Source organism: Nannobrachium achirus (genome assembly GCF_963921795.1).
Source record: "Nannobrachium achirus genome assembly, chromosome: 3".
Lineage (NCBI taxonomy): Eukaryota > Metazoa > Chordata > Actinopteri > Myctophiformes > Myctophidae > Nannobrachium > Nannobrachium achirus.
Window position 1 is genome coordinate 54125943 of NC_137812.1, and position 130878 is coordinate 54256820.

Genomic DNA, 130878 nt, shown 5'->3' on the forward strand with positions numbered 1-130878 from the left:
GAAGATGCAATTTAGTTTAGTTTTTTTCGTTAAGTGATCTATCCAATTTCAGGTAACAGGATAAGTGGGCAGTCTGGGCACCAATAAGGAAGAATGGGCACCTCTGTGTTAAATTGGCAATTTATTTTCTTCCAAAATATTTAAAGTATTAGTAATTAAAGTAGCTATACATCATGCTCAAACATTCGACAATCAAGGTCTAATATTTCTACAATTGCTACACATTGCTATACACATCCAGTCATTTTGGATCATAAACGAGAAGTTGGTGGATACATTTAAGTCTTATGAAGTGATAATGAACATGTATATTTTACATTTTTTACATTTTGGACAAAATATAGGCAATTTTACACCAAGGTCCCAGATGCCCACCTATCCAGTATCCGACGGTCATCATGCTTCTGCTCATTGAATCACATTTCAAATAAAATATTCGAAGCTTAGGCTATTTATGCACTTTATGCAACACGAAATAAAAAACAAGTTGTCTATTTTAACATGAAATTCATTCCGTGGTGGTCATTTATTTGGAATGGGAATTAAATCGTACTTAATTGTTTCATAATGAGCTGTTGCTGGTCACAAGTGGCTACAAGAGATTTTGAGCAGGTGCTGTAATTAGACGTCACGTAACCCCTATAACCCACATTGCCATTATCGTATTTATTTAACATGCATATTTTGCCTCCGGGGTAAAGCACACACACCAACTTGTGTAAAGTAAAGCCTAACTTGTTTTGACAAAACTCACGTTATTAGAACAAGTCTATTGGGGACAACGAAAATAGTTGCATTGTCTTTAAAACACAAGATGAACCTCAGTGACCTACAGACAAGTCTCTAGTCTAAGATAGCGGCACTAAGGGCGTCTCCTTCGGCCTAATACATTTAAAACACTTCATCGATGTTAGATCCCAGCTCGGGCAGACATGTGGCCTATATTTCAGCAGCTGAATAGGCTAGCCAACTCTGTGGTGAAGGTAGGATATTATTATAAGTGGAACCGATAGCCGAAATATGTGACAATAATAGCATAATATAATAACACGAGTTCTATGCATCAGATATAGCCTAAGTAAGATAGCCTATATAGACGAGAAACGCCCCATGTTAGCATGGTCTTCCTTATCAACCAGTGGCAGACAATTGATAAACCCCACAAATAACTCTGGAACATTGGTGCTAAATGTTTGGACGCTGCTATTTCACTTCACATGACGCACACTCTGACTCCATTAATTAATGCGCCACTTAAACATGTTGTCCATATCGAGTAGGGAAGACTATTTGGGAACCGGTATCAGGTTGGTTCCTTAGCGGAACCTGATGCAAATTAATTTCGACCAAATCAGGTTGGTTCCGCAGCGGATGCAAATTCATTTCGAGTTTTTGACCAAACTTTATGAGTAGGCCTATAGACTATACGTCTACAGCGCAAGATGTGAAAATAACATTAATCTTGTTTTTTGTTTTGTTTGTTTAACCACTTGACTTTAATGGATTAACCCTAGTCCATGAGGGTAAATTATTTTACCCCAAACCAAATATTATATTGTGTATACATTTCTTTTTAGGAAAAATGAGACTTGTGGATAGCTATAATTACACAGACCATGACCTCCCATCTAGACCACAACAAACCCTTAAAAGTAAAACAATCATTTGATTGTAATGTTATAAATGTGTTGATGCTTAATGCAAATCAGTTGAATAAATAATAATGCAAAAATAAGTTTATATAGTGCCAGGGCAGTATCTTTTTATTACCCCTCCCAGCAGCTCCACTTAGTGGTGTATCTGGACAATTACTGCAAACACATTTACAGTAGGCCTCTAAGTTTAGGAAACTAGAGGATATGATCATTAGGATAATTCTATTTTTCAACTGCCAAATGCCAAAGGACGGTTAATATGATCAACAGGGTGCCAGTTCTGGCCCAAATGCAGTTAATTATCTTGAGTCCAGGACACAACTATACTTACTCTTTTCTCAGCTCCAGAAAATCCTGGTGTGACAGACCTGACCATGGAACCACCGAACACCAGGGACGTGCTGGCCATTGGGAAAAGCGGGACAACTCCCGAACGGCCGGTTCATTCCCGGCCGGTCCAGGCCGGCCATTAGGAAAAAATTAAACTGTTTGCACAAAAGTAAAAATTAAACTGTTTGCACAAAAGTAGTGAAAACAGCAGATCTACAAGCACACAACGGTGTGCTTGTAGATCGGCTGTTTTCACTAGTTTAAATCATTTTTAAAATGATAAATACAAAACAAACGGTTTTGGACATACAAGGTTTCCACCTGACAACGACGAAATATAACTCATGTAATTGGCCCACAGGCTTGTCACTTTGTCACAAATCTTTGAGTAGCAGCAGCGCTATAGAGAGAGATCTCTCTCTATAACGCGCAATGAGGGCCTCTCCAACTCTTTTTCCCGGGCTGAATCAGGGGCCCAGCATGTCCCTGCCGAACACCCATAGAACATCATGGGTAATTGGAATCTGGTTCAGGAGTCATGACACCTCCTCTCTTGTGCCTTTATCATTGGCTATACTAATGATGCACAAAGACCTTAAAAAGAAGTAACCATTTGCACTTGAAGAGACTCAGATTGCAAGAAGCTCAAGTCATTTTCAAAAAATTAAGGAAGTCCACAAAACAGCTGAACTTGAACTAAAGATCACATTTACTGAAAACACCACAAATTGTCAACCACAATTTGTTCTTCCTGGCTTTGTGGTTGCAACATTGTAGGTGTTTTGCAAAGACAGCAAGCTGATGGGAAGACTTTTCCTTTTGACATTTGAACTTATTTTGTCCTGCACCCGCACCACAATGGATGTGCTTAATAAGCCATTTATCAAATATAGCCATAAACCTTTCGTTTGACATCAGATATGTTTTGGCTATAACAAGCCAGAAAAGAACATGAAAAGGGTTAAATAAATTGCAGTTTTTATTTACTTTGACACAATTTGTGTGGATAAGCAAAAATAAATGGACAGCAAGGGGCTTTAATATGGTTATGTAATGTGGGGATATTTCATGTATGTGTTAAATTCTCAAATTAAAAGATGACAAGAAATATAGTGACACACTAGCAATAACCCTGACCAATAATCATGACTAATCAAACTGAGAAATACAAAGTTTAGTGCATGGCCTGACAAAAGTAAAATTGATATAGCATATAGTATATTGTAGCAGTATCTATATACAGGTAATTAATGTGTTAATATAAAATCTAAGACCTAGTCATGACATTTGACATCGAAAAACACAAAGATCACTGCTATTAGCCACTGTAGGCCAGTGTACCAAAAGGAGGTATTCAGCAACATCTCCTATAATATTATTATTAAATGACCATTTATAACCACCAATTTACAGAGTGGAAAACATTTTACAATTATAGTATTAAAGCCACCTATTCTCATTTTGCATTCGTGCAAGCACTTTGGTCTAACAATTCCGCCATACAGTAGCCTACATGTAGTGAAACATTGCACCACAATAGAGCCCAATAGTCTAATAGTCTGTTTTGATATAGTGTTTCAGCACTGTAGGCTATATCAAAACAAATGTCATGAAGCACATATTCAGAAGTTAAAATTGAGGAAAGGTTTAACACAATCATGATCAGCAGCAATAACGGGAATGCCCTCAATCTTGGTCAAGCTCTCATTACTGGTTTCAAAATGCATTATGTAAATCATGCAAATCGATCTAAGTTTAAGACATCACATGCCACTTAAGAGCACTGAAGCATTCGCTGTAGTATTGAGAGCAGTTAAATCATTTGTTCTTTAACCGTTATCAAGGTTTCGTCACGTCTCGTGCAATGAGGGATAAAAAATACAGATTTTTACACCACAAAAAAATATAAATTCAGGAAAAATAACTTCTATAGTATAATCTTGTATTGTATAATCTCAAGAAGACCTCAAAGACTTTAAGTTGATTTGTCAAAATGTTGGTCATCTTGGAAAAAATGCTGCCGACCCAAATATATCATGCCTTGCATGGTTGTTTCTGCAAGGTCACTGGTAAGGTCAAAAAAGTTGTCCCATGATGTCTTCGCAATTCGAAAATAATTTGTGTGTATTCCAAAGCAGGAGGAGGAAAAAGACACAGTAAAAGTTCCAGCTAAGTTCTTGGAGACAATAATAAACATGCATCACGTGTTAAATCAGGCACTTGATTGTGATAGACAACAAACCCCCATGTAGAGAGAGATGTAGAATCCATTGTTTCAGGTTGTTGATAGTGATGTTGACAGTGATGGTTCTGGGAGGTGAAACGTTCTCTACTGTTAATGTGTTTCTGCTTCACTCAGTGTTTTGGTAGCATTACTGAAGACTGAGCTTGTGACTGCAATACAAAACGCAAAAGGCAGATGCTTAGTATAGTTAACTTGTCAGTTATGATACTACATTAGGCAGCATGCATATGTAAATTGCCTTACGCTTGTGCTGTTGGACTCAAAAGCAGACAAAAAGGTTAAGTAAACAACTTTACTACAGAGGAAGGGATCTTAACCCCCATGTGCCTTCATTAACATGCTTGTTTGTATATGTTGGGAGCCCTTCACCCTCAAAGTATCCAAGAGATAAAGTAAGATTCTTCAATGTAACGAGGGCAAATATCTAAACAAATCTGGGTCTTTGATAGTGTTTATTTGTGTCCCTCTGGTTGTCTAAACTATATTTTAATCTGGGTCTTTGATAGTGTTTATTTGTGTCCCTCTGGTTGTCTAAACTATATTTTAAGACACATTTCAGTGTACCACTAAACAAGATAATGTAGATTTTTTTAATTAGATGCATTTGTATGTGACTTTGTTTTTTTTCCCCATAAAGTATTTTCATATTTTCAAATATGGCCCCCTTTGAAAAGGGTTTGGACACCCCTAGTTTACTAGATTTTGACGCAAATAGTAGTTCTTAAAATCAACCAACACACACAAATATTACACCAGGAATGCCAGCCTTGGTTACGTGACTTAACACTTCCTGCTCCAAGTACCAAACTTCAAAAACACACGGTTATTTATAGATCGATCTCATTCTGGAATTTGTTACCACCTCATATTAATCTCACACAAAATAAATTATCATTCAAGATGGCTTTAAAGACACACTTATCACAGCTGACCACATGACCCCGAAATATTGATCTTATGATGTATCTAATTATAATGTTATGTTGTATATGCACACGTTTCCAACGTCCCATCGTGCATTGTGCAGAAGGTGGGCGGCAGTTCCGGCATTGCAGCCGAGTGTGATCTACAAGCTCATAACGGTTGCATCTGTGACGCAGCGTGAGCTTGTATAGCAGCTGTTCTCCGGATGTGTCCCACACATAATTCTAAAGTAAATTCCAGCGGAAACAGGTGGATAACCTTTGTATAATGTTTTGTATATATAATATATATATATTTTTTTTTCCATGTTTTTATATTGTTATGTCTTTCATATGGACCCCAGCAGGGCAGGAATTTCATGGAGGCCATGGCCGTCGTTGCCCCTCAGTTTGGCCTTGTGCCCCTCAAAAAAATGTCATGCCCTGCCATGACAAAATTCCAGGCCTGGACCCCAGGGAGACTAGCTGTCGCGCAGGCGTCAGCAAATGGGGATGCATTCATAAACAATAAACAATAGGAATAGCGGTTTGCGAGATTTGCTCCGGATTCTCACTCACTCTCACACACACACACACACACACACACACACACACACACACACACACACACACACACACACACACACACACACACACACACACACACACACACACACACACACACACACACACACACACACACACACACACACACACACACACACAGCTTACTTTCAGGGCTTTTATGGTGTGAGACCAGTCCATCTGGCAGATCTGAGGGATAGCGGTGAGCAGGATGCTACTAGCTTTGTTAGCGTTCTCCTTCATGGTCTTCATCACATTGTCAACGCAGACCTACAAAGACGGATGGAAACGGATGGAAGACAGTGAGGAATTGAAAATGAAGACGAGTTACAGTGAATTTGAGAAATCAGTGGCTTTGCACTCATGATTTAACCACATCACTGGCTTGCCTCCAGCGGCAGATCATGTGACCGAACGTGAACGCGGAAGTGCACGGTCCATTCTGGGTCTGCCTTGTTGTTATTCTGGTTAGAATGCATTATAAATACAAACACACTTTTCTCCTCACTCGTAAGTCGGATTTTCAATCCGAAAAAAGATCTGAGCAGCTGGTGGCAAGCGTGTGCGTGGGCGACAGTAGGTATTTGCTAATTTTGTTAGCATGGTTGTATGAGTCAAACAATGGTGGAATTTAGCCTCACCCAGGGTACTGAAAAGAATGGACAGAACGGATAGATGTGTAGACAGCGTTTTCTTGTGGTCGTAAAAAAAACACTGAAATGGGCTGGCATTGAAAAAGTTAATGATGAATAAATCAATTGTGTTTCAGCTTGGATCAAAGGAACCAATGTAGTATACTTATTACTTTATCTTCTATTCATCGGCATCACTATGAAAACTAATCTATCTAGGTTTTAAAGAAAATATGGCACAATATTTATTTTACATTCTTTTCTAATATTATATTATCAATCAATACATCTTAGTGTTTTGGCAGTTATTTGGGGCCCAATTGCAATATCCCACAGGTCGAGAATCACCGCACTGGAGGATTAGATGATTCTAAAATAAATTAAATTCAAGTTTACCGCATCAGTGCACTAACGTCTAATAATGTCAATAAAGTCTATTGTTCTGTCCTCCATTGGAAGAAAATGTCAACAAGTCAAATTGTTTCAATGGGCTGGTTTCATAATGATGTTGTGGTTCTATCCCTCAGAGCATAGACGGAAGGAGAGTGTGAAGCCGATGACTCAAGTCTGACTCAATGTCCTCTGGCAGCGGTTCACACCGGAGGCTGGCAAGAGAGATGACAGAGAGGGTGTGTGTGTGTGTGTGTGTGTGTGTGTGTGTGTGTGTGTGTGTGTGTGTGTGAGAGAGAGAGAGAGAGAGAGAGAGACGGGAGGGGATAGGGGACAGAGAGAGGGAGGGCAGGACATATATGTACTAGTGGGCAGGGGCGTCACAAGGGGGGGTAAAGTGGGACTGGGTTACCAGGGCCCAAGGTGGAGGAGCCTTAACTGTTTTCTACTTTAGCTATTGAAAAATAGCAGATATACAAGCTCACAGCTCACAGCTTGTAGATCTGCTATTTTTGAAAAGTCGTGAAAATGTGCGCAAATCTTTGAATATATATTCATTTTTTAAGCGAACATTTGTAACTCAAATCTTGCTTCTGGGGGGTCCCTGGAAATACATATTTTGAGATGGGGGTCCGTGGCCAAATACATCATTTGGGGGGTCCTTCACATGAAAAGGTTTGAGTACCACTGACATAGAAAAATACATTTGAAAAAGAATTTTCAGGATTTTTCAAAAATAGCAGATCTACAAGCTCGCAGCGCACACTGTGAGCTTGTATATCTGCTATTTTTCAATAGTTAAAGCACAAAATAATGCGTAATAATGTGTTCCCAGTACCCCTATGAAGAACATTCATGGGGGGCCCGCAGTGAATCCTTGTACCCATGGCCCAGAATTTAGTGTGACACCCCTGCTAGTGGGGGAAAGTGGTGGACAGAGAAGAGGAGAAAACGGAGGGGGGGAGGGGGGGGGGGGTGAGAGAGGAGACGGAGGGCCGGAGATAGTAGGACCGGTTGGTTGGTGGTGGGCGGAAGGATGTGGACGAGCCTCCTGCTACAGGAGGTAGATGAGGTCAGCTGGGGGAACCAGGAAGTCAGGATTGGTGTTGCTGTACGTGGGCGGTGTGGGTTGGGCCGGACACTGAGAGTGCTCCCAGGCTGTCAGACTGACACAGACGAATCGTTTTTTATGTCTTAACCGTTTGGACCGCGTCTGCCTACAGTATACAGATAAGAGCTTGTGTAGAAGAGTTCACGGAGAGGGCTCATTTTGATAGTAAGGAGCAAGGGTGAGGTACCATTATTTAAATTAAGAGTTTTTGCTTTTTCTTTTTATCATACTGTATGTATCCCTGTTGTGTGGTAATACCAAATTGGTCATTGCTCTGATAAAGATTATTTGGACTTAGAGTATATGTCAGACTCATTAAAGTGTGTGTATACTATAGTAGTGTTACAGACAGTATAGTGTTCCTTGTGACTGATCAGCCCTAGGGCACATTCACCTTTCTGCTTCAGGACTTATAGCGTTTTGAATGACCATGTGTTTGCATGTGGCAAAAACTTAAATGTCCCACCTTCATTTGGATTTAATTTGCCTCTGATAGGCACACAGATGATATCAACCCCATAATGGATAAGGGCCAAGTTCTCTGGATAAAAAAAGGATCTCAATGTAAACAAGCCTTGTGCTTTCCTGAGTGTATCCTTATTTTCCTATGCAAACTTCTGATAAATTCTTCAATCAATCAAAATGTGTCTGTTCTCTTCTCTCTTGTATTTTAAATGGGCTGGTGGTGTTTTTCCAGAGCCTTTGTGTGTAAACTCTGATTACCAGTTTGATATTATTATGTATAGAATGCAGTTTAGGACAAACCTTCCGACAATTAATATGAGTAAGCCCCCTCCCCCAACCATGGACTAAGGAAAATGAAATAAATCGCAATAAAGAAAAGAAACAATTTTTCTATAGGAACTCATTACAAGTCACTTTCACACACAAGGACAAAACCACAACCAATAACCATACATGGTTACTTGCACAAATATACAGTACATAAGTGTACTTGACTGTATATATGGATTGCTACCTTACCAACTTTTAGCACATTCCCCATTGTTGCTAAGAGGTTTCAAAACATGGTTAGAGTGTGTCTTACCTGTATTTAGTAACCTTATGTTTAACCTTATTTTTGTCTCACCTTATTTTATTTTATTATTTCAATCCATCTCCATTATTATCTTGTGCATTTAATTGCTATTGTTAGCACACTCTTGCAGAACAGGCCACACCACCATTTCACTGCTTGCTCCTGTATGAGTGAGTAACACAATGATTCTTGACGATTCTCTCACTCACCGCTTCCTCGTGTTCCTTCCAGCAGTCATAGTCTGTTGCCATGGCGATGCTGGCGTAGCAGAGCCCCGCCTCCTTGGCCAGAACCACCTCTGGCACGGTGGTCATGTTGATGACATCAGCGCCCCACTGCCGGAACATCAGGCTCTCTGCGCGCGAGGAGAAGCGGGGGCCCTCGATGGTCAGCACGGTGCCCCGCGTGTGGCACTTCACTCCCAGGCCCCGGGCCACCTCCACTAAAACCTACACGCAGAATGAAGAGGAGGAGATTCACTTCAGCTGGGCTCAATTCAGCATTACTTATTTAACCCATCAATTCTAAAAAATGTCTTCTAAATCGTTTGTGAACCAGCCCCCAGAACCAGGGACCCCAGAAGCAAGTTAAAAATGTTTGCTTTAAAATATTTCTATATTCAAAGATTTCAACGATTCAAAAGCAGATCTACAAGCTCATAACGCGGCATAAAGTGACATGCTATGAGCTTGTACGTCTGCCATTTTTGAATGACCAAAGTATAAAATAATGGTTAAAGTGGTTAAAAGTGACACAGATGCTTTCCCGGTTTTAATGGGTTAAGTGATTCAACATTAGAAGCATAGTGATAAAATAGCTTGAGTAAAATAACTCAATACGATTACAAATTCAAGTGAGTGTGATATAGAGCAGTGTTAGGCGACAGGCGGCCCGTGGGCCAGAACTGGCCCACCAGCAATGACATCTGGCCACCAGTAATGACATCTGGCCCGGCAAATTTGAGTAATAGTTTACAATGTGTGATAGTCTTACATATAGGCTAGTAGTGATATATATAAAGAGGACCTCTGGGCTATAATGTCCACTCCAAACAGACGATCTACCCCTACCTGTAGAGTTCCTGTTCACATGTTCACAGTGAATGCAGCTGTTCTATCAAATGTTTCATATCTAAGAAGAGACCTTGAGCTCCCATTCATGAAAGAGCTTGTTTATCTCTGTTCGAAAGGGAGTCTGTCTGTCTTTAGACACTCTTTTTAATTAGCTAGATATCCCCTTTTTACCCTTTATTTATAGTGGCAAGTGGGGATGGACAGGAAATAGGGAGACAGATTATAACCACCCAAGGAGAGTTTGAAAACATGACCAATGATAACATATATATAAAAAAAATCCCATATCTGCTGGGTGAAGTACAACAATGTGCAAACACAGCACCAAGATTTGTGAGCTGCTGTGATAGGAAAAGGATATCAAATGGAACACAATTAAAGACTACTGATCATGGTGTATACATTCCTGCACTGTCTGCATCGAGTAATCTCGATACATGAAAACTGACATATTTTATTTTGATTGTATTATATTGATTGATTGTATTGTACTGTGTACACTTCTGCTTTGGCAATGTAAACATATGTTTTCTTGTGCCAATAAAGCCCTTTGAATTGAAATTGAATTGAATTGAGATGGGTAGAGAGTGAGACATGCAGTAACGGGACTCGAACCCGCAATGCACTGTCAGGCTACATTAGAGCCTAGGTGCCCGGAACGCCAAGCCACGGTCACACATGGTGTAACATTTGATTACACACACAGTTCTATCAGTATGCAGTTATACCACACACATCTTTATTACCTTTTATAGCAACACCATTTGCATAAAAAGGTCAGTCACTTAAATTAACCATTGATTATGTTCTGGTCAGTGTTGTATTGGTGATTTAATGTTTGGGGGGAAGCAATTTTAATGACGCCACGCTTAATGTGGTTTTACATCGATGCATGTCCGTGCGAGTGAGAGGCATGACACTGCTCAAAAAAAGATATGGGACAGCGTCTACACACGTGACCGGACCAATACAACACTGGTTCTGGCCTAGCTCTGGTCCATCGCGTCTCCTCCCGGAGACGCTCTGACAGACCCGTCGGGAAACGCCTGGACTCGAGATTGTCGGCCCCTCCGAGCGCTCAACATCAGTCAAAATAAACAAAACCGTTTCACTACTCACCAAACCAAAGGTAGTTTTGCGTTGTTGAAAGTCTATTCTCCGCGGTGGTAAACCCCTCAGCACCCCACCTACTCTGTAAAATACATTATTTTTGGCATGAAATAAAGTGCATCCAACTCGACGCCGCTTATTTCCGGCTTGTGAACCATTGTATCTGCGGTGGCCGCTAGGTGGCCTGAGGTGTGTGCGTTTTATTTCATGACAAAAATAATGTATTTTTACAGAGTAGGTGGGGTGCTGAGAGGTTTACCACCGTGGAGAATAGACTTTCAACAACGCAAAACTACCTTTGGTTTGGTGAGTAGTGAAATAGTTTAGTTTATTTTGACTGATGTTGAGCGCTCGGAGGGGCCGACAATCTTGAGTCCAGGCGTTTCCCGATGGGTCTGTCAGAGCGTCTCCGGGAGGAGACGCGATGGACCAGAGCTAGTTCTGGCCCACCATCTAATGACTGTCCTGAGGCCAAACATACTTGTTGACTAATATAGACACAGAAGGGTGAGGTTAATTTGCATAGTAAAAAACATGTAACCACATTTCCCAGCCATTTCAAAACAAATTGAGTAGTATTTTTGTTTTTGTTTTAAAGAGCCATGGTAGGTAACCACCGGTTTGGTTTGAGATTAAGGAAGGGGCTATGATGAGGTGGTCCACTCACATCTCTGGTCCTATTGCAGAAGGGCTCCGCCATGGGGATGTGACACACGCCTGGAGGACTTCTGTTTCGTCCATCATGCAGTGTTTGGGATCTCTTGGTCGTCCTGGTGGAACAGAGGGGAAATGTTGTGGCTAAGACACCCAGGAACACCAAGCAAAAGTTTTCAATTAATTGTTAGTATCTCTGGAGATTATTGCGAGTCAAATTATCAGTGGTATGATTGGATACAGAACATTTCAAATGCAAAAATCTATGAAAACCATTGCAATTATTTAACCTGCAATGCTTTAACCTTATTCAAAAATGTTTTGGAAACACATGGAAACCCGAGAAACTCAACAGTAGTATTTAAATAACCAAATACCTTCACTTAGTAGCAGAACAAGTCTGACAGTACACAAAGAGCAGATGATTTTCTTCACCATACATTGTTTTGTAAGAGGGTGTTCAGTCCTTACAGTATGTTTTCAGCATTGTCAGTTATGAGTGCAATGCAATCTTTTTGGGGGCAAAATAAAGTCTAGATTTAACTAAGCAGTAATGAGTCGACCATAACTAAAAATAACACATCACGTTAACCTAGGCTCAGACTGCAGGATTGGCATTTTTTAAAATATGTATTTGTATCTCATAATGTCAATGTGCCTTCATATAAGACCAGAACAGATTGTTTGATTTGTTTGTAGGACTTGTAGAGTGCATTGAGTATTATGAAACATTAGATCACCTTCTCTGAAACATGACATGGATCCCATTTCAAATCCATAAGACCATGATAGCTTTGCATGAAACATTGTATAATAATATTTATGTATAGAGCACCTTTCAGACATATGTAATTCAAAGTGCTTAAAGCACTGAAATTAAAAAGGGTTTGAGATCAGTTAAAGGCAGGGTCATAGAAATGTGTTTTAGCTTCTTCTTAAAGCCATAAACTGAGGTTGCCTTCCTGATATGCAGGGGTAGTACTGTATGTTCCAAATCCTCAGCACATAGCTACCAAACGCAGCATCACCATGTCTCTTGCCATTTGTCGGTGGCAACACCAGCAAGCCAGCATCAAGTGACCTGAGGGAGCGGCCTGGGACATAACTTCAACAGGCGATTGTCCCCTCGCCTCTATTGTCTGCAGAGTGCGTTTTCATCCGTCAGAGGTCTCCCCGCTAAGGCATCCTGGAGTCTGTGGTTATTCTCCATCTCCATGGAGACGGAGACTCCAAGATTCCAAGGCTGCTGTGTCAGTGGAGTTGCACCAGGCTCTGTGCCAAGCACAGGGCAAAAACATACCTCGCCGCCTCTCCTACACTGCAGGGAAGCCATCACGAGAGTGCATGCATGTGACCAACTAGGGGCTGACTACAATAATTGTTTTCACTATTAGAGGCTGTGTTATCTTGTGTCCTTGGCAAGGAGTTAACATTGTCATTACATTCTGCTGCCAAAAATGGCTTCTACAAACGGTTATTATCAGATGTCTAAAACATTCCTGTCGTGCCAAGATAGAGAAACCTATAGTTAGCATTGTAACATTCAATACAAAATCAGCATATTTCAAGCAATGCACCTAGGCACAGCAAATGTTGTGTATGGTAGCCAGTTATGCAATGTGCACACACAACAACACACACAAATATAAAAACCATTTCAACAGAATAGCACCAACATAACTACTGTAAGCAGGTTCTATAATAAACAATCAAATTGTTTGCCAAGGAGGAGCAGCAGAAAGCAAACAAAGTGACAATGACATCATTGATGTGGCATTGAAAAAGTAATGCCTTCAGGAATATGTGATCACATGGCAATGAGACATGTCCCAACAAGTTCAAACAAGCCATGTCCTCATTTCCTGATCACAAGCTGGTTTGGACTTGTATTTGACGGATGCTGTGTAGTTATAGTTGTGTAAATGCTACGAAATACTATTATCCAAAAGGTTTCTCAACCAGCTGGCCGGGAAAGGAGGTTACACGTCTCCATTCCGACATGTCTCCTTTCCGACACTAACCCTATCTCTAACCCTAACCCTAAACTTGGAAGTGTTGCCACTCCGACAATAAGAAGTCAATGTCGGAGTGGCGACATGTCGGAATGGAGAGCAGTCACCGGGAAGGGAATACTGGGACGTGAAAAAAAGAATGTGGGTCCTGACTTCCATTGTCTGGGTCCCAGTGGGAGACCAGTTGAGAATCACCGACAAATAGTTTGCCTCAAATTCAATGCTATCGTTGACATTCAGGATTTTTGTCCATCAACAAAGAGATAGCCTGTGTCTTCTTATTACGGTGTGTGGGTTTGTTAAAAGTGTGTGTGATCAAGGTAGAAACAAAATGAGCGCAACTCCCAGATGCACTGCTCAACGCCAGCACTCACAAATAAGTTCTAAACTTTTTAATTAAATAAAGCAGACCACAATCGCATTTCAACATTATGCCTTCATCAGCATGATGACAATACAGAGCAGCTGTGTCATTTATAAATGGGGGGGACCTGAGTGAAACCAGTCAGTGAAAACAGTCAGTCTAGACACAAACTGGCTAACTCATAAAACTCACATAAATATATATATAAGTAACCCTGTACTACAAATGGACTATTGGTATCCATGTGTGTTGTTATGCTGATGAGAATATTAGCATGAATATTATTTTCTTCCACGTACAGTAGTTAGTTAAACAATAGTCTAAGAAATTACATTAGTTATAGTACAGAAAGTTGGAACTAGAGCAACAACGTGTTGTAAGCCTATTGGCAGTATCTGTCGTTCCAGAATTGGGGGTACATTTTACATAACAGAATTGCTATATGTTTCAATTCTAAAATGGGCCATGTACAAAGGGATGCACTAAGAATTCCGGATATACACTGTATCTGAACCAGGTATAGATAGACCACAGAAATTCAGTTGCCATAGGCAATACAAAAAGCTGTATTTACCTTGTTGACATTGGTGCAGCGAGTCAGCAACACATTACTTACAAAAATACATACCGACAGATAGGGCTGTCACGATATGACATTTTACATGATGATTGTCACTCAAATAATTGGCGATTAACGATTTAATTGTGTTTTTGTCGTTGATAATTACATTTCTGTTTGGCTTTTAGGCTTTGAAGTTGTACATGGTAGATATGACACATAACCTAAATATGCAAAGAAATTACTGACATATTTGACAACTTACTACTTAAAAAATAACTTTGATAGTGGAAATAGCCGATCTACAAGCTCACAACGCGTCGCGATGCGACGCGTTGTGAGCTTGTAGATCTGCTATTTCCAAAATTTTTGACCTTTTTTTTTAAAATATATGAACATTTTTCAACATGGAAACGATTATGACGATTATGACAAATAATCACGATTATGTCAAAAAAATCACGATTAGACGATTATGTAATAATTGTGACAGCCCTACCGACAGAATTAGGGTCATGCAGCTGTATCATGACTATTCACTACACAGGGATAAGTCACCCTATTTTAGCCAAAACAGCACATCTCATTGTACAATCTCAATTATTCAGTGGAATCTGTTCTATCAGCTAACTGAGAGTGGACAATTTGCACTTCAGTTTGTGTTACTTGAATGTCACATGTAGGCTTAATTTGTTCGAAGTAGACAGTGAGAGGTCAGTGAGAGAATATTCTGGCGCTGCGTTGACTTCTCCACGCAACTGCAACATAAACACATTCTCAATTTGCTGGCACTATGTTAAACACCAAGGAGCAATTTAGTGCTCACTGCTCACCTACGAAAACAATGCAATCAGCCACCAAGTGAATACACTGGTGTCGTGTGTGGCAATTACTAGGAATTCAGAAGATGATGTGTGTAGCTCACTCAGTAATTATAGTATTACACATGTTGCATCACAGACACAAGATTGGGAAAATGACAAATACATTTGTATTTGTAAAAATCTTTCATAAAATAAAATAATTAAACATACAGTACGGTTGTTATTGCTATGATAGTATTAGAGTTGTTGCCATTGTTGTCTCTTTGTCTCTCCTCTCTGTCTCTCTCCTCTCTCTTTCCCCCCCAAATGTACAGATGGCCACTGCACAGTGTCTGCGTCTGCCTGAAGTTTCTTCCAGTTAAGGGAGTTTTTCATTGCCACTGTCACAGAAATGCTTGCCCAGGGTGGGTCAATGTCAGGTCTCTTTACTCTATATGTTAGTGTTTTGAGACAACTGTTGTGATTTGGCAAAATAATACATTTATACATAATACAACTTTCCAAACTGCCACATTGAATTCATGCTGGGATGACATGATTCCAAAGTACAAAAATGTCAGGCTTGTTTGCTCCCATTCAACTCCAAATGGATATGTAAACAGCTCCCTGACTCATCACCCATCACAGTGAATAGATGTTCACAGTCCCCACATACAGTAGTAACTCTCGGCAGTCGTGTTATAACAACAACAAACGAAGGTACGATGGCACCATCTGATATTGTCTCAGTCTGGGTTGCTAAAAGCTATACGAACATAAAATGTGATCAAAGTTAAAGACAAAGGAACATTCAGAGGAAACTATTTGGGTGAATTATATTCCCTTGCAATATAACAGACTTGATGTAAAGATTATATTTGATAACTATCTTGATTTAGTTCATATTTTTTCTTAAACATATTGGAGTACTAACTAATACTGCGCTGCAAACACTGGGGACACAAATACTGCAGTTATGTGGAATCGCTCAAGATAGCAGCCAGCTGCAACTGAAACCTGAACGTAAACAGAAACATGCGTGAACTGAGGGCTGTGAATTCACACGAACCACAGAAAGTGATACAATGAGTGAAGAGTAAGGGGAGAACCTAAGGAATGACATATCTCAGTAGTGACATTTCAGTGCACAACCGTCTTTCTTGTTGTGTGCGCTACTAGAAGTGAGAACGTCACGGTGACAATACTTCTGTATGGCTACGGTGCCCAAGGCAAACTAAGAGGAAACCTAGTCCAAAGCTCGGAAACATATCAAATGGATGAAGCATTTTTTAACTTCCCTTCCCACTGCATGAGGGAGATGCATCACATGTCATCATATGCTCTTTGTACATACTGTTGATCATAATTTGTTACACAAATGTGGATAAATACTGAATTCCTGTTGATAGTGATACTGCATCAAAGTGCATGGCACACACTATCAGCTTTAGGTTTTAGGAGACTTGTTTTTTGTTGAGATTAAAATTTCCCCTCAAGGATCAATACACTTTTATCACCAGTGACAAATATTTGAAACTTTATACTGGACAGTCAACTGGTTGACAAATTGCTTACTGTGACTGTGAGTGACTTCACTAAGCTTTCTGGACTTTCTAGGTAGACTGTAACATTAACCTCGTCAGTGAGATGTGTGGGAAGCAGCCTAAATTATTTCAAACATTCATCGACTGCCCTGTGCCCTGTACAATCCTAGGTTGATGGTCATTGCATTTTTCTCAACAGTTGAGTGTAGTAGCAGAATATAAAAGTTATCATCCACACACTTTGACATTTCTCCTCCCACAAATCTTTCATCTTAAAAAACTAAAGAGAATTGTTTACATTTTGAGGACATTTCTCCTTCCAAAATATTACCAACCATCTTTTAAAAGCTATGAGAATTGTTTTATGTGTATGTGTTGCTTTTCCCCCACTAAAACAGTTTTGTTTACATCACGTTTCTGCTCACAGAGCAGCTCTTTAAAGAATACTTGTATACTTTACGGGAGTAGTCATATAATACTTAAGTTAACACTAGTATATCCGTTAAGCCAGTGGCCCTGCCTTGGGCAGTATGATGTGAACATCCCGTGAGTACAAGCTAATGGTAAGAGCTCTAACACATGAAAAGGTTATATAAGTTAAGCATAAACTGTGATTAGACATTCAACACAGGGACTTGTTTAAGTAGTGCATGTATTGAAAATGGTTGCATTCCTTTCCAGCTGAACAGAATGAAAATGCACCTCATGACCAGGGTGATGGGACATTATAGAGAACAATATGAGCAATGTAGCTAACATATTGTCATTGTACTGTCATTGTTATGCCCAACAGGAGAAAAAAAAGACAATGAACAAGCAATGGAAGTGCAGATGAGTTTGAGTAGTGAAGTCTGAAAGAGGTTTTGAGTACATCGAATGGATCTCACATCGCCGAGTATGTGTACCTTACAACAGGGGTTGTGAACCAGGGACCACCACCCTGACTAAGAATCAACTTGGAGACCACTGTTGTGTTAGGTAGGGACATGGGCTAAGATTAGTTACTAGTAATTACTACTAGTGGTCAGTGGTATCCACAAGGTTCCAACATCCCATCGTGCATTGCGCAGAAATTGGACGGAGCTTCCGGCGCCGCAGCCGAGTGTGATCTACAAGCTCACAACGGCTGCATCTGCGATGCGACGTGAGCTTGTATGTCTGCTGTTAACCGGAAGTGTGGTGCAGTGTGGTGCAAAACATTCTCCAGTAAATTCCCGCGGAAAGAGGTGGATAGATTGATAGGTCTGCAGGTGGTCCATAGGAAAAATGTAAATAAATGAAAATAATGATGACTCAACCAGGCAATCTGACTGGTACACTTCTCTTCTTGAGATTAAAACTCCCCTTTTCTGTGGAATTTCTTTACCTCCAACTTCCCCGTAAATTACAACATTGACACGTCATTACAGGTCACCAGGTCATTTAGTCAAGTGCACTGTTTCTCAACTAGTAGAAAGAAGTAAGAGAAGAGGCAACTTTCACTTTCCCACGTTTCTAAATTCATGATCGGGGGACAGGGACCACATGCAATTCTTTCACGGACCACCAGCGGCCCACAGACCACTAGTTGAAAACCACTGTGTGACAACAAACAAGTGACAGACTGAGATAGAGTGCAGAGAGGGCATGCAAATGTGTGTTCATACAACATTGGCTATCACTGGGAGTACCAGTTCTCCTTGATGTACAGTATATATACACTACCAAAGGCAGCACCAGTTCTCCTTGAATTGTCAGCAAGTAACAACAAAAGGTTTCAGAGACAAAACCTGCTGCCGTCCCACTCAAGAGCATTTTGGGAAACCCTTTCCAAAAACATAACCCCATTCATTCTGCAACTGCTGCTCATATCGGAAGATGACCTTATGTTAAAGAGGACTTAATTCTTTGCATTTTAACTGACACTCTTATCAATTTACGAGTGCAACAATGGAATAAGCGTAATCTCTTCACATAGTTACAACGAGCAACCAACGATAAAGAGTATAACGGGTGAATAAAGTATTGCAGTACGATCCATAGTCTCCCCCAAAGTGTCACAGTGAGCTACATTTGGTACATGACACACCACCTTACCTAGATTTATTTAGACACCAATTGGTCATCATAGGCCCTATGGAAAAGGAGATATATGCTACAGACAACATTTTGGACACAATGGAGGACCGATGGACTGCACACCAATAACCACCAACGTGCTACACAAGTTTCATTTCCTCAAGTTGCGTGCTGCCAACTTCGCATGAGATTGTGATGTGAGATGATTATGACAAACTAGATGAAAAAACAGTGCAGTGCAAAATGTCTAGCATAAAGTTTGTATGTCACACTTCTATGTCTGTGATGTTCAATCATGCGTTAACTGACCTGCTATTTTCAGTGAGCGAAACTGTCGCATATAAATCAGCCTTTAAGTATTCTGTGTTAACTATGACGAATAATGAAACAAAAAGTGGTTGATAAATACACAATACAGTCAGGTAGGAAGGAAAGAGCACATCCTTCTCCCCGTAGCATTTGTCCAGATTGATAGTTCAGCGTTTAGACATATCAAACTCCCTAACTGAAGCATTGGGTGGTTTAAAACAAAACATGTGTAGCCCTATGCACTCAAGAAGGACAATGCAAGATTTCAGCATTAAAGCAATCTCTCATCAATATTAATACACAGTAAACAACAAATTATAATAACTATGAACATACATGGCTAAGAATTGTAAAGTAAACACATGCTTTCTAAATAAAGTCAATTTTAAAAATATGTATATATTATGGTTTGAAACTTTAGGACTTTTAAGAATTGTAAACATGAATAGTCCCTAGATGAAGCCAGCAAGTCTTGCCCACCATTCAGAAATGTCGTTCACAAACTACGCACAAGTAACTTGCTATACATAGCTACAGATTGCACAGGTTGCCGTTAGATCCTGTCTTGTTTTTGGTAGAAGAGCCGAGCATCAAAATACAGGGAAGGGGATCCGATTCTGATGGGAGAATGGTTAAGTGTCTGGCAGTCCACCCACCTGTCAATGAACTGGTCTATAATGACGATGTCTCCAGGTTGAATCTCTTCTCTGAGGGAACCACAGGCTGTGGTGACCAGGAGATGGGTGCAGCCTTCCTCCCACAGCGCCCAGATGTTGGCCTGGTAGTTGACGTTTGACGGCATTATGGTGTGCTGTCTCCCGTGCCTGAAGCGAGGACAACACATGATGCACTGTAGACTCCGGAGAGTTGATTTAACCATGTGTGAGTGTTTGAAAATGACCTGAGATAGCTGCTGTGCAGCATTAAAGAAGCAATATTTCTTTATTTTGGCTACATGACAACAAACAGGTCTTTCATTTAATCTTTGACTGGTGCCAAGCATGGTCACTAGATGGTGCTAACAGATAACATAAATGAAGCCATAACAATAAAGTAAGAGATGATTTCTCACCTTGCAAGGAGCACACATTCAACGTTTTTAATTTTCCCAACTATCAACGCATCTGATGGCTGTTGGAAAAGAATAGGAAACAGCATTAGATACAAAAGAACGAGTTAGATTTAACTTTTCTGATACACACTAGACAAATGGGTGAGCTGCAAGGGCCGCAACTTTACAGGGGGCCTCGAAGATGACTGATTGACAGGATGCCTTGATTAATTCACATCGAGGTTCAGCCAATACAGTGATGTCATGGGGCCAAGGATTGCAAGTGGCTCCCCTGCACTGGTTCTGGTGAAGATACTGTACGAGAAGCCAGCCTTGTGCTCCCCACATACTGTACAGGCTCAGGGGTTGACACTAAGGTCTCAGAGGCACTTGCCCGTCGGGCAAGTACAGGTCATGTTCTACTTGCCCAAAGGTCATGCCCACTTGCCCGAAAAGTAAATCGTCAATTATATAATGACAGGTAACATTTGAATTACCGTTCAATGTAAGACGTTTTTTTTTACTTTCTGGGGCTGTGCTTTAAAAGAATGTCATACCTAGTTTTATATGCCAAATACCTACATAACTATGAAAACGACTATGGGTTATTTTAACAGGGAAAACAGCACATTCTAGGTAAACAGTGCTCTTATTTTACATTCCAGACCAGGAGACAGAGTGCTCTTGCCACGTTCAGTTGTTTAGACAGATACAGGATCTTGTTTATAGATGGTTGCGTCCCCTCTCAAATGAGCACTTGCCCTGTCGCCTGTCGGGCAACCTGAAAGCAAACTTCACCTGCCCCAAAGCTTTTTTTACCTGCCGGGAGCAAGTGGGCAAGCCTTAGTGTCAATGCCTGAGGCTGCAGCAAAGTGCAAAGTCAAACTAGGCCTAGCAGTGTGTTTCACACAGTCAGCCCCATTCCAGGCCTACAGTACGGCCAATCAGTGAGAGGCTGAGACAGTGGGACTTCCCCAACCTTCCGGACTTGAGGTTCAAGGTTCAAGGTTCAAGGTTCAGTTTTATTTGTCTCCCAGGGGAGAAATTTGTCTTGGAGACAGAGTCACAGCTGCATACATATAAACACTTAACAGAAAAAAAACAAAAACAAAAAAGAAACTAAAAAAAAAGACAGCCAAAAAAAACAGATACTCAGGGCTCCACGGGGGTTATGGTAAAATGGTTGGCAACCAAGTATCTTTTAGAGAACCGGACAACACTGGTTGTACAATGGGGGGGGGGGGCACATAGGATATTGCGAGAGGGGTCAGATGAGGAAACGATGGGCGTTGGATGAGATGAACGAATAACATCACGGACCAATAGTAACTGTTTGTGAAATGTTCAGCAACCAATAAATAACGAATACTCCCACTGTATATTAAGGGCTAACGGAAGTCTTTTGGGAGGAATTCGGTATTGTGTACACTAGGCTTAGCTTATAACTGCAATGCTCTATCTGCAAATGCTATCTTTTCTGTCTCAAGTATTCTTGTCTTTGTTTCTACGGAGTGAATAAAGCTGACGGGTTCACTCATACATCTGTCTCGATCTCCATTGCTTCCCAATCTGATGACATATTAAGTATTGGTTCTTCCCCAAGAGTAGAGGTACGCTTCTACAATACCTGGGGAAGTTTACCATTTACCTTATTCAAACTAATAAACTGCTTTATAAGAAATAATAATAATACAACTCTTAACTCAACTAATTCACAATATAAAGCTGCTGGCAGACAGCAAAAAAACAAGATAACAAGATTGTGGTATAAAAGTGACCCTCCGACTTGTGAGCAGTGGCTGTGCATTGTGGAGGAAATATATGTGATGGAGAGATTTACACAAACAACTCAGGATACAAGAACTATTCCTTCAGAAATGGGAGAAATGGACTGAATATAGACGGGTTTCTTGTTTACAAACATTGAGACTAAATGCACAGGTGACTGTATCATGTAATCAATTCCGTCCAATCCCCAAACCTGTTGTTTTGGGGAGCGCTGGTTTCATTGGCTAATTTTGGTACCGACCTGCGCACGCAACGTGGACCAGAAACCTGCCAATAAAACCCAACGAAATGACACCACGAATATCTAACATGCGATACTTAAAATGTTGGGTGTAACCGTAATGTTGACCCTGTACATTTTTGTACAGGGTTGTGTAACGAACTGCAAATAAAAATTAAGTTTAAAAAACAAAGAAGAAAAAAAAAAGAATCACAATATAGAACTGACCTTTCCATATGGCGTGTCAACATATTTCTCAGTTCTTCCCTCCAAGATATCAGGATCATCAAGGCCGGAGCCTCCAATTATTCCAATCTAAAGAAACAATTTAGTGTATTAAAAAGGTGCCAAACACTTTATCAAACTCCTTTATCAGACGTAATATCAGATTAACAGCTCTATAGGAAAATGGGTGGAAAAGTATAAATGGTTTGTTTACAAAATACATAACCCTGTCAGGAATACCCATAATAACAAAGAAGACATTGAATTATTTGAGTAACTGAAAAGCCTGGCTGTAGCATTAGTTTGATTACTCAATACAAGCCCAGGACAGGACAGGACAGGACAGGACAGGACAGGACAGGACAGGACAGGACAGGACAGGACAGGACAGGACAGGTACCACTGGAAATTAAACATGTTGGAGTAACTTTAAATTATGCTTTTAAGACTTAACTGGTGTAATTTCCAAACTACTCAGCTTTTCACTCTGCACACACTGGTGTTCTATAGAATTGTCCCCCCTGTGATTTGTGTTCCCCCTAGCCCAAGCACCACTTTGCATTTGAACCCAATTGAGTAAGTATGAACTGGGCTTGCCCAGCAAACAAAATAGTAGTCCTGCTGGGATTTCCCTAACCTCGCCTCACCAGGCTTTCCCCTGAGAGAAAGCCTGGTCTTCATTTACTAAACGGGCCGTTTGATCCGGTCGGGAGCGGAAGAGCTCTTACGTTTTTCTGTAGTCCAAAACGGACTACACTTTGGCCGGAAACAACGACCGGAAACAGTTTCAACCCAGCTTAGCGCATGCGCAAGTACGGGTTAAAACTGTTTCCGGTCGTTGTTTCCGGCCAAAGTGTAGTCCGTTTTAGACTACAGAAAAACGTAGGAGCTCTTCCGCTCCCGACCGGATCAAAAGCCCGAAATTGGAAGCCAGCCCAGGCTAGGATTTCCCACATGTGTGGAGAGGGAGTTTTCTGACAGTGACAACACGGCAGGCCCTGCCATTATGCAGCCATTCTGTGAACCAACGAAAGTCTATGTTTTCCGCTCGTGTGCCTCCTTTCCTTTGATATTTCCTCTATACCGGACGGCAGAAGATTATGTTTTCACCTTCGTCTGCCTGTGTGGGATACATTGTATCCAATGTCCAGACTAGCACAGCTGGACCGTTTTCCGCATATGGTTTTTACACCACTGGACAAATGTTAATTTGTCTTTCTGTTGAGGGGTTTATGAACGGCAACCTTTTTTGTGAGTGATCATGCCCTGCATTGACAAGAAGTAGAACAACTTTTATTAGACTATTTTTCCTTACATAATTAGCAAAATGGTAGGAGCATTAGTCATTGATTGTGTGCAGATGAAAAACTAGCCAGTTGAGCACTCTCTTTGACTTTAGCTCCTGCCCTGCATCCATGTGCCAGAAATGAACCAATTTTCATCACTAGATCTTTTCCTCCTTCCTTTTGCCATCTTGAGCAAAATAAAAGTCAACTGGCCCTGCTGAGTATTTTTGTACATGCATGCCATGATGCCACAGAGCATGATAGGTTGTTATGGAATTATGGAGCAGGTAAGATACAGGTAAGATGCATTCAAATCACTGTTTCACCACTCAGGCTTTTCCTTGGCTTGTTGTCACCTGTCTATACTGTATACAGTAGTATGTAGCCTACAGTATGTACTGTCTGGGAGAAATACAACAATGTGCGAACACAGCAGCAAGATTCGTGAACTGTTGTGGAATACAACCACCCTAAGAACTACAAACCATACCCTACTGCACATATAAACAGAGCTGCTACCTTTAAACACATTTTAATTCAGAGTATTTTCTTCCTGTATACCAGGGGTTTTCAAAGTGGGTGACGGGGCACCCTGGGGTGCCGCGACGGCAGTCCAGGGGTGCCGCAAGATAATTTGACAATATTTGGAATTTATTTGGACACTTGAAAACATATTTAGTATCATTTTAAACTTGAAGTACAACGTTATTTTCAGTCAATTCGAACCAAAATGGCTATTATCTCAAAGTTTTCCTCGCAACATAAACATCATAAGTCATCATACAAGACTGTCGCACAAAACTTGTGAAAACAGCCGATCTACAAGCACACAACGCCTCGCGATGCGAGGCATTGTGTGCTTGAAGATCTGCTGTTTTCACTAGTTTAGTAAATTATATAGATGATAAATACAAAACGCTTTTGGACAAGGTTTCCACCCGACAACGACGATATGCTATAAATATAAGGTGCTGGGATTGAAAATTATAATGTAGGGGTGCCTCGGATAAAAAAAAATATTTATGGGGTGCCCTGAGACAAAAACGTTTGGGAACCCCTGCTGTATACTATGGCATAGCTCAGGGGTAGAGAAACCGTTATTAGAGCATGAAGGGTTCCCAGTTCGAATGCGGGCTCCCCCTGAGTTAATGTCGAAGGTAGGCTGGGGCCAGCCTATATACAATGCAGCTAACTGCGTAAACCATGTTTTAACCATAGGTTTTAACATGTGTGGGGATGAAGTCTAGCTCCAGCTAAGGCTATGTCGAAGGGTCCTTGAGCAAGACTCTGAACCCCTAATTGCTCCCGGTGAGTAGGTTGGTGCCTTGCATGGTTTCCTCCGCCACCGGTGTATGAATGTGTGCGTGAATGGGTGAATGTAATGCACAATCTATGTAAAGCGCTTTGGATAAAAGCGCTATATAAATGCACCATTTACCATTTATCTCAATTGTTTTGAGAAAAAATAAATGCTATTTGCTTCAAAGTGACTGCAAAGGATTGCTGCTATTTGTTTCAAAGTCTTATGCCTTGGCTTGTATATAAATGAAATGAAATAAATATATAGCTAGCCTATAACATGCATGTAAGGACAAAATGTGACAGCTCTGTAAGGACAACATGTGACAGCTCTGTTTACACAATGCTGTACCATTCCCCTTTTCAACTGTTTTTATTATATTTTGACACTAATGAGTACTTTTACTTTTGGTACTTTAAGTACAATTTGATGCCAATACTTTTGACCTTTTACTCAAGTACATTTTGAATTCTGGACTTGTCTTACTTGTAACAGAGTATTTCTATATTGCAGTGTTGATACTTTTACTCAAGTAAAGCATTTGAGTACTTTTTACACCACTGTCACAGAGGGAACTGAAAGTGGTGTTCGCTGCACACACACGTGGTGCCGCAGAGAGGCGCAGGGTGGAATTTGATGAATTTAACCCTCTTATCCATTCAAGACAATCAAAAAGTACCTTTCCAGGCCGACATTGGCCTTAGTTTATCCTATTTTTGACAATACGTATTTAGACACAGTAATAGACACTAGTTAGTGTCTTCTAATAATGCACGTTATTTGTATACATTTTACACTACTGAGATAAGATAGGAATATTTGACCAGTTTCTTTCCATCTCCACCCCTCTCCCATTTCTTGAAAACGGCAACTGATGGGAGCTATACGAGCTTGTATATGTACGACACAGGATTTTACCCATTTGCCATTTTACTAACTCTGTGATTCTATGATGTGACAAAGTTCAGTTGAAGTTGACTGGAAAACTTGCTAATGCTAATTTGAAGCTAGTTGTCTGCAAGCAGAGAGTCTGGTGCTCTGATGGTGCACACATTGTAGGAATGTATTGTATCTGGGCTACACAAGGCTGTCTTTTTGCTCCTTTTCATACAAACATAATGCAGTTCAAGCAAGCTAGATGAGTTATTACCTTAATGTGCATGTTGGAAGCCATGACTTTGGTTTGTCCAATAAATAAAGGTATGGTCAAGTTGCAAGCAAGCTGAAGCTAGCTGCTTCTGGCGTCAAATAGGTGCGTCAATGTTATAGCAAGTTGCAGCGATTACAGTTGACAAGCTTATTTTCAAAATAAAAGCATTTCATGGAAAAGCTTTTATTACGATAAACCGGTCCGGAAATTCTCTGTAGTACTGTTTGTAAACTTTGCATATATTTAAACCATATATCTATGCATTGAACGGTGTAAAGAACACTCATATTATAATCATAATCATATGATTTCAGTAATCCAAATCTAATTTGAATAGGACTTGGATTGGTGTAGTCTACTTATTTTTTTTAATTATCAAGAACAATAGCCTATTTTGTACTGATGATAATATTAAGAAATGTCGATGTTTGATTCACTGACATTACAGAAAAAGCTTCTTTTGACAGTTTACATAATACTCCTCTGGCTGATTACTTGTGAAGTGATGTGTGTTTAATCTTTTGGTTTTTGCAATCTAGCATAGGATTACTGATCTATAATCAATCTATGTGTGTGTAAACTGTGTATATACAGTATTTCCATAATATACTGTACAGCACCATCCTTGATATTTCTGCACCAACTGTTCTATCATTTATTTACCTATGTGAGCAAGAAAATACATTAACATTTGCATTTTTGTGGAATAATTTCGATCTAACTGAACTTGCATTTAGATGATACAGTATCTAAACCCGAGCTGAGAAACATTAATATGAGAAAGACACAACCAATACAAATATAATTATTAATAGAACTGGTAGTTAACTGCAGACAGTTGTCAATTTATTACTTAATATCACAAAAGTAGCATTTCCAACTCCAAATGCAATCAGTTGTAAATAAAACAGTGATGAATAACCATGAGCAGCAGCTAGAACCTGTTTGGTTCTCAATAATGTGGCTTAATGTATCCCTGATGTGTTGCTCTTTTCATGGGAGAGAACGTCATACCAAATTCCAAAGAGAAATGTGTGAGTTTGATGCAAGTTTAATTACTGTCCGCACATGATACTGTACATGCCCCACACACCTAGTTTAAGAGCTTCTTAGAATCATTGGGCTTCACAGATGATTTCAGTATGTATGTAGTCCATCAAGCAGCACTAGTTCTCTATTAGAGATTGAACAGAACTTTCTCTCACATAGAGAATGGCATTGAACACATCTAGGTTGATCTGCTGGCACAAAAAAAAGAAAGAAAAGCAAACAACCATACTGTCATCCCTGAGAGTGAAAATATAAATATATTTCCTATTTCTTTATGTTTTTCAATGTTTTACCCAAAATTACTGTTGATACAAAAAAAGATCTGGAAGATCTGGAGTAGAGACAGTTTCACCTTTGTTCTAACAGAGTGGCAAATTCTCTTCTTAAACCAGCACCATTTAACCTGGAGGTTAACTGGCTAGAAAATACAAAATACAAAATAGTCATGATGGTGTAAGAAAACCGAACAGCCCATGCATATTTATATTGGCCACAACTTTGTCACATGTTAAATGGAACTGAGAGTAAAGAAATAAAGCACTTAAATATGGCAGCATTAAATTCAATCTTCTACAGTTTCACCATCAACATCATCATGTGGAACATGACTTTGTTTGAAAACTTCACCAGAGGCACCTACAGCTTGGGATGACTCTGGTATTGAAACGGTGTTCACCCCCACTGTCAAAGTCTGCCTTTCCATTTCGCCTGTCATAGACTCTAGAACTGTAGAGTCTGCAGGGTTGAGACGGTTGTCCTTGTTATCACTGCTGGCCTGGGTGACACTACAGTCATTGGCAGGATGATCGCTGTCACTGTCAATAGTGATGACAGTGGACGAGTGCTTCCCTGTACGCTCTTTACTCTTGTGTCTTTTGCTCTTCTTCTTGTGTTTCTTCTTTTTCTTATGGTGCCTCATGGTTTTTTCAGATGAGCTTCCATCATAGACAATCTCCACACTGAGACTTCTACTCTTTTTCCCTGACTTCTCCTTGTTTCTTTTACGATGATGTCTTCGTTTGCTCTTCTTCTCTTTCGTACATGAGGCGGTGGAAGAATCTGGCTCGGGATGCAATTCGGAAAGCGATTCTTTGGTGGGCTCCTCCAGGTGTCTTGATTTGTACTTCCTCTTCCCCCCAGGTTTGTCATGGCGGGACTTCCTTTTTGCAGAGGGCGACCGGCTTCCAGAACGGGGATGTCGGGAATGCTTATCCCGAGAGTAAGATTCCCGGCCCCGACTGCGGCTCTTGGAACGAGAATAAGACCGCCGGTTGGAACTCCTGCTGTGGCACCTGGAATAGTCGGACCTCCTCTCAGTGTAAAGTGTCCCACAATTGTGATTGAGATCACTATGTATCTTTCTATCCCTACTATCCCGTTTTGAGTGCGAGCTGCGGTCTCTGCTTCTGGAAGGAGAATGCCTACTCCTTCTGCTGCGACTCCAGTCTCTACTCTTAGACCCCCTCCTCCGGTCTCTGCTTCTTGTCCTCTGCCTTTCTCTAGATCTTGGGTAACGAGTTCCTCTGCTGATCCCACAGCTGTGGCGGTCTCTGCTGCTGTGGCGGTCTCTGCTGCTGTGGCGTTCTCTGCTTCTCCTTTCTGATGGTCTATTGCTTCTCCTCTCTGACGGTCTATTGGATAACTTGTGTCTTTCTCTTGACCCAATTTGATTGTGCTCTTGTTCTCTACTCTCTGACCGCCTGGAGCGCTGTTCCCCACGCTGTGAGGCTGGAGGACTGACACTATTGAAGCGGATGTGTTGAGGAAGCATAGGCACTTCTTCAGTTGTTTGGCGAGATGGCGATAGCTCTTCAGAGGAGTCAGAGGAGAGTTGAACCAACTCTGGCGTTCTCTCTCTCGCTGGCTTGACAAACCCCACAATGAAACAGTCACTGTCATCATCATCATCATCAGAAGACAAACTTCCATTTTTAAGCCCTTTCCCCAGAGGAGATGAATACATTGGATGTTGAGGACTCTCCTGTTTTGAAGGAGCCCTGCACTCCTGCATTGTCTCCCCCTGCCCTCCCTCTTCCTCTGTGCTGCTGTCTGAATCGGAGTCCAGGATAGAGAGTGGCTGAGACCTGCTTGACTCCAGACACACCATGGTGGAGTATGATGGCCCAGGAGTCTCATCATCCCAGGCTGACTCGCTCAATGCTACACTGCTGGTGTATACAGAGTCTCCTGGAGGGTCCAGCTCTACAGTCAAGTCTAGCTCATCCTCTGAGATGGCTATCACTGATGAATTGGAGCTGGTGTCTTCATTGGAAGAAGCTGCGGGAAGGTCGTACGCGGAATGCTGGTCGTAGGCCTCCATGTTGAAGGGTGACTTGGCAAAGCTGATGAACTCGTGCAAGAAGTGCTCCGTGCGGCCCTGGAGGAAGGGCCTGAGCTCTTCCTGGATAGCACCATCCTCCATGTCATGGCGAGTGATGCGTGACATGATGATGTGCTGAACGATGTTCACCAGTGAGCCGTGGGCGCCATACAAAACCATGAGCTCTCTCTTCAACCAGGGTATAAGTCTGTGCAGGCAGGCAGGATTCCTTTGGTAGAACTCAGCCGAGGTGTCTCTGGAGCGGCCCCCATCCCGCACACTCCGAACCCTCACCCCCCGTCGGTACAGCTCCCTCCTGAATGTCACCATCTCCTGCTCTCTGAGCTGGCGCACTTCCCTGCCCTCACTGGCAGCTCTTCTCCTGGCCGCCAGCCTTGCCATCATGTGCCGAAGGGTGCGCTCCTGATGCTGTAGTGGACGGGAAACAGCCAAACTCTCGAACATCACTCCGTGGTCTGGTGGCGGGGATGTTCTCCTCTGGGATATGCTCTGGGACTGCTGCCGACGTACACCAGTCAGTGTGGTCCGGTATCTGAAGCGTGCACCGCCAAAAGACCCAAAAGTGCCATTGTCTGTTGGTTGCAGGTCATATTTCTTAAAGTCTTGCTCAGACTTGATGCTATGGTAGATGGAGTTGAATGGCTGCTTGCATAGTGGGCACTCTGCTTTGTTCTTGGACCACTCATGGATGCAGCGGAAGCAGAACTTGTGCAGACAGATGTCCAGGTAAGACATGTTGTTGAAGACATCTAGACATATGGGGCATTTGGAGTCTGGAGAAGGTTCTGAGGACAATGACTCAGACGTTTTTCTCCGGGCACTCTTCTGAGACCGCCGCGAGGAACTCCTGGTCGTTGCCATCATCTTAAATGACAAAGAAGAAAAGAAAAAAAGCTGAATTAGGTTTAAACTAAAACACTTATCACCATAACCATATCACCATAAAATTCCCATATTAAAATAAGCTTAAGCTAGGACCGTCTGGCGGGGGGACCTGATATCAACATGACTCGGCCATAAGCATATTTCGAGTTCCCAATTCAGCTACGTTCAAATATGAATGTATAATCAGTCAACTGAGCCCCATTATATTTTTGAGCCATGCTAACCGCTCCTACATCTGGCTTTGTGTGAGGTATGAGTGTCCGTATGAGCACGGAATTCCATGCATGGAGATAACTTATGTCACGGACAGAACGACCCATAAAGATCTCCATATATGGACAATGACATGTGCATATAGTGATGACATCAGGGATCTCCATAAGAGCATATGGTTGATCAGGGTCTTCTCATCTACTTTTAAACTTTTAAATGTTGATATTTGCATCTGAAATTGGGATGATGATTGTACCTCTACATATTATTTGCTGTTTACAGTATTGACAATAAAAAAGCAGCTATAATTATTATTGCATTAACAAAGGATTTCTAATCGGTTTACTCTACATACTGTATATTATATTGCAAATGTTATGTGCATTACATGATACTATTAACACATCCTTTTACTTGATTGAAATAGTACTGTCTGGAACGGTCTCTATGTTTAGTAACTGACGTTATACGTTAAGCATATTTTTCATGAAACTTAAAAACTGTCAGGCCAATCGTCAGCAGCATGACTGACGATGACAGCACAATGACAACATTAAAGTTACATAGCTTGGAAGAAAAACGTAAATAAATCGACGGAGTCTTAAGTCATTACTATACCAGGAATAAAATGGTAGTTACTGTATTGTTTACCACTTAGCCAGTCATAAAGCTAGCTAAGCTAGGCAGCAGCTATTCTGGGGTTTTGCTGTTTTACTTTTGAATCACTACATGTATCACTGTACAAAACCGACCGTTACTTCGTTGTTACGTCGTTGTTTGTTTGTTTGTTTGTTTGTTTGTTTGAAATAGTTTAAACGGAGCCCTTCCTCGTATCGACATTTACCTTTAGCTAATGTAGCTAATAATTTGATCGCCAGACTCCATGTGTTCTTTCGTTTAGCTCTCCCATAGCTGCTAGCAAACAGTGGATCCATCGTAACGTCAAGACCTTTATTTAATACAGAGTTCCTACATTAAAACTACATTTAAGTTAACATTAACCAGGAGTTAGAACACCGGGAGGCCTTACCCCTTGATGTTAGCTAACGGTTCAGTCCAGGGTACAAAGTTCTAGAAGCTTACCTCTGAATTCCTTACACAATTCTGCGAATGGAAGCTTTTAAATCCTTCCTTTCCGAAAATATCTTCATCATTTTTACACGGACATCGTTTTCTGGGAACAGACTTCTATGATCCGTGTAATAGTTGTACTTGTGAGTCATGTGAGATATTTGTTTGGAACAGAGGACGTCCAGCATGTGTTGTACGCACACACCACCACTGGGGGCGCTGTGACTGAACTGAACCGTTACGCTTCTGCGTTCTTCTTCTTTTCTTTCTTCTTGGGCAATAGTCGTTGCATTACCGCCACCTTCTGTTTAGCAGTGTGTAGTGAGCGCTTACATTTAATATTGCAAGGGATAACACAATGTTTACATTGTGGTCCTGTGTATTAAATTAATCCAGACGTTCAAAGATACAATAATATACAAGACATCATCAACAATAATAGTAATAAAACCTATATGTAGCCAGGCTACATTCTCATAAATCACTTTCTATTCCCACACAAGTGGTCATGTCTGGTAGCATAAATTGACGTTGATGTTCCCAAAAGGAGAATACTATTTGGGGCTCTGTAGCTTTCTTTTATTCATTTTAGCTTACTTCTTCTAGGTTACTGTCCTCTGCATAAAAAAAACACTTTTCTCAGCAGCTGCATCATGCTCACTTTACCTTTGGTACTACCACAGTCTCTTCTTACTGGGATTGTTACATATACCAGTAGGGATTAAGATTTGATTTAGTAGGATACTGTGCTCTCATGCACTTTCCTTAGAATGTGGTATAGATGTTATTGTTAACTTCCTTTCTCCATCCCAACATTTCTGCAATTTCTCATCATTTTCTCCCATATTACAACTTGTTATACATATAGGGTTGCCACCTTTCAGAAATTGAAATAAGGAACACCTCTTCCGGGCACGGGGTGCGTGCGTTCCGTGCGCGTGGCACAGCCGCCGGCCGGCGAAAAAAATGCAGTCCCAAACCCATTAAATGCATAGAATAGTTATAACTATAACACACGACATGGTATAACCTATATTGTTTTGCAGTTTGAAGTGGCCAATTGTTTCTAAAATATGAATAAGTTAATTTTGTATGAAATAAAGCAATGTATGAATGATTTGAACCTGGCTCTTGGGTCACTTGGTGGTCAGTAAAGAGAAGGTAGTCAAGAAACCATTAAGTCATATACTTAAAGTTTAAAGTGCTTTATTAGCAACGAAGATTAAACATTTTTGAGCGGTGGTCACACCGTCTCCATAGCGTGGCCGTGTGTGTAGGTATGTATGTATGTGGGTGGGTGGGTCTTTCTGTCTGTATGTAGCCTCAAGCCTGGTGTAGTACCTTTTATGACCACACATGTTAAGGGAGGGGCGCTGTTTTCAGGCCAGGCCAGGCCAGGCACACACACACACACGCACACGGGGGGGGGGGGGGGATGGGCGGGGGGGGGTTGGTGGGTAAACCACCGCTCAGTTCACACAGGTGTGATTTTTACTTTAGGCTGAATAGGCTTCACTAGCCTGAACCTGAGCATAGCCTAGTTTAAAGTGCTTTATTAGCAATGAACATTGAACATTTTTACTTTAGGCTGAATAGGCTTCACTAGCCTAAACCTGAGCATAGCCTATTTTATGAACATTGAACATTTTTACTTCAGGCTGAATAGGCTTCACTAGCCTAAACCTGAGCATAGCCTATTTTATAAAGTGTCTACAATCTACTGTCTTGACACTCGAACCAAAATTGTTCTATAGATCATAATCTACAAATTGGAAGTGAAAAATAAACTTTAACACAAATTTAAAATGAAAACCAAAAATTACATGTACACGGAACCCCACTATAGGCAGAGCGTAGAGCGCACCACAGCCGCAGCGACTGCGAGCCGCCTCACAGAAGGTCCTTCGTTCCTCTCCCTCCTTTTGCTGTCTTTTCCTGTGTTTTATTTCATTCATTATTGTTAAATTCTGTGTTGAGGTTTGGTTAAATACGGAACAAACCGCGTTCCGTATTGGTTCAATACGGAACACATCTTTTAATTGTCCAATACGGAACGATTCCGTATTATACGGAACGCGTGGCAACCCTATATACATACATATCGGCCGTTGGGCGTGGAGCAGGCCACAGTCCACACACCCGGTGCCAAAAGGTGATGGATCACACCTGTAGGACGTAACTCTGCCCCCATCATCTCGGCTAATGAACTCATCTAAAGCAAGAATTCTGAATGTACCAAGTACAGTGCTGTACAGTTTCCAAAAGCAAAATAAAGATAGCCTACTGAGTTTGTGTAGTATGCGTTATAATATATTAAAACCACAATGAGTGAGCCCTTGAAAATCACAAATCAATCATTACAATTTAAAAAAAAGAAATGGCAACAGCTGACACAGGTCACTTTGTACATATTTTAATGACATATAAACAGTTTTTACAAGACATTGTGGAAATATTTATTTGATGTCATCAGTGGTGGCCATGGCTCTCGGGGAGATCTGGAACAACTTCACCTGTCTCCAAAATGGTGTCACCCTGACCACAAAGACAGAATAATTAAATGGTTAAACATGTTCCACTCTTATGCCTCATTCACATACAGAAAAGCCAAGCTAATGGTTGGCTTGGTAATTCAATGTAATCTCTATGCGAACCAGCTTTTAAAATTTCCATGCTCGAAAAAAAAAGCATGGAAATTTTAAAAGCTGGTTTGCATAGAGATTACATTGATTTACCAAGCCAACCATTAGCTTGGCTTCTCTCAGTGTGAATGCAGCATTGCACCTTTATTTTTCTATGTCTTCATTTTTGGATGGCTGTTGGTGGCAATGGTTGGTCGGAGAAAATGTTCCTCTTGTACACAAATACCTCTATCTATTGGGAGGATTGTCATGCTACATACTTTACTTCCAGAGGACACTTTTTGGATGTTAATTTGAAAACGTGTATTTTGTCAAAAAGGTTTCATCCTGATAACACCCTGCTTGATTTAAAAAGAAAAGCAAGTAATCCCCTCTTCACCTCGGCATGTACTGTAGCCAGTTTGTCCAAATGTAGGACATGAGGGTGCAGCAAGTCTGTGTTGTTGTTGCTTGGACAGATCTCTGAGAAATTCTATACAATATTTATGTCAGAAAGTACACTGACTAACTCACCCAGCATCTATGTCACCAGCATCATGACAAGGACATATCTTATAAGTTGTAAAGTGCATACATATATTACTTCCTCCCTTTTGCATTGTTTTGATAGTAAGACGGCTGATTTGTGTTGCCTAGAAACAGGCACTGAGTATGTGTTTGTTTAAAAATTACAGTATGAAAATGTACTCTGATCTCTCATGGAAAAGGCAGCAGAGTAGAGAGTTTTATTTTGGATGGGGTTCCGCTGTTTTTAATATGTTGAATCTAGAGTTGCAACACCAATCATTGGCATCCCATGCATTCAAATAGAAAAGCGCTATCTGATTGGATTAAACAACGTTAAACTCACCAACATGCAGCTGTACAAAAACCTTGAATTAGCCTCTATTTGTAAAGTGTTTGTTTGATAAAAATCCACCGTAGACATGTTATGAGCTATTTTCTGTCAAGAAACTCAGTGCAGGGGCACCTACTGGCCTACAGGTCCAGGCGCATACCACTATGCATTGCCACATAGGCATTGATGCCTGACGGCGTTGCCAGTTCGATTCCTGATCAAATAAAGGCATAAAAGCCCAAAAACAAAAGAAAAGAAAAAAAATACAGAAAAAAAAGGAAATTCAGTCAAGTGCAAGTGATTATTAAGAGTTGGAGTTTTGAACCGCTCGTTTTCAATAACGCAATGTCCTGCTGCCTCCCGCATTATGTGCTATTTCGAAACAGGTGATACACAGGAGTCTACACAGGAGATTTCCCACGCACGCTTCCAAACTCCAAACACTTAATAAAAATAATCACATGCACGGAATTCCTTGACAGAAAATAGCTCATAACACGTCTATGGTGGATTTTTATTAAAAAAAACACTTTTTACGCAGCTAGAAAGAGGATAATTCAAGCTTTCCATACAGCTGCAATTTTGTCGAGTTTAACGTTGTTTAATACAATCAGATAGGACTTTTCTGTTTGGATGCCTGGCTGGTCGGTGTTGCAACTCTAGATTCAAAAGTAATAATAATCTAGAGGCGGCTAGCTGTTTGCCCCTTTTTGCCCATTGCCCTGGCCTTCTAAAATGTTTTTGCTCTGCCCTGGTGAACTGCAATTAAAACTCGCCGAGCTCAGTCATGCTCCCTGGCCAATGAGCCCTATTGATTTCATTTTAATAACCTTGTGCCCTTTCATCTAGCTCCACCTGTAGGCCTAAATTTACACTTGTAATGTAATCGGTGGATTTCAAATGGAACTTGCAACATTTAAAGTAAAATCAAATAAATTATGCATCACTACACTATACTTATTTATTTTAAGAAAAACATATTCAAAAATGCTGTACTTACAGGGAAAAGTCTGGGTTTGAGATCCACAATACCATAGGGCCTTTTCTGTAAGAGACAACAGTTCTTTTTAGTTGCAACATACAAAACATAATAAGAAAGAATAAGAAATAACACTAATCTGAGCTCATAAGACTCTATAAGAATCTCTCCATACAACATCCTCTTCTGCAACACACTACATTTATTGACAGTATGCAATATGCACCATATCCATATCTACCTTATAGTAGAGCTATTATTGAGACATGAGACTTGATATAATCTGTTATATTGATTAGTGTAATATATATGATATATCATATGATATGGCTAAACTGTTGTTTTCCTGTTACACTAACATCTTCTGAAGTTATAAGACAGATCTAATGCCTCTATCTGTTCAGTCATCTTATCTACATTACTAATGATTGTTTCTCAAATATTCTGAATGTCAACCATTTATCTTTACTTACAGCAACGTGGTATTTCACGTAGTAGTGAACAACCCATGCAGGTATCAAAAGACGTGTTAATGCGAACACTCCACCTGTGTATGCCTTGTAGGTCTGAAAAGAGAAACCAAAGATGTTATCAGTAGACAAATCAGGAAAATAAGATTAAAGTAACGTTAATAAAAAAGCAATTTCATATCATATCCATATCATATTCAACAATATCATTTAGGCAATTTCTTGATTATTGCACACATTACTTGTCAAATAATGTCATAACCTAATTTAGTTCATTCTTTTATGCCTTTGTGGTATTTGTGACTGTACTGTATATTTGCATACACAGTGAAATGAGGTATCTGCATTTAACCCATCCTAAGTAACAGGAGCAATAGACGCTACAGGGGCAGCGCCTCTGGGAGCAATTAGGGGCTAAGGGCCCTATTATGATCCAGGTCTTATGCCTTATGCCTTAACTTCTTTGCCTTTTTTACCATTTTGTTTTTGTTTTTTAAATATTTCAAATAGCTTATCTGTAAGTTCACAACGTGCAGATGTAGATCAGCATTTGAAGTATTTAAAAATGTTTTTCAAAATAGTGAAAAAAAGGTAAAGAAGTTAAGGCATAAGGCATAAGACCTGGATCATAATAGGGCCCCATGTGTCTTGTCTTGCTCAGGGACACTTCAACAGCTGAGGCCTGGAATTGAACCTGGGACCTCTGGCATCCCAGGCGGGCTCTGTGGCTCTCTAACCAGTCGGCTATGACCATAATTTAGCCTGGAATGTACAGTACAGTGCTTTGACATACTACGTTAACATGGGTAATATGCCAGTTAAGAAGTTACCATACACAACATCGTCCAACATTAAATAAGCGTAGTAGTAACAGTACGTAACACCGACAGTGGGCCCCTGAGACCTCTGAGCACATTTTCTTTAATACTTTTCTTAAATGTTTAATTATTTCTAACAAACGCCTAAAATGTCTATTGCTACAAAACCTGTGTATAGCCTGCTTAAGCCTGTCATTTTGGGCAAAAACCTATGGCATAATCAAGCAAGACGTTGAAGGGTACAATTTAAGTCTGATAATGATGTATGCCTGTTCAAATCATGTATACATTATTATTTCTGACCATTTTTACACAAACATTTATTCTTTATTTATATTTTGGGGGAAATAGCCAATGTATCATTGAGATGCCCACAATGTTTAGGTGCCCACTCTAGTGGTGGGGCAGTAGAATCATAACGTTTCCAAACATCACTAGTCGTCGCATTGCTACCAGAGTATTACAATGTAGCTACACATACAGTACAGTATATACACAGATTATAATTATTATTCAATATTGTGTAGCCTACGTATAGTGGCATATTATTATGTACCACACAGTCACTACTACTCACATAAAGCCTCCACATAGACTTGGGTTGCAGAAAGTTAGCCCAGAATCTCTCGACGGCCCCCGCAGCTTTAGGCTGGATGACGGGCTCCCGAGCGCTCAGCTCCTGGTCCTTCAGCCACTGTCTCCTCAGGTTGATGAGCTGCTCCATGCGGAGCTTCTCGTCCGCCGTGTAGCCCGTCATGATGGCTCGAGATATTGTTGTTTATCTCTCTCACTGTATTATATTCAACCTCAACACCTACAATGACACCATGGAGGACACACTTCCACAAACACAACCACGAAGAAGAGAGCTTAGCGGAAGTGCGAGTGTGACAGCTTTATCTTTGTCTTGACAATAGAGCGACATCTGCTGGACTGAATGACACTCATCACCGACACCGTTGTGGTTTATTACAGTGGTTCCCAAACAGGTTTAGACCATGTTTAGACCAGTGTTTCTCAAACTTTCAAATATCAATGTCTCCCCTGACAATGTACAAATGGTTCCATGTGTACACTGTCAGAGTTACAGACTTGTATGGGTCAATTTAGACCCCCATAAAGGAACCCACAGAGTCCCTGGAATCCACTTTGAGAACCACTGGTTTAGACTGTGGTTCTCAAACTTAAATGTTTTATTTCAAGGACCCCGCATGACTCTGAGAGGGTACAAATGGAACCAAACGGACCCATAAGGGTTACAGTCCTGTATAGTGTCCATAACTTGGAACCCCTCTAACATCTCTGCTGGCCTAGACGGTCTGGACTGTCTGGACCCCACTCTGAGAAAAACTGGTGTATTTATTATCAAAAACATTAACCTGATCTGTGATAGTGGTTAATAATTTATATTTAAATAGCCTCAATATGTCATATTACATAGTCAGTCAAATATCTTGAGATGCCCTACAAACACAGAGGCCACTAAACCCCCATAATAATCTATCTATAAATGCGAGAAGTCTCTGCGTGTCTGTCTGCGTGTATGTAATCCGCGTATCTCGAGAACCGTTCGTCCCACCGGCTTCAGATTCGGCACGCGCGTTCCCCGCCGCGGCACGGAGTGCAGTGCCGGGTCTCGACCCGACCCGACGCGCGGTTTTCCAGAACCGGCGCGAAACGTTCGGAATCTCCTTATGCGGGGTTGATTGTTGACATCAGGCTGTTCCGGAGGAAATCGGCGAAAGCTCTGACTCATTGTGACATCACTTCATAAAAGGCTCTGACATCACGTACGCCACATGAGTCAACAAAAAATCTCTGTGAGTGTGTATGTATGTATGTAATCCGCGTATCTCGAGAACCGTTCGTCCCACGGGCACGCGCGTTCTCCATATATGGGCATAAAATGAATGCCCCCATATATGGGCATAAAATGGATTGCAGACAGACAGATACAGATATCTCCATATATGGACATAAATGGACAGAGGCAAACAGATGGTCAAAGATCTCCATATATGGGCATAAAATGGACGCAGACAGACAGATACAGATATCTCCATATATGGGCATAAATGGACACAGGCAAACAGATGTTCAAAACGGGTCCTATGACAACAGGTATAATGAGGTTTGCATTAAAGGGGGAACCGGCACTGTGTCTGCAACACAGTTGGAGGAGGCACAGACAGATACTCCATATATGGGCATAAAATGGACGCAGATAGACAGATATCTCCATATATGGGCATAAAATGGACCCAGAACTATAACTGCAGTGATCTCCATATATGGACATAAAATGGACGCCGACAGACAGACAGACAGATACAGATATCTCCATATATGGGCATAAATGGACACAGGCAGACAGATGGTCAAAACGGGTCCTATGAAAACAGGTATAATGGGGTTTGCATTAAAGCTGTCAGAGTTACAGACTTGTATGGGTCAATTTAGACCCCCATAAAGGAACCCACAGAGTCCCTGGAATCCACTTTGAGAACCACTGGTTTAGACTGTGGTTCTCAAACTTAAATGTTTTATTTCAAGGACCCCGCATGACTCTGAGAGGGTACAAATGGAACCAAACGGACCCATAAGGGTTACAGTCCTGTATAGTGTCCATAACTTGGAACCCCTCTAACATCTCTGCTGGCCTAGACGGTCTGGACTGTCTGGACCCCACTCTGAGAAAAACTGGTGTATTTATTATCAAAAACATTAACCTGATCTGTGATAGTGGTTAATAATTTATATTTAAATAGCCTCAATATGTCATATTACATAGTCAGTCAAATATCTTGAGATGCCCTACAAACAAAGAGGCCACTAAACCCCCATAATAATAATAATAATTAAATAATAAACACCATAATGTTATGTTGACATAATCTTTACTGTGAACCAGTATCAGGCCAAGCACTGGTTGTATAGTTCTTGTCATCTTGTGTAACTACAATGTAGCAACTGCTGTTGAGCATTATTTGATTGCGACCGAAGTTCGCAGTTTACCATGAGAAACGTCACAGCTTGTCTGCGTGTAGACGTGACGTGGGTCTATCTATGGGCAAACTCATATACCGTAAAAATGTGTCATCATGATGTCATCATGCTCTGATGTCACTGTGATGTCAAGGGAACCATTCTACCAGAATGGGTTTTTCCACTCTGACATCACGCTCTGGCTTCACTGTGATGTCACACTAACAGAATCCCTTTTATGCCCATATGGAGTTCACTGATGTCATCAATATTAATGACGCCCTGTTAGAGAGATCCCTGTGATGCCGGGGGAACAAATACCTTTTATGCCCATATATGGAGATATGGAGATCCCCGAGTTGCCACAGGGGAACAAATCCCTTTTTTGCCCATATATGGAGATCCCTGATGTCCACATCCCTGACAGATGTCCACATCACTGTGGCGCAACCTCACCCTAAGGTGAACCACTCTACCGGAATGGGTTTGCCGCTCTGACATCACGCTCTGGCTTCACTGTGATGTCACAATAACACCAGTAAGACTCCCTAATCGGGAGATAAGCCGTGTGTGTGTGTGTGTGTGTGTGTGTGTGTGTGTGTGTGTGTGTGTGTGTGTGTGTGTGTGTGTGTGTGTGTGTGTGTGTGTGCAATGATTTAGTCATAATGTGCAAAATTATGATTTCACACATTTTTCTTCATTAATATACCGGTAACCTAAATTAATGCCAACTTTACTCCACTAGATGGTGGAATAAACCTGAAATAACCATGCAGAATAATGGTAGGCTACATGTTCTGTTATTTAAAATAACTGTAAAGAAGCAGCCAGATTACAGTGGTGGTATGTAACGAAGTACATTTACTTAAGTATGACTTAAGTAAAACTTTGAGGGATTTGTACTTTTCTTTACTTGAGTATATGGCAATACTTTTACTCCACTACATCTCGGAGCCTGGTGACGCAAGGTTAATAATAACAGATGGGCGTGAGTTCTATTCATGACGGAATTTCCGCCTCCTGTCACATGTGATGTAAGACTAAGCTAAATGCACAGGCTAAATGTCTACTAACGGTCCTTTTTAGTTCTTATGTTTCCAATAGACATTCAGGTAAGATATTCTTCTACTACAACTCTCTGTGTTCTACAGATTCAGTCAGTGCAATGTCTCAGTCTGTAGCACAGCGTACGTACACACTGGCCCATCGTATGTGTCGGGCATTGATTAAAACGGATCATAAGATCACGAATGAAACAACCGTCGTTGGCGAAAAACTATTCAGTGTATTTATAAATGGACGATTTTCGAGAAGTTATCTATCTAGATATCTAACCTAAAAGCAAGACGACATGAGAGGACACCAGATGAACATTGAGCTGTGTACAACACCGTGGTGTTTGTCAAGGTGACATAACATTTGTGTCACACTGGATGTATTAAAAGTTGGTTGAGTTGTTGGTCATATTTACCTACATTTAACTGCATATACTTTATTAATGCTGCTTCCATGGACTGATGTAGTGGTAGCCTACAGTCTTTGTACTGAACACACAACTCCTGTAGCAGCCGTATATGCCATGCCTTATCATCAGTCCAAACTCCAATAACGATTTGGTGTCACAGAGCCTCACACAGATACAAACTGCAAGAAAACAGTGTGTTACAATGTTGTTATGGTAGATGATATTATGTAGACTACTGTAAGCCAATCAGTGGTTGATGAATTTGATGAAGTACTTTAGGACTGCAGCTGTCTATCTTTTGCTATTATTATTTTGATTATCTTTTATTTATTATGTTTTAATATATTTTAAACTGTTTCTCTATTGAAAGTAAACGCTTAAGCTGTATTGTACACTTTGTCACACAACAGGCAACATTTTAGAAAATACCATAGCAGATCTATTTATGAGACAAAATGGAGATCAATTACTAATTGATTATTTTATAAAATGATTGTGTTTTTATGTTCTAGGTTTGATTGAATGTTGTACCCCCCCTAAACCCCTTGGTGTCTCTGTTGTAGGGTATGTGCCAGAGGTTTGGATGGAGTCAGCACTGGACAGCACATTGTGTTGCTTAGAGATAGAAAGATCCATCACCACTCAGCAATCACACCACTGTACACATCGCTGAGAGAAAAATGGTCAAGTATTTCTCTAACAGCACAGACATCAGGAACACATGGGACCATGTTGTCTCTGCTTTCTGGCAGAGATACCCCAACCCGTTCAGGTACACAACTGTTTTCATGTATTTTTAATTTAATAATGACTCACACACATAATATCGTCGCTGTCAGGCGGAAACCTTCCAATGGATCCATCTTTACGTATTGATTGGTTCATTGGTTCAAGTCAAGATTTATGAAACCCATTGACAGAATTCAATGAACCACTTTCTACAAGCTCACAACACATTGTGACACAAGCTTGTAGATCAGCTACTTTTTTTTAGAATCAAATTGTGGTGGCAGAAATGTATAGAGTAACAAATATGTGTATTATGTACTTGTTTTCCTTCCATTCAATCTCATTGAATGGATTGTCAACCAGCTTTCACACTAGTGCACATGCTAATTCAATTCAACAGCTGTCAATCTTAACAGCTGAGTTGTCTCCCCCACGCTTACTCTCTCTTACTCTGTCAGCGAATGTGTACTTCTGTCTATTCGTATGGTACCTTTATCTTTAGGACATATCCTTATAAGACCATGTTAGAATAGCATCTCTGTCAGAATGGACTATAAGTTCTGTATGAGAATGGGGCAGGAGAGGCTTTTGCCCCGAGCAGGTTGACAGGAGAGGCCAGGGGGCCTGCTCCTTCATGATCTGTAATGCTGAGACTCTGCTCAACTTTTTGCCTTTTTAAATAAAACGTTGTCAATCCTTCAAATCCTTCATCCTTGTGGAACATTAATTTTTCCATCATAGCATTAATTTACAAGGTAAAATGTTTAGAAGCGCTTTAAGGTTTCTGCCTGACAGCAACAATGTATTTATATCAGCGCGTGAAAAGCAATAGATCAATGTAGATCTCTGTATATTAATCTTATACATACACACCTATAGTTTTATATGACTTAATAGTTGTGAATAGTTATCTTATTGAACTAAAAGCAATTCCCACAAACCCTTGTCTGTACTGTATTCCAAGACTCTGCTTCATTTATGATAATGAGTTGCTTCATTTATGATAATGAGTTACATTCATAGACTGTGAAAAAGAGATGGACAAAGCTATGCCCATATACTCAACAGATGGTAAATGATGGCCCAACACCACACCACTCCACACCGCCCACTTGTGCCAGGTGTTCCACTACAAGGACCTGGGTAGAGTGGTGTGAAAGTGGTACTTAACGTGGTACTAAAAAGTATCCAATCTAGAGTAGGTCTGAGCTAGGCCAAACAGGGCCAAACACTTCATAATGACTGATCACTCGCTGACATTTTTCATTTAGACCACCAGAATATATACACAATTCTATTGTGTTATAACCATTATTATAATCTATTATAGTGTATTATAGTTATCATAGTAATACATTAATACTTTATAGTGTATTATAATCACAGTTATAATCCATTATAGTGTAATATAATTAGGATAGTTGTAATACACATTTATATTGTATTATAATCACAGTTAAAAGGGTCAATTTGTTTCTTAACGATAGGGGTACTTTTGTGCAATTGAAAATGTAGATATTTTTATGTGGTGCGGTGTGGTGTTGTGTGGTGCTAAAGCTGCAGTCGAAAAGGGGCTTAAGATGACCCAATGGTATTTTCAATTAAATAGGGAAAAAATGATCCAAGGGGGTTGTGTCCTCTAACAGCAGTTACAGTATGTCAGACTTCGGTTCTCTATTAGAGATTGACTAATTTAACCGTGTATGTGCAGCACTCATGTTCTGACGGAGGACGTGGTGTATCGGGAGGTGACCGCCGACCAGCGCCTGCTCTCCAGACGCCTCCTGACAAAGACCAACCGGCTGCCACGCTGGGCTGAGGCCGTGTTCCCCTCCAACATGTCCCGCTGTGTCTACATCGTGGAGGACTCCATCGTGGATCCAGTCAGCAGGAGCATGACCACTTACACCTGGAACCTCAACCACACCACTCTCATGGTGAGCGCTCGGCTTTAGTCAAAAGAAAGCTCACAGGGCCTGGTGTTTAAATGCAATATCTTTTGGTTTGGGGAGAGAGCTGGGGAATGACACGCAGCAAAGGTCGTCGGGAATTGGAATTCTAACCTGTGACACGATGTCAGGCTGGCCTTGCATGGTGCGTGTCTGCGTGGTGGCCCGGACCACCACACCGGCGGCCCGGGCCAAATGCAATGGTTTTAGATTTATTTTTATTTTTATAAAACTATATATGGAGCAGTCATTCTACATTTTTCTCACTCTTACTAGCCACGGTTACTTAGGCCATTGAATGACTCACGTGATGGGAGCGTGCATACATTTATCCTGATTCACTTCCTAAACGTTATTACCAGCAGATGGCGCACGTACTGCGTTCGGTGTACCTGTGCATCTGTGTTGTCGTCATTCAGTGGGAAAACCCTTGAAAAAACAGAGTGACGTCAGTATATGGGTACCAGGGGTCACCGTATATGGGTAATTGGCCCTTTAGGGCGAGGTCGCTTGTCGCCCTGAGGCGTTTTATAGATAGTGACGTATCACTAGTTGCATGATGTATCACTCCTCTGTAACACCCCCTGCTTTTCTCCCACGTCTGTTTGACTGTATATCTCTCATTCCTGCAGTCAGTGGAAGAGCGCTGTGTATTCCAGCAGTCAGAGGATCAGCCCTCCTCCACCCATCTCCAACGAGAAGCTTGGATCTCCTCCAGTGTCTATGGCCTCTCCAGACCCATCCAGGTACACTGAAACAGTAGCTCTAATGATATACTGTAAGGATTGAAAAGAACCCTCTCGTCTTTGGATCACTTAAAGCTGCGCAATGTAACCTCCCTGTTGTACCCTGTATTTGAATCCGGGTCTCATGCACAAGTGCTCAATGTTTTAACCACTGAGCTAATAGAGTCTGCCTGCTTGCTTACGGCTAGCTCAGTGGTCTTGTGGTTAGAGTGTTCACCATGAGACTGTGAGGTCAGGGTTCGAACACCGGTCGGGTCATACCAAAGACTCTGAAAAATGGAAACCTCCTGATTGGCACTCAGCATCAAGGGTTGGATCGGGGGTAAGTCCCTGCAACATACTAGAGTCATGTCCAGGGGGTGGACTTGTACATTAACTTTAGAAAAATAGCAGATATACAAGCTCACAGCGCGGCACCGAGTGCCGCGCTGCGAGCTTGTAGATCTGCTATTTTTGAAAAATCGTGAAAATGTGTGCAAGTCTTTGAATATCTTTAACCCGATCTATGACCCGACTTCTAAATCCTTCCCCTAAATCATGTTGTTCTCAAACATTTTTCATGTCAAGGACCCTCAAAATTACAGGTATTTGGCCACGGACCCCCATCTCAAAATATGTTGTTCCAGGGACCACCCAGAAGCAAATATTTGAGTTACAAATGTTCGCTTTGAAAATACATATATTCAAAGATTTGCAAAATAAAATCATGATTTTTCAAAAATAGCAGATCTACAAGCTCGCAGCGCGGCACTCGGTGCCGCGCTGTGAGCTTGTATATCTGCTATTTTTCACTGGTTAAAGCAGTCAAGCAGTCCTGCCCTGTATGGGCCTCATGGCTCGGCAAGGCGTGCTTGCTTACTAGGAGAAATGTTATGTTGTGTCAAAGGGTCAATACAGACATCTTATTTAAATGTCTCAGTAGAACAGCAGGGACACCAAACATGTTTGAAAGTGAAATATCCCTTTAAGAAAATTACGTAATACAGCTTTAAGGACAGAGATCCAAATCTCATTAGGGTCTAAATGTCTGCCTTTGGTCTCAGGAAACTGACCCACACTGCAGGAGCAAGAACTTGATGTCTGCAAGTTATAATGTTTGAATGCCTTATTGTGCACACACCGTCTTCTATTTAGCCCCATGCAGTCTGCATGCCTATAGGAATTTTAGAAACAGCCGGCAGCAGCTGTAGTGAACCATCTCTGTGTGATCGCTAGTTACCTATCTAGTTACCTTTATTTAACTATTACTTTATTTAACACTGGGGAAATTAAGTGAAGGTGATTATTGTCTATAGGGGACATAATATGCTCTCCTACATGCATTTGACCTGAACCTACAAGGACATCTATCTGTGTCTCTGTCTCATTCTACAGCACCCACGAATGCTTAAAACTGATTCACAGCCAAATCGTCATAGATCGCCATTTTACAGGGGGCTGAGCCAGCCAGATCACCAAACGTCGCCTTTTTGATCATTTTCTGATTTTTTGGGTATTTTTTTTTGACATTTTTAGAGCTATAACTGACCATTCTAGGTTCATATAAGCTTATAAGCAATGATTTTGCGATGGAAATGACGTCATCGCCGGAAACAGGAAATGTAGCGTATCTCAGACGTAAACAACCATATTTTTTTACATTGGAAGCCATTACAGCAGCTCCGCTAAATCTCAGCATCAATACGTCGGATTTTGATCCGGTTTGAAGTGTCTGTGCGTCTATTGCGTGCCCCAGGCCATAGTCGCTAAGTTTTTTTAGACCATCAAGCGCGCGTATGGCGTGCACGGGTCCCACGCTCTTCCATGCTAACGCTAATGTTAAGTGGATGGCCAGGCTGCTAACATGGGGCCTTCTAGGAATCGCCAGAGACCTTAATCGTTGGTGACATCTAGTGTACATTATATAGACTACAGCCTACTATAATTTCATGCTTTTTTGGGCGATCTACTGTGACTCTGAAAAATTAATAATATTCCTGGCAGCACAAGCATATTGTAAAATGGCTGAGAATGAGTTAAGTAAGGGCAGGTGGGGGAAGAGTCATTTTTGGGTGCATTCTTTATACAAGGTGTTTTCCAAAGGAGCACACTTAAGAACCCTTTAAGAATCTGGAATTAGGGTATACATCATCATGTATCCTGATTTCTACAGCAGAATTCTAGCTGTTATCCCAATTTCTTCTAATCCTTTTTTCCTGTAAAAGGAGACCAGCGCTTTCATTATATTACGTTCCTGAAATCAGCGTGGAGAATAACTGAGATACTCAAGCATATTATGCAAAGATTGCAAACACACTGGATGTTCCTTAAACATACAACATCTTAATACGCTTATTTTGTTTACAGTACACCCAAAAGGTTTCATCTGAGCTCATTCAGATGCTCTGCTTATTTATAGTTGTATGACATGGACTTATTTCTGGCAGACCCAGAAACATGTATGAATAGAGCTTTAGACGGAAATGCAACCCTCTGCTCTCCAGTGTTTCCAAAGTTCAACTGAGGATTTGTATATTTGTTTTTCCAAAACCAGGTCGTTCTAAATAGAGGCAGGTCCTGAGTGGTCAGCATCTCACAAAGCACACTTTTGAGCTGTTGCCTGGAAAATCAATTCAAAGAATGTAGTAGTGGGTGGTGGACAGAATGCTCTCTGGCAAACGCAGATCAACTCCAGCGATCAAAAAAACCCACAGCAGGTTCTTACTTATGCCAGAGTATAAAAGTAAAGCACCTCCATATACACTTGTAGGGCTGTCACGATATGACGATTAATTGTCACTCAAATAATTGCGATTAACGATTTAATTGTGTTTTTGTCGTTGATAATTACATTTCTCTTCGGCTTTTAGGCTTTGAAGTTGCACATGGCAGATATGACACATAACCTAAATATGCAAAGAAATTTCTGACATATTTGACAACTTTCTACTTAAAATATAACATTGGTAGTGGAAATAGCCAATCTACAAGCTCACAACGCGTCGCGATGCGACGCGTTGTGAGCTTGTAGATCTGCTATTTCCACTATTTCTGAAAATGTTTGTAAATGTATGAACATTTTTCAACATTCACGATTATGACGATTATGCTTAGGTGGTTCGGGCATCTAGTACGGATGCCCCCCGAGCGCCTTCCTAGGAAGGTCCTCGATGCACGTCCCACTGGGAGGAGACCCGTGGCAGACCTAAGACCAGATGGAAGGATTATATCTCCAGACTGGCCTGGGAACGCCTTGGTATACTCCCAGAGGGAGTGAAGGAAGTTGCGCAGGATAAGGAAATCTGGAAGTCTCAGTTGGAGCTGTTACCCCCGCGACCCGATTCCGGATAAGCGGTTGAAGATGGATGGATGGATGGATGACAAAATATTAGCGATTATGTCAAATAATTGCGATTAGACGATTATGTAATAATTGTGACAGCCCTATACACTTGTATACACATTACACACACTCCTTGTGACCTATATTATACTGTAAGAAGCTTTCATAGGAGGTCTGCATGCTGAAAAGTATTTCCAAGACTCCAGTGTGATTGGTACGGTTAGGGCTTTCACAATTATTACATAATCGTCTAATCGCAATTATTTGACATAATCGTGATTATTTTTCATAATTGTCATAATGGTTTCCATGTTGAAAAATGTTCATGTATTTTTTTAAAGTAAAAGAATTGTGGAAATAGCAGATCTACAAGCTCACAACGCGTCGCATCGCGTGAGCTTGTAGATCGGCTATTTCCACTATCAATGTTCTTTTTTGTCAAATATGTCAGTAATTTCTTTGTATATTTAGGTTAAGTGTCATATCTACCATGTGCAACTTAAAATCCTAAAAGCCAAACAGAAATGTAATTGTCAACGACAAAAACACAATTAAATCGTTAATCGCAATTATTTGAGAGAAAATTAATCGTCATGTAAAATGTCATAATCGTGACAGCCCTAGGTACGGTAGGTCAAGCACTAGCATGCACAGGAGAGAGATTGGATGCCTGCGTGCACAAAACGCCAAAATAAAGAACGGGAAGATTTGAGGGGAAAGAGGAAATGGAGACAGGCCTATTATATGTCAAGTCTATTATTATTAGTTGTTGTGGAACATGCCAGAGTTGACTGAAATGCCTCTAGGGAGAAGGAAGAAAGAACCATGTAAGCAAAGCATACTGTGTGCTTTTTGTTCTACTTGATGCGGAGCCACTTTAAACTAAAGGGGAATTTCACCAAGAAAATAAAAGTGTGTTTAAGTATACGTATCCTTAGAATAAAATGTGAATAAAAGCCGTCTTGAGCTAATTAATTTATCTTGAAAGCATTAAAATATCACAGTTTTGAATTTATCCTCAGTAGAAGAGCAGGGAGACCAAACATGTTTGAAAGTGAAATATCCCTTTAAGAAAATTACGTAATACAGCTTTAAGTGACACTTATTCCATGCGGTGGCGAGGGGTCACCGCTGCTGGGAACCACCATCTAAAACGTTTTAAAGTGACTTAAGGCTTTTTAGAAATTAAATCTGAAGGCATTTCTAGTAAATACCCAAACCTCAGGCTATAGGCCAAGGAGAATTAGTTACACTAAAACAGTGGTTCTCAACCTGTAGGTCGGGACCCCCAGGGGGGTCCCCAAATTATTTTGGGGGGTCCCCAGATGATTACCTTAAAGTGCAACATTGTTTTCTCACTCAACAGTAAACAAACCAGCATAAAGTTTAAGTGGGTGAAGGGTATCTGCACATTTTTAAAGTGACAATTTAAGGACTTTTTAATACATCAATTTAAACATTTAAACAAATTAAACATTTCCCAAATTTTCAAATATTAGAGGCAGAAATTGTGAAAATAGCCGATCTATATGCACAGTAGAACCGTGTTATACAAAATGTAATGCCTCAACTCTTAGTGCTCGTCAGGGTGGGGGTCCCCAGTTCAAATAGGATTATTTTTGGGGTCGCGGCCTGTAAAGGTTGAGAACCACTGCACCAAAACACAATGGACTTATATTATAGATTAATATAATTTTCAAAGTAACTCTTCTTTCCTGTCCCACCAGGAGTTTGGACTGGCCCGCTTCAAGAGCAACCAGACGAAGGCCATGAAAGGGCTGGAGTATGCACTGTCCAACTTACACGGTATGTAAACTGCACCCGCATCAGCAGGACAAGAGAGAGGGAAAGTACTGTTGGGAGAGAAAAGGGGAAACGGTCACAGGTTATTTTTAACCGTGGCCAAGCAGGGGAACGATAAAAACTCACGGAAAGAGAGGTTGCTTTTTTAGGCCCGGGACATAGCTTTGCGTCATATTTTCCGTCCGTTTATTTCCCTTGTTTATTTTTTTATTTTATTTATTTTTTTTAATTTATAATCAAAAGTTTCGCCAGACATGGTGCCCGTGGGGCGAGTCGAAGCCTCTCAACGCTCCTCAGGACTGATTGCAATGAACGGGGGAAATCAGAGCAGAAAATGTGAAATGGCATACACACACACCTAGCCAATCACCACTCAACATCAAGCCCCCCCCCCCCCCCCCCCCGCTATACAAACAAAATGTCTCCTCCATAATGCATGGTTATTAATCAGGCTATGATTGCATCGCTCTCTGCCTGTATCTCTGCTTCCTAGCAGTAGCGTGCAGCAGCAGCAGCAGTGATTCAAGAAGGCTTGAGTTAGGCTGTTTTGTTTCTAAGAGATGGCCTCGTGTGTCGTGTAAAGACGTTCCACTTACTTCAGACAAAGAACCTGGTGGGTTTTAATCATGTGAAGAGCCGTTGTGCTTCCCTCGTCATGTGCTTCAGAATGTCCTGGGGAAGGCGGAGAGTCTAGTCTAGACCAAAGTGATGATCTGACGTGGTTTCTAGATGGCTTGCTTGCTTACTGTTCATTACAATTGATAAAAGTATGCACTGAAACAACCTTTACTTTTGGCACAGTTTAGCATATCACAATAGGCCTACATATTACATATGCATACTGTATACCAGTGGTCTTCAACAGGGGGTCCGGGAGTCCTCGGAGTTACTGCAGGGGGGGGTTGCTAAATCCTTGTGTGATAGGATAATTATTTTAAATGAACAACTTGAACCCTCTCATCCCTATACTCTTGAGGAGAACTTTAGCCAAAAATAGACGATCTACAAGCTCTCAACGGCTCACAGCATCAGGCGTCGAGAGCTTGTAGATCAGCTATTTTTGGCAAATAGGTTTGGTGTCAAGGTAAAAAAGAGCAGACCAAGTACAGAGCGAAAGGTCAAGTTTTACTAAGTATCGTTGATTTGAGATTTTGGTTAAGTGTCAAACAAGTTTATGAATCTATTTATGAAATCGATGAGAACCTCCATCACACGTTCATACAATATGTAGAGGGGGTCCCTGCTTCATCTCCCTCTCAGCTAAGGGGTCCTTGGTCTGAAAACGTTGAAGACCCCTGCTGTATACATTCGGCAGTCAACCGCAATTCATTCTGCCTGTCTGTTGCTGCGCTGGCAGGGCTGGGCCTGAGACTCACAGTGGTGGTGAGTATCTTAGTAGGTACAGTACATACATGCCATCCTTACCACAGTGTCTATATGATGGCATGCATGTCTGGTACAGTACCCCATGTAGCAACGGTAGTGCTCTCAACTCTGTAGAACCCTCCCCAGTTTTGTGCTAATTTAGTACTTCTCCGTGGATGGCGATGGCATTTTAAGCTTTGAAAATCATAATTCATTCATTTGTGATGACTTGTGCAGAACAGAATGTATCAGAGTATCACTTTTATTTGCAACAGAGGTTATATTGACCACTCTATAAGTAAATCGAAAGCGTGTTTTATAGAATTTTTATTCATCCAGAACAAATGCTACTTAAAGCTTATACCAAAGACACAAAACGGCACCACTAGAAGTGAGGAGTTCTAACCATCCATATTTGAAGTCGAGCCCTTGCACAATGCCAGAGTTATGCCCGGGACAGTCACACGCACGCATGCACGCACGCACACACACACACCCTCACCAGTGGACATGAAATACCTACGATTAATCTTGCAGCACACCACCCTTCCACACATCACCTGAGAATTGACTTGTCAGCTGATTGTCCGTACGTACCACTATACTTCAGGGAGTTTGCCGTCATCTGGCTAGAAAGGTTTTGGAGCAAGGCTGATGCAAAACAATGAAATCACTTCATACAAATATTCAACCGTGCTATAGAGACAGCTGGCAGGTGATAAGTGAGTAGACCACCACCGCCACTGTTGTAATCCACATCTAAAGGCTTTGATTCAAAATGACTTTGTTGTGGTGCCTTGTAGAGTCGAACGGTGTACATTCGGGCGTGTTTGTTTTCCTCCACGCAATATACGTACTGTATACACCGCATGTGTGTGCAATCGCAATTCCTTTCGTCTGGTTCATGCTTGTAGATGCTCGCTCACTCCCTCTGATCTCCTTCCCGTCTGCATCTCCAGCAGAGAGACGAGGAGGAAGGAGAACGTACCCCATAGGAGGGGAGAGGGAGGTCATGAGGAGCTCAAAGAGGCTATAGTGAAGAGTTGTGTTGTTTTGTGTCCAGACTCCCCTCTCTCATCCCTGTTTCAGAGGGGGCCGCACTCTGTGTGTGTGTGTGTGTGTGTGTGTGTGTGTGTGTGTGTGTGTGTGTGTGTGTGTGTGTGTGTGTGTGTGTGTGTGTGTGTGTGTGTGTGTGTGTGTGTGTGTGTGTGTGTGTGTGTGTGTGTGTGTGTGTGTGTGTGTGTGTGTGTGTGTGTGTGTGTGCTCGTAAGCGTGTGCGCGCGCAAGCTTGTGCGCGTGCTTCAGGGAGCCTGGGAACACTTCAGAGCCCTGTGTAGTCTGACGGTCCGAGGGTTCAGATCTTTGTCTCCATTTCTTCCTCTTTCTGTTTCTCTGTGTGTGTCTTTTCATGTCTACCTTTCTGTCTGTCTTTTCTGTGTCACTCAGGGCACCGGCGCCTAACTCTGTCCCCACTAGGGGGAGCACAAATCCAGGATTTTTTTTTTTTTTTTTTGCGCCGCAAAGCGGCGCCGCGAAAAATCGGATATTTGCGGTTCTAAAGTCGGCCCTGCGGTCCGCGGGGCACCCAACAAGCCAACACACAATGTGCGCACAACACAACCACACTGACTACAAGTCCACAACCATGACCAAAGATCTGCAACCAGCAGCTACCAATATTTACAAGCAAGCAAGCATCTCATCGCACGCACGCACTCACTCACTCACTCACACACACACACACACACACACACACACACACACACACACACACACACACACACACACACACACACACACACACACACGGAGGAGGAGAGAAGAGGCTCCACAGTGAACAGTTAGTTAAATAAAGCCATGTCTTACCTTGAGAAAATGACAAGAAAATATCCAATTTTATATTGAGGTGCCCAGAAGAAAGTTCCTTGGAGGCACACAACACAACGTGCCATGTCATCCAGCTTCTTTGAACAGCGTCAAAAAGTTTAGTTCACGTATGGTAAATGTAAAAGCTATCCACATGTCCTATGGATGTCTGTAGTTAACCCCAGGTAGCATATTCCACTGTGAAACAACTGTTTCATTCTGTTATTTAGATAAAGCCATGCATGCCATGTTTGTTGTTGTGCAGCGCTCTGTCAGCCGAGGTTCAGACAGTCACTGATTGGTTGAGAAACCAGTTGTTACCTTTTCCACTGTTTGTAGCAATAACTTGGCTCGTGTCATGTGGTAACTTATTCAAATAGTCCATACAACTTCTGTGTAGATAACGATGATTTATTACTTCCAGGGCCAGGCAGGAACATACAGCATAAACGTCATGTTTTCACTATTAATCCACTTGTATTAACTTAACTTCTCACTAATATATTCTCCCCAGCATTACACCCGCACATTCACTTCCGCGCTGGTCCCAAAACACAGCGTCAACGTCATCCCGTACTGCTCCTAAGCCCGCCCCCTTAAAGGCACAGGCTTGGCATATAACACAGTAGACCTATACCTCCCGCCCCCCATTCGCTGTGATTGGTTTAGAACTTAGAAGCCATGCTATGGGTGCTTCAAAGGGTCAAACAAGGCGAATTTCTGACGTTCTTCTTCTTAATCACATTTTGTGATTATATGATCGTGAATAAATAAAAGCAGGGAGGGGGAGCCGGGCTCCCCCGACTGGCAAATAGGGGGAGCCATTGCTCCCCTTGGCTCTATTGAATAGGCGCCAGTGACTCAGGGTTCACGTCGAGGCAGAGTTAGAAAATGCTCAGAAGGACAGCATGGAAGAGAGAGAAAGAGAGATTAGACACAGAAAGAAGACAGGATATGAAAACTGGTTGTAAAGTGGAATCTTGGTTTCTAATATCCTGATTTGAACCAAGATAAATATGTCCTAGGACACTACCTCTGTCTGTTTCCCTGAACCCATCCTTTGCCTTAGCTTGCTTGCTTGCACACAAGGTCCAAATCAACTGCTGAAATTTCATTTTATAAAGTGGGCGTATACCAGAAAAGATGTTTAGTAACCCTCTAAATACCTAGAAAGTTGTAGAAAACATAACAAAACCATGAAAATAATTCCTTTGGACTCAAGTCTCTGTCTTGGGAATCAAGCTTAAAATCTTCTATCCGGTGGAGAAGCGTGTTTCCTAGTTCTTTTTGGGAGAGTTGTTGTTTATTATTATTATATATATTTTTTCCCCCCTTCTTTCTTTCAAATATTTTACTTTTATTGAGAGGTATAATCTCTAGAGGTATTTTAAATTGTTTAAATTGATTATCAACATTCTTTTAATAGATTAAATCGGGTAGATAGATAGATACCTTTATTATCCCAAGGGGGAAAGTCAGTCGCCCAGAGGCAGAACAGCAGTATAAGGATATTTACAAAGTTACAGAGAAGTATGAAATTAAGAATAAAGAAGAACAGAGTACAGTAAAGAGCAAGTTACATCAAAGAAAGGGAACAAAGAATTTGTGTCAGACACAATACTACAATACTCAATACTACTAACACAACCTAATAGTGCAGAGCCAAACTAAAAAAAGTCAGTGCAAAAAACAAACTAAAAAAGAAGAAAGGTAGTTCGATTAACGCTTGCACCAATGCACCCTAGTTTTGTTGTCTTGCCTGTCTCTCTCTATCTCTTGTCACTCTTTATGCCTCCTGTCTTTTTTCTCCACCCATGTCTCTCCATCATGCTCTCTCTCTCTCTCTCTCTCTCTCTCTCTCTCTCGTCTAGACCATTCTGTCTGCCCCCCGCCATCTCTCTCTCTCTCTGTGTGTCTCTCATACTACAGCAGAATGCAGCTCTTTGTTGTTGTTGTTGTGTGGAGACAGTGGTTAAAGTATTGTTCTCACACACTCAGGGTGGATGGTTCATTGTGTGGTCTCACAAATGCACGCACGCACGCACGCACATATCAGTGTGCAATTACAAAACTGCTAGACACTCTGGATCCAGCACTGTGCGTGTGCGTGTCTGTGCCACCATACCTGTGGCTTTTTTCCCACGACTCTGGCCAGGAAGCCGTGGGTATACAATGTCAAGTTCAGGACACTCACCATGGACAAACTGCAATGGTGCCTTTGCAAGTTGTTAGGCACACAAGTCAGCGTTGTTATGCATAATGCTGAATGGCCACGCAACCGTGCGGTGGCCTTCAATCTATTTGCTTGTTTTTACCACAATACTGTAATATCTCCACCCAGCAAGAGTGCCACACAGCAATATGACTACTAATTTAAACTCAGTATTTTATCTCATTAACACATGACATAACTTAAAAACATTGGCTGCATGGTGTATTGTTCTGCTAATATTCTTTTCCCCCACAGTCATACGTACATTTGGAATTGTAGGCCTGAAGTTTTGCATGGTTCCATACTTTCTTTTTGAACACTCACTATTGCATTTCCTTGTTGTTTATTTCCTTGTTCTCTCATAGTCCATCTCTAACTAGATATGTCACTAATTTAGTGCCCTCCTCCTCTCCTCCTTTCTGTTCACCCCCCTCCCCACCTTGCTCTGTGGAACTAGGAGAGGCGCCCCAGCGGTTGCTCAGGGACACAGTGAAGGACGCATCGGGGAAGGCCAAGGAAGCAGCACTGGCTGCAACAGAGAAGGCCAAGACACTGAGACTCGCTACGGCAGCCGCCGCCCCACAGAAACCCCAGCAGTATGTCTGACAGGAGCCCTGCCGTGTGCACCAAAGGACTATAGACCTTTTTCCAGAGCGCTGCCGTGTAGCTGCCTTGTCGGCACACAGCCGCACACACACATAGCCGCACATGCCGCTTGACACCGCAGTTATGGTTGCCACTCGGAGAAATATGTCTATATGCCATGTTTATACACGTATAGGCATAACCTACAGTAAACTCAATGACTGTTGTTGCTGGACTTGGCATGACTGGAGCCTGTTGTTGCTGGACTTTGCATGATTGGAGCCTGTTGTTGCTGGACTTGGTTGGCATGACTGGAGCTGTGCTGGAATCAGGCAGGATGGGGCTGTCTCATCTGCATTGCAGGTCTTCTCAACCAGCCTCTTGAGTTTGTCTTACTTCCCATTCTCTCTCTCTCTCTCTAAGCTGTCATTAAGTCTCAGGTACTGAACCGTTTTGTGCCACCTGCTGCCTCTTGCTGTTCAGGCCTTTCACCAGCAACACTCTGACACTTTTATATGTGGTTAATTTATTCTAATGCGAATGTGAATCCTAATACTCTTAGGCCTGCAGTGCGGAAAAGGAGCGGTATACTTTACCTCATATTGTCCTAATTTGTGATAATCCAAATATTCAAATGAATTATTTATTTGTGCTAGGCTAGTTCAGAGCATCAACAATCAAACAAAACAGTGAGTGCACAAAAGAAAGGAATTCCCACAGAATATCAGCCAACCTTCTGCATTCAGACTTTCCCGTCCAATGCAATTGCCTTAACTGCCATGAACAATTAACCATTGTTACAGCATATCACTGAGTGAAAATCCACGTATCATTAGTTCATTTGTTTTACAAAAAATGTTTCAAAAACTAACATGAACCAAATGTATAACTTGTTTTTAAAATTTTAAATGTCCTTTGAACCAAAAAAGAAAGAAGAAGAAAAGAAATATTGTTGCTATGCGAAAGTTTTATTGTTTTTTTTCTGTTAACTAGTTTCTTTTTGGTGTTGCCGTCTTATGAGTAGTTTTAGTTGGGTAAACTAAAAGTATCGGTTATAATTACAGAATCACTGCACGAAAATAAAGGTGGATTTAATCCTCAAAGCGCCCGCAAATGCGCACACGGGCCACGGTGTAGCGCTGTGTTGTCCTACTTGTGTTTGACGATACACGACTGTTTCATAAATCAGTTTTGAGATGATCTCTGCAGTCGGATCTGCACATTGATTAATGTGGATATATGTTTAATTTCATACAATTACTGCGGCTTGTTCGTCATGTGTACACAACGCCCCTTTCAAAATAACCAATCTTAAACCTATCTTTATATTCCTGCAGTGATTCTGTAAATACAGCCTATATTTTTATAAGAAAAACTAAACAATATGACCACAACACCAGAAAAAGAAAGAAAAAACAATACAGCTGTTGCACAACTAGTAACCTCTCCCTACTTCTGGGACACGGTAGTCGTGTTAGATGAAAAAATAAGACTGCTCATTAACATTAGCTTTTCAATTCCTTTCCATTTGTGATTCAGTGAACTACACTAAGTTAGAAATTGGAAAATGTGTAATTATCAACTACTATTAGTTATCAACTATTTTTGAAAAAGGAATGATATACAGATTGATTAAGTTTATTGTTAGAATTTGTTCATCTGTTTTCTTGTATGTAGATTTTTTATTCATACTGTAGATGTAATGAAATATTACATTCCCTTCTAGGCTGAAGTTAATAGTTTTGAGACTTGTATACTATGAAATCTGGTGCGCTGTTAAATTATGCTCTTTGATAAAAGAATGTGATTCATATGGACTGGGCCTCTTGTGACTTTGTAATTCCACGACATTACTGATGGTGTTTCAGGTATCATTGTTTCATAATTACATATTTACAGATGTTATTATTGTGCAGTTGCAAAAATCCAACATCAGGATGCACTTGGTCCATGATCATAATGGGCTGTAACTGCTTCCTCTATGCCACCCTCATGTTTTAATATATTGAAATATGCTCATTTGAATCGTACGCTTAAGAGGCATTTCACCCTTAAAACGTCTGAAGTGTTCCTGTTAATGGTTTTCCAAGCAAGATCAGTATGGCATGATAGCTGGGGCAGTGTTGATCCTCTGAATATGCCCAGTTAGAAAAAGCTATAATTTCCACTGACATACAACTTAATAACGAGGCCACAACAACTGTATGTATAAAACATTTTTAATTATATTACAATGAAAGAATACACGATACCTTCAAGTGTTTGCAGCACCAGGTACTTAAGTGTATACACACGCTCACACACACACGGAACAGAACAAAACAAGAACTTATATAATATAACACATCTTCTGAATGCATATTACACATCCGCAAAAAAAAAAAAAAAAAAAGGAACATAATATTCACAGGTCTCTGGCACAGAACTCTCCCCTATCATTCGGCAGGCCAAATGGATCACATTTCATCGCACATCCTGTGGTGCATGAACAGTAAAACCGCCAATAGTAATACGAGGTGTTATATCACTGTATATCAGCACCATATGTTGCAGGGTGTCTAGGTCAAGTGGTGACATTAACATCATGTTTACTACAGTATGCCACAGGCCATTGCGTGACTAAATGTAACCCGTTTGGCTTACCATTCTACAACACACAGTACTGTATGCTAGCTTAACTGCTATTACAAGTACCCGATCACAACTGCATTTCCTGCTGCGACCACCGATCCCACCAAAAAGGGGCATTTCACCCATAACACATGAGCTGTACTTTTGTCTCTGCCTTCAGGGTAATTCATTCTCCAAGAGAGCCGGCAGCCTCGGACTGATGTTTTTGATTTTCCTGATGACACCACTGAGAGGATAATATTCAAATGACAAACTTTGAATCAGCTCTCAGGACAAAGTCTAGCTATAGTGCAAGATGGTTTGTGGCTTTTGAGGGATAATGATGCGTGATTTTTCTTTCATGAGTTTTAAGTGAAATGCCCCTTTAATCTCAATCTGGTCCCTACAGTATGTCTCTGTTTTATCAGATGTCCATGAACCAATGTGGCTTTGTGTGCGTGCTAAAACACACACCAGTACGATGGATCCAACCGGCTCTTCTCATGCCAACACAAAATGGCAACAAGAGAAGTTGAGTATCTCCAATGTAGAGGAGACAGACACCCTCTTCTACAACTACAATCACTCATCAAGCTGGCAGAAAGAAAGAAAGAAAGAAAGAAAGAATTAAAGAAAAAGAACAGGGAGGGCTGGGGGTTTAGAAATACTTGTTATTTGGCAGGAACAACAATGAATCGGAACGTCGTCACATTTTATGGGAATAGCAGAGGGAGGACTTTGGACATGACCAGCAAATTTCAATCCAGTTTCTACTATGTTCTACTCTTATACTTCTGTATTTTGAGTGGGGTATCTGTTTGGGCTGTGACGTCTCTTTCCTCCTACGATACTTCATCCAGTCTTCTTTTGTCTCAGTGTGTGCTTCAATCTTACTTCACCTAAAACCCAAGAGACCCTGTTTGCCTGCTGTTTTCACCTTGTAACATGCTGTGGTTTTGTGCTCTTTAGACAACTCACGCTATCCAGTAAATCTCATGTGAGACAGAAAAATAAAAGCAAAGAGATCGACCCTTTTCTGCCATCACACAGTGGGAATCCATAGTCCGCTGGACCCTTCCCAGTCTTTTGGAGAGATTTTAAGGTTTAAATTGCATTGTGGTGTTTCCTTTTCCTCGTGATGCTGTGTGGTTGACTGAATCGGGCACACCAACAGGTTCAATTCTCTCTCTCTAGCTCAGTGGGGAGAGCACTGGGTGGGTTTCCCAGTAGGCTCAATAGGGAGTACAATGGCACTATAGCTGCCAGGATGAGGCAAACCATGCAATAAAACTATGCAGCCACGGTAATGTAAGGCGCTTTAGATAAAAATGTCTTACATCCACTATTGCAGTCACTCATTATGGTACAATCTCTGATGTAAAGCAAAATAAAGATCTCTGTTGTTTTCAAGGCACATCATTAAAATAGAAAGAAATTCCATAACCACAATGTCCAGCAGACATACAGCGCCCATCTGCAGCCAACCCACTCAGAAAATGCCACTTAATCCTGTATGTGTGCTTATAGGTTCAGTATGTGCAGTTTTTAGTAATGTCATAATGAATAAAACAAAACAAAAATCGTCACTGTTGGGCAGAAACCTTGTATCTCCAAGTTTAAAATGTGTGTGTTCTTTCGTAAGTAAAGCCCTGCTTCATCATACAAGGCTGTCGTATAAAGCTAGTGAAAATAGCAGATCTTGCTTGATCAGCTATTTTCACTATTTTAAATCATTTTTAAAATGATAAATACAAAACGAACGGTTTTAGACAAGGTTTCCACCCAAACTAAATTAGAATCTCATATCTGGCCCTGCTTTTAATCTCCATTCATTAGGTCCTCTTCCATGCACGCCACCTTTACATTTGGCATTAACATGTGTCCTCTGTGATCAGATTGAATTTGTATCCAGGTGTAAAAGTAAATGTAATCCGGCTACATAATACTTTTTCTTAACACTTTTTTTTTTTTTTTCCCCATAGCCCAAATCATACTTAAACGTGATCTGGATACAAAATGTATATTAATGCCAGGTGTAAAAGAAGCCTTATGTTTTGTTTTCCTGATGGGAGGTTCTGTGCAAGAGAATTTAGTCATTCTTTTTTTCATTTACCTGTTGTCTGTTTAACCAACAAAATAAAAGAGAACATTTTCTTTGCTACTACAACACTCATGTACAAAACCTTGACATGAATGTAAACTGTCAATGAGCACAAAAAGAAAGAAAAAAAACAGCTTTTTTTTTCAAGAACGTTATTCTTTTTTTTTGTTTCTCATCGCCCCTCCTTCAGTGTATGGAGAGAGTGCAGATCAGGAGAGGTAAAATTCATCCAGAGAGAAACGTGAGGAAAAAAATATAGAAAACGAATTGGTCACTAAAAAAATGAAAAGAAAAAGAAATGCACCACGGAGTCAAAAGCAGGAAAGAAAAACACAAAAATAAAGCAAAACACCTGCTTGTGTAGAAAATCCCACACCCTCTTAGAAAGCACAAGACGGTTGTATTGCTATTGTCTCAACACGCCCCCCCCAGATCAAACTGAGGGAGGACCTGTATATTTTTTGAACACTATCTTTTTTTGTCTATTTTTAGGGAGGCGTCACCGAGAGTTAGTGATGAGAGAACACCTTGAGCTGCCATCAAAATTGGAATTCTTCTTTTAACATCACTCCTCTCTAGGTGACCGTCCCTCCATCTCTTCTTCCCACCCCCCACCCCAAAAAAGAAACAAAAAGAAAATCAAAATGTTTTACAACCGCATAATTGTCATAGAAGAACAAAGGACAGCGCCGCCACGATGAGAACAACAGAAGGATAATAAAAGAGCTTTGAGCCAGTCTGATTGAAGTTTGAACCCCCTCTCCCCTCCATTTGGTGACCGTTTTGGGAAGCAAATGGAAGCTGCCATGTTTGGAGGGAGGGAGGTTTTCTTGTTCTTGTTTGTGGTCATAGCTGAGCGTCAGGCCGGCTGGCAGGTACGCAGTTAGGGCAGTGGGGTGGGCTGGGGGGGAAGAAGTGCCAGAGACCGTGGGGATGGGGGCTTTTTAGTAGTTCTTCACGTGCCCCCACGACGTACAATGTACATTACACTGTCCTCCATCTTTCCTTGCCATGGCGGATGATGGAGGGGGGTTGAGAGTCAAAGCGTGCACGTCGGCTCTCTGCCTGGAGAGCCAGAGGAGGAGGAGGAGGGGGAGGAAGTGGACGGGGGGGGGGTTGGGGGTATCGCAGAGGGGGGTGTAGCTGGTCGCCCCTGAGGGGTGGAGTTTGGCGACCTGATGACGTATGGAGGGATATAGAGAGGGATGCTGGGTGGAGGTGGGCAGGGAGGCAGGGGCGTCACAAGGGGGGGAAAGCGGGACTGAGTTACGAGGGCCCAAGGTGGAGGGGCCTGGAATTATTTTATACTTTAGCTATTGAAAAATAGCAGATACTGCTATTTTTGAAAAGTCGTGAAAATGTGTGCAAATCTTTGAATATATGTATTTTTAAGTGAACATTTATAACTCAAACTTTGCTTCTGGGGGTTTCCCTGGAACTAAATATTTTGAGATGGGGTTCCTTGACCAAATACATATCATTTGGGGGGTCATTCACATGAAAAGGTTTGAGCACCACTGACATAGAAACCTAGGTTTTTTTTTTAAAAACCTTAGAAGGATTTGAAATATTCAAAGACTTGCACAAACCTGCTACAGTGAGCTTGTATATCTGCTATTTTTCAATGGTTAAAGCACAAAAGAATACATATTAATGGGTTCCTTGTACCAGGGCCCAGAATTTGGTGCGACACCACTGTGGGAGGGGGGGGGGGGGGGGGGGGGATCAGCATGGAGGGAGGGTCGAGGGGCGCACGACGACAGTCGCCAAGGCCTACACCCAAGGCACGAACGGAGAGGGGAGAACAGTCAGGGGGGGTCAGTGAAGGGAGGGGGGCGGGAGGGGGGCAGTGTTGCGAGGTCTGGTGCCCTCTGACTACAACGCCCCCTCTTGGCCTACCCCCCCACCCCACCCCCACCCCTGTTCTCCCACTCTCGACAAGCTTGGCCTCCTCTCCTTCTTGTCCGTCTCTCATATACATATATATATTTATATATTTATAGATATACTCTTCTTTTTTGTCTTTTCATTTAGGAAAAATATAATACAAAACATTTTTTAATAGAAGAAATATAGACTACTACGCTGGCTAAAATCACTTTAAGTGATACTTACTTTTTGTAACGTCTTTTCTAAGCCTTTTGTCTTTTTTTGGGTGGGGTCAGACCTTCGCCCTTCAACGGACCTCGGCCCCTTTATATATATTTATACATTTCTGAAGTGTCAGGTTGGATTGCCAAGCTCTACGGAGTGCTTTAAGGAGTTTGAGACCTACCTAACGATAATCATGTGTTCAGAGAGCAAAAGACATGTCTCTTCCGTCGATAGAACATCTACTTTGCGCAGCATCGCTAACAACATTACTCTGTTAGACCCATATGATTAATATATTGCATCAGTCAATGCCTTGGGATCTCCAAAAGCGAGTAACAGAACAGCAGAGAGAAGAGGATAAAACAGCAGTGAGTTAAAAGAAATGAAAGAAACTTTTGCAAGTTGATTAGTTTCCTTGACAGCTAATGAAAACAGTCTACACAGAGAGCAAACCATTAGAGCTGGCCTTTTTTTTTTTATCAATTTGTTTTTACCCCGCTTCAACAGCTTGACTTGTTCGTGAGGACGTGGATGTTGAATGCAGACACACACATACACACACACACACTTGTTGTAAATATTACAAAATATTGGGAGTCTAATCTGGGTGTGATGGCACGAGACAGAAGAGACAGACCAGCTAGTTAAGTAGAAAGAGGAATTTACAGTTTTTCATTAATCTCTCCCTCCTTCTAGTGCCATTAATGCTTTAGCTAAACCCTGTGGAAGAGATAGAAGGCAATGCAGCCATTATGGGGAAGAAGACTACATTGTGGTCTTCAACCGAAATGCCAGAATCATTAAAAAAAAAAAAGCTTTGAGAAAGCCTTTAGCTTCCGATGTTTACTGCTACATCAATTCGCTACTGAAAAAAGAAATGCAAAATAAAAACAAAACCATATTTTAAGATTCTGGGCAATCCGTTTCCATGGGAAGAGAGTTTTTCAGCTAGGCTTTTAATAGGACAGTAGGGTAGTATAGTGTAGTGGTCACATAATAAAGTCCTCTGTGTTCAGTTATCTGGTTAAATGAACAGTGAGGATGTTACTGTACAGTACAGTGTGCAGTAGTGCAGAGCAGTGGTCAGAGGACCCTAGACGGAGAGAGACAAGAGGACATCACTGTCCCCTTTCTGTCCTTTCTGTCATCCGTTTTCTCCTGCTCTGTGATCTTTTTGGTGATCTGGCTAAGAAGCATTGGTATAATTCTTCTTTTGGTCATAAACGGTCATGTAGTTGTAGTATATTGATATTAATGTGTGTAAGGTAGTGCTGGGCGATATGTATATAATCAAATATCACAGTATTTTTGACCAAATACCTCAATATCGACATTGTGATGATATCATATTGTGAATTTGTGACAATAATTATTCTTTCCTTTTCAAAACCTTTCAAAAATGGCAAAAATAGCAGCTCAGATCTTCTATTTCTGAAAATTCATTTACATTTTTGAAAGTACAAAAGAGGGCTGAAGTGATAAAATCACTTATGCCATGTCTCAACATTATGATATCCCGCTAGTTTCAATATCACAGTATCGATATAATGTTGATATTTGCCCAGCTCTAGTTGTAAGGTTCAGTTAGGTTCAAGCTAACCCCTCCTAGCGGCCTAATGGTTAGAGAGTTCATCTAATCCTGTTGCTGAAAGTTCAGCGACAATGTGAACAGCCAGTGTCAGCCAGCCTACTCACGCATTGCACTCACGCAAGTCGTTCTGGTTTTAGAGTGTTAAGAATGTCAATTTGTGTAAACAGTACAGTAAATGTAGACGGATGGAGACGGTGTTCTGCAGGCACACTGAACACATTCCAAAGCCTGCTGAGGTGCCTCGCCCTCTCAATCACAAACGTGTGTGCGTGGCATTCAAATGCAGCATACAGGGAGATAAACACTGAGCGTATTAGTCGTGGTTAGTTAGCCACGTGTCTCTCCCACACGAGAAGCTACCGGTCCTCACTAACAAGCCAAAGCTGTCCCACCACAACACAAACAACGTTCCCCAAATCCAAAACGAAAAAAAAAAGCTAAAACAATGTCTACTCTACTTTCAAAGCCTGCGGCAACAGCGTTAGGTAAGTGGGTGGGGGTCGGGATGTGTTTTGGGGGTAAACGTGGGGAGTGAGGTAGGGTCAACAGTGGTCTAGGAGGGCCGTGGATGGGGGTGGGGGTGGGGGGGGTCAGACAGGAAGGATGCCACAGAATGGAAATCCCATCTGCTTCCCAGAAGGGCTAGATGGGAGTAGGGGGTGGACAGGGGTCAGGTACAGTAGGGGCTTTTAGGCTTTAATGAACCATCCAACAAGCTGCTGTGGAAGTTAGGCCATGATGAGTCAAAGAAGGAATGGCTTCGGGGGTGTTGCTGGGGTGGGGGGAGAGGAAAGCATGGGTCTGAGTGGTGGTGGGGTTTGGGTGGAGCCCCCGCCCAGCGTCCTCAGCAGTGGTGCGGCTGCAGTCTGTGGGAATGCGTGGCGGTGGTGTAGCCGCTGCCGTCGCTGGAGCTGCTCTGCAGACTGTAGTGGTCTTCCTCCTCCTCCTCCTCCTCCTCCTCGCCATCGCTGATGCTGCCGTCCAGGCTGTCTGCCTCCCCGGGGGTGAAGCCCATGCCCTCCATGCCATCCATGCCCTCCATGCCCTCGATGTCCACCTCTGTACAAACACACACACAGAATACAGTATGTCATGGAACCAGTGTTGATTTTGTCGACTAAAACTAAGACGAAAAATGTTTGTCGACTGTGTTTTTTTCACTGACGAAAACTAAATAAAAACTAAACAAAAACTAAGCTGTGATGACTAAAACTAAGACTAAATATATTGACAATTTCGTCAACAAAATAAAAACTAGACTAAAATGTTAGGGAGGGACTAGTGGAGAAGAGAGTCATTTTATGTTTGGTTGCTCTCAGGTGTTGCGTGCTGAAAATAGCCGATCTACAAGCTCACAACGTGTCGCGCTGCGACGCGTTGTGAGCTTGTAGATCTGCTATTTTCAGCACACAACCAAGTGTAAAATCAGTCATTACGATGCCATCAAGGCCTGCCAAAATACATTTTCGTCGACTAAATCAACTGTAGATTTAGTCGCCTAAAATCTTATGATATTTAGTCGACTAAAATCAGACTAAAACTAATACTTTTCAGGTGACTAAATTATGACTAAAACTAAATTACATTTTATTCAAAAGACTATGACTAAAACTAAATCAAAATTTGCTGTAAAAAACAACACTGCATGGAACTGCCACTCCACATTGGGCCCACGAGTTGACAACACCAGTAGCTGTGATCTTAGGGTTGGGCAATACATATTGGGATATGATACTATAGATGCCGTCTTTTGGATATTGTAGTCAACTAAGTATAGGGTTAAGAAGTGGTTGTGTCCTACATACTTTGTCATATGGCAGAAAGCAAAAGTTTCCAATTTACAGGCTCACACTGCATTGCATCGCAACCTTGTTACGTCTGTTAGAGCTTGAAGCCTAATGTTTGTTTTCCTAGCTGTGGTGTGATAATGAACTGTACAAAGGCATGAGACTTCACAGCCATGGTACACTTTATTATAACTCGGCCATCAGCCAGTATAAGTTTGCATGATATTTCAGCGATCCGTTTTATAAATCCAACTATGTAACCCCAGGTTGAACTCCACACCCCTGATGTTCATGCATGCACGCTCACACACACACACACACACACACACACACACACACACACACACACACACACACACACACACACACACACACACACACACACACACACACACACACACACGCAGGGCATGTCCAGTACTTCACGGGAAATCATGGTGTATAAGGCTGAAAGCGTGAGGGTGAAAGTAGGCTTCAGGCAACTGTTAAACTCTGTGTAAACACACTGATCTTTCTGTTGCCTCTACTAAACCCCCTCCATTGACAAACAACTACGTCTGTGTTTACTTACCACCTACGGTATTGTTAGCTGTCCTAGGCCAGGGGTTCATTGTGTGTGTGTGCGCGCGTGTGTGTCAGGGGTGGGGTAGTGGTATGTACTTTCATGCATTGCTCGAAGGCACCCCAATAGTTATTTGCTCTCCCTACTTTAATACTTTGCTGCAGGACAGGACAGGACAGGACAGGACGTCCCTGCTCTCCTCACCTCTAGAGCAGTGGTTATCAACCTGTGGGGCGGGACCCTAAGTGGGGTCCCCAAATCATGTTGTGTGGTCCCCAGATGATTAGCTCAATGTGCAACATTGTTTTCTCCCTCAAAAGTAAACAAATCAACATAAAGTTTAAGTGTATAGACTGAGGGTATCTACACATTTCTAAAGTGACAATTTAAGGACTTTTTAATACCTCTAAAATGACAAATTGTCAAATATTAGAGGCAGAATTGTGAAAACAGCAGATCTACATGCTCACAACGCCTCGCAGGTGTTGTGAGCATGTAGATCTGCTATGTTCACAATAGAACCGTGTTATACAAAATGTTATGCCTCAACTCTTAGTGCTTGTCAGGGTGGGGGGGCCCCCAGTTAAAATATGATTATTTAGGGGGTCACGGCCTAAAAAGGTTTGAGAACCACTGCTCTAGAGCCAGGGTCAGGTGGCTGTAGATGGAATCAACACACACTTGACCTTTGGCCTCTGGGTCATGACCTGCTGATAAAGGCCATGGCTGAGCAGGGGAGCCAGTGGTGTAAAGTAATTAAGTACATTTACTTAAGTACTTTACTTAAGTGTTTCCTTGAGTGATTTAAAATACTTTTACTTCCACTCCACTACATCTCGGATCCAAATGTTGTACTTTTACTCCACTAGATTTATTTGAAAACTTTAGTTACTAGTTACTTTTGATTATTATTACAAAACACACATTAACCACTTCAGCCCTATATACATTTCCGCCATTTGAAAATAGCTGATCTACAAGCTCACAATGTGCCACGATGCAATGCATTGTGAGCTTGTAGATCTGCTATTTTCAAAAGATTTTTATACATTTGAAAACTTTAAATGGGACATTCTGCATAATGAGTAGCCTACTTTTACTTTTGGTACTTTCAGTACATTTTGATGCCAATACTTTTATACTTTTACTCAGGTAAATGTTTAATTCCGGACTTGTACTTATAAGGCTACAGCCACATTAAAGTATGTTCGCCAGCGGATAAACTATTTTTGTTGGCGGTTGACTAAAAATGCAGAGAGCTCATTCTGTCCCAGGCCAGTCACGCGCCTGTCACTCACTTCCAGAACCCTCCCCATTCCGCCTTCCACGCCTGGACAGAGGGGGAAAACCGGAGAATTTATCTGCTCCAGCATAAACGCAAAGTCTGCACGGCACGCATAAATCCTCTACTGGCATGAAACCGCTCCATTCCCATTAAAATACATAAAATAGATACTTTTACTTAAAGTAAAACATTTGAGTAGTTTTTCCACCACTGAGGAGAGCGTGGTGTTCCACAGGGCTCAGCAGATCTCTCTCATAATAACTAGGACCCTATGAATGTCCTTGTAAATCTTGTACTATCTGCCTAATAGTGCTAATTAAAGACTAGAAATAAGACAGGAAGGTCCAATCCCATTAGAAAAATAATAATAAACCTTGGTATCAATGTGTGGTCAAATGCTTTGATTACATATCACTGGTTACTCAGACTTCCTTTGTGTAGACACGTAGACAAACACTGTTTTATGACTGTGTACAAATAGTGATAAGATGTACTGTAGATGTAATTGGCCATATTCACATGGCGCCCATTTCGTCACACTCAAAGTGAGCTGGGGTTTTGAGTATGACCCAAGATGGAAATAGCAAGACACACCATCTCCGGTTTACTTCCCTTATCTGCGTGAAGTAGGTTGACACCTTTTTAGGAGGCAGGAAGCAGGTTGGAGTCTATTCATTTCCAATGGGAAAGAGTGAACGAGAACACAGCTTCTGAACCATTCTTTAGCCCCATGGTCACTGAACAAAATATTGGACCCGATCGTCACAAGCCACACAAATATTCCCAACATTTTCATACTAAAATGGCTTTCAGACACAAATAAGGAGAACATCTACTTTATTATAGACCTTTCTCTGTCTCAGCAACACACTCTCGCGGACTCGCGGGGGTCTAGCACCAGTAAACATGGGACGTGTGCGAGATATATTAGAAATCTTTGGTATTGACATGAGAGCAAAATGGCTGCTGTGTGAATATGTTCACTGAAGTGCAATTGAATCTCAGTTCTACAGTATTGTGCCAGTGGCACATTGGTGTGTGGTTACAGTACCTTGTTCAGAGTCTGTAGATATGACAGATCCCATGCTGTCGGTGCGGGTGCGCTCCACTCCCCCGGACACGGAGAGCTGCTCCAGGCGGCGCTTGAGGTAGCGGTGCTCTCTCTGCAGTTGCTCCTTCACATTTACAGCCTTCCTGTCCTGCTCCTCAAGTTTCTGAACAGAGACGGAGACAGAGCGACAGACGCGTGAGAATACTTGAAGATCTCGCCACCCAGATCCATGCTTCAAAATGCCTGCAATGCATGCAACGTGCATTTCGTTGTTGTCGGGTGGAAACCTTGTATGTCCAAAACCGTTTGTTTTGTATTTATCGTATTGAAAATGATTTAAACTAGTGGAAATAGCTGATCTATAAGCACCCAACGCCTCGGTGCTTGTATATCTGCTATTTTCACTAGTTTTGTGCGACAGTCTTGTGTGATGAAGCAGGGCTTTACTTTACGGGGGGAAAAAGTCTGCCTGACAGTGACGATTTTCATGCACACATTTACAGGTACATGTGCACATGTGTGTCTCTCACACACACACACACACACACACACACACACACACACACACACACACACACACACACACACACACACACACACACATACACATATACATTGATATGCACATAAGCGTGGATGTGTGGGACAATGAGAATCTTAGCAGGACCCAAAGAAAAAGTTGTATTTCTCTTTTTGTCTCCATCACTCACACATATTTCTTATTTTCCGGTGTAAAACCAATCAAGGAAGTTAGACAATAATAGACAAACATTTAAAAGGTTCATACGGTACAAAAGCAGATCTAATGGGAGTGCGGGACAGTCCATGAACAACAAAAAGGCTCGCACACTGAAAGATGAGAACTGAGGCTCTTTAGATGCAAAAAACTGTCCTTAACACTTAAAAAAGCGCGAAAAGTGACATGGTGAAATAAGGCCATCATCATCAACGCACTAAATGTATTATTTACAGCAAAGAGGGGTGGGAAAATGACTGCAAGAGATTAGCGGTAATTTTAGTTTACAGTGGAGGAAACATAATCTGCTTGGGACAGGCAGATGAATTGAGAAATGTCATGACAGCGATAGTTTTAAGTCTTGAGTGTGTGTACAACAAATACTGTACATTTCCAACACAGGATGCGGATTTCGGTAATTTCAGTTTACAGTAAAAAGAAACGGCAACAATTTCTTGGGATCTGGTTGTGACGTGATTACATTACAGTAAGACGGGAGGAGTTACGTCTACAGCGTCCAAGCAGAGGATGTGTTGTAAACAGGAAATTAAGGGTTAAAACTAAATGACTGTTGGTTCTTTTTACATCCACCACACAGCAACACACACACACCCTCTCTCTCTCTCTCTCTCTCTCTCTCTCTCTCTCTCTCTCACTCTCTCTCTCTCTCTCTCTCTCTCTCTCAGGGGCGTCAATTGGGTATGGCAGGGGTATGCAGCTGTCATACCCTGGGTCCAGGGGGGGGGGAGATAAAAGCTAGTTCTAAATATGAATCCATGAACGTCTCTTTGTCTACCTGTGTGGGTTATTATATTGGTAAATTACAGTAAAATAACTACAAATGCAAAATTTAACAAAATGGTCACTTTAACAAGGTATTATAATTATATTATAGGTATATATAATGATATATTATTATGTACTTCTTCTTAAAATAAATGTATCATGCCTGTTGCTAAGGTATGGCAACATGACTGGTGCGCGCGTGCAAGACACCAGTCATGTTGCCATACCTTAGCTTTTTCTGAACTGACGCCACTGCTCTCTCTCTCTCTCTCTCTCTCTCTCTCACACACACACACACACACACACACACACACACACCCTCTCTATCACACACACACACACACACACACACACACACACACACACACACGCACGCTCTAACCTCTTGAGGATTTCTTCATCTTTTTTAAACACGTCCATCGCTAGTAGACAGTTAATTTATTCTACACACGCAGTTGTTCCATGGAAGACAGTTGAGCTAAGAAGAAATAATATGGCCTGAAGCTTCAGTGTGAGAGGCACATACAAAATGATCTTGTGTAAGACTGAAGTCAGATGACATCACGATGACTGAAGTCATACCAGCGTAATTCTTTTAAGTTCTTAAAGGGGAATTTCACCCTAAAATCTAAGCAGTTCAGTGATTCTGCATGTAATACGCTCATTACTTGCGCCAGCCAGCGAAGCGAGGCGCAAGTACTGTTTTCAGTTTTCTGTACTGTAGTAGCCGTACTGTTAGTCTAGAGAGTTAATGAATAGAGAGTGAATGCTTTGGATTTGTTCACCCCATAAAGAGAAAACTCATTGAAATTGTAGGGGGGGGGGAAAAAACAAGAAAAAAACAAGAAAAAGCATTGCCTCACTGGCGGACATTGTTCGTAACATAGACAATGACTTCAGCCTTTTAGGAATCCACATCAAAACACAACTCTGAAAATCAACCTCGAATGAACACTCTAGAATAGATTTAACTGAGTACAACCGATAGTTGTAGTTGGTGGATGAAGGCTGGAACAAAAACACTGTTCAGGTAGGCCTAGTGCAGTTCAGGCCGCAACCCCCAAAATAATCATATTATTATGATTAATAATACCCCCCACCCTGACGTGCACTTGGAATTGTAGGAATTGGCATTACATTTAATTTGACTCAATCAACTCCATTGTGAAAATAGCCGATTTCCATTTTCACAATTTCTGCCTCTAATATTTGTCAATTTGACCAATGTTTGACCAGATGTACTAAAAAGGTATTTAAAGCCCTTAAATTGTCACTTAAGAAATGTGCAGATACCCTGTATTCACGTATACTGTAGGTTGGTCTGTTTACTGTTGAGTGAGAAAACAATGTTAACATTTAGCTAAACATCTGGGGACCAACCCCAAAATAATTTGGGGACCCCTCTGAGGGTCCCGACCCACAGGTTGAGAACCACTGGCCTAGTGTACATAAGAACTGTACAACTATCTTACAGTAAAGTTGAAGTTGCTAACCCACCCATTGGCCTTGAACTCTCCTACGGTCCGTATTCCTGCTGCCCACATTGTCATCTTGCGTGTCACTGAGTCTGTTTGAGCTGCAGTGGTTAATGAACCGCGGAGAGAGGGAGTTAGGCCAAAGTAAACCCCGATCCCAATTATCCCCTACCACTTATCTGAGCATCAGCCAAATGTGCAGCAGCAAACCCCTACCCTTCCATATCTCACTGAACGGACTTATCACTTGTGAGAGCAGCGCGGGTGACGTTGTTTTATTTTAATTTTTTCTAAACTTTTCTTCCTTTCCTTTCTCTCACGCCAGCCAGTCCCTGAACAGCAATCGGCCAAATGGTGGCGCTGTAGGAAGCCTTCGAAAGTGAGAACTTTGAACAGGGATAGCTCATGCTGTGTTTTAGGTACAGCCATGAAACCTGTATACATGTATGCGTCTCCTCATGCCGAACAACTTTTACCCTCTAACTTTTGACCTCTGACCTTTAGGTCTCCCACAATTCGGAATAATATGAAAAACAGTTAAAATCTATCTTCTCCTGGGTTTTTTTCGTTACGCGCACAAAACTTTTTTCACATGAACTTTGGACCAATACGGTCAGATTTATCTCGGCGGATTTCTTTTAAAGTGAAATATAATTTTTTAATAATTCAATCAATATTGCGGTTTTATGGAAATTATTCTTCGGCCTCTAAATCATACATGCAAAGTTACACGTTCATGGCATTTGGCAAAGATGTGGAGGGTTAGTCAAAGTATCACCGAAACCAATTTTATTCCAATCGGCCAAAGGGGGGCGCTATACGAAGCGTTTGAAAATTCAAACTTCAAACGGGCATAAGTCATGACTCGTTTTGTTTGAAGACATGCAACTTGTTACACGCGTGCTTTGACTCAAGCGGAAGACATCTGTGTCGTTGTTAAGTAAGCTCCGCCCTTAAATTTTCCGCCATTTTGAGCAGTTTGTAAAACTGCTCAAAATGGAATTTTCGCTCCACGTGCACAAAACTTTTTTTACGTGAACTTTGGACCAATCTCTAAAGATCTGTCAGATCGGATTTCTTTAAAATTGAAACATGCTTTTTTAATAAATTCAATGAATATTGCAGTTTTATGCAAATTATTCTTCTGCCTCTAAATCATACATGCAAAGTAACATGTTCATGGCATTTGGCAAAGATGTAGAGTGTTAGTCCAAATATCACTAAAACCAATCTTACCCCAATTGGCCAAACGGGGGCGCTATATCATTTTGAGCAGTTTGTGAAACGCTTAAACCTGTTAGGATTTCTTTAGCAATTTGCATGAAACATTCTACACACTATCTAAGGACCTTTATCTAATATGCCTATGAAGTGCACACACACACACACACAAAAATATTATAATAATAAATATAGCTGCAAGCAGCGATAAAGTGGCCAAAGCCAAAAACACCTCAAATCATGAACACAGCCTGCAATGTGCGTGAAATCTTGCAAGCACATTCCCAATAGGTCAAGGAACAGATACCACCCTTCTCACATTGGCCTGTTATAGCGCCACCAGCGGGTCAACTTTTGCATAACAATTTTTTGGAACAAAATGGACCAATCTTTGACGTCAGTAACGTCAAAGTGAGCACTGCCTGCGATCTTGACATTTTGTGATTTTATAGCCATTGTTTTCTGGCTTGAAGCGAGCCCACAATTGTTTCGAAGGAACAATATTTGTCTAGTTGAAAATACTTCAGTAAAGTAAAAGCACCTCAAAACTGTACTAGTACAGTACTTAAGTAAATGTACTTAAGGGGGGGGGGGGGGGGGGGGTTCTGGCCCTGTTACAGATGTTGTCCAAAAATCATGCAGATCAGTACACAGTATCTCTGTAGCCGTTAAATGGAACGGGTATTTCTTACATTGATGCTCCTACATATTAGCATGCAAGCACCAGTTAAAGTTACTTTCCATCCCTCATATACTGTGTGCACAGTGCACATCCCATAACCCACACACTGCACATCATTTCGGAGCTCATATCTTTGAACGGGTAAGGGCTAGTAACAATAATTCAGCTCAATAACAGGTCGCTTACTCCTATGTGCAATGCCCAAAGACAGGTAGTGTATGCCAGTGGTTCTCAACCTTTTCAGGCCGTGACCCCCAAAATAGTCATGTTTTAACTGGGGACCCCCCCACCCTGACGAGCACTAAGAGTAGAGAAATTTTGTATAACACGGTTCTATTGTGAAAATAGCAGATCTACATGCTCACAACGCCTCGCAACGCTAATGCGCTATTTTCACAATTTCTGCCTCTAATATTTGACAATTTGGCCAATGTTTAATTTGTCATTTCAGAGTTATTAACAAAATCAATAACCAAAGACAATGCATAGATATTTCTTCCAGGACCTTTCAGGACCCTTGATTAAATTCCAAAACTTTTCCAGTACTGGAAAAATATTTTTCTTTCAAAATTTCAAAATATTTCCAGGAATTTCGCGACGGTGGGAACCCTGGACAGAAGAGTGACAGTGCATTGTGGTGTGTTTGACGGTAGGTACCTTGATGTGCATCTTGGCCCGTTTGAGCAGGCTCAGTGTTGTGTGTCTAGTGCTGTCTGGCCCCAGTGGTACCAGCTTCTTCAACTGCTCCAAGTACAGCCGCAGTTTGGCACGTCTGCGGAGACAAAAAGCACAGCGCGGCACAGAGTGTGAGTCCACAGGGGAGAGAGGGAAGTTTCAGTCCTATCTTCCTTTCCCTACCAGGGACGTACGTGCTGGGCCCCTGATTCAGCCCGGGAAAAAGAGTTGCAGAGGCCCTCATTGTGCTATGGAGAGAGATTTCTCTCTATAGCGCTGCTGCTACTCAAAGATTTGCCATTTCAGATCATGACAAGTGACAAGCCAGTGGGCCAATTACATGAGTTATATTTCGTGGTTGTCGGGTGGAAACCTTGTATGTCCAAACCCGTTTGTTTTGTATTTATCATTTTAAAAATGAACTAAACTAATGAAAACAGCCGATCTACAAGCACGTTGTGTGCTTGTAGATCTTTATAAAATCTTTATAAAACCTTTATTGAAAGAAGCTTTTTGCTGGCTTCATTTGAGGTGCTGGCTTTTTGGGGCTTCGACAGCGAGAGAGGCAAGCTTTCAATTTGGTGCACGTGGGGTCAAATCAGGGAGGGATGAGAAAGGGGGTGCACTGCAGGGATGAGGCTCTTTGGAGCTGTTAGCTGCTGCAAAACCCTCATCCACATCCCTGTAAGGACTCGGAATCACATCCTTGTCCATTTGCAAGTCCAATACCGCTCATCGTGCAGGACAAAAGGCAGAGGCGGCTTGTTATGTCAGAGCAGGCACATTTACATCTGGATTCATCAACAAAGACCCCTCGTAGCACGTTTGAACTCCCACATAAAGCCTTTACACACACACGCTGTAAAGGTCTCACACAGGCATATGGTATATACATTCTTTGTGCACAACACAAAACAGACACCTAAAACTGCACACACATTTTACATGAAAACATTTCAACAACAGTATAACTAGTAAGACCCCTCAGGGCGACAAGCGCCATGTTTGGAGATATACTGTGAGACCCCAAACATGCTTACTCAGTTATTCGTTATGTGAAAATGCTATGACGTCTATCACATCTGACATCATACCTGTAGATACAGTCCCTTTTATGCCCATACATGGAGATACCTGTCTGTACCAGCCACACAGATATGGGCTGTCTTCCTCCATATGTATTCCCATATGAAGTCCTGTTAGATATGGACATCAGGGATATGGGCATAGAGTGGTTTCCATGACATCTTAACATACAATCCCTTTTATACCCTATACATGGAGATCCCTGTCTGAACCAGCCACACCACTGTGATATCACCTTTTTATGCCCATATATGGAGATCCCTGCTCTGGGTATCTGACATCACTGTGATGTCACCTGTGATGTCACAGTGATGTGTCAGGGGAACCACAGTGTCAAGCGTTATCCCTGCTCTGAGTATCTGACATCATGATGTCACATGTGATGTCACAGTGATGTGTCAGGGGAACCACAGTGTCAGGCGTTAATAGACAGATAGACAGACAGAGATATGGTCAAGCTGTGACCGTTCACACACTAAACTGCGACCTACGGTCGCAATAGTCTTTTCAAGCAGCCATGCCAAGTTTGCACGAGCAAGAGCATGGATGTCATGTCCTTTCTCTCACATTACATAATCTTCCTGAAAGGCGTTCCCTTCCCAGTGACAACAGGACAGCCGAGGTACTGGCTCATGAAGCCAGCCAGTGCTTGTGCTCAGGGGCGTCACAAGGGGTAGGAAAGTGGGACTGAGTTACTAGGGCCCACGTTGGAGGTACCCTAGTAACTTTAGCTATTGAAAAATAGCAGATATACAAGCTCACAGCGCGGCACCGAGTGCCGCGCTGCGAGCTTGTAGATCTGCTATTTTTGAAAAGTCGTGAAAATATGTGCAAATCTTTGAATATATGTATTTTTTAAGCGAACATTTGTAACTCAAATTTTGCTTCTGGGGTGTCCCTGGAACTAAATATTTTTTGAGATGGGGGTCCGTGGCTAAATACATATAATTTTGGGGGTCCTTCATATGAAAAAGTTTGAGCATCACTGACATGGAAACATAGGTTTCTTGCACACATTTTCACAATTTTTCAAAAATAGCAGATCTACAAGCTCGCAGCGCGGCACTCGGTGCCGCGCTGTGAGCTTGTATATCTGCTATTTTTCAATAGTTAACATTCATGGGGGGCCCACAGTGAATCCTTGTACCCAGGGCCCAGAATTTGGTGTGACGCCCATGCTTGTGCTAACGAGCCTCCTTAATTAATTTGAAAGGGGCGCAAGTGAAAAGGCTTGTGCCACATCAAACCCCAGCATCACAATGAAATGTGATGTACAGCCATGAACACAGGCCAAGTATTTAGAAGCAGCCGTGGAACAAAGACAAAGCCGTGGTTATGTGAGTAGCCTTTGATGTGCCTGTGGATATTGTAGTTGTTAAATATGCCACAATGCATGACTGAATCCGGCCGGTGCAGTTTGTTTCTGTGTCACAGCTTTTTGAGCTTTTATCTCAAGAGATGAACTATATTCATACCTTTAACTAAGCACAATGACTCCTAAAAGGGGGATTTATACTTGGTTGCGCGCCGAGCACTGAAAACAGTACATCTCCAAGCTCACAACCCACACAGTAAAATGATCAGTGTTAATTTAACCCATGTACAACCACTGTCCTCCGCTGTTATAGTTGTAATGGAACTCCACTGAAGCAGCTGGGTTTTATTTGCCTTGCTCATCAGCAAGGCATATCGTCACTCTCGGGCAGAAACCTTGTATCTCCAAGTTTCAAATTTGTACGTTTTTTTGGCAAAGCAAAGCCCCGCTTCATCATACAAGGCCGTCGCACAAAAGTAGTGAAAACAGCAGATCTACAAGCACACAACACCTCGCGGTGCAGGTTTCCACCCGACAACGACGATATAAAATCTCATCAGTAGACATTGAAGGAGGGAACATGTTACTCCTTCATTCCCCCCACGTTTTTTGTTGAAAATGCATGTTTTTTTTGGTTTGTTTGTCAGGGGACACTGTCAAAAGGCTCATTCACAAAGTATGAGTGACACACTGACCCGGATAATGTTGGCGCACCACCCTGTCTCTCTGCCCGTTTAGTTTATTTACTCCAGGCCTCATCCGTGCTTCTCAGCAAAACAACGGCCACCAACACGCTGCCCACAAAGCCGATGGGAGAATCCTTAAAGCCACACTCATCGCGTGCCAAAGTTATACCGTCGGCTGCTGCCACTGGTTTGCCCTGGCATTTAGACAGAAACCGCTCACCCAGGAAAACCTTCTTCCGCAGCAACACCCATAAAAGGACGGCACCCATATTCCACAAGTACTGACAACAACTAAGCTATAGCAGAAGTTGCGCCGCTTGAAGGTCCAATTACAGATGTCTGTCAAACGATAGCAATGATGGAAGCTTTGTTTTTAATCTCTTCCTGGATATATGCTTTTCATTTAGATTTTAGGCTTGTGGTTAGGTTTCGGGTTAGCCATTTTTTGAGCATGTAGATGGATGGATACAGATTTTAGATTCATATTTAGCCACTGGCAATCTTCCAGAGCACTTTACAGAATAGCACGGAAAAGCTTGAATTATGAGATGAACAGTGTTACTAGGAACCAGTAGTAAAGAGTACAAGAGCAATAGGGTCCACCGGTCCAGACAATATTCATAGGGTCCAGAAGAATCAACAAAAAATCCACTGTTACTTTTCAATTCTAGGACCCTATTCTTGGAGGAAACAGCCCAAAATAGCAGATCTACAAGCTCACAACGGCAAGTTGCACCAGGTACCTTTTGGCAAAGAGTCTTACCTCAAGGCTCTGGCCATGATTTTGACACATAAGTCTTTCAATCTTATATGCTTATCGGTCCTACAATCGCAAACAACTTCCATTATAGAACAGGCAGTCACATTCTGCGTTTTAAATATCAAAGCAACTAAACATATACCTTCAGATGGAAATAAATTATATACACCGTAAAGTCCTTAGTGTTCATTTATTAATTTACATTTTAGTGTAATATCCCCTTCTGCAACCTCAATTCTTTTTCAGAAGATAGACACACAAAGTCCTGTTTCTTAGTTTCACTACACAAACATAGTCATTGATCTTCAGCTTTGTAGGGTATTCATATATTGAGTTTTTCTCTGTGACTAGCCCTGCTATTCTCTTGGCAGGCTCCAGCTGAACAGTAAACAAGCTCAAACAATACAAGGCCTCCCCTGGCCTCGCTCTCATAAACCTAATGACTGGAATGAAGGTTCACAACAAGACACATGTGACTGAAACTAGCAGGACACATAGCCTAACAGAGTACACACGTTAAACCAAGGGTCTTCAACAGGGGGTCCGGGACCCCTAAGGGGTCCTCAGAGTTACTACAGGGGGTCCTCCAAATCTTTGTGTGATAGAAACTTTGTTCTCCTTTTTTATTAACCACTTGAATCCTAGCGTCCAACAAGCGCTGCGAGGCGTTGTGAACTTGTAGATTGTCTATTTTCGGCAAAGAGGTTTGGTGTAGAGGGGAAAAAGAGCAGACTAAGTACAGAGTGAAATGTCAAGTTAAGTATTGACCGTCCAAGTGGTTAAATACGTATCTGAAAACACAAATTGACATGAAACCAAAATACAATGATGATCGTGCTGTCAAACAATGAAACTACGTATATGGAATCTATGAAAAGGTTGTGGGGGTCCCTGCTTCATCTCTTTCTCAACAAAGGGGTCCTTGGCCTGAAAATGTTGAAGACCCCTGTGTTAAACCTAACTAGACCTTACCCGTTCGAATACATGTGCTGCAAAATATGTGCAGAGTGTGGGTTATGGGGAAAGTAACTGTAACTGCATGGTGCGTGCGTGAGAATATGTGGGAGCATCATAATGTAAGGAGCAGCCCATGGAGGAGTGTATATTTATGATGGATACAAATAATTTAACAGCAAAATTAGGTGAATAGAAGTATGAGGATGTATTTGCTCCACATAATTTTTCTATACCCGTTGGAAGATGAGACACACATCACCCGTTGCATGCGTGACCCATGCAGAGAGAGAGAGAGAGAGAGAGAGAGAGAGAGAGAGAGAGAGAGAGAGAGAGAGAGACTGCAACATTCCTAACTGTGAGTGGGCCCGGGGCTACAGATCCCATGGCCTGGAGGAACGGACCGTAACCCTGACAACAGGCTGTAGAGCTGTAGAGTGAAGAAACGCTAATAAATAGCTAGAATTTGGGAAAAATGAAATTCGGGCTCCGTCACCGTGTGTATAATGCTAATGGCCAATGCCAGTGAATGCGAGTGAATAGATAATGCATTTTGTGACCTACTGACTGACTGACTGACTGACTGACTGACTGACTGACCTCTCTCTCTAATTATAGTATAGATGTATGCACAAACACCCACGCAGTCATACACGCACACACAAGCCTTTTCCTCTTTGGTTGTCCTTTTCTGGGGCGTTGGCTGTGTTTTGCAGTGAAAGTAAGACCCTCTCCCCCATCCCCTCTTCCTTTGTTCCACACAGAGATCAGCCCCAGCCCAGACAGCCTGTGGGCTGCACATCGCTAACCACTTAAACCCAGTGTGTATACTTAGTAAACTAATACTTAGTTGACCGCAGTCGACTCTGAACTTGGTCCAATCTTTTTTTTCCCTTTGCACCAAATCTCTTCGCTAAAAATAGCTGATCAACAAGCTCAAAGCGCGTCGCGCCGCTGACCTTGAGCATCGGCTATTTTTGGTGAATGTTCCCCCCAGAATAGGGATGCTGGGGTTCAAGTGGCCAAACCTTGCTGTCCCAGAGCCTGTCTCATTTATAGCAGGCTCCCACAAAGACCCACGGCAGTGGGTCAACTGCTGTGGGTCAACAACTACTTTACTGTAGATTAAAGGTCAAAGGTCATTATTAGGATTTGTAGATCAGAAACTATTATAACGCAAATACATTTTATTGTTGTAATAAACATTTTATCTAGCTCCATATTGAAACTATTAATGTTTTCGTAAATGAAAAGACCTAAAACAGGGGTCTTCAACAGGGGGTCCGGGACCCCTAGGGGGTCCTCAGAGTTACTACAGGAAGGCCGCCAAATCTTTGTGTGACAAATCCAAAATATACTGATGACAGTGCTGTCAAACAAGTCTATGAATCTATCTATGAAATCAATGAAAATCTGCAACACAACACAACATGCAGAGGGGGTCCCTGCTTCATTTCCCTCTCAGCTAAGGCGTTGAAGACCCCTGAAACTATTATTTTTTGTTTTTGTAAATGAAAGGACATAGAAGGTTTTCCGCCCGACAGCGACGGTATGCAATAAACGGCAATACTTTAAGGTGTTGACTTGGAGGTTCTTCTGGGTTTCACTACCTCACACATATGCCGTTTCTTCACAAGACCAAAGTGAAGGAAGTGTGTTGTTAGTCTTTCTGCTGTTTATTTTTAGACTATTTTTAATTGCGGCCACGCAGGGAGAGAGAAAAAAAAGTGCACAAATTGCACAAATACACATCTCTATAAAAAGGTTGAGAGAAGCAGAAAGCAAACTTCTCTCTCTCTACCTCAGTCGCAGGTGCGCGGAAGGGAAAGGCATTTCCCCCCCAGCAAGAGGGCCGTGTGAAAGTGCTCTGTCTCTTTTCATTCCCACTCGGTCCCGAGGGACGCAACCCTCCACCCCCTCTGCACACACACACACACACACACACACACACACACACACACACACACACACACACACACACACACACACACATCACACACTATTCCTACTCCACCCCGCCAACACTAACACCCCGCCAATGGAAAACAAATGTCTTTAGAGGATGATGACGCGGACAAGGAAGGACCAAACCTTCAGCCCAAACCAAAGCACTTTCTTTTGAATAATTCTTTTTTTTAAGCAAATCGTCACTGTCGGGCAGAAATCTTGTATCTCTTAAGTTTCAAATTTGTATGTTTTTTCGCAAAGTAAAGCCCTGCTTCGTCATACAAGGCCGTTGCACAAAGGTAGTGAAAACAGCAGATCTACAAGCACACAACGCCTCGCGGTGCGAGGCGTTGTGTGCTTGTAGATCGGCTGTTTTCACTATCATTTGTAAAATGATAAATGCAAAACAAAGTGTTTTGGACATATAAGGTTTCCACCCGACAACAACGAAATACTACAGCACTTTAAATTTCATTGAGCAACTGTTCACTTATAGTTGAGTAATATTCAGGAGTCCAGGAGTACTATCTATACTTTGACTCAAGTACTGGGGTTGAGTACTGTGTCCGCCACTGGTCCCCAGCCACAGCCTCACGAGGGGGGTTGGACGCTGGCCAACCAGGAAGTGGACAGGAAGGAGATGGTGGTCCGTGCAAGGAGAGGGAGCGCTGTTGTTTTGATTTTGGGGAGGGCAGCAGGGTCTGATGGATTTCTCCCTGCACGGAAAAAAGGCCCTTTGAGAGGTGCAGTGTGCTCAGCTGCGCACGCGCACGCACGCACGCACGCACGCACGCACGCACGCACGCACGCACGCACCAAAGACGGAAACATGAGCCAATCACTGATCATCTTGAGCTCCTCTCTCTCTCTGTGAAAAACTAAATCAAGGCGTTTCACTATTATGCTTCCTCTGGATTCCTTTTTAAAAATGTCACTTATTATAATTATTTACTTGCTATTTATTAGTCCAAGTCTGTAGTGCTGTTCCCTCTACCTGTACCCGTCTGAGACACAGACAGAGTGGAAGAAAGGTTTGTGAACAGGCAAAGCATGCCTTATTTTTTGCATTGTGCACACAACGATTATAGATTACAGAGACAAGATAAGAGACAAGAGAAGACGATAAAAAAGACGAGACGTCTCCACTCTCCAGATAAGAGATTGTATGGCTATGGCTTTGTTCATTCATCAGAAATGTCCCTTTCCTTCCCCAGACAATCTATCACAATTAGCCTAATGACCAGGTTCATGACAAAAAGAATGTTTTCCTTTTGGGTTGTAGTAATAGAGTAGTAACGGTCCTATAATGTGTGTCAGTGGGGCTGGACCTGTTGTTCTGTCACTTTAAATGACTGGCTCTAGTCTACAGATCTGGCACAGTGTCCCAGACTGCACGTGCTCTCTGGGCTGAACACGCACGCACGCACGCACGCACGCACGCACGCACGCACGCACGCACGCACGCACGCACGCACGCACGCACGCACGCACGCACGCACGCACGCACGCACACACGCACACACACACACACACACACACACACACACACAGCTTCCCTTGGAGAGAGAGAGAGAGAGAGAGAGTAGACAGTACCTGAGTTCTTGGAAGCAGAGCAGTCTCTCTCTCTCTCTCTCTCTCTCTCTCTCTCTCTCTCTCTCTCTCTCTCTCTCTCTCATTCACTCACGTTTGTTATTCCTAAGCTTGGGCTTGTGGTCACGCAATGTTTATCAGATTGCCTGAAACAGCCATGTGAAAACACCTCTCCACACCAACATGAGTCCTGTGTACATGATTTGAAAAGGAGGTCCGAGACAGTTCACATTGTTCCAAGCTCCGTACGTTGCTGAATCACAGTGCATTCTTTCCTCTAGGTTGAAAATAGGACAGGGTTTTATATTTGTGTCTTATAATGAGCAAACAGTCTCTCTACGTCCTTTCAGCATCAAGACACTTTTTAGGAACAAAGGTTTTTAGGAACAAAAGTAAAGTAAGTAATTGCCAACATTACAACCCAACTTAATTGTGAAAAATTAGGAACTACCAACAAATACCTATTACCAACAAAAGGATAATAGGTGTCAACTGCTTCATATCAATACATTTTCCTTCACGCTCGCAGCACATATTTGACAAAACAACAGCCCTTACGCAAATGCGCCTCATTTTGGGAAAAAGGTTGTTGAAAAAATACAACACAGCAACAGAATAAATGCCCTTATTGTTTGTGTGTGCGTGTGCGTGTGTGTGTGTGTGTGTGTGTGTGTGTGTGTGTGTGTGTGTGTGTGTGTGTGTGTGTGTGTGTCGAGAGCGAGAGGATACAAATACATACATGGACCACGGGTCCATTTGGTTCCATCAACATTCTTGCAAAAATATTTTAGGTTGGATACTCAAGTGTAATTGCCCTGGAATGTCGGCAATATGACTGTGTATGTGTGCATGTGTGTGTGTGTGTGTGTGTGTGTGTGTGTGTGTGTCAGTAGGCTTATTATTCTTTGTTATGCTAAAGAAAACCACAAGTACGACCTGATATATAATGGCTTTTGTCATTTCTAGTTTCACTCTGGGTTTGCCTTGTGTCTTGACTGTGACCAGGAAGTCATCACCTGACTGACCTCACGTGTCAATAACACCACGAGATGCACTGGCTCTCTGCTCACCCCACACCTCGTACCCCACCCTACTGTACCCTCCCCCTCTTCACTTGGGAGGGTCAGAGACCAAAGCGGGTGACCGCCTCAGGAAGGCCGGCAGCCATCGTTTTCCTTTAAACTCTGGTTAATCACACAAACCCTCCATTCTTAGTGGAAACAGAGCTAAGCTGAGCTGGAACTGCGCTGCGCCTGCTCCACTTTTTTCACTATAGGCTACACCAAATCTGCTGGGGTTCTAGTGGTTAAATAAATGATGCAGCTCTGCTGACCGGTGCTCCACGGAGCTTCATGGGACACACACATGACCCAGAGCCTCTCAGATCAGCAGCATGCAAATTGAGTAAAATAAATTAAATTGAATTGAAAGTGCAGCGCATTCCTTACATGGGAACATACAAAATGTACGAGAATACTGTATATCTATACAAATTCAAGAATACCATACAAATATAAAATTGACTGGGGAGACACAAGTGAGGGAGGGATACGTTCTAGAGTGTGAACGACCTTTCAAATAGCTTGTTTTTGTTGCAATAATAATGAGGTATTTCCCCCAAAACAAGCTACAAATTCGTTTTTTAATCTGAGCCTACAGTACGCAGTAAAATCGAGTGTTATTTTTGTGTTTGTGTGTGTAAGAATAAAGTTGTAAATTTCCATAGACTTCAAGCATGGATTCGACCGTGCAGATATACACAGTGTGTCAACATGCTGGTTGACACAGGACTGACTGACTGACAGTGTGTTACCCTGAACGACACTAGCAACCAGGGCTGTGTGAACATGCCAAGACAAGCAGGGCCAGAGAACACCAGGACAAGCAAACAATGGGCCTCTCAGTCTTTCACTGCACTCTTTTCTTGTTCTTCTTTTTATTTTTTTTAAATAAGAAGAGCAGGGAATCGACTCATTGTATTTACGACTCATTTATACCCTTGTGAGTCCACTGCAGCCCATATGTGGATGAGCGACCATGCAGGCAGGCGGGGGTCCACTTGGCGCCGAGCCCACCCCGCTCAACTGTGGGGTCGTAGGTCAAAAGAAACACCGCTGTGATGTTTCTCCTCACAGTCGCGGTGCTAACTCAGTTTGTCAGCTTTGGCTAAAAGAGCAAAAGAAAAACAAGAGGAAGAAAACACACCATGCCGTGCCTTCAGTCCTGTTTTGACTTCAGGCCCACAAAATATAGAAGTGGCATTGAGGCCTATACTTGGTTAAAAGAACCTGTCCCGTAAGCAAAAGCTCACCGGCTTGATCCCTGCAATAGCTAAATTGCAGGTACCATAAGACAGCCCTCTAAAATACAAAGCTAAATGCCTCTAATTGTGGTCATGAATGAAAAGTTATGCATTGTAAAGGTCTTTGCACACTGCTGCGTTTTTCCGGCCGAATATCTGAGTGAATTTCGGATTGCGTGAATAAAAAAATCAACCTCACGTTAAGTCAATCACGTTTGCACACTGCCGCCCGTTACGTATTTATTTTCGGACCAGGGTTGATTTTTCCCGAGTCCCTTGCTCTCTCTCTTTCCTCTCTCTCTCCCTGGCCTACGGCTTTCGGATTTCCAAAACGCAACGAAAACACGCAGTGCAGTGTGCAACCACCTTAAGTCGATGAAAATAACTATTCAGACATTTAAAAAATAATGTCAGCTCGGCCTGTGCTGCTCTACAAAAGCAAACAATGAAAGCATTGAATAGTGATATTTGAAGTCTCATTGCAGCAGTTTTATCTCAACCAGTCAATGCTAACTTGCGGGACACTGAGCAGTGATGCAAATTCACCACAACATCTTAACTATGTGCTGTCAGCCAAGTATGAAAATAATATCTTGCGTGTGGAGAAGGTACTGTGTGTGTGTGTGTGTGTGTGTGTGTGTGTGTGTGTGCGTGCGTGCGTGCGTGCGTGCGTGCGTGCGTGCGTGCGTACGTGCGTGCGTGTGTGCGTGCGTGTGTGCATGCGTGCGTGTATGTTGGGGCAGCATTGCGTGTGCATCGCGTGGTGGTTGAAATTTGGGGTTCGCCATGGATTGGATCCACATCTGGCCTGCAGGTTGCTGAAGAGCCCCAGGCCCAGATGTGGAGAGATGGATGATGGGTAATGAGTAATACATGTTGATAATTTGGTCTTTTTTACATTTCGTATTATTTTAAAACATAGAACATACACATTCACAAGACATACATCCACGCACGCATGCACACACACAGCTCTCAGTGCGTGCACGCATGCACGCATGCACGCACGCACGCACGCATGCACGCACGCATGCACGCACGCATGCACGCACGCACGCAGCTCTCTCTTCGTTGTGTTCCTTCATCACTGTCACTCTCCATCCCTGCCCTGCATGTGTTTACATTTAAGACCAAAGCTCAACTCTGTCATGCCATCTTGAAAAACAGAGAGAGAGAGAGAGAAATAAGAGGGTGTCGATTCATCTTAAAGGGACAACTTGCCGGGAAAAAAGAAAAAGGAAAGAGAAAACACTTCATTTACTCGACACATAATCTCACATGTCCACAAAACTGCACTGGAAAAGTATGGGCTGTCTGTCCTCATGTAACCTGGTGAATTGTACTGCACGTGGACTACTACAGAGCCTTCTGTACGGATCGGTCCTGCTGTAGCTGTTTGTTTAAAGAACAATGAGGCAATTATGTTCTGTGGAGACAGAAATGTAGAGAAGGTAGAGACAGATGAGAGTTACACTGTTGAAAAAACTACAGCTTTGAAATAGCTTTTCTTTCCTTTTATTGCACCTACTGAAACTACACATAATTCTGGGCCATAAAAGGAAAGGAATTGGCCGAGTGGTCGGGGCCCGTACCACATTCTGCCTTACAGCAAGTTCTGGGTTTGATTCCTGGGTCTGGCAGAGCTTTGCTGCACGACACTCCCCTTCTCTCCTTCCCTGTTTTCTATCTCTCTACACCAGGGGTCTTCAACGTTTTCAGGCCAAGGACCCCTTAGTTGAGAGAGAGATGAAGCAGGGACCCCCACAACCTGTTCATAGATTCCATATAGTTTCATTGTTTGACAGCACAATCATCAGTGTATTTTGGATTCATGTCAATTTGTGTTTTCAGATATTTAACCACTTGAACCGTCAATACTTAAAAAAAACTTGACCTTTCACTCTGTACTTAGTCTGCTCTTTTTCCCCTCTAGGCCAAAACTCTTTGCCGAAAATAGCCGATCTACAAGCTCACAACGCCTCGCAGCGCGAGGCGTTGTGAGCTTGTAGATCTGCTATTTTTGGCTAAAGTTCTCAGAATATGGACACTAGTAGGGTTCATCACACAAAGATTTGGAGGACCCCCTGTACTAACTCTGAGGACCCCCTAGGGGTCCCGGACCCCCTGTTGAAGACCCCTGCTCTACACTGTGAAACTATCAATAAAGGTAGAACATACGGTATATATTTAGACGAAAGGAATGGGTTTTTGTTTAGTTTCTTTTTTATTTTATTTTCACTATTGCTTTCCTGTAACTGACTGAACCCTGTTTTATTTCCTCCTGACGACCGCTGTGAGATTGTTTTGTTTCGGAAAGGTTTAGGTCTATTAGGGGTGGAGTGTCAGCCCACCTGTGAAAAACATTTGACTACGGTCTTTAATGTATGAATCAGAATTTGTAAAGTTTTATTTGGTGCCAATTAGTCAAGTATTGATTATTGCTAAGAGAAGTTGTTGCATGATATTTTAGAAGTTAGGCCTACCTAACTGAGTAATGTGGACAGTAGTTTCTGGAAGGCAGGTGTCTGACTGATGGACATTGTATTTTCTGGGGGGATCTATGACCTGTGAACAAGTGGGCACTTTGTATTTTTGTATTATATTTGTACATGAATTTGATATACCGGTATATATCGTCGTTGTCGGGTGGAAACCTTGTATGTCCAAAACCGTTCACTTTGTATTTATCATTTAAAAAATGAACCAAACTAGTGAAAACAGCCGATCTACAAGCACACAACGCCTCGCACCGCAAGGCGTTGTGTGCTTGTAGATCTGCTGTTTTCACTACTTTTGTGCGATGGCCTTGTATGATGAAGCAGGGCTTTACTTGGTGAAAAAAAATTACAAATTTGAAACTTGGAGATACGAGGTTTCCGCCCGACAACGACGGTATATATATTCAAGCTTTTAGTTAGCAAAGGGTTGGGGTTTGTAATAGAACATTGTAGTTCAAAGTAGCTTCCCAACACTGGAGATACAGTACATGCAACACATGCGGCATGGCTAACAAGCTGGTAATCATCATTGTCTAGTGTGACAAATTGACAATGATGCCTCCACCCTAGCTCCCCTCCCTTCCCCTCGGCTCCCCAATCTTACAGTAATAACTGCGAGTCCCTGGCACTACTGAGAAGCAGGCCTGTGTGACAGCTCTGTGAAAACCACACGCTGACGTGCGGTCAACCTTCGCTGCCATCACTTCCTTCCCCTTTCTCTAACTTGGACCCGTTTCTCCATCATGCCTACAGTATGACAGCTCTGTCCGTACTGATGGTTTCCTTTATGAAGTAACGCTTCAAGTTTCCCCCCTCCCTCTAGCAGCTTGTACGACCGTGCTTGGTGGCACGTAACATGTTGTACAAGTCCCACAATTTATTACTGCACACTTGCTAAGAGAATGTTGCACTTTGGCATAATTCCCCATTTTTTTAATTATTTATTTTTTACTTTATTGTATTTGAAAAAAAACTAAACAAAGAAAGATCTGATAGCTTCCAGGACGGGGATTCCTACTCCCCTGAGTACGACATAAAAGCACCACACGACCACCATATGAATATGTTCAATTGTTTGAGAGACATTGCATGTCTGCGTACCAGCATGCTAAATGGGTGCTGCTGTACCAATGCACGATACATGTAAAACAAATCCATATAGAGCAGGGGTCTTCAACAGGGGGTCCGGGACCCCTAGGGGGTCCTCAGAGATACCATTGGGGGGCCGCCAAATCTTTGTGTGATAGGATCATGTTTTTTACATTAACCACTTGAACCCTAGCATCCCTATTCTGAGTGGAACATTACCCAAAAATAGCAGATCTTACAAGCGTGTAGATCGGCTATTTTTGTCCAAGAAGAGCAGACTAAAGTATTTCATGGTTCAAGTGGTTACATTTCTGAAAATACACATTACTCCAACATGATGACAGTGCTGTCAAACAAGTCTAAGCTGTCTAAGAAATTGATGAAAATCTTTCTTCTGCAATATGTGGAGGGGGTCCCTGCTTCATCTCTCTCTCAGCTAAGGGGTCCCTGGCCTGAAAACATTGAAGACCGCTGATATAGAGGAGGGCTATCCAACAGAGGACAGGGGACAAGAGACACAAATTGCTCGCAGGAGGACAATGGTTGTAGAGTCAGACCGTTCTCACACCGATAGGGAGGAGTCTCTGTCTCTCTCTTCGCCTCTCCTCAATTGAGAAAGGATTTACAAAGATTATTTTTACCACTGGAGACACCTGACGCCAGCTCTGCCAAGCCGCGCCAGTTGCCGTTGTTTCATCTCAGTTTCATTTCAAGATCACAGAGGGAGGAGAGGGCCATGTTTGTCACCAGGAGAGTTTACAGTGGTTGGGCTCCACCAAAACAAACTGCTCTCGGTTTCTTAGAAATTGCCAGTTATTGTTGACGGCGCCTGCATAGTCTGTCTGATTGTCACAATACAGCCTTTGAAGTCCTGTTGGGTAGGTTAGAGCTGGCTAGCAAGAGACCCAAAGATGGAAGTGGAGAAATGTGTTTGTTTTGATGTGAGGAAGATGTATATTTCTGAGGGAGCTTGGCAGTGAGTCATCTTGGTACCTTCACTCAGTTACAACGCTCTGGCAAGACAGAAATGAAAATAGCGTTTTGACAAAAACAAACAGCTCTCAAAATATCACAGATCAGAAATGTGGTAAAAGAAAGTAAGGTAAAGACATTTTACACAGTGAAAGGTTAGTGTGTGTTAGTGTTAGTTCTACTGAATGTGTGATTTTTTTTTTTTACAGAAACAGGGACAAACTTTAACCTAAGATGGCAACCATTTATCAAAGTTTTAGAATTATTATTTCAAAAGTAGATGCCACACAAAAGCATCACATGCTATGAACCAACTAACAAGTCTTAATAATAACACACACACACTGTGTATAAGCAATATTAGCTATTCAAATTCACTTGCAACCAAATATTGACAATAACCAACTGACAAGTGAAAATCTCTCTTGAAGAATCAATTATGCTTCAGGCTGGGACAACAAAAGCACTGTGGGTGAAATGACCCTTTAACATTCACGAGTGCTTCGTTGGACATGAGGCCTGAGCTCCTCTCTAATTAAATTTACTATACTGCACTCCCCAACTGTGATGAATGACTTGTTTGGCTTTGAGAAAACTCTTCCCCCTAGAGCGCAGCTCATCTCCCTGTGTGTGTGTGTGTGTGTGTGTGTGTGTGTGTGTGTGTGTGCGTGTGTGTGTGCGTGCGTGCGTGCGTGCGTGCGTGCGTGCGTGCGTGCGTGCGTGTGTGCGTGTGCATGTGTGTGTGTGTGTGTGTGTGTGTGTGTGTGCGCACAGCCAGGAGCCAGCAACATCTCGATCTCCGTGAGTTATGGTACAACTGGGGGAGGGGGCCGTCATGGGCCCCAGTTCCTCGCCACCTCCACACTTTCTTTCTTTCTTTAATTCTCCAGAGACCACGTACACGTTTTGTTTTTTCTACCATCTTTTTTTCCCTCTCTCTCCCATCTGAGTTTTGCTCTCTCCCTCTTGTCCCTCCTTTAAAAGTGCCTGAGTCAGCAGAAATCTGAGGAAACACAGGGAGCAGCGGACGACTCCTTCTCTCTCTCTCACACACACACACAGAGGGGCCTTTTTTCCACCCCTCACTCGCCGCTCAGCCAAAACTTTTCTCTTTTCTCTGTAGCCCGACTCCCTTTCTCCTCTGCCGACTCCATTTCTCCTCTGCCCTACCGTTGAGGTATGTGGGAGTTGTTTGTCTGACTATATGGAGTTCCTTGGTGAAATGAAGGAGACAGACTTATCTGAGACACAGATATGATGGCTCTGTTTATTTTATGCTCCTCCCACTCCATACTGGTTGTACATTGTACAACGTGTTGAGTGTCATCCTATTCTCTTTAGACTTTGTACCAGGATTGTGCACCATCTTGTCCAATAGCAATGGCGCTATCTGTCTGCAAATAAGTGATTGTAAATGGTATGATTACTGATGCGTTAAAGGTTAAGGTCAAATAATATCCTCATCTAACTCTAAAAGCACCACATTAATAAATATATCTGCAAAGCGGCAGTTCGGGACAACACAGACGGTTCACTTCCATTCCATGGGAGTTTGTTTTATTTTATTATACGGTCTCATTTATAATTACAACACGCCCATCTGACCAGTGGTCGATTTGAATGAGACTTTAAATGTATGTTTCAGGTACTTTTGGAGACATTACCTGCAGGTTTTGTGATGATTGGCCGGGGGGTTATTAACTCTGGTCTATTTATATGCCGAGCCACGTACCTTTTGAAGTTCAATGGTCAGTATTTTCTAAATGAGATATCAACAAGCACTGTGTTTTTATTAAGATTGGTCCAGTAATGATCAACAGACCATTTGGTTGGACCTACGGTTAAGATGTTTTTGTTAACCAAAAGTTCTAAATGGCATACAAATCTAGATAGTGTTAGATGGACTTGAGTAGTTTTTGAGGCAAGTATAGTGAGGATACAGTAGATAAGATGTCTGTAGCAAGTTTTGTGTAAATCACTCCTGGCAACATTTTGAGCTTTAATTATAGCACTCCATCAAGCTGATTAGTGATTAGACTCTTATTTGTTGTGGAAATAATGCATGCAATTTCCAATCACTAGGGAAAATTCCACGACTCTACCATTTACCATCTGGAATTAGCAGAACTACAGCAGATGTCCTTCGGACTCGAATCGCTAATAATACAAATAAATACACACTACTAAACACTTACGGGTGAATTTTTACAAGTTAAAGTAACATTTAGTTTTGTACTATTGCCACTACTGTACTTGTCTCAAAGGGCGTTCTATTGTGGCGTCCCATATTTCTTTGTGTGTCCACGTGCCAAGTTGTAATTTGGCCGAACAGAGTCATTGGGTCACATTCCACATGTAGGTGACCAATGAGTCTCTACAAGGGTTGACTTTCTAGGCTTACATGATCCAGATTAACAATCAACATGCACATATAATCCCATGGATCTGAGTTGCCTATCTCACATGCAAGAGGCCATGTAGTAATTCCTTTTCCAGGAATAAGTTCTGTATAGACACACGTGGAACGGTACAAATGATGATTGGTGGTTAGGCTATGAGGGTTTTCCTCACAGTAAAGATGGCTCACTAAAGCAAGTGAAGACAGCCCTAAGGGTCAGCCTGGAGAGACATGTACAGTGTGGAGAGCATACAAAGTCAAGACACTGGCTCCAGCTGGACTCCAGAAAAGATCTCCCAAAAGAGGTCAACTTGTGGAATTTCTCCACTTGGAGGTCACTATGTGCTGAGAACACATTGGCTCCAGACAGACCAGGCCATCCTGGCCTTGGCTGGAGCCTGACTTCTAGGACTTGTGTAGACCTACACGTCAGTTTCTAAACACTTTGTTCCACTAGAGACTGAGGAGAGAAGTCACATCTATGACTAATTGTCTCCACCAGCCGAAGGCTGAGGGAGAGTATGTTTTCCCCTCCGTCCGTCCGTCCGTGCGTCCGTGCGTCCGTCCGTGCGTCCGTGCGTCCTCGCAGTTTGTGAACAGCTAATCTCAGTCACCGTTGGCCCGATCGCTGCCAAACTGAGCACACACACTCCCTGGATGCCAATCTAGAACCTCTGCCCCACATTTTTCAAATCAGCCTCATGGTGGCGCTATAACAGGCCGATTTGTGTGGCCTGGTTGTTACCAGCTAATCTCCGGCGCCGTTGGCCCGATCGCTGCCAAACTGAGCACACACACTCCCTGGATGCTAATTCAGAACCTCTGCCCCACATTTTTTAAATCAGCCTCATGGTGGCGCTATAACAGGCCGATTTGTGTGGCCTGGTGGAGACCTGTGCTCGGAAGAGCACTGCTTCTAGTTCATACTTTGTTGTCTGATTTTCAAATCATTTTGACTTTATTTATTGATGATCGAACTGACTGCCTCTCTGATATTACCAGCTGCTGCTTATCTGCTTGCTAAGTGTTTTTCATCGTAAACCCAGTGTCCATGACCCGAACTTTCCCCACAGTCACAGTGTATTAAAAGTTTCAAATTGAATGGAACTAAAGTGAAACAAATTAAATTGAGCTGAACTGAGACAGAATCAAGGCTATGTATGATGTAAACAGCCTAATGCACGCATGAACATGTGTGTAGATGGATTTAAGGAGGTGAGTGGGTGCATGCAGCAGACCCACATCTCACTGAGAACATTCTCTCTGTCTGGGGTAGCAGGCCTGCAGGCCATGGCCCACAACATTTTGCTCTGTCAGTAAATCCTTTTTCTTTCCTGCAGACGATACCACACCTTGTACATTTCAGGAGGACGCATTTAAACGAGTTATGAAACACCAGCATAATGGCAAGATGCCTTCAGAGGTTGCAGAGTTTGCTGATAGTTCAGATTTAGGGCTTAATTATTTGTGGCCAGTGTAGTTCAACATAGCCCTGATGTTGATGCAAGATGAAAAAAGTACAATTAAATAATAACTTTACTGTACCAAAAGGAGAGGAGAGGAGAGGAGTCTGTGTGTTACGTGACGGGTTTCCTGGTTTGTGTGTCGACCAAGCAGTGCTGAAATTCAGGTCAGCACAGCACACACACGCGCGCACACACACACACAAGCGCGCACCACGCACACACACAAACACACACTCTGGAATGTTGAGTTAAGTAACAGAGGGAGCCCGGGGTTGGGGGTGGAGGGGTGTATGTCAGCAGTAGGCCGTGTATAAGTAGAGCACACACAGCAACATTTGTTGCTGTTTGCAGTCAAATATGCGACGTGACATTCATTTGTTTGGTCGACTGCAATATCTGTGATCTAGCAAGATGACTGAAGGAAGACACAAATGGCAGATCTACAAGCTCACAACACGTCGCAGATGCTATGAAGTATGAATCAACTGAGCTTCAGAGAGACGTGCTAAACAGCCATGCCGCTAGAGCAGCACTGTCAGTTGTTGTCGACGGGGACCTGTTTTCCGGGAACGCATAGCCTATACCCTCTCTGACAGTGATCTGCTGAAACAGTAGGCTCCTGTCAAAGCCACCAGGTTAATGTGTGTTAATCATTGACAAAGGAGTCAGCATGAAAGCAGAGCTGTCTCCTCACGTCAACGAGGAGAATGTGCTCGATTGAGCTGAGCCCAGTTTTGGCAGCTTTATCCCTGCACATGTGGATCGGTATTTTGGGCTTCGGTATGGTTTTAATTTGGCATATTAAAGATGCATCCCTTTACTGAGCTATACCAAAGTGCTGTGTAGAATTTAGAGTGACTGTCCCGACTGTCCCAGAAGGACATAGGTTCAATCCCGGCAACAGTGAATGTTTACATCACTAGTCATGTGTCCTAGCAAACTGTCCTTGTACGGCACTGACCCCACCAGACCACCACCCACAAACCACCTGATCGTCTCTCATGAAAGTCAGAGAGAGAGAGATGCACACATGCATGTGTGAGTCCAAACCCACCAAGGAGCTAATTCTTTTGTTATCCTTTCTATTTGCTCACACATTCTTCTCTTTCTTTATTGCACTCGAGCATCTGTTTTCCAGCAAACACAGATGTAGTCGTGCTAAGTACGGTAGGGAAATGAGTTTTCTTCTGTACCAACCATCTTTTCTTTTCTTTTCTTTTCTTGGGGCATTGTTTTGGTTTCAGGGGGCAGGGAAGGAAAAGAACGAAGAACGATGGAAGAAATCTAATAAATCTAATTACAAGGCATTCCCAAGAAGCATGGCTCCAAATGGAGATTTCCACATTGTGCTTTGTGGAAATACTACCAATGAGAGAACACCACCACCACTTCATATAGCAGCTTCCTGTTGTTGAGGAACCACTTGTAGGCTGGCACTGTTTTTCTCTTTCCCCGTGGTGGAAAAAGTACTCAAATGTTTTACTCGAGTAAAGGTATTAATACTGTAGAAATACTCTGTTTACAAGTAGAAGTAGAAGTATTCAAAATGTACTTGAGTAAAAGTACAAAAGTATTTGTATCAAAATGTACTTAAAGTACCAAATAATATTCATTGTGCAGAATGTCCCATTTCACTTTCAAAATGTATTAAAAATATTTTGAAAATATCTACAAGCTCACAATGTGTCGCATGATCGCATCACGACGCATTGTGAGCTTGCTGAAGTGGCTAATTTATGTTTAGTAATAAAAATCTAAATCTACAAAGTAACCAGTAACTAAAGTTTTCAAATAATTGCAGTGGAGTAAAAGTACAATATTTGGATCCAAAATTTAGTGAAGTAGAACGAAAAGTATTGGAATTTGGAAATACTCAAGTAAAGTACAAATACCTCAAAGTTTTACTAAAGTACAGTACTTCAGTAAATGTACATAGTTACTTTACACTAGTGCTCTTTTCTAACGTCCTTTTTCCTTTTTCTGAAGCAAGGCATTGTCAGAGAGAACCAGGTTTCTGTTGGCTGCAGAGCTCGCGTGAGAGAGACCAAAGTCAGCTGTAAGCTCTCTGCCCGTCCCTCGTCAGCCAGTCAGTCAGGAAGTCTACTGTAGCGCGGTGCGTGTGTATGTGCTTGTAGTCAGGAGGTCTGCTGTAGCGTGGTGTGTGTGTATGTGCTTGCAGTCAGGAGGTCTGCTGTAGCGTGGTGCACGTGCATGTGCTTGCAGTGGACTGGGTGTCTGTGTGTCTCAGCCTCCCCAGTTGTCAATGTACACACAAAACAAACGCCGCTTGTCTGTGGGTGTGGCAGCACCGTCGATGACAGAAAACAAACACACTCTCCCAGACATGGGACAAACAGTAGAGACTTTTTTTTTCTCCAATATCTTAAATGTCTCTGTCTGTCAATCTGTGTTTTTGCCTCTCTCTCTCTGTGCTTTCGCTGTTAAAATATAGAGAAGTAAAGATAACTACCATATTTAAAACATCAGTCCATGCTGGCAGTTTCACACTAACAGGGAATGTCATCTGTAATCTATGTTGATCTGCATTTTGTCCCAGCCTTCAGCGTGGTTGATTATCAAAGATAAATGTACACTAAGTTTTTGCACTTGATATTTGCTTGCAACACTTTGCTTGAATTCCTAACGATCGCCTGTTAGTCATTTGTAACCTACATGCATGTGCAAATTAATGCACCGAGGCTTTACGCATAATATCGTAGAGATGCGTTTGTTACTACTGTACATGGAATGAGTGTCCTCTTCATGATATTGTCACTATCGGCAGAAACATTGTATCTCCAAGTTTCAAATTGAACATTTTTCGTAAAGTAAAGCCCTGCTTCATCATACAAGACTGTCGCACTGTCGCACAATACTAGTGAAAATAGCAGAACTACAAGCACACAACGCCTCGCGGCCCTCTGGGCCGGCAGAGAGTCACTGGACACCGCTGTAAGAGGTGCTGTGACTGTGCAGTGGATAGGGTTGTGTGAGGACACACACACAGTGGTGTACTGCTGCTGTCACTCTGCCAAGAGCCTCAGTCCCTCAACAAGTCACCAACATGGCCTCCACTGTCCCAGAGCCAGAACTGCACTCAGTGGCAGTGTGGCACAAAGGCTGAGCAATATATCAATATTATATTGATATTGTGATATGATAGTTGTGCGCTTGTAGACTATTTATTTATTTATGACTATGGCTATTTTTGAAATTTGATATTTATTAGAAGAGAGAAAGGAGTGTATTTTATATCTCTCAAGTTGATCAATCCTTTTGATCTGAAGACCTGAAAGTGGCACAAGAAAGAAAGATGAATTCCCTGTCAGCCGGCACAAACAAGATCGTTTCTGCATTGATTGATTGATTAATTTAAAAATGAATCAAACCAGGGGTGATCGTGTGTGTGTGTGTGTGTGTGTGTGTGTGTGTGTGTGTGTGCGTGTGCGTGTGCGTGTGCGTGAGCGTGTGCATGTGTGTGTTGGGACTAGTGGTATGATGTTTTTCTCTGAACTTGGATCCATCCTGCACCAGCAAGAGAGACAAGCAAGCCATGTGTGTGTGTGTGTGTGTGTGTGTGTGTGTGTGTGTGTGTGTGTGTGTGTGTGTGTGTGTGTGTTACTACTGGACATTCTATCTTCAGTTCATCATCATCAACCATTTCAGACACGGAACAAACACCTACTGTGCACTGCAGCAGGGCAGCCCTCCACCCCCCCCCCCCCACTGCTAGGGGACAAGAGTTGGCTATTTGTGTCAAAACCTTGAAACCTTAGCGTCTCTCACCCTTTGACACCTCTGTCTTACAATAATGTCCATGTCATCTGAGCTCATGGGTTCAGGCAGGGATTCGACCAATGTGCATTGTGTCACAATGGCTCTGTCTCTCTCTCACACACACACGCATGCGCACACGCACGCGCGCGCACACACACACGCACATGCGCACGCACACGCACACGCACACGCACACACACACACACACACACACACACACACACACACACACACACACACACAGACTACACACATTGCCAGAGCTATCATTACATACAGGTAGGGCCTATTTCCTTCTCAGAAGGGAAAGGATCACAGTGTCACCAAAAACACACACAAAAAAAGCTAACAAAAAGACAAAGGAAGAATAAGAACAGGTCTGAAGTGCTTTTTAAAGTAAGTAAAACGTGTCTTCAATTTGTTCTGGAGGCTTTTGTCACTACTGTGTGCACGGTGAATGAATGAATGTTGCAAAATATGTCCAAATGACTGCACTGTGAATGGCAGCGCTCTACCTTTTGAAACACAAATCCAGTTTCTATGATGTGCTGCTGTTAAGCCCTATAAGCTTATGTTATGAATAGCAAAATCTCCACAATGCATCGCATCGTGATGTGTTATGAGCTTGTCGATCTGCTATATTTAGTTACTAGATCTTTTATATTAGATGTGAGGGCCATGATGTATCGGCCTCACATCTAAAGTTGGCTGCCTAGAGTTCTGGCCGCTACGCAGGAAAATAGATTTTGAAAGGTTCAGGTGGTGCAGTTGGGTTCACAGAAATCCAAAATGCCTTCAGACGATGGATGCTCTCAGGACCAGAGATGGCAAGATAGCTGAAGGAATTTGAGGATGGAAATGAAAATGTCGCTGAGGATCCTAATAACTTATCCTAATAATATTGGTGCGCTGGTACAGGGGCTGCACCGCGACTCAGCGTGTCACGTATGCCTTGATGTGTTACAAATGTTTGTATATATGTTTTGAATACATGACTGCTGTGTCGTAAGACAAATTTCAGTGTGAACTGACAATAAAGTACTATATCATATATCATATCAACTTCCAGTACCACACGCAGAGTCTTGCAAAGACATTTTAGAGACATAACGAGAAGAGAAATAGCGTGGCACTCTTCAGGCAACCTCGACGCAAGGCAAGGCCTAGACATAGATCAAAGTGCTCCGAGTCCAGAACAATGTGCCACTCTTGTCTTTGGCCAGCTAAACATCGCTATGCAGAGCCACGAGAGTAACTTGGATGATTTTTTTGCGCATTAGATACAATCATACAGTCCCAGTCACTTTGGCAAGCTTCACCCAATCTGGGAACCCATCATCAAAGAAAGGGCGACGCCCACTCGGTATATCTCTCTTCCTTTGGCATAGCCATCATTGACTCTGTCTCGAGAGATTGAGCTTCACCTGACAGGCACAACATCTGACCTACTGTAATGTCTTGAGCAGCCTGGGCAATCGGAGCCCAAGGTATGACTGCAAAATCCTGGATGGAGCAGTCATTGTCCACTGCCTGCCCACTATTAGAATGCAGGGACATGCAGAGGAAATTGAAGAGGCAGGGGATGGAATTTGAAAAGGGCAAGAAACCTGCTCTGCACCCAACATCACAGACACAGTGCTAGAAAAGTGCAGGTCTTCGCCAGGCTGGGTGGCCTATAAAGATTGTATTAGTCCTGGCCACAAATCATTGAGCCAATTACAGGCAAACAGTATGGAATATCTGAAATCTGACTCATACATCTTGATCACATGACCAAAGACAGAGTGTGTGCTGATGTGTGTGAGTTGTGGACAAAATCTGTATGAGTAGTAGAAGAATATGTATTTTGAAAATGGCATAAATGGGTTTCTGATGGTATGACCTACGGTTCAAGAGTTATAGGCCACAAAGTGAATCGGCCTGATCTGCTAAATTATACTGTTGTGACGTCAATGTATATCTTTGTCCTCAAAGCACACCAATACCACAGACTCTTTTGCTTTGATACAACTTTCATATTGCGGCCACAAAGCACTCAAAAAAGAGGACGTTTTGTTTCTATTTTAACATCACACACTACAGTACATTATACACTGACAAAGCACATCCTCTTGCGTGTGGTTGCTTCCAGAGAACGGAAGATGAGTAAGGTGATTCTGGAAACTTTTTTTTTTTTTTTAACCGTAACAGGAGGTGTCGGTGTGTTGGTGACCACGCCTGACGCAAGTGAGCCACAACGGCTGTGTTGTTTGGACTACACAACAGCTACGGTATTCTAGCTCGCCTCTCTCTGCCAGGTCACGCAGAAGGGATATGTCCATGCATGTTTTCTCAACTCTCCGCACACACGTCAATTACTCACTACTCTCAGGCATGGTATGTGACTGGCAAGCCACTCCGCTCTCCACCACCAGAGTGACACAGTGTCACGTAACACATGCATACTCTAACACACCCAACTCCAGTCTCGTCTAGTCCAGTTCAGACAGACAGGGCTGATAAGGAATTACATCAGCTGTAGAGTCCCAATCGAAACCACTCTATTTGTACACAGGCGACAACGTGAATCCCAAACCGGTTCTTTGTCTGCGGGAAACTAATCCATGTCTTGAAAAGGCCAGACACAAGGATTTCTGTTGTCCAGAGGCTGTTGGGTGGAACCAGAATCAAAGCAGAGCTCTCTCGGCTTCCTGTCGAGAGCCCCCCCTCCCATTCACACACACACACACACACACACACACACACACACACACACACACACACACACACACACACACACACACACACACACACACACACACACACATCACACACACACACACACACACACACACACACACACACACACACACACACACACACACACGCGCACACACACCTCCTTTAATGTGTGATGTCACTTTGTCTCAACGTTGACTCAAAACAGGGTGGAGTAAGAAAAACATGCAACCTGTGTGTCTTTAATTAACCAGCTAGCTTTTTTGCAAAGAGAGAGAGAACCGTTTCTTTTGAGGAGTTCTGGAACAAACATGAGCGACATAATCATGTTGCACGTTTAGAGAGAGAGAGAGAGAGAGAGAGAGAGAGAGAGAGAGAGAGAGAGAGAGAGAGAGAGAGAGACTTTCAAAAATGTGTTTCTTATATTTGCGTGTGCACGTGGCCTGGGCACTGTACTGGGCTTCTTTTGATTGACAAGAAGAGACAGACAAGCCTCCAATAACGGCCTCCAATACACACACACACACACACGCGCACGCGAGCACGCACACAGCACCACACACACAAACCTAATGTGCAAGATTAGAACATTTAACTGACAGGATTCCCTCTCCCTGACCATACAAGGCATTGAGTTTTCACCCAACAGACAGATCTAATAAAACATGAAAGCAACTCTTTGAAATGAGATTACAGAATCAGATTACGGCCCCTCTTCTGTTCAGACACAAGGAATTCACCCGGACGGACACAATTCTGAGCCCTGGTTGGGTCTCATCATTGTTATCTTGAGTAAATTGGGCAACGCGCGTCAAGTGATGAACTAGACAAATTCAAAATTCATTAGGCATTGAAACTGATAACCATGATTAACAACACACAGGGCAGGGGGGAGGTTCAGTATATTGCTCAAGAAGCCATGGTCACTGATGGGGCAGGGCATCAACTGCTAGGCCACACAAGTAAGATTTGGTGACCGACCGATATCGACGTTGTCGGGTGGAAACCTTGTATGTCCAAGACCGTTCGTTTTGTATTTATCATGTTAAAAATTAACTAAACTAGTGAAAACAGCAGATCTACAAGCACACAACGCCTCGCACCACGAGGCGTTGTGTGCTTGTAGATCGGCTGTTTTCACTACTTTTGTGCGACCGCCTTCTATGATGAAGCAGGGCTTTACTTAGTGAAAAAAACATACAAATTTGAAATTTGGAGATACGAGGTTTCTGCCCGACAACGACGATATGAAGATACATTTAGGATAGTACACACACACACACACACACACACACACACACACACACACACACACACACACACACACACACACACACACACACACACACACACACGATACCCATTATCATACACATTAACAAAGCTTGTCAGTAAATCAATGTCCTCTGCTGCATGCTCAGCTGGGATTTTACAAGCCGTCTCACACAGTTCCCGTCCTCATTGACTCTGGAGATGCTCATTTCTTTTTAAATCCTCCCTGGCTGAGCAAGGCATTCCCCAGGAGCCTCTGTCAGATCCCATCAAGAGCAGAGCTCTCCATGGTCACTTTCTCTGCTCTGTCACTCATAGAACTATTCCACTTCTAAACCTAACATTCCACCTGATGAATCCTCCCCAACCAATAGTGATCTTGGATTTCCACTGGGGAAAATCGGAACAGGTTCCACATTACAATGGAGTCAATAATACTGTAAGATGAATCCAGAACTATAGCATGGTGGCGGCCCCCGCACACTGCACTGACCTCTGCAAGTTCATCCTTCCTCTCTGCATCCTCTGTGAACATGGCCTTTGATGAGTTAAAGACAATGTTCACCTCCTCACAAAAAAAACTACAACTTTAAGACCTAAGCAGTCAAGATGAGTAGAGGCACTGGTTGGAGGGAGCAGAGCTACTGTTCACCTCATGGTTTGGGCTGACTACAAGGACCTTGAATAGATTTGTTCAACCCAGCAGCGAGAGTCCAAGACAGGCCTGGTGGGTTCTGTTCTTTAATCGGTTTGACTTTTCTCTTTCATACGTCCAGGATTTAACATCAAACTATATGCCCTATCCTGCATCTACCAACCTATGTGCCGGTGTAAATCTAACTCTATTCTTATACTCTTAAAGTTAAATTAAGAGATTTTGCTGTGTAGAATCCATCTTGCGCTAATTCCTTTGTGAGTCTCACGACCATAGCACAAAAATGAGACATGAATACAAACAGAGACGTACTGACTAATGTGTGAGACATGGTGGGGGCAGATGTGAATAAACAAAACAAGAATGAAAGTAAAGGAAAGAAGGGTTATCAAACTTATCATCTTACCTGTGTTTCTCCAGCTCGTTGTGCGATGATCTGAAAGGGTCAAAATAAACAAAGATGAAGGGTGAGTGAGTGCCCAACTTCTATCAATTTAATACAGTAATCATAATGTCTCTAATATCTCTTGACATGAAGAACTGCAGACAAATACAAAGATGAAGGTTAGGGATGAGATGCAGCAAGAAACCCCATCCCCTCACCACAGTATGGGAATGTCTCAGTTAGTGGATGTTTTAAGAAAGCAGAACAGAGCTATGCCAGGTAGCAGTGGTAGTAGACGGTTTGTTTGCATACATATTTTATTTGACAAAAAGAAATGAAAAATGTTATTCCTTCCCCCTTAGATCTACGCAGCTCTTAAGCTTTGACAAGTGAGGTTCATTTCAACAGTGTAGTCTTACGCCTAATTTATTTGCCTAATTTTTGCATTTCCGAAAACAACTGATGTTCAAGGGCCTAGCATGATAGACACTTTCTGGGCTGAAAACACTGCTTGCCAGCGGAACCCATGACAAAGTTATGGTGCCCGCAACAAGGATTCAGTTGCCTGGCAGAGGGTCAAAGACTGCAGTGTATATTTGCAGAGAGAGAGAGGCTTGGATATGATGAAATGGAAGAAAGAGAGGACAGAGGCTGACAAAGAGATGCAGACAGACAGGCAGGCAGACAGACAGACAGACAGACGGGCAGAGGAAACCGGGATAGAGAAAACAGAGCAGAGAGAGACAAAGTGAGCTTAGAGGAGAGGGTAAGAGAAAGAGAGGGAGAGTCAGGGTACAGAAGAGGCAGGCAAAGATACAAAAAGAGCATAGAGGACAAACAAACACAGACAAACAGAAAGACACCGGGAAATAGAAGGAGAGAGAAGGCCAGTGTACCAAATATGGAGCAGGACTTTATTAGCCAGGAAATAAATTCTTGATGGTGCTTAAGAGAAACCCCTGTAGGCATGCAGGGCTGGGCTACTGTATGTATCAACATAATAATGTTATGTAACAATGACACCGATATGTCACGGATTTTATTTATATTCAAATATTTTAAGCACATCTAGAGTGACAACTGAGGAGTGAGCAGCAGGTAGGGATTTAGGGCCTTGCTCAATGCAACCTTGACCGGGCACTGCCATTTGAATGCTCGTTCAACCAAGACATCTCTGCCCGTCTCGTGTGTTTCCACTCTAAATGGTAATCTTCCACGCCACGTGCAAAAACAAACGCATTTGCTATGTGCCAGAATGTGACGTCCACGCACGCCCATGCCCACACACCCACACACACGTACATGCATGCACACATGCCTACACATACCACAAATACGCCCTAATGCAGACAAACACACCCATACTCACACACACTGCTGTTGTTGTTGTGGGTAAGTGCTGAGCAGACAGCACTAGTGGCGCTGACATGGGTACAAACCCATGGGTCAGTCTGGTCATCTGTAGGAGGCCTAGATACACTCTGTAGTGTTCCAGAGAACGTGGGCTTATAACAGGGAGAGGACGTGCATATTATATTATGATGTGGACACCAGAGTCAGCCCAGGGCACTGCAGCCCATCTGATTCAGAACAAAAACCTCTGTTCATCTCACACGCACACGCACGCACACACACACACACACACACACACACACACACACACACACACACACACTCACACACACACACACACACACACACACACACACACACACACACACACGCGCGCACACACACACACACACACACACACACACACACACACACACACACACACACACACACACGACTGTCATGGATACCGAGGCAATAAAAAACAAAACAGGGGCAACAAAGGGCCAGACTGGCAACAGACAACAAGCCTTTTCACATTTTTTTCGGGATCTTTAATAGCCCATATGCATGCGAAGCAGTGGTTCCCACAGCTGGGATGTCAAGCCCAAGCTCAGGCTGGCAGAAGGATGCGACGGTGGCCTGAACATGATTCAAGAAGGCAGTGCCTTTGCCAATGTCAAACCGAATGTGTCCTCTGTCCACTGAAAAAGATATACCGGAAAGTTTGCTGTCCCTTCTAGAACATTGTCCAGGTGACACAGCAACCTACATTACAATTTACACTGCACCATAAGCACCATGGGATGGATGGGAGCTCGCATGGTCACTCACCACGTCCTACAAAACTTTTTTTATCAGGTGAAGGAGCAATTAGAGAGAGAGAGAATGAGTGTGTGCAGGCACGTGAGGAAGGTATTCATATTCATATCGTCGTTGTCGGGTGGAAACCTTGTATGTCCAAAACCGTTTTGTATTTATCCTTTTTAAAATGATTTAAACTAGTGAAAACAGCCGATCTACAGGCACACAACGCCTCGCATCGCGAGGCGTTGTGTGCTTGTAGATCTGGTGTTTTCACTACTTTTGTGCGACGGCCTTGTACGATGAAGCAGGGCTTTACTTTACGAAAGAACATAAAAAACTTAAACTTGGAGATACCTGGTTTCCACCCGACAACGACGATATTCAATTCTATGGTTGGTCTTGGCCTGGGGTACACGTGATATTCAATGATATGGTTGGTCTTGGGGTACGGCACGTGGTCTTAAGACTCAACCACCAAACCATTGATGGGAATGCTCCTTTATTTTCCAAGGTCTCAACAAAGCATACAGGAAGTGCATCTCCTCTGAGGGGGAAGTGGCCCCATTCAAATATATAAACTGAAGAAACAGGCAACGCTAGTATACTGGGAAATCATACTGCGGGCTGCAGAGGAAGGGACGGCTGCATGCAGTACCTGTATTAACAACAAGATAATGCACACAGCATGTCATGTCATGTAAAAGTCCCTGTCTGCCATGCAAATGATTTAATGGCCTGACATCATAAACTCAGAGCTGATAACCACAGGGCATAAAGCCTAGCTGAGTCACAGGAAGAGCTAACCTTACATCAACTTTCATTACACATTTAATACATAGATAATAAACCGTTAATAACCTTGTTGTATTATACTTTCTTATTTGGATTTGTATATTTTTAATTATCAGTGATGTCTAAACTAAACTAAAGTCACAATTATTATTTGTTTAGGTGTAACCACACCAATGCTTTAAAAGGCATACAACTCTCTGTTAAGGGTTTTTGATAGAAGCTTTGGGTTTCTATTGTACTTCTTTCTCATTTGTTTGCGGCAGAGGTTAACCTTTTTAGTTGTTTCATACGTTTCTAATATTTAATTTTCTGATTGCCGGCTGCACTTTCTAACATTAGACTCACCATTGCTCTCTGTCACATGCCCTAAAATATGGTCACATTTGCAATAATGTATTATTATACAGTATACATTTCTTGTTGTTTGCTATTTATTTTGATCATATTTAAGTTGAATAAATAAGACAATGTAGCCTAATTGCAGTAGGCCTATAGATTTTGTTATGCTCTCTTCCAACTCAAAGACTCCTGTTTTATTGATACACCAGACCCAACCCATTGTTTATCCAATGTATTGCCTGCTGAAATGTAGAAAAGGCAGCCACACACACACACACACACACACACACACACACACACAACACACACACACACACACACACACACACACACACACACACACACACACACACACACACTCTCTCTCTCTCTCTCTCTCTCTCTCTCTCTCTCTCTCTCTCTCTCTCTCTCTCTCTCTACTACTACAGCAGGGGTTTGGCCTGTCAGCCAGGCGTGCGTGCTGTTACAGCCACCACCACACCCACCTGCCAAACCCCACACCCCCACTCACATCGACTGGCTACACACTCACACGCACGCAGGCACACATTGACAACAACTCACACAAACACTCCTTAACAACAAGATTTCGCAAAGTTCATACTCTATCCTGCAACTCGCCGTCGCTTCTATACTGTTTTATGCTTAAGCTACCGGACAGGCACAAGGAAGTGACTGAGCAGAGATGTCATGTGAAAGAACATAAAAAGTTGAACACTCCCTTCAACACAGAAAGAACTCCGGCTGGCGATAGAGACTATAGACTGCAGTGCTTCACCTTATTTCCCCTCATAACTGGACGCAGGCCAGACGGGAAGACAAGCTAGCCTACTAAAATGTTGAAGCCTAAGTAAAAGTATCAATACCGCAATATAGAAATACTCTAGAAGTAAAAGCCTGGTTGGACATTGTAATAGTCAAGTAAAGTGCCTACAAATAGCCTATCTCAAAACTGTACTAACTGTAACTGTACAGCAGACAGAGGTTCTCAAAGTGGATGTCAGGGACTCTCTAGGTTCCTTTATGGGGTCTAAATTGACCCACACAAGTCTGTAACTTTGACAGTGTACAAATAGAACCAAATGGACCCTAACGGCGTAACGGGTCCATTTGGTTCCATTTGTACACTGTCAAAGTTAAGGGGAGACCTTCAAGTGTCAAAGTTTGAGAACCACTGTTGTACAGTATCCTGCTTAAGTAAATATACTTTACTGTACTGTATTACACCACAAATTATATTGTGAGCGACCTTTTCATGGCGTCATGAGTCGGTGTGTGTGCAGGTCTGCAGGATATTATAGCGGGGAAGGAAGGTTTGTCAGAAGGAAAAGCAGGTCGGGTGAGACAGACAGACAGACAGACAGACAGACAGACAGACAGACAGACAGACAGACAGACAGACAGACAGACAGAGAGAGAAAAGTTGACAGTGTACGCGTGGCAGTGTTTATAACGAGGGATCAAAACAGAGAGCCAAGCCCAGTAGAAAGATGGCGTTTGGAATGGATGGTGGTGAATAACAACAACAACAACAACAACAACAACAACAACAACAACAACAACAACAACAACAACAACAACAACAACAGAGCGGTTCAAACGTTGATCTCTATAGCCTACTGACAACATCAACAACAAAAGATATTTACCTATTGTTCTGAGATTTTCTTGAAATTGGCGGAGCTTTCGTTTTCTTTCTGGAAAAGTCGCTATCGTATGGTAAAACGGACGCGTAACCATGTTCTGCCTCTATAGACAAAGTAAACACAATTAAATGTTAATTTGTTGCACTGTTGCAGGGAAATGTATATTTACTCAATCATTTTGCGAATGTCAAAAGAACTGTCAAGTAGATATATGACGTCGATATATAGGGGGTAAAAAACGTGATGTCTCTCTCAGTCAGTCATCAGTGTAATCGCGGTCAATAGGCTACAAAAACATCTTTCGGTAAACATAAAATATCCAACGTTATGCATGAAGCCTGTACTTCAGATTATTGATGACAGATGCCTGTTTATAAGCAGCATCTACCATTACGAGAGGATAACACTGTTATTATCACACTCGTAAACAGCAGATCGGCCTTTCTTTCCACTGGACAAGTAGCCCAGATTAAAACATTCCATTCAGTGCATGTCTGTCTGCAACATCAAGGCTTATTACACAAATTATAAACAGGTCGTGAATACAATCTAGTTAAAATAAGGGGTGACACAATGCAAGTTTCTGCAACACATAAGCTGCAGCTGGGGTCCAGTTTTGCATCACTCCATCGCCTTTAAAGTGACATCATTGCTGCACTATGGCAGAGCACGTTGTAACTTCACATTGGATAGAAGATGTTTACCCCTTTTTGAACTGATAAATGCTAATAAAAAATATACAAAAGCATGTCCTGTCAACTTGACAGTTTGGCATGAAATACCTCTGTCTCTTCTTTCCAAGTATTCTGCAGCCTCCAGCAGAATTAAAAGAGAATTAAGTTCCATCTTCTCGTCTGGTTACAAAAAGAGTAGAAAAAGCAATCTATTTACAAGTGACATAAAAAAAAAAGTATTGCAGTGATGGAATGGAAACTATAGAACCGGTGCAGGTTGATATGAGCGTCTATAATCACTTCTGAGTCTTGAGGACTCCACCAAACTAGAAGTCATATCAACAGCGCATAACTAAAACTCAGGGTGTGAGTGATCCACCCTCTGCCCAATGACAGACGCCCATGGGCGGGATGTCAGTGCTGCCTTCAGCCTATTGTTGAGCCGAGTGACATTGAGGTTCCTCTTCATTGGCCAGGACGCCAGAGCACAGAGGTAGAAGCTTGCGCTGCCATACCCTAGCAACAGAGCGTGCGACCCCGCCCCCCTAGAGCGCATTGGTCTGACACAAAGACCACTGCACGGTGATTGGCGAAGAGGCATTTCGGGCGTGTCTCAATATTGAACTTGGCTGTTGTTTGGGTTGCCAAAAAGTGTGTTTTGGATCGTGGAGGAAGTCACGTTGTCGTTGTGTCAAAGCAAGGGTTCCTCTGCATATTCCCGAGTAGTGTGTGTGTGTGTGTTGTTGTTGTTGTTGGTGCTGCTGATGGTGGTGGTGGTGGTGTGTGTGTGTGTGTGTGTGTGTGTGTGTGTGTGTGTGTGTGTGTGTGTGTGTGTGTGTGTGTGTGTGTGTGTGTGTGTGCGCGCGCGCGCGTGCGTGTGCGTGCGTGTGTAAAAAATAATAAGCAAGCATTGGCAAGGCAACAATCAGTTGTTGCATTTTGTGTCATGCAAAACTTGCATGTGGCTTCAGGAAATGTTTTCTGACAAGCAAAGAACCCAGAGTTCCAGTCATGTCATCATTTTCAACTTCCCACAAGAAATAATGAAATGGAATTGCTGTTTAAAGCCTAATTTTTATGAATACATTTGAAATTGTGTCCAATCTGTATGGTAGAGTATAGGTCTATAGGATATACAATTATTATTATTATTATTGACATGTTATATTAGGCATAACCTTTTGCCAATCAGAAATCATTAGGTAGATGACCTTGAATTAATAAATAAAAAAAAGTCATAGTAGGCCCAATTGGTTAAAGTGGCTGTAAACATTGTGGGGAGGGATCTGAGCTGGCACATGCATGTTACAACCTTATGCTCTAAGATACATCAGCGTCTACACTTTCTTCGAAGACTAAGGCTTTTTGGAGTCAGTGTAAATATTATGTTGACCTTCTATAGGGCTAGTATTGAATCCATCCTGAGATATGGTATGTCTAGCTGGTTTGGTAACCTGACTGTTGTATACAAGTCTCAAATGCGAGTGTTCTATACGCGTGATATCTAAAGGTAACGGCATTAGTACGGCATACACGAAGGGAGCGCTCGTTTTATGGTTAGATGTCACAGTTATTGTCCACGACATTAAGTTATTGTCCACGACATTACAAGCGGCGCGAAGGCCAGCGGACCTTGGTCCTGCTCTTCGCCCCCGAGCGCCGCAGGCGTGAGTGGCCGCGAAGAGCGGGCCAGGGCCGCGCGGCCGGTGGAGCGCCGCGCGAGTTACGAAGCCGTGGTGAATGCAATCGTTATATTTATGCCCAGGCCGTAAGGCCTGGGCAAGCGCACGATAAACGCCATGATAATTGGGTACCGTGCACCTCGCGCGGTCCAAGTGACTACAACGGAGCGCTCCCTACGTCCGGTTCAGCCAATCACAGCGCGTCTTTTCCGGGACTTGCCGCAATGCCGGTACGTTTCAATATCACGCGTTCTATACGCAAGGCTGTCCCTGTTCCGGTCTGGTTCCGGTCTCCCCCAAGCCCCCTGTGATTGGCTGAACCGGACGTAGGGAGCGCTCGGTTGTAGTCACTTGGACCGCGCGAGGTGCACCAAAACCCAATTATCATTGCGTTTATCGTGCGCTTGCCCAGGCCTTACGGCCTGGGCATAAATATAACGATTGCATTCACCACGGCTTCGTAACTCGCGCGGCGCTCTGCCGGCCGCGCGGCCCTGGCCCGCTCTTCGCGGCCACTCGCGCCTGCGGCGCTCGGGGGCGAAGAGCAGGACCAAGGTCCGCTGGCCTTCGCGCCGCTTGCAATGTCGTGGACAATAACTGAGCGTCGTGGACAATAACTGTGACATCTAACCATAAAACGAGCGCTCCCTTCATAGAGAAGCTTGCAAATAGCTTCCTCGCGTCTCAAATAGCTAGGCTGGCAAATATGGCAGGGAAGATCATGGGTATGGCCACCCCCCCGATCACCCCTCAAGCCATCTTTAAGCAAGTAGTAGTAAGACAAGCTCGGAACATTTTGTCCGACCCCTTGCATGTTCTGAACCCAGAGTACGATCTAATGCCATCGGGCAGGAGATTTAGGACCCCAACATGCCACTATAATAGATATAAGCACTTGTTTGTTCCTCTATCAATCAAAATACTAAATGATAGATACATAACTAATTGAGGAGAGGCTCTATGGGTTGTATGTGTAATTTTTTTGTTTGTCTTGTTTTTTAGTTTCTTTTTTTTTCTTTTTTTTTTTCTGTTAAGTGTTTATATGTATGGAGCTGTGACTCTGTCTCCAAGACAAATTTCTCCCCTGGGAGACAAATAAAATTGAACCTTGAACCTTGAGGGGTTGGATAAAAAAAAGAAAGAAACATGATGTCAGAGCTGTTATTACTACTGGAAATGAGCCTGTAACACAGGTTGGAGGTGGGAAATTCCAACCAGGAACTTGTGACGTACAATTTTGAAGCAAAGAGACTCACAGAAACTCATTGAGATAAGAGTTAGAACTTTCATTATCTCCACCAGGCCATCAGTTTCGAGAGCCCTATCAGTATCTCCTGTTCCTGTAGCGTGAGGCAGCTTGATGTACAAGTACGGACATCCTCCAGCCATCATGTACAAGGACACCCCCTGGACACATGACGCTATACCCACAATCAGGGGCGTGACGTCACACCAAATTCTGGGCCCTGGGTACAAGGATTCACTGCGGGCCCCCCATGAATGTTAACTATTGAAAAATAGCAGATATACATGCTCACAGCGCGGCACCGAGTGCCGCGCTGCGAGCTTGTAGATCTGCTATTTTTTTTTTTTATCGTGAAAATGTGTGCAAGAAACATATGTTTCTATGTCAGTGGTGCTCAAACGTTTTCATTTGAAGGACCCCCAAGATGATATGTATTTGACCACAGCTAGACCCCCCATCTCAAAATATTTAGTTCCAGGGACCCCTCCCCGGAAGCAAATTTGAGTTACAAATGTTCGCTTAAAAAATACATTTTCAAAGATTTGTGCACATTTTTACGACTTTTCAAAAATAGCAGATCTACAAGCTCGCAGCGCGGCACTCGGTGCCGCGCTGTGAGCTTGTATATCTGCTATTTTTCAATAGCTAAAGTTACTATAGGGCCCCTCCACCTTGGGCCCTGGTAACTCAGTCCCACTTTCCTACCCCTTGTGACGCCCCTGCCCACAATCCACCCTTGATGCTGAGTGCCAAGCAAGAAGGCATTGGGTACCATTTTCTTTGGCATGACTCCGCTTGGGATTGAACCCAGGCCTCCCAATCTCAGGGCAGCCACCAATCACTGTCAATTGCAGAAACATCCAGCGTATTCAAGAGTAGCTCACAAATATGGCAAAACCATATGCTTGATAAATGTTAGTAAACAATCTTTTTAAAGAAAATGTTATGTTAACCACGCAACGCAAAGCATGTAACGAAACAATGTGAGTTTTCAAAACATCACAGTAAAGTATGGCACAACAACACATACAGTACAGTACAATGCAGTATGGCATTACACACAACACAGTAGAACATTGCACAGTGCACACCACAGTACAACTCAACTCAACACAACACAACACAGCATAGCACAGCATGCGTGTGTGTGTGTGTGTGTGTGTGTTTGTTTGTGTGTGTGTGTGTGTGTGTGTGTGTGTGTGTGTGTGTGTGTGTGCGCGCACACTCAATTACACACTTGGGTGCATGTGCTGCAATAGATATACAGTACATGGTACATAATATGTAAATAGTCTGAACAGTTATGGAAATTGTAAGCACAGTTTGTGTACCTAGTAGATCAAAGCCATGACTCAAACCAAATTCAGCTTCAAATGAAACCAGGCAATTTTACTGTATCAGGAGTCTTTATTTCCTATGCTCATCCTGTCTTATGTTGCGCATGGATGAGTCATTATTCAATTATTTCCATTTTCATAATTAATGAATCATACATTTAAGAATTTAAACAATATTTTAGCTCATGCTCTATGAACATTTTACTATGCCGTGAGCAGGCAATGGGATACTTTTAGATACAGCGTTTCGAATCGTAGACTATATCCTTTGACTGGCTGGTGATGACACAAAGTATTTATAAAAAAAGACTTGTGTGGATGACAGAGACATTAGAGTGAAATCTTGGACGGGGGCACGCTCAGAATTGCTTGTGCTTTAATTGCTCTGTTCTGCTCCTCGTGTGCTCTGTGCTGCGAGGCGCAAATGTGGCGCGCGGCCCCAACGGGAGCAGAATTAGAGAATGGAGAGTTGGTCAGCATGCACAAACCGTAGAGGAACTAAGCATGTCGACGCAATTACTGCACGTCCTCTCTTACCCAAAACATACACAAAATCAAACATACGGAACTAAAACAGCCCTTTACGTGACAAGGCTGCTTGCCAACAACTACCACAGTCCTTCTATGTACCGGTATATGGTGATATGGGCAGTGCAGAGGTGGTGCAGTAGACCCCAGCTTGAGGTCTGGTACAACCTCCTGGAGGCCTGAACCTCTCTGGGATAGGACCTTTTCTATTGCTGCCCCATCCCTGTGGAATGCACTCCCCAATATTATCAAAGAAGCCCCCACCCTCCAATCCTTCAAAACCCACCTCTTTAATATGGCTTTCCCTAGCAAACTACACAACAACTGTTCTTATATATATATATATATATATATATATATATATATATATATATATATATATATATATATATATTGCTGTTTTCTCCTCCCCCATGTAAAGCACGTTCGGGTCAATCATTGACCCGAATATCATTATTATTATTATTATTATTACCCGAAATTCTGCTGTGAGATATTCTTTGTTTTCATATGACAGACCTCATTCAATGAGAAATCAAACACCACAAGTAATAACATACAAGTATCAGAGCCTCCAATGTGTGAGAGTGCAGTATGCAAACAGCACCTTCAGCCTACCCACATCCTTGATTTAAGCAGATGGACCAGTGTACAGTCATATTGAGAATATTGCAGTCACAAAAACACTGTACTCCTGTTTCGTTTTTTGTTTTCTTCTTTTTTCTGGTCAGACCTGAGAAAATACAGTACTTTATTCTGTTTGGGACTCTTGACTTCACCGTCCTGGGGTAATAACAGAGAAGTTAAACTAATTTTACGCTTTCTTATCATCATTGGCATACTGTACATATTATGCAATGACATCACTCTGTCTTGGAACCGTGTTCGTCTTATCAGCAATAGAGATTAGAGTGGACGCTGTTATGAGGTCGAACTCAACTGGATGATTGCCTGTCTTCACGTTCTCTTTTGCATGAACCTTATCCTTCAAACATACTAACCTAAATAATTGCAATGGCGTGATTAGCATATAACTAAAAACAAAGCAATGAGCAGCATAAAAGCATACATTTATAATTTAGGCTTCCTTGTATGTATGCAACACACAGAATGCCTGCAAGGTTTCATCAACTCCCACACAAGAATATTCTTATGCGTAGCTTCTGTGCAAAGTAACTGATAGCATTGTGCATAATGGTGTCACTTTCTATACTGTTTGTTCACACCTTTAACTCAATGGCTTTTCAAGGAAATGTAACCTTTGGTGTAAATTGCATTACATTTGTGCTGATACTTAAAGGAGCAGTTGACTTTTTTCTATATAAAATGGATGGGGACCCAAACACATTTGGGTCAGAATCAATGGGGGTAAATTTAGGGTCAAGGGTCAAGTAAATTTACCCCCATTGATTTTCATAAAAATGCATTTGGGTCCCCATTCAGGGCCTTGTATTTGGGTCCCCATCCAGGCCCATGCATTTGGGTCCCCATCCAGAATCAATGGAGGTAAATTTACTATAATACATTTTTAGAAATTTTAGAAATGCGACAAATACAAAAAAAAAAAACATTATTGAACCCAAGTCTCCATGGTGTGACTAATCAATAGAAATAGAAAAAGTCATTTGGGGGCTCCTTTAAATGAAAACAGTCAAAACTATTTACTTTAACAGGACATAGTCATACAAAGTAAACAGTGAAGATTTCAAAGTAAAAGCATGAGTGATGCATTCACATGTAGACTGCCATGTCTCTTTCTGTGTATCCGTCACCTACAATACCCAGTTGTTCAACAGAGTCACTATTCAACATTAATAATTACCTGCACTTACACAGGGGTTTGACCTGGTGACATCTTGATTATACAGTAGCTATGGGGTAAGGAATGATTATGACACCGCAATGTACAGTACAATGTTTCTGTACAGGAAAGACTCCACGAGGACAAGTCAATCTACAGAAGATGTACTGCTCTGATCCCTTACAGGAATCACCTTTCATTTTGTAATTTTGAAAGTTAGAAAAATCATTAACACAATGAAATGTCACAGTTCAGTTTCAGGTTTCAGTAGTTGATGCTTATGTGAAACGCCTGGCTCCTGTATAGCGCAGGAGATTAAGCCTCTAAGATATCCAACACATAATCTTCTCATTTCCTTTCCCCCTTGTTTACTTGTGTTGCTGTGGGTCGGCCGTTTGTTTTGGGATCAGAGTTAATGCTTGGCACACCAGTGCCTGGGCAGTGAAACCTATGGAGGCCTTCCAAGAGCAATCACTGCTGGAGATTTGTTAAACTAAAGCATATAGGTGGCAATTGTTTTTAACAGGAAACGGAGGAAGAATGTGAAAAGTACATTCTTCCTCGTTTCGAGGACTCAAATATTGTGGTTCCAAAATAGGCACCATAGAAAACCACATGAAACATATACTGAATGCTGCAATGTAATTGTACTTATTGGACCAGCACCACCTACTAGCACATTAAACATATTTGTCATGATAAAACGTACCATCCAAAAGATGTCCCACTTTGACTTAAAGGAGTAGTTCACCCCCAAAATGACCTTTTTGCTATAGATTAGTCATGCCATGGAGACTTGAGTTCATGAGATGGGGATGGGGACCCAAATGCATTTGGGTCAGAATCAATGGGGGTACATTTACTTGACCCTTGACCCTAAATTTACCCCCATTGATTTTGACGCAAATGCATTTGGGGCCATCCAGGGCCTTATTTGGGTCCCCATTCAGGGCCATGCATTTGGGTCTCCCCATCCAGAGTCAATGGGGGTAAATTTACTATAATCCTTCTTTTTTTTTTTTTGTCTAAAGAATGCGACACAGACAACAAATATTATTGAACTCAAGTCTCCAGTCCATGGCGTGACTAATCAATAGAAAAAAAGTCATTTTGGGGTTGAACTACTCCTTTAAGGGAGGCAGTTCCTGGAGTGGCTACCCCTATAACTCCCTCCCCAATCAGGACTGAATCTCTCCGGGACGCAACCTAAATGCTTTCAATGTGTTCTCTGGGAGCTTGAGTGCCTGTCACGAGGGACCCGTCAGCCCCACTGCATTTACAGTCGTGTTCAGGGGCGTCACACCAAATTCTGGGCCCCTGGGTACAAGGATTCACTGTGGGCCCCCCATGAATGTTAACTATTGAAAAATAGCAGATATACAAGCTCAAAGCGCGGCACCGAGTGCCGCGCTGCGAGCTTGTAGATCTGCTATTTTTGAAAAAATGTGTGCAAGAAACCTATGTTTCCATGTCTGTGATGCTCAAACCTTTTCATGTGAAGGACCCCCAAAATTATATGTATTTAGCCACGGACCCCCATCTCAATATATTTAGTTCCAGGGACACCCCAGAAGCAAAATTTGAGTTACAAATTTTTGCTTAAAAAATACATATATTCAAAGATTTGCACACATTTTCACGACTTTTCAAAAATAGCAGATCTACAAGCTCGCTGTGAGCTTGTATATCTGCTATTTTTCAATAGCTAAAGTTACTAGGGCCCCTCCACCTTGGGCCCCAGTAACTCAGTCCCACTTTCCTACCCCTTGTGACGCCCCTGGTCGTGTTAGTGGCTTGTAAAACTGTTTTCAACACTAAATGGGCTGGAGCCAGCAACAATCACCGCATTGGATGGCTGCCAAGGTGCCAAGTCTGACAGAGAACCTTTTTTCTACACTTTGAGGTTTTGTTGTCTGTTTGCTCTATCTACAACGTATATTGTGACTGGAGCTGTTTTGGTCTCCATTCCACAATGCAGAACATCCATGCTGAAGCCTTTTTATTTTGTAGCATTAACCACTGCAGGCAACCCCTCTTCACTTGTTTTACACAGCATAGAAACGAGCATGCATGTGTATTCTCCCTTTTGAATAATATTGCCTAATACAAACGAAAGCTGCTACTTTCAGTCTCTCCTCTTCCTAGATTCTTACAGGGTCATAGAGTAACAAAGGGTGTTATCTTTATTAGATTATGACCTTACAGAAGGTAGGCCTACATTTTGAGTAAAGAACCATTGGATAAAAAAGGGGAGTTCATGGAGTTCAGGAGTCACTTTTTGTCTCATTGTGTCTCTCTCTGGCTCTCCACCAACATGTGTCTCCACCTGTTCTTGCCCCGCACAGTCAAATACTGAGTGTTAAATAGACTGGAATTAACACTCAGGATCCAGAGTTAAATGAACACTCAGGATTCTACAATGCACCAATCCATCATGTATCTGGAGTTCCCCAGGTTCATGATGACTGCGATGATTTAAACTGGCTCAGCTGCAGTGTTGCAGCTCATGATGAAGAATTTCTTTGACAATGCGTGGCAAATGGGTCTCTGTGTGATCATTAATTAAGGTAGACTTGTGGGAGATGCGGTGGGGGAGTGATTGGAGAACATTTTATTTCACACTGGAAGATGCTTTCCTTTACTGAATTAACAAATCCACACACAAACGCTATGCTACGCACACACGCACGCACGCACGCACGCACGCACGCACGCACGCACGCACGCACGCACGCACGCACGCACGCACGCACGCACACACACACACACACACACACACACACACACACACACACACACACTCACACACACACACATTACTGTAACTTTAACATAATAACAGTCACATCACATCTACCCCTAACCTTCCAACCTTCCGTTTGTATTTTTTATATATATTTAAAAAAAGAACTTCCCAAGAAAAATGGCTATTATTTCAGCATGCAAACTTTCCACTTTCCAGGGAGAAAAATAGTGTTGTTTCTATTAGTGTGGATTCCCTATCGATGATATCATTGGTAATCTTTCTTAACCATAACAATGGTTAAGATTTACTTGTGAGTGACTTCTCCTGCAACTAAACTTGCAGGGATGTTTGGTCCCTACAAAAATTGTAAAATGTAAAATGAAGTATCAGATTAGCATGAATTCTATCTATGTTATTACCATATAGCAGCAGAGTCCTGAAGTGTGACCCAAAAAGACGAGTGCATTTTCTCAGGCCTGAACAGAAAACATGCAGCAGCACAGTGCCTGCTGTAAAAACATTCATATCATTTGTATGTGTGTTATTTTCACTATGACTGTACACTGGTCCTTCTGCTTAAAACAAGGATGTGGGGACTCTGGGGAGGCTGAATCTTGTCTGCATACTGCTGCACTCTCACATTCACATTTTACTGTGTACTGCAGTAAAATGTGATCTTATGGAGTTAGATCAGTGGTTCTCAAACTTTTTTTAAAAAAATGTCAATGTCCCCCATAACTCTGAGAGTGTACTCTCAGAGTTACAGACCTCACCTTAGAGAGACCCCGCTTAGAGAACCACTTAGATTAACTGTGTTTATTGAACATGGCATGTTTTTAATTCAAAGCAAATTTCCCCATGCAAAGAAATGGGGAGGGAAAGGAACTAGGAAGGATAAAGACACCTCTTCAGCTCACAATGTCACTGTTACACCAGAGTCTGCACTTTCCGCTCTCAAAAGTTGTGTTTTTACTTCTTTGTTTTTTGCACCTTAAACACTTGACTGCTCTGTTCCTACCTAAATTGTTGTATAAGGCACTGTGGTATTGTTTTGGCACTACCATGGCAGCTACTGATAAATGCTGGTGGTGTATATCATGCCGGTGCATACATATTTCTAATATCGTATTAGTGTAAAACTACCTCTTAAAAATAAAACTATTTTATTTTAACTTGTATTACTATTGCCTTTGCTGCTACAGTACATCACGTGTAGGAAGCTGAACACAAATTAATTTTACTCCGCCTGTAAACAAAATGTAACAATAGAGAATTGAACTTGGAACCTTGATGAATGCCATCATGTGCTGCATTCTCACTATAACTGCACACTGGTCATGCTGTAAAAGAGAAGAACTTCAGCACCTCAGTAATTCAGAGTGTAATGAAAAATATATGTTACAGTATATATACAAAATATATGAGACTTTGATACTTGGTTAAGTGCACTCTCAGAGTTAAAGTAACATTCTGGCATTCAGGACTTTTTCCAATATGACTGACTGTACGTAACGTTTGCAACACAACAAGGAGGTGTGAGGCTTGTACATTTTATAATGCACACACACACACACACACACACACACACACACACACACACACACACACACACACACACACACACACACACACACACACACACACACACACACACACACACACACACACACACTTCTCTCTCCAAAGGACCAAAGCCACTCCGTTACAACGGCCAGAGCAGCGCTTGGGCTATTCTACATGTAATCTGGATTAGCGGATTTTAATCCCACTCTGTTACAGTCTGTCTGCAAAAGAGGGTCTGCAGGCCCACTCTGCACTTTACATTCACATACCACCCCAACACACACTTGTGCACGTATGTACTGTTTGTAATACTACATCTGTCATCACCTCCTCCAAAGAAGCACACACACACACGCACGCACGCACGCACGCACAGATTATTGGTACAGTAGGTCAGAAAAGGGCTTTTTAAACATGGGAACCCAGGCTCTATGGAGGCTGTAAGTAGATGTTAAAACCCAGGCTGAGCTGATAACGTAGATTAAGCCTATTACAAAGCTATAGGGTGGAATAAGAAATCCACTGTTCATTCCTGCACGGCACAAAGGTCATAATGTATTAGTGTAACGTGAGAACAACACTCCTACAGTATATAATATAATATATCCTCTCCTTCAGATAGCTAGCCTAAGAAACTAGAATTGGGACCCTTTCTCAGAATAAGAACATCCACTACGGTACAAGGAAATAAGTCTCTTTACACTGTCAGTAAAATGTAGAATGGGCATTGCAGCCATGCTGTCTAAAACAGTGTTTGTCTATATATGTCTATCACCTCAAAAGGCCTATCACAGGTCACACTACTGTAAGTGCATGATCATCATAAAACAGAACCATCTCAGGCCATAAACGAACACCGTACGAACAGTCTGCACAACTAGGAAATGCCTGGTGAATTGACAGTCAAAGTGAAACCCATGAAGCGATCACAGTTGATAATCATCACAGTTAACTGCCTCAAAGGTCTTGTGCACACTGCCAGTAGGTCCCAGAAGTACCTTCACAATGTTGTACTTTTTGAAATATTTAATTAAAATGTTATAATGGAAGTGAATGGGGCCATGATTGGGTTAAAAAACTTTGGATTCATATGTCATAGATAGACAACTAACATCATAGATGACTGACATCACGGGCTGGCCACAGGAAAATGTTGCATATAGAGCAGATAATGTATAAATTATGTTGTATCTTGGGAGGAGATGACAAATGCAGTTATGTCTAGCACTGTTCCTAAGAATCATTTGTCATTGTAAAGCCCAGTTCATCAGCAAAATGTCATATTTGCCAAGGAGGTTTAATGTTTGGGGTCATGGATGGCGTGATTTGTGATCCTTGTCACAACAATTGTAGTGTGATGCTGACGTGCAAACAACACACCCCCTACTGCACCTGTCCAAACACGAAATACCAAACACACAGGAAAAACACTCAGGAAAAACACGTCACCTTACTTCCACTAAATTGTCGATTCACCCATCTGTGGCACACGCCTCAGGCCAATCCACCTGCCCCAAAATAGGGCCCTATATTGTCTTATTTTTCATTTGAACTTTCTTGGAAATCCCTTTCAGTTTAGTGATATCTTGCAATCTATTTTAAAATGGATCCCTCTAGCTGACCATTATACAGACTTTTGGCTTTTTAAGAAATGCATCTGTACCTCAGAATAAGAGCTCAGTGAGCTAATTGTGTCCCATGACAAGCCTGTGGTTTTCTGTTTTGTTTTTGCGTTCAGATCCTCCCATGTGCACCTGCATTGTCTGAAGATAATTTTCCATTCAGCGTCTCCAGTGTAAAAGATAAAGATGCAATGCACCAGGCTGATTGCACAGGAGAGGCTGAGCTTAGTCATTTAAAATGACAACACAAGCCACATGTATCATCATCATCATCATCATCCATACTGCCCTTCCCCCTGAATGCTTACAGGACTAGGAGTATCCGGTGCGTCATCCACCATGGTAATGTTTCGGTAGAAAAACATCTTAGTGTGGGGCTTCAGTGTCTGGAAATGTTCCCAAGGTGTGGTGGGGCGTCTACATGTCCGTGATTCACACACAAATACGCACGCACGCACGCACGCACACACACACACACACACACACACACAACGCCCATGCATGGGTTGTGCACATCCAGGTGGAAGTCAGTCAGTGATGTAACCCTAACAAGCAATTGCACGAGGCATTATTCATGATGAAGAGCTCTGAGTAAGCGATGACGGTAGAATAGAAATGTGCAAAAAATATAACCAAGTGGAGCCTTTAACGGAGACATTCATAACACCACAGAAGGTACCCAAAACTGAACTTCCTATGGTGGGGAATTGTCAAAAGATTCAGGAAGGGAGGTTGTTACTTGACAATGTACAATTTGTTAATGATAGGTGCTATTTAACAATGCTTCTATGATGTGAGGGAGAAAGGGGGGGATACTGCACTGCATTTGGTCTATGGTGCCAAATATGCATTTGGTATAGTTGGTAGTGTATATAACGAAACCTCTCTCAGGTCTGACATTCAGTTGATGTCTGACTGTCTGTCTTTGAAGCTGCTATGTTTCAACAGATTTCTGTCTTTCAGTCCCAGTTTCACAGCGATGAGAAACAGCGCAGCCCTCCCACACACACACGCACACATACTGTATGACATACATACAGTACAAATATGATGCACATGCACCGTTATACAGCACAGACACACACACACACACACGCACACACGCGCGCCACACAACCAGACAGACACAAGTACAAGGGGTCTGTGGACTGCCCACAGTCATGTGGGTCTACAGTATTTGTACACTCTCAGTTGACTGTGTGGAGGACCATCTGCTCATAGTGATAACCCATAGTCCTTTGACTGTGTGATGTGGTTCTTCTGTTGTGGTGAACACATGTTTATGATGCATATCTGCTCTACATGTCAACCATATTCCAGCACTTGGTGTATATCATGGACTGTATGTATGTCGTTGTTGTCGGGTGGAAACCTTGTATGTGGGTGGGTGACGTGACGTAACGTTTTCGCTGTCCTCGGTGTCAAACATGTATAAATAAAAAATATATTTGTCAAAAACCTTCTGAATATTGTGCAGGACATTAAGCTTTATGTGAACTTACTCAAGATTAAAACATTTCATTCCTCATTTCTTCAGAATCTTCAACCAAACATGGCAAAACTCATATGGTGTGACTGTCCTGACCTTGTTTCTCAAAGTGGGAACTTGAATAAAACTAAGAAAAAGAATTGCTAAAAATCATTTGAAAATGAATTTAGGCTAAAAAAAATGTCTATTTTGAGCCTATATCTTTTCAAAGTCAAAGCATAATGTTTTCAGTCATTTCTGATCAAAAACATTTTGTCCCCCAACCCAAAATCATTTGGTGTGACACTAGTTTGGAAAAATTAAACAGGCAATTATTTGGACACCTATTGGCTAGAGAGGTCCTTCTTCTGTAAGGCTATTCAGCACTCCCAGCACAACTGCAAGACAGGTGTCTGAGGTGAGTTATGATTTTAACATTTTCATGAAATGCCATCTTGTTGAAACGTTGACAAACTCACCATTCTGGATGTCTTTTGGTGTGACACCTTTTCTTTAAAAAAAGCTTAAGTTATTTGAAGTTTTGGTCATATTTCCATGTAGATCTAGGCTGCTTTGTTATAGCTAGCATGCTGTTAGCATGCTAATGTGTACATAGTAGCCTCAAGGTAAACCTAAATGGAGAAAACAGTAATATGGTGTGACACTTAATCATATGGTGTGACATGTCTGCTTGTCACACCATATGACTTGACTGTCACACCATATGATTTATACTGTATTTAACTACATATATAACAACAAATAACAAAGTTCCATGTTTCTTTTGTACATTTAAACATTTGTTTTAAACATTTTTACATAAAATGTAATTTAGCTTCATTCAGTGATACTTCAAATTCATCAGACAGAGCAGAAACCCCTTCACAGAAACCTTAACATATTGTTTCAATCTAAACAATATTTTCTCTTTGTCTTAAACTATACATTCCATTTTCTTTTGTCAGCTGGAAAATGACAAGTGCTGAGAGAACGAGAAAGTACAGGGAGAAACTAAACAATGACCCAGCAAGGAGAGAGGAGCCAAAGGGGCGAGACTGCATTTTCTACAAAGAGCAGGAGGTTGTCTGTGGCATAGCAGAACCGCAACAAGGCAGCCGGTTTGCTACCCTCACCAAATACGACTGGCTGATGTACAATACAGTCTAAATGTATAATCTAATCTGATCTAATACTTTTGTACTTTCACTCACTGGACTGGACAGTGGACAGTGTTAAGGTAGGACCCGAGACAAAACTAGCGAAAATAGCTGATCTACAAGCTCTCAACACGTTGTGCTGCGAGAGCTTGTAGATCAGCTATTTTCGGAGTTGCGCAACCCAGCACTCTTTAGCTAGTGGAGATGTGGTGTAATGTCATGATTCCTAATTACATTTGTTCAACACAAAATGCTGTGTTCAAGTTCAGGAGACTTCGGAAAAAAGCAATTTACCTGAATGCTGAGTTCTGTTTCCACTAATTGGTGTTAATAAAATGTTGCCTTCAATGCCTTGGCTCCAAGTGTGGCTATGCGCCTTATTGTCCCTTTAGGATCCTTCTGCCGTGGGCCGGCAGAAGACTTAGGTGTGCGTAGCATTCCTGTGCACATCCTCATCATCCATCTACTACTACAATTCTTTCTTATCCCATGTTAAAGCCCTACAATAATATCCTGTTCAGAAATATTAAGGCCATGTTATCCTGGGTAATTGTTTAATCAATCAGTAAAGTTCAGTACTCACTAATAGGTAGGTTAAAACACAGTTTGCTTTGACACATGAAGATATGATCATACGGTGTGACACTAAATCATTTGGTGTGACATTCCAAATAGTGAGAAATCATACCTTTATTAATGATTAAACCAAAAAAATGTTTATGGATTACATAGAGAATATTATCAGGAAGAGTCACAAATATTTGTGTAATTTTAGAGAAAGTTTTGACAGAATACATTTAAAATATGTTGTAAGATCATGAACATGGGCCTCACACAGAGTGTCGATTATGAAAAAAATATACAGATATAATTAATTTTCAAAAAACTATAGTGGATCACTGGTTAGTTATGATAAAGGACTTTGATAAAGTGAGTAACTTAAGAAAGATGTACTCCATTTTCATTTTATGAACAATTATTTTCATGTCACACCATATGACGATTTTAGGCACAAGTACAACAAACTGCTGAATAAAGTCTGATTCCAATAAAATATCTAAAAACAAAATGTATTTCCATAAGGTTGAGAGTGAGTAGAACAAAAGTAAATAACTTTTATGCCTGCAATTTAAAGTTTTTTTAAAAACACATTTTTTGGGGCGTCACGTCACTGACCCATGTCCAAAACTGTTCGTTTTGTATTTTAAAAATGATTTAGAATAGTGAAAATAGCACACGTCGTCTCAGAAGAACAGAACATGGGACCTGTCGTCATGGGTGATGGAACAAGGAGGGTCTTGATAGAAACAAGTCTGTCACGTGAACAACATGTGTAATATAGGGGCAACTATAGCTTAAAAACATGACCAACGACAAAAACTCCCATACCATACTGGGAAAATACAACAATGTGCAAACACAGCAGCAAGATTTGTGAACTGTTGCGATAAAAAAAAGGTTGAACACAACCACCCCTGAGGCTTATTAACCCTTGAGTTTCCCACACTATACCTGTAAGTACACCTCTAGACCAGGGGTCTTCAATGTTTTCAGGCCAAGGACCCCTTAGCTGAGAAAGAGATGAAGCAGGGACCCCCAGATTTCATTTAGTTTCATCGTTTGACAGCACAATCATCAGTGTATTTTGGATTCATGTCAATTTGTGTTATCAGATATGTACCGTAAGCTCACAACGCCTCGCAGCGCAAGGCGTTGTGAGCTTGTAGATCTGCTATTTTTGGCTAAAGTTCTCAGAATATGGACGTTAGGGTTCAAGTGGTTTATATAAAAAAGGAGAAAAGGGGTTTCTATCACACAAAGATTTGAAGGACCCCCTGTTGAAGACCCTTGCTCTAGACCTACTGCACACATAAACAGAGCTGCACATTTGCTTTAGCAACGTAAATGTATGTTTTCTCATGCCAATAAAGCACCTTTGAATTGAAAATTTAATTGAAGAGGCTTTCTGTTTACCGGATTGCATACGTGTCGAAGTGTCCCTGAGCAAAGCATTTAACCCCTAACAGTTCCCACTGAGCGCTCATCATGACCATCTGTGCAGCTATCAGCTGGGTGAAGCCCAAACAGAATGTCCCCTGCGGGATTAATAAGGTACGCTTTTTTGTATATGTCATATAAATATAGGCGATAAATACGTTGAAAAGCTATGTACACATTGGTTATCACATCTCTGCTTTTCAGAAGGGTTCTAAACCAAGAATTTAAAATGGCTCCTTGAGACACATGTCTATCCAATATGTTACAATACATGTTCACCAGGTTGACATTCTGTGTATGCGTGTGTTCGCGTGCATACAGCTTCCAAGCCTGTCCCAACTACCCATAGCTAAGGACCATAGGGGCAGGGGCCAATCTCCTGTTTCCTTAGCGTGAGGCAGCTTGATGTACAAGTACACCCCTTGGACATGAAGCTAGTATGTGACAGGGACTTACCCCAATTTAAACCTTGATGCTGAGTGCCAAGCAGGGAGGAATCAGGTACCATTTTTAGGTATAGTTTGGTATGACCCGACCAGGGATGGAGCCTTGACCTCCCAATCTCAGGGCTGACACTCTAACCACAAGGCACCAGGCCAGTGAGCTGGTATAGTACTGGTGCCTACTCCGAAAGATCTGACAGCTGCTCACACAGATGAAACAGATACTGACCACTTGGTCCGCATCACTATCCTGTACCAACACCAGCAGCAGCCTGGGGTTGCATGAATTGATGTAAATGCCCTCTATAGGGCTGTTATGGCTGTTTGAGACGGACGGATTGAGTCTATAACCTAACCTATAGGGTATACACTTCCATGCCATACACCTCCGCTTGGATTGACCCAACAGCACCATGTTGCTGTAACATATGTCCTCTCTGCTACCTCCGGGACCTCCGGCAGCATTTTAGAATGCTTGAGTGAGTGCTGCAGAATTCAGCCAACCTGCTGAGGACACAGCTAGAATAGGAAAGCTGTCATGAGCCGTAGAAATGGCAGTTGCAGAGGGCGCCTGGTGGCTCGGCCAGTTAGTGTGCAGACCATATCGTCATTGTCGGGTGAAAACCCTGTATGTCGAAAACCGTTCGTTTTGCATTTATCATTCAAGTGATTTAAACTAGTGAAAACAGCCAATCTATAAGCACACAACGCCTTGTGCCGTGAGGCGTTGAGTGCTTGTAGATCTGCTGTTTTCACAAATTTTGTGTGACGGCCTTGTATGATGAAGCGTTTTGCGAAAAAATGTACACATTTGAAACTTGGAGATACGAGGTTTCTGCCCGACAGTGACACTATGCTCCCTGTGAGCGCAAGGACCCAGATTTAAAAAAATGCCTTTAAGATTTTTTTTTTTAAATGTTCAAAAAATATTTGAAACATTGATGGGATGCTGCCTGATAGTGACCCAGCAAAGCCATTAAGACATTAAGAGCTGATGTGACATATACTGTATCAAATGATGGTTACTAGTTCATTTCAGTAATTGAGCTCCAAATCCAGCCTTTTCCTTTCATCTGAGCTGACATCATGTGACCTGTGGCTGTGACCGTCACTGTGATTTAGTCTGTTAAAAGGTCATGTTTATTTCAGTATCATGGTGACGATGGAGAGCTGCTAGCCAAGACAGGAAGAGGGGCCTACTTGGAAATCATCACACTACGCTTGCTAGCTGACAGACACACAGAAAGACAAGCACACACATACAAAGCACACAGACAAGCAAGCACATACCGGTAGGCTGCATGCCTGAAGAGAGACAAACATTAACCCACTTACATACAGAACACGCACGCACGCACCCAAATAATAAACCCAAACACCAGCAAAAACTCAAGGAACTTGAGGAAGTCATAGGGGATGTGTGTGTTCAGAAGGTCGCGGGGAGAGCGGTGGGGGTGAACAGCCTCAAATAAAACAACCATATCCATCGCTATGGCAACTGGCGAACTTCAGCCAATGCCTACACCCAAACAGCGGGTCTCCAACAACAAACATCCCCTCCCCCGTAAATATGCAAACCAGGCCTGTCCTCGCCCGTGGGTGGGCAGCGGGGGGACTGAGGATGCAAGGTGACGGACCACCCACCACCTCACGATACTGGATTATTGTTATAAAGTTTGAACATCGCTAAACACATAAATTCTAACCCCCAAGTGCTTTGTTTAGCCCACTCCACTGTGTGTGGATGACTGTGGAGGTCGATTGCTTCTATAATTAATTGTTGATAAAGACAGACTGAAAGTGTTGATAATATTTGCTCAAAAGACCAGCTATGGGTACTCCAGATTGGGTGCAGTAGCTGAGTGGGATGAGACGTTTTCTATTGTGAGAGGGCATATGAGTGGGAATGTGCCCCTTTTCTCTTATTGCAAGACTTTTTTTTTTTAATGACAAAAATTCATACTTGTACATATCAGAACATCTGTCAAAAGGATAAACCATCCAAAAAAAGCCTTATAGAGCAGGGGTCTTCAACAGGGGGTCCGGGACCCCTAGGGGGTCCTCAGAGTTACTCCAGGGGGTCCTCCAAATCTTTGTGTGATAGAAGCTTTTTTTTCTACCTTTACTATATTAGCCACTTGAACCCTAGCGTCCATATTTTGAGAACTTTAGACAAAAATAGCAGATCTACAAGCTCACAACGCCTCGCGCTGCGAGGCGTTGTGAGCTTGTAGATCGGCTATTTTCGGCAAAGAGCTTTGGTATAGAGGGGAGAAAGTACAGAGTGATAGGTCAAGTTTAGTATTGACGGTTCAAGCGGTTAAATATCTGAAAACACAGATTGACATGAATCCAAAATACGCCGATTTTTGTGCTGTCAAACGATGAAACTATATGGAATCTATGAGAAGGTTGTGGGGGTCCCTGCTTCATCTCTCTCTCAATTAAGGGTTCCTTGGCCTGAAAACGTTGAAGACCCCTGTTATATAGTAGAGCTTATTTCCATGCTGGTCCATGAGCAAGACACAATAACCCCAGGGACGTTCTGGCCATTGGGAAAAGCGGGACAACTCCCGAACGGCCGGTTCATAATAAAATGTCGGCCTTCATTCCATTTTGGGGGCTGTGCGGCCAACAAAGTAAATCGTCACTGTCGGGCAGAAACCTCGTATCTCCAAGTTTCAAATTTCTGAATTTTTTCACAAAGCAAAGCCCTGCTTCATCAGACAAGGCTGTCGCACAAAAGTAGTGAAAACAGCCGATCTACAAGCACACAACGCCTCGCACCCGCGAGGCGTTGTGTGCTTGTAGATCGGCTGTTTTCACTAGTTTAAATCATTTTTAAAATGGTTTTGGACATACAAGGTTTCCACTCGACAATGACGAAATATAACTCATGTAATTGGCTCACTGGCTTGTCACTTTGTCACAAATCTTTGAGTAGCAGCAGCGCTATAGAGAGAGATCTCTCTATATAGCGCGCAATGAGGGCCTCTACAACTCTTTTTCCCGGGCTGAATCAGGGGCCCAGCACATCCCTGCTTAACCCCTAAATGTCCCACTCCTCCCTGCGCTCAACGTGATCATCTGAAGACAGATACACGCCTAATGTGTACTTCGTTGCACAACAGTGTTGCTTTCTGAAAAGAACTGTTTGTCAAGCAAATAACATATAGCGGCAGCCTATAAATTACACACGTGTTTCTGTGTGTTGAACACTCACACACACACCATTCGACACGTGTCGCTGACCTTTTCATCGGGTAGCGTAACTCATCGTTGATCAGACAGAGCATGTTAATGACACATGCTAGACACACACCCCTGTCATTATTAACATGCCTGAGGGACATGTGTGAGATGTGTGTTATTACGACGAGACGAGGGTATGTGTGTGTGTGTGTGTGTGTGTGTGTGTGTGTGTGTGTGTGCGTGCGTGCTGCGTGCGTGTGTGTGTGTGTGCGTGTGCGTGCGTGCTTGCTTGCTTGCTTGCTTGTGTGTGCGTGCATGTGAGCATGGGTGCGTGTGTAGAACATAGAACGTATAGAACAAGGACACCAGCACTCACTTTAGAACGAATTATTCATGTTTATTTCACCCCAGCAGCAGCAAACAATGCGTGCATGTGAGCGTGCGTGCGTGCGCCGTGCGTGCAAGCGCTGCAGTGGTCTGTGCATGCATACTTGCTTATGAGTGACTATGTGTTTAAATGTGTATGTGTGTGTGTTCCATTTATTATGCCCATCTGGTATTTTGACTTTACTCCAGCCCAGCTGTGGAGGTACTGGGTGTGACCCACATCCGTAGCTGAGCTGGCAGTAGGGAGGGGGAATCATAAGGTAATAGGGTGGGGGTCTGGACTGTGGAGCGCCATCCCAACAGTAGTGGAAAGAGCATGTTTTTTTAATCAAGTGAAAGTAGCAATACACCACAATATAAAAAGACCTTTATTCCATATTTGACTTGAAAATATACTTTAAGTACCAAAGTTAAAATCCAAAACTCTTTCAAAATGTTTCACACTTTTTCAAAAATAGCTGACAACGCGTGGTGATGTGACGCGTTGTGAGCTTGTAGATCAGGTATTGAATAGCCCAAGTATAGGGCTTAAGTGGCTAATGTATGTCATAATAATATGAATCTTCAAAATAACTAGCAACTAAAGCTATCAAATAATTGGAGTAAATAGTACAATATTTGCCTCTGAGATGTAGTGGAGTAGAAAAGTATCAAAAATGTACAACCCAGGCACAGTAGCAAAGTAGCTCACAATTGTACAAGTACAGTACTTGAGTAAATGTACTTACATTAAATGTAGCCTACTTAATTTCCACCAAGGGGAGATTCATCCCTCATTTCCCTCATTTTTTGTTCCAAGTTCACTGAGAGATTCCCTCTCTAACATTTTCTACACAAAGAGAGAAGGGCCACTCCCCTGGCTC

At 42.3% G+C, this 130878-nt stretch overlaps 5 protein-coding genes across 9 annotated transcripts in view; 2 read left to right on the forward strand and 3 right to left on the reverse strand.

Annotated features, from left to right (window-relative positions):
• The window catches only part of cdkn2a/b (cyclin-dependent kinase inhibitor 2A/B (p15, inhibits CDK4)), a 3097-nt gene extending 3004 nt beyond the window's left edge, over nt 1–93 (forward strand). Inside the window, exon 2 of the mRNA XM_080721894.1 lies at nt 1–93. This exon is cut by the window's left edge and continues 687 nt beyond it. The gene's annotated coding sequence lies outside the window, so the exon portion shown is untranslated.
• Nucleotides 94–2959: 2866 nt separating this feature from the next.
• LOC308281406 (S-methyl-5'-thioadenosine phosphorylase) lies at nt 2960–32103 on the reverse strand. 4 transcript variants are annotated; one of them, XM_080721578.1, is made up of 9 exons: nt 31915–31938; nt 28230–30650; nt 22663–22749; nt 20448–20506; nt 20032–20199; nt 11740–11842; nt 9099–9338; nt 5865–5987; nt 2960–4379 (listed from the first exon to the last, which is right to left on the reverse strand). In XM_080721578.1, exons 2-9 carry the CDS (start codon nt 30648–30650, stop codon nt 4341–4343), a joined length of 3240 nt encoding a protein of 1079 aa, XP_080577704.1. In that variant the 5' UTR covers nt 31915–31938; the 3' UTR covers nt 2960–4340. The 4 variants fall into 4 exon arrangements, with proteins under 4 accessions (XP_080577704.1, XP_080577703.1, XP_080577701.1 ...); XM_080721577.1 differs by lacking the exons at nt 28230–30650; nt 31915–31938 and adding an exon at nt 26396–26497; XM_080721575.1 differs by lacking the exons at nt 2960–4379; nt 5865–5987; nt 9099–9338; ... (3 more) ...; nt 22663–22749; nt 31915–31938 and adding an exon at nt 31968–32103 and having other exon boundaries at nt 27312–30650.
• Nucleotides 32104–34352: 2249 nt separating this feature from the next.
• ndufb6 (NADH:ubiquinone oxidoreductase subunit B) lies at nt 34353–38546 on the reverse strand. Its single transcript, XM_080721613.1, has 4 exons — nt 38280–38546; nt 36888–36980; nt 36436–36480; nt 34353–34490 (listed from the first exon to the last, which is right to left on the reverse strand). The coding sequence occupies exons 1-4, from the start codon at nt 38457–38459 to the stop codon at nt 34425–34427; spliced, it is 384 nt and encodes a 127-aa protein (XP_080577739.1). The 5' UTR covers nt 38460–38546; the 3' UTR covers nt 34353–34424.
• A 3175-nt stretch (nt 38547–41721) lies between these two features.
• On the forward strand, nt 41722–58546 carry LOC308281108 (PRELI domain-containing protein 1, mitochondrial-like). 2 transcript variants are annotated; one of them, XM_080721198.1, is made up of 6 exons: nt 41722–41799; nt 42716–42924; nt 44593–44818; nt 45463–45576; nt 50626–50704; nt 56602–58546. In XM_080721198.1, exons 2-6 carry the CDS (start codon nt 42833–42835, stop codon nt 56748–56750), a joined length of 660 nt encoding a protein of 219 aa, XP_080577324.1. In that variant the 5' UTR covers nt 41722–41799; nt 42716–42832; the 3' UTR covers nt 56751–58546. The 2 variants fall into 2 exon arrangements, with proteins under 2 accessions (XP_080577324.1, XP_080577325.1); XM_080721199.1 differs by lacking the exon at nt 41722–41799 and adding an exon at nt 42053–42094.
• A 483-nt stretch (nt 58547–59029) lies between these two features.
• Nucleotides 59030–109132, reverse strand: mxd4 (MAX dimerization protein 4). The gene is made up of 6 exons (XM_080722903.1): nt 108954–109132; nt 108175–108274; nt 103277–103306; nt 75368–75482; nt 69811–69973; nt 59030–66184 (listed from the first exon to the last, which is right to left on the reverse strand). Exons 1-6 carry the CDS (start codon nt 109015–109017, stop codon nt 65970–65972), a joined length of 687 nt encoding a protein of 228 aa, XP_080579029.1. The 5' UTR covers nt 109018–109132; the 3' UTR covers nt 59030–65969.
• Between the last annotated feature and the right edge of the window lie 21746 nt (nt 109133–130878).

Excerpts from the sequence above, each read along its gene's own strand:
- LOC308281406 (XM_080721578.1), bottom strand. The coding sequence starts at position 30,650 with ATGATGGCAACGACCAGGAGTTCCTCGCGGCGGTCTCAGAAGAGTGCC. Across the intron at positions 22,750-28,229 it reads ATCCTGCCAATGACTGTAGT|ATTGGAATAATTGGAGGCTC; the intron begins GTCACCCAGGCC and ends TTGTTTCTTTAG. Across the intron at positions 9,339-11,739 it reads TCTGCAATAGGACCAGAGAT|GTTTTAGTGGAGGTGGCCCG; the intron begins GTGAGTGGACCA and ends TTCTGCGTGTAG.
- ndufb6 (XM_080721613.1), bottom strand. The coding sequence starts at position 38,459 with ATGACGGGCTACACGGCGGACGAGAAGCTCCGCATGGAGCAGCTCATC. Across the intron at positions 36,481-36,887 it reads ACGTGAAATACCACGTTGCT|AAAAGGCCCTATGGTATTGT; the intron begins GTAAGTAAAGAT and ends TGTCTCTTACAG. Across the intron at positions 34,491-36,435 it reads TCAAACCCAGACTTTTCCCT|GGTGACACCATTTTGGAGAC; the intron begins GTAAGTACAGCA and ends CTTTGTGGTCAG.
- LOC308281108 (XM_080721198.1), top strand. The coding sequence starts at position 42,833 with ATGGTCAAGTATTTCTCTAACAGCACAGACATCAGGAACACATGGGAC. Across the intron at positions 42,925-44,592 it reads AGATACCCCAACCCGTTCAG|CACTCATGTTCTGACGGAGG; the intron begins GTACACAACTGT and ends GTGTATGTGCAG. Across the intron at positions 45,577-50,625 it reads GCCTCTCCAGACCCATCCAG|GAGTTTGGACTGGCCCGCTT; the intron begins GTACACTGAAAC and ends CTGTCCCACCAG.
- mxd4 (XM_080722903.1), bottom strand. The coding sequence starts at position 109,017 with ATGGAACTTAATTCTCTTTTAATTCTGCTGGAGGCTGCAGAATACTTG. Across the intron at positions 108,275-108,953 it reads CTTGGAAAGAAGAGACAGAG|AGGCAGAACATGGTTACGCG; the intron begins GTATTTCATGCC and ends CTTTGTCTATAG. Across the intron at positions 66,185-69,810 it reads ATCTACAGACTCTGAACAAG|AGGTGGACATCGAGGGCATG; the intron begins GTACTGTAACCA and ends GTGTTTGTACAG.